At 42.4% G+C, this 144,179-nt stretch overlaps 1 protein-coding gene across 7 annotated transcripts; it reads right to left on the bottom strand.

The window, feature by feature from the left end:
• Positions 1–51,618: 51,618 nt before the first annotated feature.
• BIN1 (bridging integrator 1) lies at positions 51,619–142,444 on the bottom strand. Of its 7 annotated transcripts, XM_075181111.1 has the most exons (20): positions 142,296–142,444; positions 98,370–98,450; positions 89,901–89,955; positions 87,713–87,807; positions 86,086–86,181; positions 84,722–84,829; positions 81,515–81,607; positions 78,581–78,666; positions 77,403–77,478; positions 76,066–76,157; positions 72,836–72,880; positions 71,751–71,937; positions 69,714–69,842; positions 66,749–66,847; positions 66,088–66,111; positions 61,020–61,118; positions 58,941–59,018; positions 57,497–57,607; positions 56,289–56,390; positions 51,619–55,076 (listed from the first exon to the last, which is right to left on the bottom strand). In XM_075181111.1, exons 1-20 carry the CDS (start codon positions 142,374–142,376, stop codon positions 54,969–54,971), a joined length of 1,845 nt encoding a protein of 614 aa, XP_075037212.1. In that variant the 5' UTR covers positions 142,377–142,444; the 3' UTR covers positions 51,619–54,968. The 7 variants fall into 7 exon arrangements, with proteins under 7 accessions (XP_075037212.1, XP_075037215.1, XP_075037213.1 ...); XM_075181114.1 differs by lacking the exon at positions 69,714–69,842; XM_075181112.1 differs by lacking the exon at positions 72,836–72,880.
• Positions 142,445–144,179: the final 1,735 nt, after the last annotated feature.

Raw genomic sequence — 144,179 nt, 5'->3', positions numbered from 1 at the left:
CTATTTTATCCTCTTCACTCAGACTTTTATACCCAACACTCCACAAAGACTGCACTGACTAACGTGGTCAATGATTTGGTCACTGCTAAATATAAAGGTTATTAATTCTTCTACTTTCCATTGATCTCTCTGCTGTATTTGACACTGATGACCATTCACTTCTCATATAAATGATGCATTTAGTAGGTCATCAGAACATTCTCCTATTCTGGTTCTCATTCTGTTTATTAAAACCAATCCTTCAGTGTTCGCTTTTTTGGATCCACCTTCTCTCTACTCCCTTGAAGTACTGGAAGGCTCTGTCCTTGTTTCTCTGCTCTAATCTATCTATACCGCTTGTATTGGATTTCACTATCATCTCTATACAAATGACCCCCCAATATATATATCATCTGCGGACCTTCCACCATCTGTGTTGGTCCTAATTACTGGATATCTTTCTGCAACTTCATCTTGGTATGTCCACATGCTGCCTCAAACTCAATCTTTAAGAAACTAAACTAAGGACTGATCCACCAATCAACAGAAACTACTTACCTGACATCTTTAGTTCTGTCAACAAGACTCGCTGCCTAGGTCTCATACTTAACGCAGAACAGACCTTTGTTCCCTACTATCAATACGTATCCAAATTATGTTACATACATCCATCTTGTTCAACACATTGCAAAAACATCATGCACTCACAATCTCCCACATTGACTAATGCAATTCCCTTCTTGCCCTAACCAGACTTCCACCCAATCTATTTTTCAATGCAGCACCTAGACTAATTTTCCTCTTGAAACATTCATCTACTGATGCTCCACTCTGCCAGCCCCTATGTTGGTGGCTGGGTCTTTCTAAATATAGATTACTTCCATTTACGTAGAAAGACATTAACAAAACTGCACCAACATACACCTCTTCACTCTTCTCAAAATATCTCCCAACTACTCTGATCATGATCTACGTCTCTCATTCACACTCATTACCTGTTCCCATTCATGGTTAAAGAATGTTTTTTTGGCTGCACCTGAACTACAGCAAGACCCTTTCCATCCTTCAAGCGTTCTCTGAAAAATCACCTGTGTAGGCAACTTACCAAGTACCCAATCCACCTTCCTTACCCTCTAGACTATTCTACCCGATAACCACTTCTCTTACATTTCTTCTATTTCTGTACTCAACCTACAGACCCCCAACCCTTTGTAATCTGGCTGGACCAATGTGCACTAAGTGGCATTTCACCCCATGTACAAAGCTTTTCCTATACATTGTAAGCTTGCGTACAGAGCCCTCTTACCACTTTGTATTTTAATACTCAGTCTTAATCCATTACTGCGTTTGTTCCCATTTACAATCCTCTGCATAGTATGCAGGCTCTATAGATATAAGTAATAATAATATAATAATAATAATAATAATAATAAAAAATATTTGACATTTACATACACCAATATTTTTTATGGGGGTGAATAATATACAAACAACTGTGAACACCTCTTCCTTGGCTCCCACAGTGGACATCCTTACAGTACCACCCATTAGAAATATAATTTAGCTGAACCCCGCTAAAGATATGGCCCCAGTATAGTCCCACACTAGCTGTTGGGCTGTATCTTCCCCGAAACTATTCCAATCCTTGACCATGGCTGACATGTAATATAGAGAGCAGCAGCTATTTCTAACGGGGTGAGTAGTAACCTCACGGCTACATTACTGCGCTGTGTTGTAGGTAATGATCTTCGCTCATTCATACTCGCACCTCATAGGGGTGAAAGCAAAACACAACAAAGTTTTCATTACTGTAGTTGCCAGTAATGGACACAGAAACTTAGTGCCCTTGCAGTTAATTGGATCAGCTTCTAAGTGTGACAAGGAAGGGACGAGGTGAATATTCATGGACACCCATTCATCTTACTGTTTGTTCCAAATGTCAGGTTGATTTTTTTATTTATAGTAATAACACACATGTAAAGAAACACATTATTCTTGTATATATGAATACTGCCTTAGTACAGTGTACAAACTACACTGTAATATTAATATGTGGATTGTATGGAAATCTCTGCATTGCACTGCCCCTATTTTCTCTGTTTTTAACATATTTTCATCAAAGTTTCTTGATTAGGTAAATTCCAGTAATAACCCTGAAACAGAATAGTGAAGAGTACACCTAAGAGGCTTGATTTACCTATAATAGTCAGGTCAGTGAGCTGATCCACTCCTCCTCCCTAATATTCCACCTGTCTCACCCCTCCTGTGTCCTCCTCCTCAGCCTCTCCCCTCTGCTCCACCCCTTCCTCCCCTTCTCGTGGACAAGATACCCTCCTTCCTTCAGCACATTTTTTGGCTACCCATCTGGGCAGAGACCGCATAGGAGAGAGACAGAGCAGCCTGTCACCCACAGTAATTGTCTGCATATCGGGTAAGTGTGGTGGGTTGTTAATGTAATGTGTGGGGGGAACTGTATTAATTTAATTTGTGTTTGGGGGACGATATTAATGTAATGTGGGGTATTAATGTAATGTGTGGGGTTATAAATGACAATGTGAGAGATATTGAAGCTATTAATGTAAGTGGTTGCTATTTATGTCATGTAGCAACTGGTAGAGACTATAAATTTAATATGGAGTGGGAGCTATTAATGTAATGTGGTGCTGGTGGTGACTATTAATGTATGGCAGGGACAAATAATGTAATGTGGCATCTCTATTAAATGTGAGGGCTATTAGTTTATTGAAATGATTGGTTGGGGGAAGGAGGCCTATTTGTTAAATGTGAATGCTAATTTATTTGTTAAATTGTCAGGGTCTGGCTGGGACAAATAATGCCTAATTATTAAATGCGGGTGCAATCGATTTATTGTTGCACATTTTTTGGGGGTTTCTAGAGCTTTGAATAATGTGCACAATCTGATAGAAAGTAACTTCTCATAATAAAAAAACAGGCCCCAAATTGAGATTTTCTTCTGTTCCTGCCCTTTATTCATATAAAATATGCACTGAATAAACATGTACAATTTCCCTTTAAGTTGTAGATTTTATCACCTGCATTTATCCAGACACAATGCTGGAGCAGAAGATGTAACTTCCACGCTGACAAATTGTCCCTGACACATCATTCTGATATCGCAGGGAATCGAGTGCCGCTAAGTGCCTTAAAATATATGAGATATATGAAAATATGAGAAGAGGAACATTCGCTCTTGTACAAAGTATCCATAAAATGAGCATATTTTCATAAGTTAGACAAGGATTCCCAGACACTCTACAGATTTCATTTAGACTTTGGGTTTTCCTCTCGCCAACAACTAAATGACATAAATATAAGACCGCTTCTCTCTCATAGCGGGGAGTGTGTTATGGGCTGGCATAAAGATTTAACAACTCTTCCTTTCAGGAATGGAAATAGCAGGACTCCCATATGCATGCTGGGACTTTTAGTTCTGCAACATATTGAGAGCTACACGTTGTCAAAAAGTGTTTTATGTACTAACAACATTTATTTTTTTACTTTGCTACTTAGGGCTAGATTTACTAAACTGCGGGTTTGAAAAAGTGGAGATGTTGCCGATAGCAACCAATCAGATTCTGGCTGTCTTTTTGTAGAAAGTACTAAATAAATGAAAACTAGAATCTGATTGGTTGCTATAGGCAACATCCCCACTTTTTCAAACCTGCAGCTTAGTAAATCTAGCCCTTAGTCTTAGTCTAGGGGTGGACATAATGATTTAGATTTCAAGAGCCAGTCAGACAAATCTAGGGGCCAGCAGGATCTTTTAATAAGTCAGGGAATGTGTAAATCCATTGATATAGTTAATATATATATATATATAGGATCCATAGTTGTTCAATAAAAACAAACAGCCCAGGGCATACTATTATGATGTATTTTTCCATTTTCCTCTATTAAATTTTGTATTTCTCTTACTGCTGGTGCTGGTCTGTTCATTTGTTGAACAACTATGGATTCTGTTTTTTGAATTATAGGCTATGCACAGCCTTTCAAGTTTTGATTTATTTATTTATCACTGCTATATATCCCAGGGGCTGCTGTGCATAGGAACCAGCTCTGTGGGTGCTGTAGGTCATTGCACCCCCAATATTTGTTCTGCCGCAGCCGTTACCAATGGCAGCACGGTGGCTCAGTGGTTAGCACTTCTTCCTCACAGCACTGGGGTCATGAGTTCAATTCCCGACCATGGCCTTATCTGTGAGGAGTTTGCATGTTCTCCCCGTGTTTGCGTGGGTTTCCTCTGGGTGCTCCGGTTTCCTTCCAAAAAACATACTGGTAGGTTAATTGGCTGCTATCAAATTGACCCTAGTCTGTCTGTATGTGTCTGTGTCTGTGTGTGTGTGTGTGTGTGTGTGTGTGTGTCTATATTAGGGAATTTAGACTGTAAGCCCCAATGGGTCAGGGACTGATGTGAGTGAGTTCTCTGTACAGCGCCGCGGAATTAGTGGCGCTATATAAATAAATGGTGATGTCTGTGCAATGGTATTTTTCATTCATATGGTGAAGGGAAGGGGTGTAGGCACCACTGTTCATTTTAAAAGGTTGTCTTTTATGGGAAAAAGGGACCTGGCTTTTGGAAAATACAATACCCAACGGTTTAAAGTGACACTATGTTTTTGCTAGTCTGTGGAGAAGCCCCCCCCTCACTGAATACTTACACTCACCACTAATAACCAAGCTCACCATGTATATTCTGCAATCCAACTAGAGGCGCTCAAATTATTTTCAGGATTCGAGGAGCTCGATCTGCAATATAATCATTTTCCAGATGAGTTTGACTGCAGAGGCTGAATTCGTGGTTCAAAGTTTGAGTGAGAAACTTGCAGTTAAAATAAACAATGTTACAATTTACTGTTTCAACTTCTTGTGCTATTTTAGATTTTAAAATATTCAAGTTGTTTTCATTTAAACATTGAATTATTATTATGTTCTCATGGGAAACTGAAAAATATTATACAATATAGACATTTAGGGGTATATTTACTAAACTGCGGGTTTGAAAAAGTGGAGATGTTGCCTATAGCAACCAATCAGATTCTAGCTGTCATTTTGTAGAATGTACTAAATAAATGATAACTAGAATCTGATTGGTTGCTATAGGCAACATCTCCACCTTTTTCAAACCAGCAGTTTAGTAAATACACCCCTTAAGCTCTAACACGTTCAGCCCTTTAAACTCTGCTTAAATTTAGCTCATATTTTTTTAAGTCAATTTGACAAACTGGTTTGAGATTGAGACCCATTTCTCTAGTCTCAACAAACATGAGATAAGTTCTGTAATGAGACTCCTGCATTTTAAAATTACACTTTACTTGCCACGCAGCCAGAGTTATTCCAAGGTGACAACTCAGAGTATCCCAAATAGTTATTTTAAAATCTATTTACTAATCTGCATTCCAAAGTGTGATTAGATCACAAGGGCTCAATATGACCTAAAATCCTTTAGAGACAATATCGTCTGCTTCTCTACATATAGTTTTATGACATGTGAAACTGCAATCAGGATACATTGTGTGCTCTACAAGATTTTGATATCAAGCCCTTTGTGTTTCCAAAACTTAACTTTAAAATATCCCATCCGAATTCTTCCTCTCTCAATTTATCTAGCAGAGCAAAAATATCAAATCAAGAGCTCTTTGTACTGAAACTTGTTTTAAGGCTGAAAACTTCTTATATATTCCTGTTTGTTAATTAGACAGATGTAATTCCAGCGACAGCCAAGCCTGACGTCCTCCCTCTTTCCCTAAAACAATCAATAGACTTGGCATCGAGTATTTCCAATTTATTATCATTTGCAAGCAGACGGCCAGGCGGGCAGCAACATTCTGGCTGGGATGAACTCATCAATCTCTTCAGTTGATCAATGGTTCCTGAATACCAAACATGTGGCAGAGTGTAGCGGGATTCCACGGCCAACTGATACAACGTGGATGCCCTTCGCATATTACCAGCCAGAACATGGGTAATTGGTAAACAGGGATCCTATACGCACAACATGTTAATTGCACAAGTATTGGCAAGTTTATAGACGTTCTCCTGAACATGTAAATGCAATTTTAAAATGCTGTGGACCGAAATAAATAAATAACATCTGTGTTCTATCCAGTGTAAAAAAATTAATTAAAAGTTAATGTTTTTTTAACTTTATGGTTTCAAATGTCAGCCTTTATTATGAGAGTGCAAATCTGCAGTATAAATGCCCCTTTGTGATGAAAGTGGGTGGATCTGTAACGTCCCTCGCTGAGAACAGATCAGGAGCGTGAGTGCACCTCTGTTTGCACCCACATGCAAACATTAGGTTTCATTTTGCAGGATGAGATTATTTATATGTGAGAACCCCCCCCCCCCCCCCCACACACACACACACACACACACACACACACACACACACACACACGTTTTGTTGAAGGGTCTAAAGCCTTTGTCACCCCACAATGTAACTTTCATCAATGTAATAAAAACCTTCAAATGCACCAAAGTGCGGAAGGTAATAAGAGCTTGATGTCCATTCACTGTCATGATTCGTTTAGCAATATTTTAGGAGAAAAACAGAAGCATTTAAAAGCCCCTAAGAAGGGTTGTAGTTTGGACGTTACTTTTAGCTGTTCTGCTTCCTCACACTGCATAGTCAAACCAAGGGGGGGGGGGTTCTAGTGCCTGGAAACCCCCCTCCAAGCCTGGGTCATTGTATAATTGAGGTGACTGGACCCTGCCCCCGCTTCACACAGCTCTGCTCGAAAAGAGAGAGCTGCGTGCACCTAACAGTAGTGCACGCAGCATTGCCCATGTATATCATGGGGATAGGGAGAGCACTCTCCCCATGCATGCTGGTCATGCCCACTGGTGGTGTGGTGTGGAAACCCCCCTCTGCAAATCCTGTGTTTGCCGCTGCACTGGGTGGGTATGGGGTCACCAGAGGCGCCTTCCTGGCTGAACTACAAAGATAAAATGCACCTATACATAATTTCTTATCACTGCAATAAGCGATGATAAGAAGCGATAATTGACAGCAAGAAAATGGGGAGGATCATAAATATGTTCCAGAGTGAGAGAAGATGTACTGTGCAGTTATTTATACATATATATATTGAGACATACAGAACAACAGAAGTGATACAGTGTATACACTGATACTGATAAGTATATCACACACACAGAACAAGAGTGCTGTGCAGTTATGTATACATAAAAAAATAAGAAGAGATACTGACAACTTAAATACAACAGAAATGATATAGAGCATATACAGGTGCTGAGAATTATATTATATCCCACATATAGAACATATATAGAAGTACCATAGAAGTATATAGAAGTACTACTGTGCCGGTGTGCAGAAGTGGTACTGTCCAAAACAAGAGGTTGAAGGTTGGTTGCACAGTGGTCAGTACTACAAATCTTGGAAAATGTCAATGAACAAAGCTTTAATAATTGTCTGTGTTTGAAAGTCAGGACAGTTAGCAATAATAATTGTGCAGATAAAACATCTCATTATGTGTATTTATATCGCCAAGTGCTGGTCCCAATTCTCCATCTGAAGTTGTGTTCGGCTCGATGCTGCTATTTGATACAGCTTCTAAGCGCAGTGGACAACTGAGCTGACGCTCACTCCGAGTGGATGATCTGTCAGTGGCTTTGTTGCAGTGTTAGGTTTGTTGACAGTACGAGCCGCCACCAGATGCCGAGGTCTGCCCACATTACTTGTTTCTGAGATAAACTGTCACAGCATTTGGGGCCACATGTAGATAATAAGGTCCCGGACATCAATATTCAATTATCATAGTGCCCCTGAAGTTGATTAACAAAACCTTTTCCTCACTATACCCAGCGACGAAAGCGTCACTGCCAGGAAAACTGATCACAAGTCCTCCGAGCTGAAAGCAATTACCGCCTCTTTATTGTCACATTATCCAACTTGTATTTAAAGGGTTCAAAGTTTAATTACAGTTTGCTCTGCTGCAGCAGATTTGAGGTGTTTTATTTACCTGCAGGGCGACATAATAAACACCAGAAAGTTTTTAAATTGTGCCTCATCCTTCCATCGATGGTGTCAACATCTGTTGACTTATTTATCCCATCGAATGAACTCCGAGACATGAACTGGATTAGAATTCATCTACCGTGTGTTGTGTTCTGGTGTAACGTGTAACTGGCTGTGTGTTTCCTCAGTTATCACGAACTTGCCCGAGAGCAGACGTATTATAAATCAGAGGTGACATTGATGGAGTTCCATTGGGAAACTGTTATTAATCTTTGCTAAGCACTGTAGGCTGTATTTACTATACTCCCCGGAGAAACTGGCTGGTGGCGGTAAGAGAAGTCTCAGCTCCTCGCCAGCCAGTTCTGCATGCGTCCACGCATGCGTGGCGGTACTGGAAGCTTTCACTCCACTTCCACTTTCCACCCAAAAAAAAATTTAAAACGTATATAAAAAAATTAGTAAAAACATTTATTGCTGCAAATCTTATTAGAAAAAATACTTTATTTATATAAACTATTTTCTATGAAATAACCCTGCAATCTCCAGCGATGGCGACAGCGATAGTAAAATTCGGGCGGTATATCTAGCGCAGTTATGTTTGCCAGATGGAGGCGTTACCTTGTGGATCAATAGGGAGCCGCAGGCTCTCTTCTTGTGACTTAGTGTTGGTCCAAGTGGTCACACTCTCAGTGCCCCCGACAGCAACGCTGGAGCTTCTGTAAAAAACTTCAATGTTCAGTTCCCAGGACTCCACTAAGTGGATGGGCCAGCTCAATTCATTGAAAGAGGAAAGGACATGAGAAGAGTGTTAAGTCCAGGGCACAGTGCGGTGGCACTTCTCAAAATTCATCCCTGCAGAGAAGGAAACTTAGGTCAACCCAAAGGGAGTAATCCATGGTAAGCTCGGGAAGACCTCTATGTCTGCAAGGATTAATGGACCAATAATGCATGCCACAAATGTGGGGTGATGTCAACGTGCCCACACATGCTGTGACGGGAAACCATAGGATGTTGGTCAAGGTGTATGGTAAATATGGTTGATAATGACCACAATTGACCATATATGCGGTCATAAACAAATTGCAAAAAATGATGTCCTTTCAGTTCTGTCCATTAGGCGCTCAACACACCCTGTGTATGGGCACCTTGGGGCAAATTAATGTTGCCACTGTTTAGTCCAGAACTGGCAGTCAATACAGTCATACAAAGCTGCTATGTCTTATTAAGCGGATGTTACAATTTCCCAGGTCAGAGTGTACAATATACTTCCAGCCGCACTCTCAACTAGACAAACATACTGACCAAATAGCATTTTCCATCCATTAGTAAACAAAGTGGTAAGTGATTCAGCTGCCACAAAGTAAAAATGTAACATCAGTGTGTTGCATACTGCTAGTGTAAATGGCATTGTTTCATTCATTCACAGGTGAATATAGAAAACGCAGCAAGGTGGCTAAGTGGTTAGCACTTCTCCCTCACAGCGCTGGGGTCATGAGTTCAATTCCCGACCATGGCCTTATCTGTGTGGAGTTTGTATGTTCTCCCCATGTTTGTGTGGGTTTCCTCCGGGTGCTCCGGTTTCCTCCCACACTCCAAAAACATACTAGTAGGTTAATTGGCTGCTAACAAAATTGACCTTAGTCTGTCTCTCTCTGTCTGTCTGTGTGTATATTAGGGAATTTAGACTGTAAGTCCCAATGGGGCAGGGACTGATGTGAGTGAGTTCTCTGTACAGCGCTGCGGAATCAGTGGCGCTATATAAATAAATGGTGATGATGATATCCTGTTCATAGATGTATTCTATAGGCTAAGGAACAGTTTGCTGCATGAAAAACAGTTTTAAATCAAAAGTGAAAATGGAAAGTACAGAAGTAGCAATGCCACTCGTTATACACATGAGGTCAGACATCCGCTGCAATCAAATTTATATCAGAAACATGGAGAACAAGACATAAATAGACGTCAGACCTAGGAGAGGAAAGCAGAGGAATCAGCCGAGAACGATTCTCATTTGTTTCTTCTTAGGGAAATGTAATCAGTTTTTTCCATCTAGCAATCATCTAACTTTCACTGAAAGAGAGGAGAACGTTTCCGCAAATGTGTTTCTCTCTATTACAATCTTAATCAGATCAGAATGGAACATTGCAAAAAGTTGGGAGTTTATTGGTACGAGACTATTGTACGACGTTTGAAAAGTGTTTATGAAAAAAGAAAGGGTAAAAAAAGTTCTGTAATTGTTCATTTTCTGATCCAGGATAGCGATAAAAATAAGTACAAGAAAAAAAAGTTTTGCAATGTGAAATGTTTCTTGTTAAACATATTATGTAATTGTTGGTCTTGAGACCGAGGAATAATTGAAGGTTAACTCTACACGGATTAATTTTTTTCCTAATTAATGTGGGGTCATGAGTTCCGTTCCAACCAGGTCCTTTCTATGTGGAGTTTGTATGGTCTCACTGTGTTTGGATGGTTTTCACTCAGGTGCTCCGGTTTCCTTTCTCCTTGGCTTCTGACAAATGGACCCTGGTCTGTGTGTGGATGGGTGGTTGGGAATTTAGATTGACTGATCTGTATTATTAAAAATGTTCTGCATAGTGTTGCCTAATATGATTGGCGCTATGTAAATAAACAATAGTATATAATAAAGCACATATACTCCTTTCCCGCTTCTGCCTCCCAGCGTCTTGGTTCTTTGACCGTACAATCACAATTTTTTTCGAACTAGTTAAATTCCGGCTTTCATTTCAAACGTAAGTTTTGTTTGCAGCTCAGAAAGAAGACGGTAAATTATACAATGTTGACATCTACAACTTTCATGGCTATCGTCATTTGGATGGAAAACTTTAAAATATTATACAAAGTAGCCATTTCCACCTAATGAAATTGAAATATATCCAAACCTGTTCACCATACCAAACTGTTACATTTTATGGCTTAAAGTTTAAGAATCCATTAAGATATTTTGAACTTCTGAGATGATTTGATGGTCCGGTTTGAGAACCACTTTGAAACAACTTTGAGCTTCTATAGTTATAAAAAACTATTTCCCTTTTCCTGTTACTTTGGGAGGAGAGTAAACTAAATGAAGTAAGCTATGCAAATTTTTGGGGTAGAAGAAAAAGGAATCTTCTGGAAAACTGAGACATAAGTCTCTTAATAATGTAAACTACATGGGTCGTGCTCCTCTGTGTCTCAGTAAAAACAATTTACTTGTAATACAATTACAACTAGTCCCTGCTTGAATCGCAGGACAATGAGTGTCTTTTAGAGATCATCACCTGCTCCCAGGAGTCTGGGAGTTCTCCCAATAATCAATAATCCCAGAAGAATAGACATGTCATCAAATTATTAATTTGGAATGTTATATTTGTGCTCAATTCACAATAACTCCCAAACACTGTTCTGTTACAGGTTGTTCAAGCCAAACTTTTTATAGCTATCTCCTCAGGCTGAAAGCAGTAAAACAGTTTGATGCTATATTTCAACTTACACCGGGCTTAATATTTCTGATCATTTTTCCACTTTGAAGCTCAGTGAACAGGATCCATGTGACAAGTGGAAAGGAATTCAGCTGTCATCATACACGTAAGGAGCGGATTAATAGACCAAACACCGGCTCCTTGCTTTGTCCAAATTATCTCTGCATTGCTGTCTTTTCTGGGTGGAATCAGAGCCACACAGAACATGGTCTCAGCTATGTATAAAGATACCCAGGAAGCTATGAATTGTTTCATCCAATTTCTCTTCACACATTATTGTTTGTGCTAAAATGATGCTTATTTATATTTACATTGCAACAACAAATGTAGTGTTTGTGGTATGTTTAGTTGTTTGTAAAGTTTTCAAAACAGAAAAAAAGCTTAGAAAACATTGTAGAAGACAGGAAACTAGAAGCTGACAGTTGACTGAAATGTGATTTGCTGCAGAGTAAGCAACTGTGTTTTTTCCTTTTTTTTAACTTAAAATATGCCTGGACAATGTCCTGTATTATCTGCCCAGGACAACAGTAAAAGCCAGAATATTAAGAAAAATGGCTTTTTACAGAAAACGAATGAAGTTCACAGTGGCCAATCTGACAAACCAAAACAACCAATAAAAAGGAGGGTAAAAGTGAAGCTTCTAAAAAGATGAGATATGTGGAAATAAATACAAAAGCCGAGGACTATATCAACCCCAGAATATTGGATCAAAGAGAAAAAAAAAATTTCATAGCATAGGGGCACACTTGCCAACTTCTGCTTTCTCCCGGAGGTCCCAGAGGGGAGGTCAACTGTTACCGTAGTCCTCCCGCTGTCGCAGTTTGCGGAATAGGGTGGCAGGAATGGGGCTTATTGACACGAATCTCATCATTAAGCACCGCCTCTTGGAGAGTGCCTGCTCTTCTGAGAGCCTCCTCCCGGGATCCTGGAGAGTGCCTGCTCTTCTGAGAGCCTCCTCCTGGGATCCTGGAAAGTGCCTGCTCTTCTGAGAGCCTCCTCCCAGGATACTGGTGAGAGCCTGCTCTTCTGAGAGCCTCCTCCCGGGATCCTGGAGAGTGCCTGCTCTTCTGAGAGCCTCCTCCCGGGATCCTGGAGAGTGCCTGCTCTTCTAAGAGCCTCCTCCCGGGATCCTGGAGAGTGCCTGCTCTTCTAAGAGCCTCCTCCCGGGATACTGGTGAGAGCCTGCTCTTCTGAGAGTCTCCTCCCGGGATCCTGGAGAGTGCCTGCTCTTCTAAGAGCCTCCTCCCGGGATACTGGTGAGAGCCTGCTCTTCTGAGAGTCTCCTCCCGGGATCCTGGAAAGTGCCTGCTCTTCTGAGAGCCTCCTCCCAGGATCCTGGAAAGTGCCTGCTCTTCTGAGAGCCTCCTCCCGGGATCCTGGAGAGTACCTGCTCTTCTGAGAGTCTCCTCCCGGGATCCTGGAGAGTGCCTGCTCTTCTGAGAGCCTCCTCCCGGGATCCTGGAGAGTGCCTGCTCTTCTGAGATCTTCCTCCCGGGATCCTGGAGAGTGCCTGCTCTTCTGAGATCTTCCTCCCGGGATCCTGGAAAGTGCCTGCTCTTCTGAGAGCCTCCTCCCGGGATCCTGGAGAGTGCCTGCTCTTCTGAGAGCCTCCTCCCGGGATCCTGGAGAGTGCCTGCTCTTCTGAGAGCCTCCTCCCAGAATCCTGGTGAGAGCCTGCTCTTCTGAGAGCTTCCTCCCGGGATCCTGGAAAGTGCCTGCTCTTCTAAGAGCCTCCTCCCGGGATCCTGGAGAGTGCCTGCTCTTCTGAGAGCCTCCTCCCAGGATCCTGGAAAGTGCCTGCTCTTCTGAGAGCCTCCTCCCGGGATCCTGGAAAGTGCCTGCTCTTCTGAGAGCCTCCTCCCGGGATCCTGGAGAGTGCCTGCTCTTCTGAGAGCTTCCTCCCAGAATCCTGGAGAGTGCCTGCTCTTCTGAGAGCCTCCTCCCGGGATCCTGGAGAGTGCCTGCTCTTCTGAGAGCCTCCTCCCGGGATCCTGGAAAGTGCCTGCTCTTCTGAGAGCCTCCTCCCGGGATCCTGGAGAGTGCCTGCTCTTCTGAGAGCCTCCTCCCGGGATCCTGGAGAGTGCCTGCTCTTCTGAGAGCTTCCTCCCAGAATCCTGGTGAGAGCCTGCTCTTCTGAGAGCTTCCTCCCGGGATCCTGGAAAGTGCCTGCTCTTCTAAGAGTCTCCTCCTGGGATCCTGGAGAGTGCCTGCTCTTCTGAGAGCTTCCTCCCAGAATCCTGGAGAGTGCCTGCTCTTCTGAGAGCCTCCTCCCGGGATCCTGGAAAGTGCCTGCTCTTCTGAGAGCTTCCTCCCAAAATCCTGGAGAGTGCCTGCTCTTCTGAGAGCCTCCTCCCGGGATCCTGGAAAGTACCTGCTCTTCTGAGAGCCTCCTCCCGGGATCCTGGAGAGTGCCTGCTCTTCTGAGAGCCTCCTCCCGGGATCCTGGAGAGTGCCTGCTCTTCTGAGAGCCTCCTCCCGGGATCCTGGAGAGTGCCTGCTCTTCTGAGAGCCTCCTCCCGGGATCCTGGAGAGTGCCTGCTCTTCTGAGAGCCTCCTCCCGGGATCCTGGAAAGTGCCTGCTCTTCTAAGAGCCTCCTCCCGGGATACTGGTGAGAGCCTGCTCTTCTGAGAGCCTCCTCCCGGGATATTGGAAAGTGCCTGCTCTTCTGAGAGCCTCCTCCCGGGATCCTGGAAAGTGCCTGCTCTTCTGAGAGCTTCCTCCCAGAATCCTGGAGAGTGCCTGCTCTTCTAAGAGTCTCCTCCCGGGATCCTGGAGAGTGCCTGCTCTTCTGAGAGCTTCCTCCCAGAATCCTGGAGAGTGCCTGCTCTTCTGAGATCTTCCTCCCGGGATCCTGGAGAGTGCCTGCTCTTCTGAGATCTTCCTCCCGGGATCCTGGTGAGAGCCTGCTCTTCTGAGAGCTTCCTCCCGGGATCCTGGAAAGAGCCTGCTCTTCTGAGAGTCTCCTCCCGGGATCCTGGAAAGTGCCTGCTCTTCTGAGAGCCTCCTCCCGGGATCCTGGAAAGTGCCTGCTCTTCTGAGAGCCTCCTCCCGGGATCCTGGAGAGTACCTGCTCTTCTGAGAGTCTCCTCCCGGGATCCTGGAGAGTGCCTGCTCTTCTGAGAGCCTCCTCCCGGGATCCTGGAGAGTGCCTGCTCTTCTGAGATCTTCCTCCCGGGATCCTGGAGAGTGCCTGCTCTTCTGAGATCTTCCTCCCGGGATCCTGGAGAGTGCCTGCTCTTCTGAGATCTTCCTCCCGGGATCCTGGAAAGTGCCTGCTCTTCTGAGAGCCTCCTCCCGGGATCCTGGAGAGTGCCTGCTCTTCTGAGAGCCTCCTCCCAGAATCCTGGTGAGAGCCTGCTCTTCTGAGAGCTTCCTCCCGGGATCCTGGAAAGTGCCTGCTCTTCTAAGAGCCTCCTCCCGGGATCCTGGAGAGTGCCTGCTCTTCTGAGAGCCTCCTCCCAGGATCCTGGAAAGTGCCTGCTCTTCTGAGAGCCTCCTCCCGGGATCCTGGAAAGTGCCTGCTCTTCTGAGAGCCTCCTCCCGGGATCCTGGAGAGTGCCTGCTCTTCTGAGAGCTTCCTCCCAGAATCCTGGAGAGTGCCTGCTCTTCTGAAAGCCTCCTCCCGGGATCCTGGAAAGTGCCTGCTCTTCTGAGAGCCTCCTCCCGGGATCCTGGAGAGTGCCTGCTCTTCTGAGAGCCTCCTCCCGGGATCCTGGAGAGTGCCTGCTCTTCTGAGAGCTTCCTCCCAGAATCCTGGTGAGAGCCTGCTCTTCTGAGAGCTTCCTCCCGGGATCCTGGAAAGTGCCTGCTCTTCTAAGAGTCTCCTCCTGGGATCCTGGAGAGTGCCTGCTCTTCTGAGAGCCTCCTCCCAGGATCCTGGAAAGTGCCTGCTCTTCTGAGAGCCTCCTCCCGGGATCCTGGAAAGTGCCTGCTCTTCTGAGAGCCTCCTCCCGGGATCCTGGAGAGTGCCTGCTCTTCTGAGAGCTTCCTCCCAGAATCCTGGAGAGTGCCTGCTCTTCTGAGAGCCTCCTCCCGGGATCCTGTAAAGTGCCTGCTCTTCTGAGAGCTTCCTCCCAGAATCCTGGAGAGTGCCTGCTCTTCTGAGAGCCTCCTCCCAGGATCCTGGAGAGTGCCTGCTCTTCTGAGAGCCTCCTCCCGGGATCCTGGAGAGTGCCTGCTCTTCTGAGAGCCTCCTCCCGGGATCCTGGAAAGTGCCTGCTCTTCTAAGAGCCTCCTCCCGGGATACTGGTGAGAGCCTGCTCTTCTGAGAGCCTCCTCCCGGGATATTGGAAAGTGCCTGCTCTTCTGAGAGCCTCCTCCCAGGATCCTGGAAAGTGCCTGCTCTTCTGAGAGCTTCCTCCCAGAATCCTGGAGAGTGCCTGCTGTTCTAAGAGTCTCCTCCCGGGATCCTGGAGAGTGCCTGCTCTTCTGAGAGCTTCCTCCCAGAATCCTGGAGAGTGCCTGCTCTTCTAAGAGTCTCCTCCCGGGATACTGGTGAGAGCCTGCTCTTCTGAGAGCCTCCTCCCGGGATCCTGGAAAGTGCCTGCTCTTCTAAGAGCCTCCTCCCGGGATCCTGGAAAGTGCCTGCTCTTCTGAGAGCTTCCTCCCAGAATCCTGGAGAGTGCCTGCTCTTCTGAGAGCCTCCTCCCAGGATCCTGGAGAGTGCCTGCTCTTCTGAGAGCCTCCTCCCGGGATCCTGGAGAGTGCCTGCTCTTCTGAGAGCCTCCTCCCGGGATCCTGGAAAGTGCCTGCTCTTCTAAGAGCCTCCTCCCGGGATACTGGTGAGAGCCTGCTCTTCTGAGAGCCTCCTCCCGGGATATTGGAAAGTGCCTGCTCTTCTGAGAGCCTCCTCCCGGGATCCTGGAAAGTGCCTGCTCTTCTGAGAGCTTCCTCCCAGAATCCTGGAGAGTGCCTGCTCTTCTAAGAGTCTCCTCCCGGGATCCTGGAGAGTGCCTGCTCTTCTGAGAGCTTCCTCCCAGAATCCTGGAGAGTGCCTGCTCTTCTAAGAGTCTCCTCCCGGGATACTGGTGAGAGCCTGCTCTTCTGAGAGCCTCCTCCCGGGATCCTGGAAAGTGCCTGCTCTTCTAAGAGCCTCCTCCCGGGATCCTGGAAAGTGCCTGCTCTTCTGAGAGCTTCCTCCCAGAATCCTGGAGAGTGCCTGCTCTTCTAAGAGTCTCCTCCCGGGATCCTGGAGAGTACCTGCTCTTCTAAGAGTCTCCTCCCGGGATACTGGTGAGAGCCTGCTCTTCTGAGAGCCTCCTCCCGGGATCCTGGAAAGTGCCTGCTCTTCTGAGATCTTCCTCCCAGAATCCTGGAGAGTGCCTGCTCTTCTAAGAGCCTCCTCCCGGGATACTGGTGAGAGCCTGCTCTTCTAAGAGTCTCCTCCCGGGATCCTGGAGAGTACCTGCTCTTCTAAGAGTCTCCTCCCGGGATACTGGTGAGAGCCTGCTCTTCTGAGAGCCTCCTCCTGGGATCCTGGAAAGTGCCTGCTCTTCTGAGATCTTCCTCCCAGAATCCTGGAGAGTGCCTGCTCTTCTAAGAGCCTCCTCCCGGGATACTGGTGAGAGCCTGCTCTTCTGAGAGCCTCCTCCCGGGATCCTGGAAAGTGCCTGCTCTTCTGAGAGCTTCCTCCCGGAATCCTGGAGAGTGCCTGCTCTTCTAAGAGTCTCCTCCCGGGATCCTGGAGAGTGCCTGCTCTTCTGAGAGCCTCCTCCCGGGATCCTGGAGAGTGCCTGCTCTTCTGAAAGCCTCCTCCCGGGATCCTGGAAAGTGCCTGCTCTTCTGAGAGCCTCCTCCCGGGATCCTGGAGAGTGCCTGCTCTTCTGAGAGCCTCCTCCCGGGATCCTGGAGAGTGCCTGCTCTTCTGAGAGCTTCCTCCCAGAATCCTGGTGAGAGCCTGCTCTTCTGAGAGCTTCCTCCCGGGATCCTGGAAAGTGCCTGCTCTTCTAAGAGTCTCCTCCTGGGATCCTGGAGAGTGCCTGCTCTTCTGAGAGCCTCCTCCCAGGATCCTGGAAAGTGCCTGCTCTTCTGAGAGCCTCCTCCCGGGATCCTGGAAAGTGCCTGCTCTTCTGAGAGCCTCCTCCCGGGATCCTGGAGAGTGCCTGCTCTTCTGAGAGCTTCCTCCCAGAATCCTGGAGAGTGCCTGCTCTTCTGAGAGCCTCCTCCCGGGATCCTGTAAAGTGCCTGCTCTTCTGAGAGCTTCCTCCCAGAATCCTGGAGAGTGCCTGCTCTTCTGAGAGCCTCCTCCCAGGATCCTGGAGAGTGCCTGCTCTTCTGAGAGCCTCCTCCCGGGATCCTGGAGAGTGCCTGCTCTTCTGAGAGCCTCCTCCCGGGATCCTGGAAAGTGCCTGCTCTTCTAAGAGCCTCCTCCCGGGATACTGGTGAGAGCCTGCTCTTCTGAGAGCCTCCTCCCGGGATATTGGAAAGTGCCTGCTCTTCTGAGAGCCTCCTCCCGGGATCCTGGAAAGTGCCTGCTCTTCTGAGAGCTTCCTCCCAGAATCCTGGAGAGTGCCTGCTCTTCTAAGAGTCTCCTCCCGGGATCCTGGAGAGTGCCTGCTCTTCTGAGAGCTTCCTCCCAGAATCCTGGAGAGTGCCTGCTCTTCTAAGAGTCTCCTCCCGGGATACTGGTGAGAGCCTGCTCTTCTGAGAGCCTCCTCCCGGGATCCTGGAAAGTGCCTGCTCTTCTAAGAGCCTCCTCCCGGGATCCTGGAAAGTGCCTGCTCTTCTGAGAGCTTCCTCCCAGAATCCTGGAGAGTGCCTGCTCTTCTAAGAGTCTCCTCCCGGGATCCTGGAGAGTACCTGCTCTTCTAAGAGTCTCCTCCCGGGATACTGGTGAGAGCCTGCTCTTCTGAGAGCCTCCTCCCGGGATCCTGGAAAGTGCCTGCTCTTCTGAGATCTTCCTCCCAGAATCCTGGAGAGTGCCTGCTCTTCTAAGAGCCTCCTCCCGGGATACTGGTGAGAGCCTGCTCTTCTGAGAGCCTCCTCCCGGGATCCTGGAAAGTGCCTGCTCTTCTGAGAGCTTCCTCCCGGAATCCTGGAGAGTGCCTGCTCTTCTAAGAGTCTCCTCCCGGGATCCTGGAGAGTGCCTGCTCTTCTGAGAGCCTCCTCCCGGGATCCTGGAGAGTGCCTGCTCTTCTGAAAGCCTCCTCCCGGGATCCTGGAAAGTGCCTGCTCTTCTGAGAGCCTCCTCCCGGGATCCTGGAGAGTGCCTGCTCTTCTGAGAGCCTCCTCCCGGGATCCTGGAGAGTGCCTGCTCTTCTGAGAGCTTCCTCCCAGAATCCTGGTGAGAGCCTGCTCTTCTGAGAGCTTCCTCCCGGGATCCTGGAAAGTGCCTGCTCTTCTAAGAGTCTCCTCCTGGGATCCTGGAGAGTGCCTGCTCTTCTGAGAGCCTCCTCCCAGGATCCTGGAAAGTGCCTGCTCTTCTGAGAGCCTCCTCCCGGGATCCTGGAAAGTGCCTGCTCTTCTGAGAGCCTCCTCCCGGGATCCTGGAGAGTGCCTGCTCTTCTGAGAGCTTCCTCCCAGAATCCTGGAGAGTGCCTGCTCTTCTGAGAGCCTCCTCCCGGGATCCTGTAAAGTGCCTGCTCTTCTGAGAGCTTCCTCCCAGAATCCTGGAGAGTGCCTGCTCTTCTGAGAGCCTCCTCCCAGGATCCTGGAGAGTGCCTGCTCTTCTGAGAGCCTCCTCCCGGGATCCTGGAGAGTGCCTGCTCTTCTGAGAGCCTCCTCCCGGGATCCTGGAAAGTGCCTGCTCTTCTAAGAGCCTCCTCCCGGGATACTGGTGAGAGCCTGCTCTTCTGAGAGCCTCCTCCCGGGATATTGGAAAGTGCCTGCTCTTCTGAGAGCCTCCTCCCGGGATCCTGGAAAGTGCCTGCTCTTCTGAGAGCTTCCTCCCAGAATCCTGGAGAGTGCCTGCTCTTCTAAGAGTCTCCTCCCGGGATCCTGGAGAGTGCCTGCTCTTCTGAGAGCTTCCTCCCAGAATCCTGGAGAGTGCCTGCTCTTCTAAGAGTCTCCTCCCGGGATACTGGTGAGAGCCTGCTCTTCTGAGAGCCTCCTCCCGGGATCCTGGAAAGTGCCTGCTCTTCTAAGAGCCTCCTCCCGGGATCCTGGAAAGTGCCTGCTCTTCTGAGAGCTTCCTCCCAGAATCCTGGAGAGTGCCTGCTCTTCTAAGAGTCTCCTCCCGGGATCCTGGAGAGTACCTGCTCTTCTAAGAGTCTCCTCCCGGGATACTGGTGAGAGCCTGCTCTTCTGAGAGCCTCCTCCCGGGATCCTGGAAAGTGCCTGCTCTTCTGAGATCTTCCTCCCAGAATCCTGGAGAGTGCCTGCTCTTCTAAGAGCCTCCTCCCGGGATACTGGTGAGAGCCTGCTCTTCTGAGAGCCTCCTCCCGGGATCCTGGAAAGTGCCTGCTCTTCTGAGAGCTTCCTCCCGGAATCCTGGAGAGTGCCTGCTCTTCTAAGAGTCTCCTCCCGGGATTCTGGAGAGTACCTGCTCTTCTAAGAGCCTCCTCCCAGGGTCCTGGAGAGTGCCTGTTTTTCTAAGAGCCTCCTCCCAGGATCCTGGAGAGTGCCTGCTCTTCTAAGAGCCTCCTCCCAGGATCCTGGAAAGTGCCTGCTCTTCTGAGAGCCTCCTCCCAGGATCCTGGAAAGTGCCTGCTCTTCTGAGAGCTTCCTCCCAGAATCCTGGAGAGTGCATGCTCTTCTAAGAGCCTCCTCCCGGGATCCTGGAGAGTACCTGCTCTTCTGAGAGCTTCCTCCCGGAATCCTGGAGAGTGCCTGCTCTTCTAAGAGTCTCCTCCCGGGATCCTGGAGAGTACCTGCTCTTCTAAAAGCCTCCTCCCGGGATCCTGGAGAGTGCCTGCTCTTCTAAGAGTCTCCTCCCGGGATCCTGGAGAGTACCTGCTCTTCTAAAAGCCTCCTCCCGGGATCCTGGAGAGTGCCTGCTCTTCTGAGAGTCTCCTCCCGGGATCCTGGAGAGTACCTGCTCATCTTAGAGTATGCATCATCTATGCAAAATATGCATAGCTGATGATCAAATTGTGAATATATATGCAAATGTAAACCTGCAAGAGAAATGTGGGAGAAACTACAGAAAGTGTACGAAAGAACACATATCAGCAATAAATTGTGCTTAGACAGAAAACTATAGTACACGAAGCTGCCAAAGGGCCAGAATATGCAAGATTGCACATGAAGTATCTTATAAATGGTAAAGCACAGAAGTGGACAGCTCATTACCTCACAGTACACTCTTCTCCTGAAATATGCTTTGCTGCTGTGAACATTCTGATCATCTAATTGGCTAAAGGTTGTTCTGTCCCACTTTAAAACTGGGGACGCACCGGAGTGCAGGAATTGAAGATGTCTGACCTTAGTAAAATGTATCTTGTAAACAGTGAACCACTTTCAATGCATTACTGAGTGAGCCAAATGTGACCGTAGGCTTAATTCATAGGGAATTTTTAAGTTGTGCAAATAGTAATGATTGCGTCAATCATATGTGCAAATGGACAGTAACCTTGATGAGTGTGGGTGTGGCTATATGTATGCGCTGACCAGTAAAGAGCAGCGGCATTACGGAAATATCAATGTGTAACGTTTGCTTTCTGTCCATTAGTTTTTGTGAAACGCGTATCCTTACTTGACTCACTCTGTTATACTAACTTTAGTCACACTTGCTGGTTATTTAAGCTCATTGCATAATGTCAAATTGTTTTCATTTGTCTAAAATAGCAAAATGTTACAAGACCCCGAGACCAAGAACAAAACGACCCATTTGTTAAGCAAAATAATCTATTTTTCAAATGACTTCTTTTTCCCACCTATGTTGCCACAAGTGTCTGCTTTATATTCATTGTCTGGCTCCCGGACTGACTGAGTTTAGACGGGGTGTCAATGTTTTTCATCTAAGTTTCATTACATGGAATAAGACAACAACTCAACCTGAACTAAAAGTAATTAAAGAACTGGAGGTGGGGGGAATAGAGTTCTGTAGTTGAACGTGGAAATGAGAAAACAAATTGCAAAATAGCCAAAAGACTTATCAATTCCACCCATTAATGCTAAACCGTGGCCTTAATCACTGCGCAGTTCCTGGGCCCTTGACGACAAACACTAGAGACATATTAACATAAATCAATAATTCAGGTGGCTTCACTTTTGATATTTCATCTTATAATTGGTAAATGGAACATTAAATATGATTTGCAAAATTAAAGCTACTGTGATGGCATTTCTGCTCAAACCAGACATATATACACCTGGCTACGCTGCCATTAAAATGCCACGGGGCTGATAGTGGTGTAAGGCATCAGGTCAGCAAATATGGCACAACTAGCTGTCACTATACAATGCGTTGGCAAACCGTGTGCTCACATAAACCCTCAGTAACACTGCTCCCTTTCCATGTACTTTGCAGACTCTATGGGCCTGATTCTTTAACGCACGCAACACAAACATATTGTGCCTTTTTTTTTATATAGTCAGTAATGTCAAAACATTTTAAAAAAGGTTTTTTTTCCATTTTATTTCTTCCATAAAATACATTTTTTAGGATGTTGTGAATGTCTATCGCACATAATGGACCTGAGTCATCAAGGAGAGCATAGCATAAAAAAGGAGTAACCATGAAGCCTGGGCAAAACCATGCTGCTTTGCAGGGGGAGGTCAATTTAAAAGGTGGGGCCCAATTTATAGTTGGGGTAGGACATGTCCTAGATCAACTTTAAAATTCAGTGTAAAAATAAAGCTATCAAGTATTTGTGTGCTAAATGAAAAAGCAGCCAGTATTTTACTTATGTGCAAAATAATAAACTAATTTGCACCCCTTGTATTGTAACATGGTTGGTACCGAAGAACATTTAGTCCTTTTTTTTTGCTTTATTCTCCTTAATGACTCAGGACCAATATGTTCTAGCTGTATACACAGCCGTCATTACTAGTAATCGGCACTTACATCCGACCTGTAGCTGGTGCAAATGATACAACAGAAAATCAGGTACCTGAGAGATGCCCAAACTTGAAGCGGACACTGCTGCGTGCACGCCAGCTTGGCACGCCCTTACTGTACATTGACTACGTACATACGCCCAGTCCTCAGTTCTGCACCTGAAATCGAGGCAGCTGTAAGGGTCCTTTGCACTCGGACATCAATTAGATGTTGCTGCGTTCACATCTATGGTCCAGTTCTGGGCATTATTCCAAGCCCCCCCCCCAGGCAAATTTTGGGTGAGGGCCGGGATGCCATTCCAGCCTGCTGGACCCTAGCTCTGACGTGCAGAGCTGTGGATTCTTCTGAGCATTTGCGGGTCTGAGGCTTCTCTGCATAAAACAGAGCGGGGGCCCGTGAGGTAGGGTGTCCTGGTATTGCTAAGACCCCTCCCCTTCAGACCTCCCAGAGGCTGCACCATCGGTAGGGACCGTAGTTCCATCACTGCTGATACATTCTTCTGTCTGCTACAATGTAGCCTATGTTGCATGGAACTAAAAAGATGAATCTGGGGGCAGTAGAGTAATTATGGAGCTGACAACCAATAGGAAGCCGGTACTGGTCTTCCCTATCGGACACCTGCCCTCTAATCACCAAAACGTCCCCAAGATGTGACAGACAGGGGACCAATTTGAAGCAAGTTACAATATCTAGAATTGGGAAATTCTTAGTGACATGAGGACCCAATCGCAAACAATAGATATTGAATTTACTGATCTAGAATCTTATTCCATCCATAGTTCAATCATTCCTCAGTTACCCATTCTATCCGTGGTTCCAACGTTTCGCTGCTACTGAGTGCCCCGCTTATCATTTTTATCTTATTCCTATATCTTTGTAGATAAAAAATGTATTATTATTTAAAGTGCAGCAATAACCCCACACCCAGAACTATGAAACCTGGAATTAACATTGATCTTTTAGGAATTTTATTTTTGAAAGTTATTTCTTACAGTAACTAAGTTCCTGCCGCATCCTGTTAATGTATCAATTAAAATAAATCTCTAAAAAACACCTCACTTTCCTTTTCACAGCAGTAATAGTATCTATAGGGAAATGGAGGCGCCAAAGAGAGATAAGGGGGGATTCTCGCCGGCTGCTCCGACGCTAGCAGCACAAAGATAGGGGGATGGATAGTGAAGTCCGTCCTACCTACTGCACCTTAGCGTAGGTATCCAATCAGGGAAAGAGGGGAGAGGGCAAAACAGGAGGCAGGACAAGGGGGAGGGGGGAGTTATTAAACATCACTGTTGAGTCTCCCACCAGAATAAATAAATACAAATGAATAAATATAAAAAACAATTTCATATATATATATATGATAGAATTTTCTAGATAGAACTGGAAAAAATGTGGAAAATTTTATATTAGCCTTATACGCCGTTTGTCTGCCAAATATAAGTTGTGACCAAATATTTTTGCCAAATACTTGTCTCAGAGTGGCTCTTTATTAGCGCACTGTGTGGGGCGCTGGTTGGTCGGCCGATACCCCTTATAGTACTTCTAAGAACAAGTGACGTTTCCTTTTAGTTCTGTCAACAGTAAAGAGGTGAATTTTGGACATTCCGCTCTCAGGACATCATCAGAATTCCGCGGATCTTGTAATAGAGAAGACATTGCTCCTCTTCCTTCTCCCGGACTAACCTTTTACAACCCCAGACTGGTCACTTACTCTCCGGTCGCTGTTCATGGGCAGTTTCCTTTGATGTGAAACACCAACCTGTGTTATTTCTAGTGCTAAATACTCAAGATACAGCTGGCACCAATGTGAAGCTTCTCCATCCTCGTACACTGACACCGTATCCCTGTTCTGCTATGTCAGGCTGATCAGTCACCACCAAAGTATGTCTCAGTGTGTGAGTATAGATGGACGGCTCTCGGGAGCCCTCGGGGTGAGACCGTTGTACAGTATTACCATTCAGAGCAGACCTCAGTTCTTATCCTGCATACAAAACTCTGCTCCACTTCCATTCACAATCATATAAAGACATGCACAGATACAGGGCTTCCTGGGATGACATTAATTAGAAGTCTATGACAAATGTGATTCCTTTAAATAGCAAATCCACCAATTATTGCTAATTTCTGCAGTCACTGCTCTGGCAGTGGAGAGTGTTTGACTGTTGTGCCTCAATTCTTTTCCTTTCATCACACTCTGTGCATTTATTTATTTTTTGGCCTAGTTGAAATCCTCTGCAAGATGTTCCCGTTAACTCCTTAAGTATGAGTAGAACTCGAGATATTCCTACCCAGCTACATTGCTTATTGCTCCAATATATTGTTAGGTTTTCTAGTGAATCACCTTCTGTTTCCATGATGTAGAAGTGTCTACAGTGCGACCAGTCTGACAATCCCAGGGGGGAGAGGGAGCATAATTAAGGGGTAACAGCTGCTCCTTCTGCCATCCTCTAGTTATGCCCCATAGGGGGGGGTACTTATAGCCTAGTAAGCATGCAAAGGTGGGAGACGTTCTATTTTACACAAATAGCCAGCCACATGTACAGATGTGAGGTCTATTTAACAATATTAGGTGACATGAAAGTCTTCTCTCCCTAAATGTAGCATTACATTGCACAGTTTCCCAACAGCAGTGATAAAAGTTCTCTTCAATGCAATCTGTGCATTCATGAGCTGGCTTGGACACTGTGAAGAGCAGTGGTAGACAATGTAATGACAATTGGAATATCATTCACACAGACATGTTCCCAAAGCTCGTCCTCCTGCAGTCACTTTGTAATGAGGAGAGGAAAGTCACACATACAGACATGATCCCAAAGATCCTCCCCCAAAAGACACTGCATGGAGCTCTGCTACACAAGGTAATGAGGAGACGAATGTCATTAACACAGACGTGCTCCCAAAGCTCCTCCTCCTGCAGGCACTGCAAGGAGCACTGCTACAGAAGGTAACAAGATGAGGGATGTCATATACACAAACGCTCCCAAAGTTCATCCTGCTAAAGGCACTGAGAGGAGCACAGCTAAACAATTTAACGAAGAGGGAAACGTTGTGAAAGACAGGGGTCATTTTGAAATGTAATTAAGTATAGCTTAGAAACAGTGTTAAAAATGGCAGAAAAAAAAAACCTCATCCAGAAAACCACAAATCCCACGCATTTCATGTATATTTGTCGTGCATAAACGGAATCGGAATGTTTGGATAAACCAATATTATGTTGCAGGTTTTTAGGAAACCATTGAAGGTTTAGTACTGTTCCTCATAAAGACCCCTAAAATTGTTAGGGTGCAGATGGGGTAATCAAGGCCGTTTTTCTAAAGTAATTGCATCAATTTCCATGATTCCAATTATTTTATTCTAAAAGCGACTGTCTGCATCTTTAATTATACAATGCAAAAAATAATCTAACACCAATCCCCAAATCTCCAGCATAATAAAACACACAAAGGCACGCTGATATTTGCTTGCAGTATTTAATAGGCTTTTATTTCATAGCAAAACAATGACACTGTGATAAATCTAAGGGGTAAAACTTGAGCCAGACAAAGGGACTCGCACCTCTTCTCCTTTCCCATAACAGCGCTTTTATCTGAGCTGGCAGCAATCAGACGGGCGCAAAAATAAAATAAAAAGCGAGATAGACGTTGCTGAGCGGCTGCAGGAATAATGAGGCTGCAGACGGCTGCCCTGTACTGACTGCAGCTCTGTCAGCTCTGATAACAATGACAATCAGCAATTCTCACAACCCTGAAATGAAAATCCCGGAGAAGCCGTTACAGCTGGATGTTTTCTTGTTTAGGTGCAGTTCAGCTCCTGCAATTGTACCTGTGCAACTAACAGCTAGTTAGTTAGTTAGTTAGTTAGTTAGCTAGTCAATCAGTCAGTTAGCTAGTTAGTCAGTCAGTCAATTAATTAGTCATCATCATCATCACTATTTATTTATATAGCGCCACTAATTAATTTGTCATTTAGTCAGATAGTCTGTTAGTTAGTCAGTTAACTAGTTAGTTAGTTAGTTGATATAGTTAGTCAGTTAGTTAGGTAGTTAATTTGTCAGTCAGTGAGTTAGTTAGTTAGATATAGTTAGTCAGTTAGTTAATTAATCTGGTAGTTAGTTATTCAGTTAGTCAGTCAGTCAGTTAGTTAGTTGATATAGTTAGTGAGTTAGTTAATTAGTCAGTCAGTCACTCAGTTAGTTAGTTAGTTAGATATAGTTAGTCAGTTCGTTAATTAATCTGGTAGTTAGTTATTCAGTCAGTCAGTTAGTTAGTTGATATAGTTAGTTAGTTAATTAATTAGTCAGTCAATCACTAAGTTAGTTAGTTAGATATAGTTAGCTAGTAACTTAGATAATTACTCCAGTAATTAGTTATTCAGTTAGTGAGTTAGTTAACTAGTTAGACAGCTAATTAGTGCTGCTGTGATTTGACAACCTTTTTCTACTTACTGTATTGTGTGACATAAATGTATTTTGTCCTAAAATTACAGAACATATTTCCATTTGGAGAAAATACACAGAGGAAAACAAAACCATATTGTGGTTCATATAAGAACCAAAATAATTAATTTATAAGGAACTAACGCAGGTTTGAGGTGGAGATCGGTTTGAAAAAGTGGGGATGTTGCCTATAGCAACCAATCAGATTCTAGCTGTCATTTATTTAGTACATTCTACAAAATGTAGAAACCCGCAGTTTAGTAAATATACCCCTAATCTCTAGTTGATAATAAGATTATTCACTTATCATTGTTAACAATTGTTTTGCTGCCCTGAGATAAGCTGGGTACACACTACAGAAAACTTCTCCAATGCGATATCTGAAAGTCCCAATCAGCATCAGATTCATGTGTACACACTACACACGTTTTACACGACTTACCTTCAGATCTGTGTTCCTCATCTGTCATATCCATCGGCTGAAAAGATCTATGGACACTGCCAGCCCTGAGTACATACACACTTCCACATTTGCCCGACATCATTCCTTCCTTTATAGAGAATTTTAGTCCATTTATAAAATCAAATCAAATGATACAATGTGCTTTGGAACGATATAACAATCGTGGCAGCGTACACATTAATGTTTTATCGAACGTAACGGACATTTTCTGCTATATTGTCAGTTGGCCTGTGTGTAGCCAATCTATAAGAAAAATCTGATTATTATTGGGCCTGTTGGGAAAGGCAGTAGATAGATGACCTCGATCGACCTGCGTGTGCGGACGTCCATGGTCACTCCTATTGGCCAAGCCAGACACTCATCATTTAGTGCTTAGTCCAACAGGCAAGATCCACCCGTCTGTCACCATTATAAGAGTTTACTGTTTCCTAAAAACATCCACAGTCATAGAGCTGGCTGGCTGCTGTTAGCAGGGAGAATGGGAGATATGAAAACCCAGTGTACAGTGGTTGACCGGATTCTCCTGCAGACAAGTAAAACAGCTTTAGTATGTGTGTTATGATTTGCACACAATCTTTATAACGACTGTCAGATTGTAAATGAATGGTAGAAAAAATAAGCATACAGACATAAGACATAAAACACAGCAATCTGTAACTGCAAACTGAACACTCTAATAAAGTATAAAGCTTTGTGCCCTCTCCTGAATTCTGGGTTGGACTCTCGGGAGAGCAGGACAGTCTCCTGAACTCTGCCCACTTTTTAGTGCAGTGGGCCAATTGGGGGTCTAAATGACAAGGGCAAGGGTCAAAATGGCGAGATTGTTCCACCTCCCTCCGCAGTAATGATTGGCATCATCTCCGGGATCTCCTGAAGTGAACAATTAAAATGTTGATAAGTATGTGGGATATTCCGTTATATGCTCATCATTCACACAAACTCTTATTCCTTCCCGCCTTTGTCTAGTGATCAGACAATAAAGGTCGGGTACAAAGCTACAAAACTGTCGGCCTACGTGCAAATTAAGTTTTGTGAAATAAAATATTTCTGCACAAATGTGCAGACTGTTACTGGAAGCCCAGCGTGCTGGACACCAAGATGGGGATGTCTGCAGGAGGTGCCAACGCTGGTCTCTTCTGATTGGATATCAATAAGGGAGAAAAAGGGTATGCGTAATGGGGCACTAAAAGGGTGCCCCTTTATGCATACTCTTTTTCTCCCTTATTGATATACATTTATATCATGCGAGGGTGCACCTCTTTCAGTGATGAACTATATATAACTCATTATATTTGGTTACTATAAATCAGATAAAATAAAATAATTACTGAGATTTTGAGGGTTTACTCAGTGCGGTACACAATTCCTTCTAATATTGATGCTAGCTCTTCTGATTGGAGGATGATGTGTTATGCCATAGCATGCAGAATGTGGACATATAACATTGCATGTGGAAGATACGAGTATGATGACATTCTATGCAGAAGCGTGGTGGATCATAATAGACATATAATGACGTTACATGCTTAACCTGGACATATATGATGGCTTGATGACCTGGGAGTGTCATGGCATTGCGTACTGTAGGCAAACTAAGCACACGCATGTGCCACATATTGTATGTTCATGCAAAATGAGATTACAGGCAGCAGGATGAGATACTGAAGATGAGGAGACAGCGAGTACTGGGGTGTTTCTGAGCCGATGGCAAAAGTACTTTACTGGTGTTTAAAGGCGGCTGAGTTTGGACCTCGGCCTATAATCTCTGTAGGATGCCTTCTGCATCTTCCCGGTGGGGAAATGCATCTATATATTTCTACCAATACTACAAAATAATAAAGAATAAGTAAATATTTGTGACCGTTTTTAAGTTAAAATTGCAAAATAGATCTAAAGAGTCTGTTCTGCAAACTAAGTCCCTATCCTATAGCTAATTGTTGGTTATATACAGTCTCTAGCAAAGTGTATCTAACTAGAACCTTATTAAGCAGATTCTTTATCTTTGTGGGGTCGGGTGTATACAGTCTGTCCAAGCGTCATCTGGCTGATATCACAGGCTTAAAATGACTATTTGAGTCATTAAGTTCAAGTAAATTGATGTCGTGCGCTCTTATCCTTTAAATGTGCAACAGCGACACACCTAAAAAAGACATTCCTGAAGTCCCCGAACTCTCAGGAGTTGTCAAAGGCATTAATGGGCTCAAGCTGTGTTTTAGAAGGAAAATAATAAACTGGTAATGAATGAAGGGGTTGATATAAAACCACTAGGAGAACAGACATTCTCATGTTTCCACCATCACATTTCAATGTTGACATTTGCAGGATTGCAGAAGGGTGTGCAGGGTATTATCAGGGGTACAGTCCCCAAAAGTGAAACCTATGCATACACCAGACGCATTTCCAAATAATTAGATGTACTTCGGAGCACCGTTTCTTTCTGTTTGGTTACTGCCCTCATGGTGATTTGAATATATACTATAAATGTCAGATTCTCAGTAACAACACTGAGACTATATTGTGCTTTATACCTTTATTGTGTGATAAACGTTTTCCACCTGGAGACCTCTAACATCCTCACCTCCGACGCGTTCCGTAATCTAAGCAGACATTCACAATAACACTGTCTCTTAGCTTGTGAGCAAAACAATCTTTTGCTGATAAATATTGGTTTAAATGCCCTTTATAAATTTGCAATCTGAAGATCCTATATCAAGGTCTAAGGAAAAATAAATCTTACAGATCTGAAGATCATCATCATCATTTAAGTAGTTGATGAAACAATGTATATCTAGAAATTAATACATGATGTATAGTTATTACTTACAGAGGAATTAAACCAGAAAAAACATTTTGATACGTTTTGGGGGACAGTGAATAATACCGTTTTGTTTCTGAATCCCGGTAGAACACTGTACTGGAAAAATATTCACATTTATTTATATCAGAGGTAGGGATAGATGCATAGTCTCAAAAAAAAGGGGGTTTGCTTCATTTATGTTCCAGTATTAATGATAATTTGTTTAATTTGTGCCTAGTTATTTTCCAACAATAAATATCTCTTCTCCTTATTGCAAAGCCGAAATAGGAATGGATTTTCAAGCTATAGGCATCTCAATTTACTTGTCTTTCTGTCTCATCTCTTGCTACAGAGCTAGTCTATGTCCTGATCAGCAGCGATGACAGTCTTGTATGCATGCTATAACATGTGTTGCAATCACGAGCAACTGTAAAAATGTATCTTATGCTCAGTAGACATTAAAAACATTCTAATAAATGTATTTCATGGGGGGGAATAAAAAAATGTTTTCGTTTTTTTTTTTACTGTTTGATCATTAATGACTTTATTTTTAGCAGGTGACATTAATTAAATTTACTTTCCTGTGCATTCTTTTGCAAATTTATAATCCACATAGTTACTGGACGTATCCTGCAGTGTCCTATGTAGCAGAGCAGAGAACGACACCTGCATTTAACAGCGAACGTATCTAGAGATCCGCACCTCGATGGATTCGGGAGTGCGTAAAGCCTAAATACGTGCACATAATACTGAATGCGGGTTGTGCTCACAGTACCACAGTACAGATGGATCAGGACCAGTATGTCCAGTCATATTCAGCATGAGAATAATGATTTATTTGACAGATACAGCAGAGATCCTGGATGCATATCAAAGGGGGGAGTTAAAGGGGGGTATTTGCTACACGAAGGATCAGGATCCTTTTCACCCTCTTCATGAGAAGTTAGAGATCGATGTATCATCATCATCATCATTTATTTATATAGTGCCACTGATTCTGCAGCGCTGTACAGAGAACTCACTCACATCAGTCCCTGCCCCATTGGAGCTTACAGTCTAAATCCCTAACATACACACACAGACAGACCAAGAGGGATACTAAGGGCAATTTAATGGCAGCCAATTAACCTACCAGTATGTTTTTGGAGTGTGGGAGGAAACCGGAGCACCCGGAGGAAACCCACGCAAACACGGGGAGAACATACAAACTCCACACAGATAAGGCCAAGTGAACTCATGACCCCAGTGCTGTAAGGCAGAAGTGCTAACCACTGAGCCACCATGCTGCCCGTGTATAATTTGTCATCCTTGTTCCTGTAGATCAGACAGGTGGCTGGGTTGCAAATTTTAGTTCAGGAGGAGACTCAGCTCAGCAGTTTATTAGGAACATTTTAAAGGAAAAAAATGCAGGTAGTCCAGTAACCCCGCCCAAGCTAGCCCACTATGGGACCGGCACAGGGGGGTAATTACCCCCCTGCTCCCCAGCCCAGCCAGCTCCTGCTGTACAATTTCTTTATTAAACCCCCAGGATTTCTCCCTACACAATAATCTGCAAGGAATAAATCAGGAAGAGAAGTACAAGTACTCTGTCCACAGGAATACAGCCACATACAATGAGATCGCTGTATACACCCCACATCCTGAAGATGGAAATCCCACATTAATAGGCGTATGTTAGATACATTATCCTAGAGAGTGTATCTAACCAAGGAGTGAAGATACAGTTGAGGTCCAATTATTAAAATAAAAATTGAGCCTCTCGTGCACATTTATGTACAACAAAAGTCCACAGAAGTAACTGTATCCTTTAAATGCTGATCTGAACGCCAGTGATTCAAATAATTCAGCTTCATGTTTGCTAAGCTTCAGTTACTTTGCACTTTGAATTTAATTCCAAGTGAGTATAACAAGAATTCTGCAGAAACTCTACAAAATAGACTGAGCGTTGCTTGTAGCAATGACAGGATAGCTGTATACCCCAGTCCCGAGGACCCCCCCACCTGTCATTATGTTGTTGGGGATAGGGCCAGCTCTCAATGTGTTCAAAGGATCAGAAAAGAACTTATTGCAGAAATTGATGAATGGATTTCCTCATAATGTGATTTTTGGGTGTGGAATGCCGTCTGCCTCATATAAATCAAAGGGCTCCTGCTGTCATACAGGTGCATGAATAATGGAGGCTGAGAGAGGAGATCATTCATTTCTGTGACGCTCTGGAGAGAACTGGTAATGGTATATGCGTATGACGTCTGTCTCATACTGTACTGTAAGAGTATAGGGCTTATTTCATTAGAAAGGTCATTTGGAGCACATGACAGCCAATCAGAGTTTAGCTTACATAAGACTGACTACACCAGACTGATGAAACCTGCTATCTGATTGGTTGCTATGGGTTACAGCATGTCACCACTTTGTCAACAATCATAGTCAGGGCCAGCGCCACCATTAGGAAGTTTCAATGATTGTGAAGAGACCGTAGAAGTGATTGGCACCTCTGACCATACACCCATGTGTTGTTGGTTTCTTTTTTTATCGTTGTGTACATGTATATATGTAGCACTGGTGACCCGAACAGGCCGCACATGCATTTGGAATACCTCCCCTGCAGACAGAGAACTACGTCTCCCAGCATGCAGTGGGGAAGAGGAGCGGGTGAAGGAGCAGCTGAAAAACAGCAGTTGTAATCCTGAGAGGGACGGAGAGGTAGAGGAAGCAGTTGGATGAGGAGAAGGAGCATGGAGGAGAGGAAACAGTATTGAGGGCTAAGGCGGTGAGAGAGACCAGCGCAGTATAGGCAGAGGAGAGTGCTATAACAGGAGACACTATAAGCTGTGAGAGGTCTGAACAGAGAAGCAAAGAGAGAGTCTGATAAGTACCAATGTTTCTTATCTTGCTCATGTAATTTGACTGAGCCATATTTGTTAGCTAGATAGGGTTGTGGTGGGGAGCCCTGAAGAACGTTAACTTACACCCTTTTGCAGGACTGTTATATTATTACAAGGGTGAGGATAGGGATAGCTAGCTCGGGTGATTGGACTGAATCAAATTAAGCGACAGCAGCAAAGTGTTCTGCTTTACCTGCAATATTTACAGAGATGAGATAATTTTTTTGGCAAGGAGCCTATTATATGGATTGTGACATTGTCTTGCACTCCAGGCTGCAAACTGCTTTATATTGGAGCTTAAAGAAGAAGGGGCCTATATTCCAACTGCCTTATGATAAAGCTGCATATCAATATAGATATATATGTATTTGCTTATTCAGGACTGTATGTTTAATGTGAGCATTGGTTTTTTTGAGAATAAAGTACTGTGTGACCTCCAGTAATAGACCGGTCCACCCCTATATAGGCGCCCTTGCATCTCATTTAAAAACTCCCATTCCGCAAAGTGAAATCTCATTTTTGCACATGGGTATAACAAGAGACATCTGTGCTCCTGGCCTGCATCAATCTGCTCAACATGATCCATCCAGACCACGCCCATATTCACCTAAGCCACGCCTTGACCCATGAGGACACACCCCTTTTCACCTAAGAAGTTTACCCGGTCTAGCAAAGGGTTTTTGAGGTTAAGAGTTAGAAATTAGGCAGAGGGCTGTCCAATCAGGAGCCAGCATTCCCGACCTTCGTAAACTCTCCAACTGTCCCTAGTTTTCTGGGTTCCTAGGATTTGTCCCTGGATAATTTTCAAATATTCTCCCTAGAAATCCTTATTTTTATTATTGATAATTGTTTTTATTTTGAATATCAAAAGCAATTTTCATTTTCAATTTTTATTATCTGAGCTTTGTTTTTAACATTTCTTAAAGATGATTATTTAGAATACTAAAAAGTAATCTCCATATATAGTGCGCCCCATACAATGTATCAGATATGACCCTGGGTAGATACGTTATATGCAATGAACTTTTGTTTGTTTGTCCTCAGTAGAATTAGAGGTGAGCGACCCATTTGATCACAGGCTTCATATTGTCCAAGCAATGATCCCGAACGGAATATACTTTACTACAAATTTTGCATGTACAAGAACTGGAAGTTACATGGTAACTTCCAATAACATACAACAGGAAATGTCCCCACTGCTTACACCCCATGGAGGCCGCTATATTGTAATTAACCAATATTCATTGAGAATACATTTGAACTGCATTTTAATGGTGTTTATGTTGTGATATGTTAGTGAGGACAGGACCTGCATACACTGAGGTAACATTGGCGCTGGGATGCAGGCTTAAATGTTTTGATCAAAATATGAACCCCTCATGTTTTCATTTTGCTAGATACACACAGATATGCAGTGTTAAGGACAAGCGCTGACAACAATTCCCTTTAAAGACATTTATATTGCTGTGTACAATATGGGATTAACAGAGCGTGGAATTATTTCTTGTCTTAACATGAGAAAAAAGCGATGTGTTCACTGAGAACTAGTGAGTACCCACGGGCGTTGAGGAAGTCGACCTGCGAGAGAGCATAGTGCAGTCTGAAAGCTCGCCTCGTAAAGCGATTCTGGTTATCAGAGTCAGAAGCTTACTCCAAACCTCATAACTCCCCTGCTGTGCTGGAGGAAGTCTGGCTTGGGCAGAGCATAGCACATAAACAGCACTTAATATAAAATTCACTCCACCTAACGAATGTTCTTGCAGCTTCCACTACCTGCGGCTGCTGGTGTCTTTAGCTCAATTGCTGCTTGTTTGGATCCTGGAATGTTGGGGGCCCTATTTGTAAAGATAGAGCAGGAACATGAAATTTAGAAAACCCCAATCAGCCCTGGTGTTAAATGAATAACACCCATATTTAAAAATTAGGCCACCCTCCCAGCAACCAACCCAACATTAAATTAATAGTATTCCAATTTAATAAATAAAACCCTATATCTCCCCTCAAACAGCCCTGGCAATAAATTAATAGCATTTACATTTAAAAATTAGACTTATTTCCCACAATCATCACAGACATTAAATAATCCATATTCACATTTAATAAACAGCCCTCCTTCTTCTCAAGAAGCCCCACCTTCAATTAACAGCCCCCGAAACACCCCAGCATTAAATTAAAGGTCCCATCACCTCTCCTCATAATAATAGGCCCCACTATTAAATACCCCACTATCACCCTACAAATAAACTAACAGCACCCACCATTAAATAAGTAGCCCCCACCCTCACTCCACCAAAAAAATAACAGTCCACCTCCACTCACATTATATTAAGTAGACCCCACCTTCCCTACATCCCATGTGATCTATGTCAGCTTCATAGGAAGAGGGAGCCATCCCGAAAGGGAGGGGGGCAGCGTGCACAGACATGGGGGGGGGAAGGAACGGATCACATGATCTGCAGCCGCATGAAGAGAGGAGCCTGGTTCCAGAGGAGGGGCCAGTCACCAACAAACTTACGGATTAGGACGGTTCGCTTGTGAGACTAGTGTTGGAAATTGGAACTGCAAGCACGTCAGTGCTGTCGGTCATAATTTATATTCATGTAACATAAGTGAAGGACCAGTGAATGTGTCCATCTATTTATGTATTTTTATTCTCAAGCTAAGAGCCCAAAATGTGTAAAAAAATAAGAGAAAATGAATCCATCCATTTGTAAAAGCTTTTCTTATGTTCCGAAGCTGTAAAATATGTTTTGCAAGAATAAGACCTATAAAACCTATGTACTCGACGCCCACGAGTATTATCAAGACTTATATTCGAAAGGAAACAACAATTATCTTGTAGATACAATGCCTCAGTTCTGACTGTGCATTCAAATATTGCATTCTGTAACCGCATTAAAAAGCAATTTCTCATCATATAAAAGTCAGCCTTGTACTTCTCTGTGTTGTGTATATTAGAGGGATGAACAAGCTGCAGAGTTTTTAAACCTGTTTTTTTTTTCCTTCTATTTTTCAATACAAAATTGTATTTTTCATCTGGAACGCCTAAATCAAAATATGCACATCATTGTTTCGGCTGCTACTATCTATATAAATGTAACGCTGGAGGCTGTAAAACATTTGTCTCTGTGGCCTGATATAGTCCAACATGGTGTGGATTACCGGCCCCTCTCTATGTAATGTCAAAGCCCCAGGTGCATTTTTCAGTCTAAAATGTGCATTTCGTACACTTATTATTATTATTATTATTATTACTATATATTTATATAACGCCACTAATTCCGCAGCGCTGTACATAGAGCTCCCTCACATCAGTCCCTGCCCCAGTGGAGCTAACAGTCTAAATTCCCCTAACACACACAGAGACAATTAACCTACTAGTATGTTTTTGGAGTGTGGGAGGAAACTGGAGCACCCTGAGGAAACCCACGCAAACACGGGGAGAACATACAAACTCCACACAGATAAGGTCGGGAATCAAACTCATGACCCCAGTGCTGTGAGGCAGAAGTTCTAACCACTGAGCCACCGTGCTGTACACTTCTGTCTGTATGTAGATTCTGTGTCATCTTATGATTATGTCTCCCTACACCGTCTGTCACCGGCAGCGGGACAAGGGGGCGTGGCCATGTCACACAGCTGGCGCAGTCACAGCTCCTTGGAGACGTTACCCTGCCCCCAGAGGGCGACCTAGTGCTGTGAAGTTCTAGGCTGTCCATTACATACCTCCCTTCCCCCAACATTCCCACCCATGGGTCAAACATGTCCCTGGGCGGGACAGCAGGACAGAGCCCTAAAATCAGGGCTGTCCCACTAAAATCAGGACATTTGGGAGGTCTGCCCTAAATTTAGAGAAACAGACACATTTGCGCCAGTCAGCGGGCGGATTTCTTGTAGGTGCTCGACCACTGGTGCCAAATAGGTACTGACGATCAGCAGAAGCGTCTGATTGGCTGATTACATCTGGACCCCTCCCACTGATAGTATATAAAGCATTAGTATATTATATGACAAGGCGTCCATATAGTCACATGACTTCATTGATACGGAAGCATTTTACATAAATCCAACTTTACACAAGGATCTATATCAACAGCTGTCAAGACGAAGCATCTCAAAAGGGGACTGTGGTCAGATAAATGGCGCACCGAGGGAGGGGAATGGAGGCAGCAGGAAGTCACAGACTGAGAGTTATATAGTGGAAGGAGCATGGTCCCCAGCAGCACAGAGTATATCAGGAGATGAGTGATGTGTTAGTGAGGACAGGGCTGCATGTGACAGGGGCAGTGACATGATGTGAGGAGGGGAATGGAGGCAGCAGGAAGCCACAGACTGAGAGTTATATCGTGGAAGGAGCAGGGTCCCCCAGCAGCACAGAGTATATCAGGAGATGAGTGATGTGATAGTGAGGACAGGGCTGCATGTGACAGGGGCAGTGACATGATGTGAGGAGGGGAATGGAGGCAGCAGGAAGCCACAGACTGAGAGTTAAATAGTGGAAGGAGCAGTAATGTGTGACTCCTGTCAAATGCTTCTTTATGTTAAACAAAGTTAATATATCAAACATGTTAATTTATTGTGAAATGTAATTGTTCTCTTCGGTTCATGAATCTCCCGATAGTTGGCACCACTGATGGATCACAGATTCGCCAATTTTTGGGAAGTTTTTACAGCTCTCATTTAGAGTTGGATGTATGTCAGGTTTTTTCCATAACATATGTATCTCCATACTACACATATGCACCAAAATGCCCATACATACATACATACATACATACATAAATTTATATTCATATATACATATACATATATATATATATATATATATATATATATATATATATATATTTATATATATATATATATGTACAGAAAGATAATAAGCAAAAGGCGCTTAGTGCAGTATTAGAAAAACACCAAAATGTGTGACAATGATTTACATATATATGTGTGTACCTCATACACCATATAAATATAAAAAACATACAAATTTACGCAGGCCGGCAGCTCCTCAAAAACAAGCACTCATTTGCAAGTGCTCAAATAATTCTAAAAGACAAAAAAAGAGAAGCGCCACGCATAGTGTATTAAATGACCAACAATTAGTCTTCTCAATGTGGCAAACAAGTGAATTGGCCTCGTACCAAAAGACAAATAATAAACAGCTTATCTGTAATTAGATTCCCGACATCCTATATAGACTCCTTGATGTCCAGTCCTTATGGTTCCAGAAGTTCAGATCACTATGGACTCAGAGCAAAACTATTATGGTGTAGTATGCTACTACATACCCAGAATCCTCTTGAAAAAGTCGAGTGACGAAACGCGTTGAGGGGGATAAGGCGTTTTCTGTGTGTTGTTTTCCGTGGATCACCACATCTACCCCGGCCAGGTGGTTTTGAGAGATCCGTGATTACCATCAGGAAAGACTGCAGATAAGCCTATATTTGTTTTATATGATGTGCGCGTTTTATATATATTAAGGATTTTATCTTTGTAATAAAACACTTTTATGGATCATAATGTTATGAGCTTATGTTGGTACCCAGCTTTGAGGAATTGTTGGTAGCCTTATTTGGCATACTACACCATAATAGTTTTGCTCTGAGTCCATAGTGATCTGAACTTCTGGAACCATAAGGACTGGACATCAAGGAGTCTATATAGGATGTCGGGAATCTAATTACAGATAAGCTGTTTATTATTTGTCTTTTGGTACGAGGCCAATTCACTTGTTTGCCACATTGAGAAGACTAATTGTTGGTCATTTAATACACTATGCGTGGCGCTTCTCTTTTTTTGTCTTTTATATATATATGTATGTACACATATACATCTCTGGAGAGGTGGAGAGGTGGAACGGGGGCAGGCAGGAGTGGGCCAAGTATAGAAAGAGCGTGTTCACGTCAGTGCAGACGTAGACGCAGCGCAGCCGCAGATACACATTTAGGAGGTATATCTGATAGTGCTGGAGGTCTGATGTAATGAGAAATGATGACGATAATGATGAGGATGAAGATGATAATGATGATGACGACGATGATCAGAAAGAGGAGGAGGATGAAGATAATTGTGATGATCAAGCGGATGATTATAAGGATAATGATGATGTGGATGATGAGGAGGAGGATGATGAAGACAATGACAACAATGATGACGATGATGAGGATGATAAGAAGGAGAGTGAGGATAATGATGATGAAGATGATGATGATGTTGACGAAGATGAGGAGGAGGATGATGACAATGATGAGGAGGGGGATTAGGATGATGATGATGACGACTATGATGATGAGGAGGATAATGATAATGATGATGATGATGATGAGGATGATGATGATGATGAGGAAAATGATGATGAAGATAATGGTGATGAAGATAATGGTGATGAAGATAATGGTGGTGATGATGATGATGATGATGATGATGATGATGATGAGGATGATGATGATGAGGATGATGATGATGATGTTGACGACGATGATGATGAGGAGGATTAGGTTGATGATAATGTGGATGACGAGGAGGAGGATGATGACGATGATGAAGAGGAGGAAGAGGAGGAGGATAATGGTGATGAGGATGATGATGAGGATGATGAGGACGACGATGATGATGAGGACGATGATGATGATGATGATGAGGATGATGATGATGATAATGATGATGAGGATGAGGATGATGATGATGATGATGTTGACGACGATGATGATGAGGAGGATTAGGTTGATGATAATGTGGATGACGAGGAGGAGGATGATGACGATGATGAAGAGGAGGAAGAGGAGGAGGATAATGGTGATGATGATGATAATGATGATGAGGATGATGAGGACGACGATGATGATGAGGACGATGATGATGATGATGATGATGATAATGGTGATGAAGATAATGGTGATGAAGATAATGGTGATGATGATGAGGATGATTATGAGGATGATGATTATGAGGATGATGATGATGATGTTGACGACGATGATGATGAGGAGGATTAGGTTGATGATAATGTGGATGACGAGGAGGAGGATGATGACGATGATGAAGAGGAGGAAGAGGAGGATGATAATGGTGATGAGGATGATGATGATGATAATGATGATGAGGATGATGAGGACGACGATGATGATGAGGACGATGATGAGGATGATGATGATGATAATGGTGATGAGGATGATGATGATGATAATGATGATGAGGATGATGAGGACGATGATGATGATGAGGACGATGATGAGGATGATGATAATGATGATGATGATGATGATGATGATAATGGTGATGAGGATGATGATGATGATGAGGATGACTATCAGTTGCACTATTTAGCTACTTCTGATTCGCTGATCGCCCGTTGACACCTAGTACTTATTTCCCATTTGGACTACTACAGGAAGGAAGATTCACATTTGATTTTAAAGGGAAAAACAACAGCTGTTTGTATTTCATTTATGTGTATTTTGTATTTGTTTTTCTATTTCGTTACATTTTATATGGAAATGGCAACTTCCACATTTATTTATAAGTATCACTACAATATTATTTCTTGTGTCTATGAAACATCATTACATTATGTACAACTAGAGTAATACTCTCTCTCGACCAGCAGGGGAGCTATCATCTTCTTTCTTCTTACATCTATGATGAATATTTGTTTACCATTAATGGGACTTTGCATATTGTACAGAGCTGTGTTTTTTGTCTTTTGCTATTTTAGATTAAACATTCAGAGTTAAACATTTGTACAATATCAATATATTTCTTAATTTCTGTTGCCATTTTGTTTCACTTGTTACATTTCTTATATTTTAGTCCAGTTCTATTTGTTCCCAATACATGTTGATTTAAGGCTTAGTAGTCCCCTGTCTACTGGTTTGTTCCATAGAAGTAGAGTGGGGTTGAAATGGTCTTAAATTATGTTCAAAATAAAACTGTTCTAATGGATCTTTCAGCCAGAAAACAAAAAATAATGTTTACTACAATAAGATAAAATAAAAGGTTATGTCAACCTTTGGCGGCTATTACCCTGATCTAGCAGGTCCCCTAGATTTCATGTTCTGGGTGGAGTTATCTACTAAGATACATTGTAGCACATAGAGCCTTATTCACTAAAGAAAGTAAATGCGGATATGTGCCGTAGTTTGTTTAAAATTGCTCTGCGGGTGCCCAGAACCGGACCATACACCAGTGAGCACAGCGACGTCCGATTCATCCTCCAGCATAAAGGACCCTTATTACTGGCTACAATTTGAACAGGAAAGGGTTGCGCAGATCAATTTTATGCAACATACGTTATGCATACTGTGTCCGGAGATGCCGTAATTTACATTCAGAGAGTCGCCCATCAACATTTTAAACCCAAGTGGTAAAATTTCTTACTTTCTTCCTCATAGAGCAGTGATTTGCAGACCTTGTGTTACACAATAGGACAATAGCAAAATCTACTGCAAATCTAGTGGGACTGAAATCAGCCTAAAAGATCTGGCCAAACATGTCATCTTAATCTGTCATCATTATGTTATATACAAGATTAAATGGAAATCTGCAAAAAATTCATTTTTTGGGCATATAGTTAACAAGTTTAACAATCCATCCTATACATAGTCTTGTTTTTTTAGTATTGCTTTAGAGACCATTGATGGATAACATTTCCAGTCCTACACGCATGAATTGTGAGTATACAAATAGTGACTGATTACAATAAACTCTTCCCTATAATAAAATATTTATAAAAATGAGCAGACATATAATAAAGTACTGTAAAATGAGGTATATATAAGGATGTGTTTGGCCACTGGCAGATAGATGCAGCTTTTTTCATTCTGTGTCTCCAGTTTTGCAGAGAGATTGTATCAGTGAAGAGATATGATTGCAGCCTGTTCGCTGTCATCTGTTTTATGTTATCACAGTGCCACCTTGTGGCCTTTTTCTAGAATGCAACTACAAATGAAAACACGATCTAAATACTTCTTTCACAGTTGTCGATAGAAATATATTCCCAGGAATGAAGTGTTATGAGATTCAATTAAACACAGCTGAAAAATAACCTTTAAACCTTAGAAAATGTCACTTATACAGCGAGTTACATGTTGTTCTTGCTGTAATAATGTCATATCCTATGAATGTGTTTTCACACGTTTGAACAAAACTGGAAAAGTGACATTTAAATAAAAAAAATGTGCAAAAATCAGCAATTAAAGGACATTTAATGAATAATAAGCCACTTAAAGGCAATTCAACATGAAGAATGTATCTTGTCCAGTTTTTAATTAAACATCCCATTACACCTTTGTTATAAGGTAAAGTGTGATTGAGGATTTTCTCTCTTCTCCATCAGAAACAGCTGATAGAACACTTCAATCTCATTATATAATTACATCATACAAAATGAAGCATTTGACCTGGGCACAAAACAAGACACACACTGGAGAATGAAACAGGACTTTTAAAAAAAAAATTATGTTTTCAGAAATATTTGTAATTTCTAACTCAGGCAAATCCAGTTTCGTTCATCAGTCTCCTCGTTTGCCAATTTAATATAAACTGGATATAATAGAGCTGTGTCTATTGGATCCAAAGGTGTTAGATGTTTGGAGAGATCTCCATTGCCCCAGGACTACCCCCTATTGGAGGAAGTCCCGCTGATGTCACTGCAATGACATCACAAAATGTGTCAGTCAGTAATGAATACACCTGGGGGTAAATGTATGAACATGCGGGTTCTTCAACACCCACGTGTTCAGCGTGTTCGGCGATTAAATTTCAAGCGGCGCTGCATTGTAAGGGGAAACTTCCCTTTACAATGCAGCGCCGCTTGAAATTTAATCGCTGAACATGCTGAACACGCGGGTGTTGAAGAACCCGCATGTTCATACATTTACCCCTTGGTCTCCAGCAAAGAGATATGGAAAACATGCACTGTTAGGGGTATTTGAGGACTGGATTTGGGAAACACTGAAATAGAAAACTATGAGCCAATCACTCTGGCACAATCATCTGCTCTACACAACACACTCTTTCTATTCCCGAGTGGTGCAAGGTATGTAAGCAACGCTGTCTTTAGCAGATTTCCAGCTATGTCTGCTTTCTGCAAAGTGATTGGACAGATGGCATGTAGGATGGGTTTATTAAAATGGAAACACTTCCCATAACTTAGATACATTGTAGTGAGTGAACAGGCTGTTTAAAAACCTCATATTAGCAGATCCATTTATAATATCACAACATTTGTACTGGAAGATACTGTAGTCAAATCCTGTCTTGAGCGTTCCTATAAAACTCCATAAGCCCTTTCTGACATGCTCTAAAACAAATTAATTAAAGAAATAGGTAAATAGCTAAACCGAGGCATTAAATAGTCACTAAACTGTTATATATATATTAAACATATAGGACCTGGAACAATCTAACACGAAATATAGAGTTCTGTTGCATCATACTTTTAAAATTGTTTCACGTTTTTTAATGTAAGTATAATTTTTATCTTATCAATATAGAGTAAGAAGTGACATGAAACCACAAACCCTCATTCTACAGTACAGTAAGCTTTATACTTGTCCCAACACAGCAAATTTGTTCTCAAATGTCATTTATAAGACCCGGAATTTTAAATTAGTGTCAATTGCATTCATTATAGAAAATAAGGGGAATCGCATTGTGCGATTGGTCAGCAACTTAGTATAAAAGCGAGTTGGCGAAAGCTGGTGATTCTTCCCGCCGGCAGCGTCATCGCCGGCGGTTTATAAACCTGCCCCTTAGTTAAGCCAACTGCTATAAATGCTGCCATCGAGTGGCCCATTGTGACCTACACTTAGATTTGGGATAATTTAACGAAAAAGAGTTGAGATTCAGTTGGCTGATTTATTCTTAAGATTTATACTCTGTCATGTAGGTGAATACTTATGACTTTGATAGGTTTCCAAAGTCACATAAAATATTAATCCCACTCCCCCTGTTCAGATTACATTTTTATTTCTGGTTTCCTGGTAGAGGCCAACGTGTTTCACCGATTCCCAAACCAAGAATAACTGATGTAAGACTGTCAGCAATCACTGCTCAGGCAGAAGCCCCCGACCAACAATGTCACAAGTTATTACGGAGAACAAGGCTTTGGGGGAGCTCCTGGGAGCGTGTGTGAGGAATACACCATAGATGTCAGATAAGTCGCCCCGTCTCAGGTCACCGCTATAACTCCCAGAAATCTTCTCCGTGGTTCGTGTTGTCCTAAAGACCCGGAGGGCAGAATCCTATACGTCTGGCTGTCACATGACAGAATTAATTCCAGAGCTATTAAACATAGAACTGTCACATCTCAATCTATAGAATAAAAGTGTTCATCATCCTCACATTCTCTGCGCTTCAATCACATGTTACAAATAATATTCAGAAACTTCAGTCTCAATAGGAAACTGATGAAAAGAACAATTTACCGTATTATAAAATCCCAAGAAAGAAAAAAGTGTTAGGTCCATCAATGTAAAATGATGCACTGTGATTCTAAATAAACCTCGATAATGAAATTACTTGTACCCTACCAAATACATTAATTTACACATTCAAGGTGAGAGCAGGAGAGTCTGCAAATAATCATGTAATACCCTGCAAATCACAGGTATATTACTGTATGCACTCATTCAGAAAACTACATCTCCCAGCCTGCCTCTGGGAAGTTAAATGCAAATTGTGTCTGACATTTTGGGGGGGGGGGGACAAACTGCAAACTACAGCCCCAGGTTGCTTATTAGAGCCCCAGACTGCACTAGGATGCTTCAAGAGAATCTTGAGCGCAGGGGGGGGGGACTGGCTGTGTCAGAGAGTAATGGATGTGTTGGTGTGGAGCGTGCTGTGAAGGCTGCCTGTGATAATGGAGGATCTTCCCACAAAGAGCCTCTGAATGCTATTGTTTTGTCCTGAGCTAACATTCTGAGACTTAAAAGCCAGACCATAAGGAAACATCTTTAGAGTACAAGAAAAGACCCAGCTTGCCAGTGCCTATCAGATGTCAGCAGGACTCGTATAAGTTTATGGTTATTTTGCTTTGCTATGTTCAAGTTATTTAAGTAGGACATCAAACTGTGTTATTGAAACCTCTGACCGGGACTGTAATATTGCTATTGAGCGGTGTTATAGCACTGTCTGAAGGAAAAGTGTATTCCAACTAAATCTGCTATTATTTAAAGTTATCTGCAAGCTAGAGAGCAATCATTTATCACAAGAGTATGTCTATATTGTATCAGAAGTTTGATTCTATTGTGAAAGTACCTAAAATAGTTTCTGAAGAGAGAATTGCAAGTTATTTAACCCTACAGTTACTGGTAGAGATTTGCTTATTCCATTAGACGGATTACTGATACCCCTCGGGACTCGGGAATAGGCAAATTGTGAACGGGGTGCCCTGCATCTACCTGGGTCAGATCTTTTTAAGGGTTATTAATTCCCGGGTAGATGCCAGTCTGAATGGTTAGACCAGGGTTTTTCAACCTGAGTCTCACTGAAAACTATTGAAAGGTTAAAAAAAAAAAGGAGCCAATCAAAGCTTCTCTTGTGATGTCGCCAGGGAGACCCAGGCAGACCCGGGTTCAGTGTGAACCTGGTCGACCCAGGAATTTGCCGGGGTAGGAGGCTCTGTCACCCAGCAATATCCTGGCTTCATATACCTATGATAATGCCGGGTCGGCAATGTGAAAAGAGTATAAGTGGACATTGAGTTTTTTACACTGGAAATCATGTATTGTGCAGAATTGCTGTCTATACTGAGCTCGAGAGTCACGCATGCATCAAGTTGATTACTGATTGCACCTTGTACAAGTAAATAGGCTTCATATGTCACTTCGCTTAAACCTGTGGATTACAATTTACTTTGTTGGGTTCTGTCTATCATAAAGTGACCCTAGTCTACAGTCATTTCTTCTAAAGCATCTAACCTGAACAAGCTGGATAAGACTCGGTACATACTGGAGGTCTTTTAGCCAATTTTCGGGTCAATCACCTGATAAACGACCACTCGGCCACATATCACGTTTGTGTATACTTACATGATGAACGACAGTCATTCCAAAGTGCAGATTGTCCTTTCATTTGGTTGGTCGTAATGTTTAATAATCTCGTTCCAATCAACTTCCGATCATGAAGTGTGTATGCACTCACGATCACGATCTGTATAGAGTTACAGCGTCATGGTCTTTTCAGACGATGCCGGCAATGAACATGTCCTATTGACTAAATGTAGAGAGTGCTGTAGATGGAGTAATTATTTTGTTAGTTCTGAGACTGAATATTTCATTTCAGAGTCACAAAGTAATTAGTAGCATTTCAGAAGTGCTTGGCACCCCCCAAAGGATTGTGGCACACCCCCAACATTATATGAACACTTCCCCAACATGACATGACTGAGCCTCTTTTGGCAAATCTCAATTTACCTTCAGGACAATGTTGGGAGGTTTGGTTACAGGTCTCAATTTGTATATTAATATTATGACACAGTTACCTCTAAACATATTGTCTCAGGATATACACCATGAATGGAAATCCAATTTGACCCCAGCACTCAGAATAAATATGGTACTTTGGTGAACAAGAGAGGCAGAAACAGTTAACAAGCCAAATATCACATTACAAAAAGGGAGGAGCCCCAGGAAAAAATCTGCATGGTCCAGCCCCTGAGGTTCTGAGGGGCGGATGGAGCAGGTAGAATTTAGATTAGGCGGTAATGCAGCATGAAACGCCTAATTGAGCTGCAATGCTGGAGCCATAATTATTAACAGTTTCAGTTTCCAATAGTATTTTCATCAATTTAAGCAACAACCTGCATATTAGAGCTACAAGACCAAAGTATCCTGGCAAATTGAACCCTCTGCTGCAATATTTTCCATCCCTGACATTTATTTCTTGATTCGGGAGATCTATACTCCTGCTGCCTCGGTGCCACGTGCATCATCACAGAGGCTATATGAAAGAATCCCACGCTGCAATAAATAAGTTTTGAAGGAGGTCATAAAAACTTTAGGTAGAGCAATAAAAATGTCAGGAAGTATCTGAAATAAGAGCTAATAAATGTCACTTCTACAAACCACCGTAAGAAAGAACGCTCCTTGGTTAGAGAGTGTCGTCCCTCTTGTGTGCAGATAATTGGAGAGAGACTCCCCGGTAAATGCTGGTAAAATTGTGTTGGGTTGGTTGTGTCCCGCCTGTTGTGTTTAATGTTTGTGTTGTATTTATAACCCGGCACCGCAGACGGGCACATTACTGTCTTCTCCTGACGGCTGTGTGGAATCGGGTCAGAGAATAAAGGGACACTAGAACTAAAATACAAAAGTGTTCCAATATAAATATAGGTATCCTGTGCAAAAAAAAGTTCCCTTGATGTCAAAGAACAGGGGCGATTTTGTGGACTGGACTAATTTTCTTGACAGCCTATCATTTCACTAGGAACCAGTGACATCACTGAGGCACTTCCCGGAAAATATTCATCAGGTACCGGTTTCTAATACATTGAGAGGCTGCACATTATTGAATATTGGTTCAGCCAAACAAAGCATCCTGGCTGTACGTGGGGGGCACTTAGTATTTATATACACTATATGGACAAAAGTATTTGGCCTCATCTGTTAATTATTGAATTGAGGTGTTTCAATCAGACCCATTGCCAGAGGTGTATAAAATCAAGCACCTAGCCAAGCAGTCTCCATTTGCAAACATTTATGATACAAAATGGGTCATTCAGAAGAGCTCAGTGACTTCCAGCGTGGTACTGTGATAGGATGTCACCTTTGTAATAAGAAGGTTTGCGAAATTTCATCCCTGCTGGATATTCCACGGTCAACTGTAAGTGATGTTATTAGAAAGTGGAAGTGCTTAGGAACAACAGTAACTCGAAGCGGAAGACCACATAAAATCACAGAGCGGGGTCAACGACTGCCAAGGCGCATGGTGCGTAAAAGTCGCCAATGCTCTGCTGATTTCCATAGCTGAAGAGTTCCGAACTTCCCCTGGCATTAATGTAAGCACAAAAACTGTGCGGTGGGGGCTTAATGGAATGGGTTTCCATGGCCGACCAGCTGCATGCAGCCTCACATCACCGAGACCAATGCCAAGCGTCGGATGGAGTAGTGTAAAGCACACTGACACTGGACTGTGGAGCAGTGGAAACGTGTGCTGTGGAGTGACGAATCACACTTCTCTGTTTGGCAGTCAGATGGGCGAGTCTGGGTTTGGCGGATGCCAGGAGATTGTTACCTGCCTGACTGCATTATGTGAACTGTGAAGTTTGGTGGAGGAGGGATAATGATATGGGGCTGTTTTTCAGGGTTTGGTCTAGGCCCCTTATCTCCAGTGAAAGGGAATCTTACTCTTCAGCATACCAAGTCATTTTGGACAATCATCATCTTCACCAACTTTGTGGTACCAGTTTGGGGAAGGCCTTTTTGTATTCCAACATGACTGCGCCCCAGTGCACAAAGCAAGGACTACAAAGACTTGGTTTGATGAGTTTGCTGTGGAAGAACTTGACTGGCCCACACAGAGCCCTGAGCTCAACCCCATCGAAACCTCTTTGGAATGAACTGGAATGGAGATTGCGAGCCAGGCCTTCTCATCCAACATCAGTGCCTGATCTCATAAATGCTCTACAGAATGAATGGGCACAAATTCCCACAGAAACACTCCAACATCTTGTGGAGCCTTCCAAGAAGAGTGGAAGCTGTTATCACTGCAAAAGAGGGACCAACTCCATATTAAAGTATATGTATTACAATGTCATTACAGTCCCTGTTGGTGTAATGGTCAAGTGTCCGAATACTTTTGTCCATATAGTGTATATCGTGTACTTAGCGCCAGCTGTTGCATTTGTGTTCTGATTTCAAAGGATAGGAGGTTTTTGGAGTGTGGGAGGAAACCGGAGCACCCGGAGGAAACCCTGCCCCATTGGGGCTTACAGTCTAAATTCTCCAACATACAAACACACAGACGTGGGTCAATTTGTTAGCCAATTAACCTACCAGTATGTTTTTGGAATGTGGGAGGAAACCTGAGCACCCGGAGAAAACACGGGGAGAACATAGAAACTCCACATAGATAAGCCTATGCTTAGGAATCAAACTCATGACCCCAGTGCTGTGAGGCAGAAGTGCTAACCACTGAGCCACCGTGCTGCCCATACCTTATATAACTTAAACATAGAATAGAGGAATATTTATGGTACATTTGTGCTACTATAGTCATTTAATGGTGTATAACTGCACTGACGCGGGGGCAAAGAAGGGGCAGATTTCTTTAGTACTACGCACCTCTCAACTGTCCAAATTTCAACGCAGTTCCGATTTTAGGGCTCTGTCCCGCCCGGAGACATGTTTGTGCCACGGGTGGGAATGTTGGAGGCATGTAGGTATCTAATATCTTTACAGCACTAGGCAGCCCTCAGGGGGCATGGCTACACCCCAGTAGCGACATGTCCACGCCCCATTGTGATATGAACACGCCCCTGTCCTGCTGCCAGGGACTTGCATGTTTGAAGGTCTGGTACTAAAGTGTATTATCCATGCATTGAGATGCACCTATATCCTACCCACCTCAGATCAGACCTTTCCTCCTTTCCTGATGGCCCCACCCCTTTCTGGGTGTGACTGTTGGCAGATATATCAACCAATATTCAACAGGGAGGTCACTAATAAGCAACACTCTAATAAATAATTCAACCCTCAAACCAGCTGCCCCTGTGTGTAGGCGATGAGTTCAGTTTAAATTTATTACCCTGGATTCAAAGCTACCAATTCCTGCAGTCATCATTAGCCATTTATGGAGTGTATACAAACGATATAATCTGTATCAGTGCAGCTTACAAACCTTAGTCTTATGTCATCTCTGCCTCAAGGAAACAAAGACTCGTTTGCAGATTGTTCCGTTCGGTTTGGCAGAAGTGTCCCGGAGGCCCTGTCAATCCACTGCCCAAACATTCTCATCTGTTTTCTTGCAGAGTAACATTGAGGCTCAGGGCTGTTTATCTCTCATCGTACAATAGGTCTATTCACATTAACAGAATGGGTTTGTGGACTACAGTACAATGGCAGCGTCCTTCAGCTCTCAGGCCTGTTTCGTGCAGGATACAATGTATTCCTCGTGGTGTTGTCTGTGATTGTAGAATCTTATTGTCTTTTGTTCTGTTCTTACATTTGTGTAGATTTCTTAACGCCAGACATAGAACAGACTGCGAACGTCTCAAAATGATGTGATGCAGAATGACTTAGAACAAACTGTCCTTTAATATCTGGGTCTAAACTCTCAGCTCAGACAGCGGAATTTGATGAAACATAAAATGTATTGTTTATAGTCTTTTTACTATATTTATGGGATTATAATGACTAGTAGGGTGGACTAGTCATTATAATTTGCGGCTTAACAAATAACAGCTGCAATGTCATATTTTGTGCTTTCTCTATTGTGTACTAAATCATATGTAAAGTCAAGTTACTGCAAAGACTCTTATTGCATCTTGGCCACAATATATGATCATATATATATACGGTATATATATATTATTTGAGTCACAATGCACCTCTTCTGTGTATTGTTATTTCCCCAATATTTCCAGTCCCTATAATAGTTTATCTCCTTGTTAGCGTCACAGCTGAATGGTCTGTAATTTATATTATATATAACAGTGCTCCGGGTGAAGCCGTTTCAATGTCTCGAGCACCCAACACTTGATCCAGATTGCAGGGGATTGTGCTAGGTCTCCCTTTGCACAGACCTGCAGCGATAGCAAAGCACACAAGTATTTTCACAGGATTGGAGGGTGGTCTTGTGCTTTTAAAGGGCCCGCACATCACATGACCTCGCCTGCGGACGCCCTTTTCATTTCAGCAATCAGGATGGGAGCCTTTTAGTGATCAGTTGACTCCCGGCACTCTCTCTCATAGATCGTCAGGGTCTCACGAGAGGAAGAGGCCGAGACAATGACCGCAAAGATGGCCACTTACTAGCTTTTGCCCTCACAGGGCAGCACGGTGGCTCAGTGGTTAGCACTTCTGCCTCACATCACCGGGGTCATGAGTTCAATTCCCGACCATGGCCTTATCTGTAATGAGTTTGTATGTTCTCCCCGTGTTTGCATGGGTTTCCTCCGGGTGCTCCGGTTTCCTCCCACACTCCAAAAACATACTGGTAGGTTAATTGGCTGCTATCAAATTGACCCTATTGTTTCTGTGTGTGTGTGTGTGTGTGTTAGGGAATTTAGACTGTAAGCCCCAATGGGGCAGGGACTGATGTGAATGAGTTCTCTGTACAGCGCTGCGGAATTAGTGGCGCTATATAAATAAATGGTGATGATGATGATGATGATGAAAATGTGCCACCCCTCCCCTGGCATCAAATCCAGTAATTTACCCCACCAAAGTTAATTTAAAAACTTTACACAATCCTTCAGTGATAACGTTACTCTGTTCCTTGAAGGGACTTCCCAAAAACAGAACCGATCTGGTTAGAAACATCTCGTCTGGCCTGGGATATAGGTATAGATGCTGCCACATTGTATCTTATCTCTATACAGCCAGACAGAATCTTATTACAGTGAACGTGTCATACGTACAGTTTTATGGATTTCTAAAACAATCTCATACTATTCAGAGCAATAATAAAACACCAAATCTTGGGGATATCTCTTTATTTAGATGTAACGCAGCAGGTGTAACAATGTATTCAGGACAAACCTATACCTGAGCCGAAAAACACAAAAAAAGACACAATCCCCTTATGAATATCACTTCCCCCCCCCCCCCCCCCACTTTTCAGTAAAAAAAAAAAAAAGTCTGCCAAGTCTTTCATTGAGGAAACCAGTAACGATTGGTGATGCCAGGTAGCTGTACCAGTTTAAGTCACACTAATGACATCACCGACATAAGGCTGACAAGTAAAAGATACACGACCGGTAACCAGAGGAACTTACTCTTTTTTTTTTTTTCCTGTAAACTTTAAACCTCGTTGTCTTACTTCAAGTTTAAAGCGTATCGCCCGCCTACCCTTTTGCGGAGCGGGCATTTTGCGGGCAGGACTCGTGAAAACGCAGCCTAGGGCTTTACGTTTGCCTCGCGTCTCAATGGTGCCAAACAAGGCGTTAGGCTGCGTATAAGCCCCACCTACAAAATGGCTGCCTCCTCTGTGCACAGGCGATCTTTACTTTAAAGTTTGTTAGCAAATAGGTAATACATGCCATAAATATATTTAGTGCACCCACTTTTAATCACCAAACTTCATAGTGTTCATTACAAAATAATAGTTGACAAAAAAATATATATATGTAGGCCGACCAGTCTAAGAAATAGCATGTATTAAAATGCATCACAGCAGCCTTTGCAGCGGAGAAGGGGACTAAGCTGTGAGTAACTCGTTGATGGGTCGATCTAAGTAGGTCACCCTCTCCGAACTTCACTACCAGGTCACGTTATTACAGTATAAAATCACAGTTCTGTTAGCTATTTGAATGAACACACACACACACACACACACACACACAAACAGTTCTTATAAAAACACAAAAAAGAGTATATGTAGTTCTATCCGCTTCCACAGGCTTCGTGCCTCCGTTCACAAGCCTCATTAGTAACGGAAGATCTGGTAGAATTCAGGGAGAGATCTGAGGAATATATTGCATTAAAGCGTCATAATGGGCAACTAATTACAGTGTGGAGCTGAAACGGTCAACATCTCAGAAACCTTAAACTCTATTGGAGGTAAAAGTCAATCACTGAGCGATCTTCAGTCAGAATCACAGACAACCGTAAACGTTTAAAAGAACAGTTAACGGAATTCACAAATAAATACATTTATACATATATGAAACGTTTCTATACCTTGATAAAACCAGAAGATTTTTGCAAACGGTTTGCCTAATGGTCACATCCAACGAGGATGTAGTTATATGCCACATCATCTATATAATAAAGCTGTAAATGAATTTGCTAGAATTAAGAATCAAGGGCTGAGACTGATTATTCAGCTAATTTGCAAACTGTACATCCGATTTTCCTACAAATTGACTTTGGATCTGATGTTCCCTTCCTGAAGTAGACAGCATTTAGAATGTCCCTATTGTGGACTGGGATGATGTGGAATATTTTGGAAATGTGCTATATTTCTATTGATCTAAATTTGGATGGTGCGTCTGTTCCTCTTATTCCACTCATTGAAAACTTTATTCCAAAATGCCGATAAGATCAAATAAAAGGTTGTGAAGCCCTTTCTATTTATGGGTGGAATTTACAACCGGATTAACTAGAATGAGGCTGTCCGCCTGCCCGCTCAAGGGCCGAGACCTTTGTTTAGAACCTTCCTAAACGCGACTGTATATTTATATATACAACGTCTCACATGGGAGCCAGCCCACATACATACATTTCTATCATAAACGTGATACTTTCCAGGTAAAAAAATTGGACAGCGCTGAACTAGAATCAGAATTCATTGTATGTTGACTTAAGACCAATGTTCAATTCACAACCAAATGAAGGCAAACCGTACAGTGACAGCACAACGGGATATATTTTAATTACAAACATCACCACAATCCATGAAGGATAAAAGCTGTAAATCTCACACAAATTGAGGATATAATATTATGAGTAACAATGTAGCGCCTCTATAACTGTTAGAACCTCTCATTAATGCTTTCATCAAAGCATTACACGGAGCCATTGGACGGATGAGGTGTGAACAACAGAGCCTCGTTAAGACTCCCAAGGGGATTTGGCAAGATAATGATTTAGGCCCCATACCCCTCACAGTCCGTTTGTCAAAAAAAAAGAAAGACATAAAAACTGGTTGGAGTAATCCGAACCACTGGGCATGGGCGAGAGCCTAGTTTGCCTACTGGATATTCTGGCTTTGGATAACAAGAATGATTGAGATGGTTGGGAAGAAAATCTAATACTTTAAATAGATTTAAGACCTTGAAACTTGTCCAGGTCAGAGGTAGACAACCTTCACGCTCTCCCTGGATTAGTGTTAGTGGTAATATAGAGTACATCCCAACCTGGGGATTGTGTAAATAACATTTTTGGAGGCCACGGCATCCTTACGAGCAGGGGATTCCGCATTTTGGCTTTTTGTGACCTGCAAAAGGCCAAAGTGACGGGACACGATAGCGATAGAATCGGTATAGAGGCCACTGCAAATATCACACGCTATAATCAGGACTGTCCAAATTGTTCATGGGATTGGTTGAATCACACAGCAGGGGGCGGGTCTACATGTAGAAGCAGGTGGGGGGAGGGGCAACCGGTTAGAGTGGCTACGAGACTCAGACATTAGGCTTAGGGAATAGCGGGCGGTCTCCTATCACACATTCCAGGAAACAAGTGTCAGGATTTTTTTCGTCCAGTGACCAATGAAACGTGCGACATACGCAATGCACAGGATTTGCTATGATTGAGTTTACTGAAGTAGGATTTGTAAAAATAACAGTGTTACAAGGTATTCAAACTTTCATAACTGTTGCTCCAAGACTGACTCTGGTGGCACGGCACACAACGTCTACCAAAGATGACCATGAAACGCACGGTACCACGATGAGAGGTGTTTAACGTGTACAATGTTCACAACGCAGCCAATCAATTCATCAGGAACTAGTGACCTCACCAAGTCAGGTGACCCTTTGTGATGTCACTAGTTCCTAGTAAATTGATTGGTTGATGCCCCCAGTGTGACAGCTAGACCAGAACACGACACACTATTTGGCATTCTTACAGAGAATGGTGACCCTCCAGAACAAATCAATTTGTAACAGACTAAAGATCGACCCAATCAGGTTGTGAAACTGGGGCACAAACATACATTTTAGCATTCCAGGAACTGTATCTATTGACTATCTAACCTTGCACCTATTAGAGAACTGAACCTTCACGTTGACACTTGTAGGGTTAATTGTTCGTAGGGTAGACGTGGTTTATAATTTTCACAGAAAATTTGCTTTATATCCCCGAGTTGAAGGGTCTTCTCCTCCTCACTGGTATTTCTCTGTAAAGTTCTCCGGAAAGACGCCTTTATATTGTTCAAAATCCTTGTTCTGAAGCCAGTCGCTCTCCTTGATTCCCATTAGCCAGCCTTCATCCTGAAAGAGACAGATTCAACAGATGATCCAGATATGATCACTAGAAACACAGATTATAATTATTATTATTTATTTTTAAAGGGGTCACAAAATTCTGTAGCGTCGAACAGTTGGGGAAATAGAGAAAAGTGCAAAAACTAAGAGGGAGAAAATACAGAAACAAGCAAAAGGCAAAAAGGCAATAATAGCAAGAAATTAAGCATAATACATAGCGTACAGTAGGTAAGGTATAGAACTAACAAAGCATATTATAGGACATGCAAGAGGCATGATGGAAGATGGTTCGCGGGCATCGGTGCTTGGGGTTGATAACGTAGGACTGTTGGTTGAACAGGCCAAAAAGCTCAATCTCTTCCTTTATCAGTAGGGATTATTAATACCGGAACATGCGAATATCGCTGATTTTCTAGCTGAATTCACCAAACTATCTGATAATGATCTGATTGATTTAGACCATCATCATCATTGATTTATATAGCGCCATTAATTCCGCAGCGCTGTACAGAGAACTCACTCACTTCAGTCCCTGCTCCATGGAGTTTACAGTCTAAATTCCCTAACACACACACAGACAGAGAGAGAGAGACTAGGGTCAATTTGTTAGCAATCAATTAACCTACTAGTATGTTTTTGGAGTGTGGGAGGAAACCGGAGCACCCGGAGGAAAGCCACGCAAACACGGAGAGAACATACAAGCTCCACACAGATAAGGCCATGGTCAGGAATTGAACTTATGACCCCAGTGCTGTGAGGCAGAAGTGCTAACCACTGAGCCACCGTGCTGCCCATTTACTATTAGGTATCCTTCTCAATTATCATGAGTTTAAGGAGATGGTTACTTAGATATAAACAGTTATTAAAAGCCCACCAGCCTGTTACAAGTTTATCTACAGTCATTTTATCATATTCACCATTTAGTACAAAACTTCCCAAATCTTGACCGACATCGACGTACTGGAAGTTATATCTATATTTGTTATCTAGTTAAGTTAGGTCAGTCAACAATGTAATATCTAAAATAGTTTCCATAGGTTCCTCAGACATTTCTGTACCTTATATCTCTGTGAATGTGATTTGATGCGGTTTGGAGAAGACAATTTGTATTCTAGATCTAGAGATCCTTTAATCTTGGTATGTGGTCATGCGATACCTCGAGTGGTCGTTTCCAGTACAGAAGGACCAGGTTTGGGGTTCACCACACACTACGCTCACCTGCTCCTCTGGGTTATCAAAGTGAGTTACTAGAACGACATCTCCAGATTTCAGCTCTAACTCGTCACTGTCAGTCGCTCCGTAGTCATGCTGAGCCCGGACCTGAAACGTTATAAAGATTTATTAAATAATTATCATTATTAATAGGGGAGCACAAGAGCCAAAGGAGGAGTAAATATATATATATATATCTATATATATATCTATCTATCTATCTATCTATCTATCTATCTTATATATATATATATATATATATATATATATATATATATATATACACACACACAGATGGGATGGGCCGAGATATTCCCTCCTTGGTGCAACAACTTAAACGGCGGCCTCATCTCTTATACAAGCTGCCATAAGTCTTTATACGAGTTATGTGCCGCCCCCAATATACAAAACTATACATTAAACCACAGTCAATAATTTCTTTTTATTTATTTTTTGCTTATCTATAATATTTCTCTAAACTATTTATATATCTCTAAATACATTTATATAAATATTTGTACATAAAGGCTTTCTGTATGTGCTGTAACAATTGTCTGCTACAATTTGCACATACAGCCTATTTGAAGCACCACCATAGTTCCTGTTGTCTGTTTAAGTCTGACCTTCGCCTCTTGGGTGTTCTACAAGCCTCCACCACCTCTATCTGCCCTACTCCCCTTCCTTGAAGCAGGTAAAAGTACTTTACTCCACTATCAGAATGGACCACCGAGGATTGTTCATGGCTGGTAGTGGCTTGGAAACAAACTCACCAAGAGCCATTTACGAAGAACAAGAAATGTGGACCTGCGGTACCTCTTTATAAGCCGCATGTCAAGGTTCAAGTCTACTTTACAATCCTTGAAACCGCCCTCTAGGTAATCGAATCGCTCCTAGGTGTGTCACAGAGCGGTTAATTCAGCCGGGCAACCCTCCGATCTGACCCACTCATTCCATCGACCAGCGTGAAGATGCCGACATCTTGGCCCACTAATTCACCGGCTTTCCCGTTAAGCTGCGCACAAGTAGGCGCCAACATTTCGTTAATGACCCTTACGGACTCGCAAAGAAATGTATTCAAAGACAGAACAAAAAAGAAAATCATATTCTTACATTCACTTTCCTGCACAAAGCACAAATAAAGAAAGAAAAATCCAGATATTAAGAGTCAATTTCATTCTAGATGACACGATTATAACCAGGGTCTCAGGTCTCACCTTATACAGGAAACCTGGGGGCATGGTTGTCTTGGGAGGGCCGCTCTCCACCGTACCATTCACTGTAGCGGAGAAGGTTTCAACGACGACGGCCGGCAGGGAGCTGGATTGCTACGAGAATGACCGAAACATTCAGTAAATAAAATATTATCATAATCTGTGGTATTTATGACTCCCGCAAAGCTTCAAAAAGCTACAGGACACTAAGGGATAGATTTACTAAGCTGCAGGTTTGAAAAAGTGGGGATGTTGCCTATAGCAACCAATCAGATTCTAGCTGTCATTTTGTAGAAGGTACTAAATAAATGAAAGCTAGAATCTGATTGGTTGCTATAGGCAACATACCCACTTTTTCAAACCCGCAGCTTAGTAAATCTAGCCCTAAAGATTTATTCACCTAAACTATAAACCAGAATGAACTGATTATGTAATAATATGAATGAATAACTGTACAATCGTACTATAAAACACAAGTCAAGCAGACGGAACATTGATAATGGAGGGAGCACGTCAGTACCCCAGCGCCAAAGTCTTAATACTCTAGACATGATCATGCTGGCTGCTAAATTCTAATAACGATTGTATTAAAATTGTACAATAAGAGGAAGTTTAACATTTAGATGTAATTTGCTTTATATAAACAAACCACAATATAAGCACAAGAACTGGCAGCTTATTTTATTATGTACATCAGATGTCAGTAAGAATATAGATTGGGGTCTAAAGTGGCTGATAACAGAGATAGTACCTTACAACAGACCCGATTTTCGGAGAGGCGTGGCTTATCGGAAAGAAGGCGTGGCCTCAAAATAATATGGGCGTGGTTGCTCCTGACGTTTTCAGATATTGCTTTTTAATATGTTCGTAAGGTAGACAATAAAATCCAAATTACACAAAACATCTGAACTTTATTGAAAAGTTCTATATTTACAAAATAAGACCTGACCATTATCCAGCCATATCTTACCCTCAGTCTGGCGAGCCCAGCCCAGAGCCAAACCACACCCCTATCCTTCCGGCCACGCCCACCTTCCAGCAGGCCACACCCTCTCAGGGGTCTGGGAATCTGTACTATGGGAAGCAAGGGCTGTACTACCATAGGTGCCGGGAGGGGGCGGTACAGTTGCTATAGGGTCAACAGTTGAGGGGGGGCCATCTTCTCTGTCAATGCCCCTTGTCTATATAGTTTTATAAATGTCTAGTCACATCCTTAATAGGGAAGCACACATTTCATTATAATTAATATGTCAGTAGAGGGGCCCCTATCGAGGGGACCACTCAGATTCTAGCTTTCATTTATTTAGTACATTTTACAAAATGACAGCTAGAATCTGATTGGTTGCTATAGGCAACATCCCCACTTTTTCAAACCCGCAGCTTAGTAAATATAGCCCTTTGTATCATTTATCTTTCACTATATTGATCCCGGAAGACGACGTCTTACGTTTTTATCTTTCTCAGCGGTGTCGTGTTTCGGCTCCGTCTCCTTCCTAGGAGCGGCAACCGGAGCTGGCTCTGATGGCTGAAACACAACATTCATCAATTAGTCATTAATTAACAAGAAGACTGTATTTTGTTTCTGGACGGTAACATAACACACGAGATAAAGCAGTTGACAAAATAAAGAAAAGCTCCTTGATCCCCTGTCCCCTTCACCCACAGACACCACTCAAAATTCAAGGGGTACTTTAGCTTTTTACATTGAATATAAAATTTCCTGTATAATTATTAGACATGTACAGATATAAGATTTACCTGGGAAGCTCCTATAGATTTAAGGAGGTTGTCATTATGTATGATGGTGAGAAACCATTATATAGATTTTATCACGATCAACCAAGCGATAAACTCAGTCTGTACATTTATACGCAACGCGACGTTATGGTGAGAATAAAATCCTTCACCCTGACACCATTTATAAACATCTATATTGCTCAGGATTCCATCATCCCCGTAAAACATTACAGATAGAATTAAATGTATCACATACCGTTCGCTGGGTGGCAGCTAAACAGTATCAAATCCAGATACAGCACCAAGTCTATGACTTGGAAAGTTCTTTGCTTTGAGCCAAACTAAATACAGGTGATTTCTAAGACGAACCACAGAGAATAAAGTCCCTGGGGGTAGATATATGAAACCTTCTAAAAAGGAACAATAGAGGTGTTGCCCATAGCAACCAATCCGATTCTAGCTCTCATTTATCTAGTACATTCTAGAAAATGATAGGTAGAATCTCATTTATTGTTGTGGGAAACACCTCAAATTTTTTTTTAGGGGTTAAAACCCCCCCCCTCCAGGGGAGGGCTGGCAAACTTTTAGCCCAGACTCGACTCAGCGGCCTATTTTAAAGGAAAAAAATGCAGGTGGCCCAGTGACACAGCCTAAGGTAGCCCACAAAGGGACTGGCATGGTGGGCAGATGCCCCCTGCCCCCCAGCCCAGCCTGCCCCCTCTCCTCCCAGTCCCACTTGCGAGGATTAAACCCTAAGCAACTTGTACCTGGAAAATGACCCTGTACAACAGTAACACAAACTGAGACAAACACTGACCCGGGATATAAGAAACTATTATGACAATAAAATTCCGACCACATAACAATATCGCCACTTCCAAGACATATATCTGATGAGTTATTACATAACACAACACTGTATAACACATGTACTTATCAATGTAGATTCCCTATATGATAAACAATACATTGTATCTAAATGATAAACTCTCAATGTTCCAAATAGGCTGCAGAGCTGAGTCCCACCCACAGGGCTAAATCTGCCAGCCGGCCCCTCCGCTGCCAGTCCGACTGAATTAACTAGAGCTTAGTTTATTAATCAATGTGTAACAGACCTTCTATCAATTCATTAGTGGTTCAGGAATTACAGGAGCAGACAAAGGTCACACAAATTAAATGGGTCAGATTGAGGACTGTGGACGGCACATTGGACAGTTATTGGTGGTTTTGGTGGTCCTGATGTCAGAGAAGGACCCTCTTAGGTATTATATTCCTGGCATCAGGTCACAAAACTAGGAAATATGTTTTACATTCATGCAAACTAGTTGTTCCAGAGTAATATTTATACAGTAAAACTAATTTATTACTCAAATATTCCAGTCACTAATAGCCATAGGGATCTTATGCACCAATGCAGTAGCTCCTATACAGCTTCTTGTACAGATTCCGTAATATAACATACATAGGCTCCAATGGAAGAGTGACTCTAGTAAGGGGCTAAAATAATCCTCCGAAAATGGAAAACAAATTGTCTTTTCTTAGCATAATCACTCCTGGGAGCTGCTTCTATTCAGCAAGATACTTTGTTTTTAGAATAAATAATGTTGCAGTTTAACATTCATTGAAAAGAAAGAGGATGTTAGCAATGGTTTATATATAACGGTCATTGTTATCCATTATTACAATATAAACCTTCCAGAAACACAGAATACTGGTCAGGTGGACGGGAGACTTAGGATGCCCGGTGGGCAGAAGGATTAGGATGCCAGGTGGGCAGGAGGACACTTACTTTGGGAGCCTCGGAGGGCTGACTGGACCAATCTACTACAAATGTGGCGTCAGCAGCATTATCGGCACGGTCTGCGCCACTAGGCTCCTTCTTTTCCGGCTGGTAGCCAGCGAGACAGACAAAGAGAGAAGTGAGGGAGGGAGGGAGGGAGGGGGGGAGTGATGGATGTGTTGGGGGAAGGAGATAAGAATAGACAAAAGATTTAATGAGAAGTCACCAGATAAACTACGAAGAAGGTCCAGCGTATGGCTGGAGAGGTTACAATTCATATTCCTAGGACAGTCCCTGAGAAAATTAACGTTTATTGTTTTTTATTTTCCGTGTTTGTTTTCTGGCATCGCGGCTCAGTGTTGCCCAAAAGAACTTCTAATACATAGAACAAAAGTCTAGGAGATGAACCTGACTCCATAACCCAGAGGACCCCTCCACCTGCACAATGACTTCCCACCTGGGTGAATATTGACCCCTAACTTCTTCATCATCTGCATTTCCACTTGCAGCCCAAGGCAAGCTCCTGTCCCTTACGCACATGGAGGTAGCCATTTTTTTGTAGGTCGATCCAATATACATGAGAATGTGGCGTATTGGTTCGCTCACTGCCTGGGACAAAGCTCCGCAGGGATGTGACTGGTTCCTAGCGAACTGGTACCGTATTCTCAGTATTTTCTGGTCCACCCAGAAAAAAATGATCATCTCCACTGTGTGGGTGACCGATGTGCTTTTGAAAATCAGTTTTGCAGAAAGCTCTTTTCTCTACAATATATAATGCTAAAAAACAGTAGCAATCTAGGCAGTTGTATGATAATGTTGCACCCAACCCTTTCTTAAGACTATTTATTTTATTAGCCAAAACTACATCTCCTGAAAGTGGATTATATAACTCACTGCTTCATTTCCACCGATAAGACGGTAGAAATGGACATCACCCTTTGATCATGTATGTATAAGCCTCTCATTGTGGTTTTTAAGTTGGGAAACCCTTGAATAACTTTGATTTGATGGAGCGCGTTGGGTTCCTAATCTCTAATATACCTGATGTCTGGCTTTTCTACGTTTGACATGTCTGTAGGCTAGAAGATTACAAATATGGTTGTACAACATTCGATGATGAAACAGCTATAATCAGCCACATTCTGGCATATCTCCAATATCTGTGGGTCTAGATGGAAGAACCTTTGATGCCAACTTATTACTGTCCAATTTGGCCTCACTAATTTATGATCCAGCCTTTTGGTGTTTGTGCTGAGCGGTCAGAACATTTCTGGATCTCATCTGCACCTCTTAGTACAGTCAGAAGGTCATAAATTACGGACATGCCCAATAATTATCCGATAAATTCAGGTTGGATTATTATCCGAGCGCTTTTTTTGAAGCCAGAATCATGGCAACATCAGGCTAACTGTCCAAAATGCCCATGTGTGAGGCCAACAAAACATTTTTTGCATGGTCGAGGTTTGGTCTATGATTGGTTAAACGTGTCTACGCCATCATATATTTATATATTCTGTGCCTTCCAGGGGGTGTGTATGAACCAGGCAGTCAGTAATCACTGTAGAATTTTATGATGAGAGTTTACAAACTCCATCTGTTCTCCTTAAAGTGCATCAGGAACCGACTAGAAAACACTGTAGTGATTCTCTGCAATTCTACTGTAGCTGAAAACTGTATAAATCTCATTAACTTCCATCCAACGGACAGAACTTGAGAACCTGGTCGCCATAACCACATACGGATTCCTTCCAATTCATTTAACAACATTTCTTTGGTTCGCTTTTTTATTTTAAACTCCTTTTTGTAGCAAACTAATCTGATTTGCAAGTTGGACTCTGCAGTGTAAGATGTTGGTGAAATCGTTAAGTATGTATCAGAGTCAGAACTTTAAATGCTGCATCTGAGCTGAACACGGTTTCCCTATCACAGCCATATAGGTGTGCAGAAAGACGAGAGCCATTCAATCATGTCTAATTAGGCACAGTCTAAGGTCACCTGACGCTACCATCCAATGGTTCCTCTGTCTGGGCCGCCAGCCAAACCACAGCTAATACCCATTTGGCTGAGCACATTTTTCAAATTAGTCGGGTGAAAAGATAATTACGCCATGCGCCTGTTGAGCAAAGGTTCAGAAATTTGACTCCCCTAATTCCAGTGAGCTGTGTTTAATAAACAGATTATAATTACACAGTCTTATGTCAACAACGCAGACATCTTTCCAAACTGAAAAGATTAATTTATTTTTTTTTATGCAAAGAAATCATTTGCATAATTTTTGTTTATTATTCTGGAATTTACAAACTTAAAAAGTATCAGTTTTGTGACTTATGCCTGCTTTGTGTGCTTACAGTTAGGGTACATGGGTGCTTTAAAACAGGCCAGTGGAAACTTTAGTACTTTGCATTAAACCTAAGGAATTTCGCAATCTTCATTCCCGTCATTCTAGACAAATCTCTTAATAAAACAGTTCTGAAAGAGATTATTCCTGCTGATGCGAGAAAGGAGGGGAAACTAATGTGGCTGCTGATGGTCCTATTTCTACATCGGCAGCATTATGAGCGGCAGAGAACCTGTGACCTGCACTCAGGTCTGGCTGTTTATCTAATAGAATCGCCAGCTATCCGAGCTCCCTGATTGGTTGAGGACACTGCTGTGATGTCATAACAGTGACTCATAGCCAATCAGCTTCATTTAGACCCTGTCCGGAGAGAATGCACTTTGGGAGAAACTTAGTGTCCCAAATAGTAGCAGTAAACGTCTGCTATGCAGGAATTTGTATTTTTAAATAGATTATGTAATATCAAGCTGTATCATTGTCACACCTCCTAACAGTCCCAACTTTCCCTTGACAATCCCGATTTTAGTGAAGGGAAAAAGCCGTGGCCTTATGTGAAGTGGGCATGGTTTGGGCATTGGGCAGCACGGTGGCTCAGTGGTTAGCACTTCTGCTTTACAGCACTGGGGTTCAATTCAATTCATTCCCGACCATGACCTTATCTGTGTGGAGTTTGTATGTTCTTCCTGTGTTTGCGTGGGTTTCCTCCGGGTGCTCCGGTTTCCTCCCACACTCCAAAAACATACTGGTAGGTTAATTGGCTACTATCAAATTGAACCTAGTGTGTGTGTGTGTGTGTGTGTGTGTGTGTGTGTGTTAGGGTCGGGAATTTAGACTGTAAGCCCCAATGGGGCAGGGACTGATGCGAGTGAGTTCTCTGTACAACGCTGCGGAATCAGTGGCGCTATATAAATAAATGGTGATGATGATTGTTTATGTTTACTGGATTCCCTATACCTGTGATAATCTTGCCCTTATCAATACCCTCTTATCAATCACAATACATAGTTTCATCTGCTTTGTGCACAGTACGTACAGTTACAATAAAGATTGCAAATTCTCTTTCCTTTTACCTTCTTATATTTCAACTTACTCTCAGTTTGTTTTTCATTTATGCTGAAAACTGCTACACACATTTTTGTGGCACCATTGACATAAAACTATACAACCGTTACATTTCTATAGAGATAAAATTGAACATTGGCAGGATCAAAACAAAGACTCAACTCCGTCACTTTTACATATTTACCTTTTTAAAATAAAACTTCCTGCAATTATTTTCTTATCTAATATACATTAAACATTATCCTATTTTGTCCCTAAATCCTTTGTTAACTTATTAACTTGTGCGCACAAACCGAGCGCCCCCTAATTCTCCTCCCAGTGCCTCTCTCGTTCCACCAATATAAAACATTACACCTTCTTTCATCATCACGGGGGGTCTACACAACAGAAAGTTGTGGCAACACTAAAGACAAGTTTAGCCGTCATAGTTCTTTGTAAAAGACCCTGGAATCCATATGTAGGAAAGGGAACCATGGTCGCTCTATCTTCATGATACCTGGACAGAAAGATTGCTTTTATTTCATGCAAATACCGACAATCTGCTTTAAATAATAAGTCCATTTATAAACAATATCCGTACTAAAGCGAATATTTGCACAATAAACCTGCCTGTGTTTTTATGTTACACAATATAGATTTTGGAGACAATTTTGCGATTCACAGTTGCAGCTCGACGGCTTTGTATCGTCTCAATGCCAGTAGTGACAATATAGCCGTGTGTGCGGTGATTGTGGCAAAGAACTACAAGTGCATGCATTGCTATAACGGTCTCTCCCTTGTGGCTCGCTGGAGCTTGAGGTAACAGCTGCAGAGAAGGTAACACTGAATGGAGACTGAACTTGAAGGGTCAATCCAGATAGTCCTAATCTGTGACCCAGAACGCCCAAACTGAGCGATATTACTCCCCAGTATTTGCGGTATCATCTAATCTAAACCACACAGGTACCATGTTGTATTGGCAAATATGGAGGATTTATTTATAGATTTAGTAGACACAAACTTGTTTCAAAGTGTCCTTTAAACAATGAGAGGTTTGTAAACTCATCATAAATAATGCCTGACTGGCTGTCACATGTTAACGCAGTTCTCTATATGCGTTATATTATTATATAAATATTCCCATTATCTGAAAAGGGAGAAACATTGCGTATTCGCTGCAATCAATCAGGATGAATGACAACCGGCATTGAAGCAGGTATCATATAGAAAATTGCAAATTGCTATTTGTTTATAACCTATTCCATTCATTATAATAACAAAGTACTGGTACTTAAAATGTACCTGATGTTGACCCAGAGGAGGAAGAAATTATGTTTTGCTGGACAAATATCCTTAGCTCACTAGGAACTACTAACATCATTAAGGAGGGGGCTTGCTTCAGCGATGCTATTAGTGTAATCTGATGAATAATGGTTCAGCCCCCTCTGAATTTTAACCCTTTCATGTGCATCCTCAATTCACACCAGCTGGTTTAAGTTCCTCATCGCTGCAACCTAAGCCCAGGCTTTGTACAGTTATGTCTTCCTGTGTGTTACAGTAACAGTTACATGGGGGGTGGGTTACACAAATGTATGGAGACAAAACGACGGCACGGATGTAAAAGGATACAAAACACATTAATGATACATGGGAACAGAAAGTGCATTACACGTATGATGCGTGTGAGCTGGTCCTTACCTCCCACAAATCCCACGGCAGCGACTAACGCGCAGCAAGAACACAAACAGAGATTAACGTCACTTTCACATCTAAGACAAGACTATATATATTACATTTATATTATTCCTACCGATACACAAGTTTCCACCCAGATGCGATTTACCTACAATGTCTGTTATACGATCCATCACAGAACACTTTATATTATATAAGTGACATCACAACTCTCCAAATATAAAGGGTATATGTTATAGGAATGGCATTATCTATTCTCTAAATATAATGGATGACATCATTACTCAGTGATACATATGTTCATGTCACTTATAGAATATTCACTGAACTTTTGTATATATCCTGAGAAGTTTTGTATTAACCCGATCAGACTGTCCCAATCTTATTTCTACAGATTGTATATTATATACACAATAGTCATTCCACACTGAACTGGTCATTGTTACAAAATATCTTTCTGCAGAAATGTCAGCTTGGGTTACAAAAGTGTCTGTGGATGATTAAGTGAATCAGGGAAAAATGTGTAGCTGGGAATTATATACAATATAGAGATTAGTATCAATCTTCAGGTTAGTGTTCCTACTGGTAATGACGGAGTACTCCCCATATTATATATCAATAGGACCTTATCTGACGACACCTCAGTTACGGAGTAGCCCCTCACCTGGGCAGGAGCCGCACCGGAACCGGAGTCAGGTTTGAGGGGATCAAAATCCAGATCCAACAGGCTGGGCTCTTCCGCCTGGGGCCACACAGCCTCAAACTTGGCAGCACAGAGAGAAAGGTTAGTGGGACAATTAGATAAAGGTTAATGGGGATAAGCAGGAAAGAATCTGGGAGCAGACAGGGGGCGATCGGGACCCTAAAATATAAAACCGCCTATGTAACATCACCAAGAGATGCCCACTACAGCTGAAGGAGGCTACACAGAGGACCCAAAGGATACATTATATACACGACAAGAAATTATAATATATTGCTTCAATGATTGAGGACATCGAATGTCTCTACACAGTTATAATATGTTGAGCCTTCGGATTTCATACACAAGATTGTCGGTGAAATGTAGTCAAATGAATATTACAACTGATCCACTGAATACAAGGTTACTAAGAAGAGTCTACTGGATAATCTATGTTCCTTAAACTGATACATTAAGTACATGTCAAGAGTTTGTAATATATTGCTACAATGTCTCCACACAACTTGTATGTTGAGCCTTCGGATTTCATACATAAGTCCGTCGGTGAAAGCTGCTGAGTGTATGTTCCAGCTGATCCACTAGTTACAGAGAAGCCTAGTGGATCCATAGTTACAATGTTACTAAGAGAAGCCTAGTGGATCCAAAACAATGCAGTTCTGTGTTTGAGGTCTGTCCATTTTGTCGTGGTCCCTGCGCTTACGGACACTTCTAGTGTTCAAGTCAGATGTTACTATAAACTTAACTAAGTCTATTATACAGATTGAGTGGACTTTAGTGCACGCCCATTGACTTGAATGGAAAATCGTGTTAATGTAGCCGGTTAAGCCAAATGCAATAATCACACGTCTGCTCTATCTGCAAGTGAAGTATTTTGTATTACATGAATGAACAGATCTACCGTACCCATCATTAAGGTCAAACTGGAAAAACCTGTCGCAGTATCATGGAGACATTTTAAACCTTACTGTTAGCATTAAAAAAAAACCTGAAAAAAACGTGCACAGTGGCAGTAGCAGAGTACAATAACTGGCAGCATGCAGACACAGCGAACACCACGCATGCAACACGTAACAGATACTTCTCTGTAACGTCCAGCGGACATTGGCTCCTCCATAGGCCTGTGAGACTCATTCGGAGAGGGGACCACTGAAACGCCTCAAATCATTGGTTTCCCAGACAAGTGTTTCCGCACTGGAGTTAGAATGTACCCATCCCCTACACACCGTGGAAGCCGCCATTTTGTGGGCTGGGTCAATATTCACGAGAAGGCAGCCTATCAGATCACGAGCAGCCAGTGACATCACAATGTTCCTCGCGCCTCAGCTCCTAGTTCATTTTTAGCCTCCGTTCTATTGGATATCGATTAAGCCAACACAATTTCTGACTTCGTGTTTAGCCAAGGGGTACACTTTAAATAGTTGAAGGAACCCTGTTTAGAATAAATCCTCATATTTTTGTAGGTAGGGGGAATAAGACAGGATGATTGAGAATAATAATATAGATAATAACCATATAACGGGTAATCAGCGGATAACGTGGGGAGAATTCTATAGGAACGTTTTTCCCGCTACAAGATTCTATATGAACCAAGTTCAGCTTATTGACCATCAGACCATAAAGGACTTTATTGCAAAATAATTCACTAGTTCAATAGACTTTTATCCCATAAAACTTGTGCAATGTCCAACAGGCCGTATTTCACATTAATCTCCAGAGGACATTTGTACACAGCGCTTGTACTTCTTCAGTTAATTACATGTAAACAGAGGCATGTGAGAAAGTACAACAGGGCGATTAACGGTATTACTAAAGACTTTTCATGTGGGATATTTTCAAGTATATATTTAATTAACGATTATTGCATTTAAGCCTCTGCAATCGTTACTTGAAAATCGTTTTCATTATAAATTCTTACTACTGTTTTTTTGGTCAATTCCCTCGTTGTTTATTTGTTTCTTGTATTTGACTGTCAATCAGTAAAATGCATTGATTTTGGACTTAAAAAAAGGGGCAACAATTAATTCTAGAGAACAGTCAACTCATCATAAACATGGTCCATGTAGAACCTCGATCTTCGTATAATGAAGGATATCTGCTTAAAACGGGTGACTGGACTTTGTGTGAAATGAATTAAAGAGCATCCGTCACCCGCACAGAACTGAAACAAACATTTGTGGGCGCTAAGTGAATTGATATCCTGCGTCCCCACGAATACCCATTCAGCCTACAAGACGGCGGCTCTGTCTAGCTGATAGCTACACTTTAACAATGTATATTTTATTCTCGTTTATTCTAGAATATATTTCCGGTAGCCAGAGTCCGCTGGTGGAGCAGGATAGGGAAGAGGGTAAAAAAAAAATCTGGAAATATTTTTTTTTACAGAGGTGTCACTTCTTAGAAAAGCCAAAGGACCAAGCTCCCCGGCCGCCCATCAATATTTACGTTGAGTCATTATCGGCCATGCTAAGTCCTGGCGCGCCCACTACTAGTAACCTCCCATCGTCCTTTTAATAATAATAATAATAATAATTCACTTGGACTAAATGCGATGAAGGCAAAATAAATTAAAAATCAATCAGTAATATATAGTTGTCATCTAGGGCCAAAACTGGTAAAAACAAAATATTAGTTACGGAAAAGCACATTTGCAATTATTTCAGCATAAAGGATGTACAATAAACTTCCCTATACGTAGAGGCTGATTAAGGCCCCGTGGGGCCCCAGGCAAGATACTGGTTAGGGCCCCCTTTGTTTCTAAAAAAAACACACAAACCATAGACCAGGGTTGAGCATCCCAGGGCTAGTGCCCGTTGGGTCCTAAGTGGCCTAGTGGATTATATAGGTCCTCTGGTCCTCTCTCCCAGTGACACCTCCTGTAACGGTCTCATGCAGGTGTTAGTGAGCGGAAGGAAGGCGGGCGGCTGACCTGTGAGGGGGTGGTGACACTTATCTCGGGCACAAAATTGTCATCAAACAGACCGATGATATTCTCCTGCTTGAGGTCCTTGCAGGGGGTGAGTTTAGGCGGCGGCGGGACCGGAGGCCCTCTCCTCAGCTACATGCAGGTAAAACAACAGTACAGACAATCCACACGACCCCCCCACCCAAAAGAAAGAAAACACAAAACATACAGAAACAGATTAGCAAAACAACGGACAGGGGGAGAGTCCATCACATGTCGGGTGCGATCGCACCGCGCCGACCGATGAACCTTTCACAGAGAAATCATATATATATATTATTATACAGACACAACATACACAGGGAGCGCAGGGGCTAAAAAAAAAAAGGTGATTGTTAAAAGTAAATGGAAGAGAACACTCGGGAAATCCATGTAACAGTTTCTCCAACTTTACAGATCAGTATGTGTTTGTTTCTATCATTATATTATTACTCTATATACAACGTTTTTACATATCTGGGTGCAATCAGACTCTACTTTAATTTCCACAACTGCAATATTTTAAAAAAATAATTTAATAGCACATAGTAGTGCATATATATATATATATATATATATATATATATATATATGTGTTTGTAATGTCATCCAAATACCAGCAGGTGGCAGTGTTGTACTTCCAGAAAACACATTGCTTTTTAGTTATTGTAGCAAATGTTATATGTACATCTGATTATTTAATCATACAAGTCTGTAATTACCATACTGCCTCTTCTAAAGATAGTTTGAAAAGTTCCCTTGTTTTATAAAGCAGTAATATGCTGAAGATAATAAATAATAATGTTATGATGGCTCAGGGCTGCTATACAGTCTATGTGGTTCATGCAGTTTGCACTAACAAGTTAGGAGCTGGCCGGTCTCTCTCTCTCATTGTGCTATGTGCATTGTTGCAGAAAGCAGGATTTCTGGAGATATTAGAGGGATAAGAAAATTCAGCAGTGCATAGAATGTGCTCAGCAATTTAGTAACTGCCCGAAGCCAGTACAAGATAAACTAGACTGTCCCAGCTTTATTTAGTGGGGTCGGTCACGCACAGACCCGGGCGTGTGGGCGAGTGCTAACTAGTGTAAATAATTTCTGATAGTCCTGGAAAGTCGTGTTTACAGTTGTTTGCAAAACAATATTAAATATTCAACTTACGTAGTCAATGTTTTGCTGCCAATAATGTTATGTTATAAAGCTATGGCCACACGTCTATATTTATATTCTATCTACTTTTAAATATTTAAACATAGAATCTAATGTAATCTATTTTAGCCCAATACAATTATCGAAACCATGGAACATCTTAAGAGATAACCGACTGCTCATTATTGAAATGTTTGGGGCTTTGTATCATTTATTTATTTTTACTGTAACTTAAACGACTATTGTAACTTATGGTATTCTATATCCAGGGCCCCTGAAACTCGCGCTGTCCTCAACCCTGCCTCGGCCAATCAATAGTGAGATATCCAGTAATCGAACCCCCAATTAAATAAATCTGTATGGTTAGAATAGTTGACAGCAGTGTTTGAAAATAAAAACATTTAAGTGTAGTCCTTCCTTTATTTGAGGAAGCTCTAAAATATACATAAACAGCTACAGACAAAGTAATGAATGGGCAGCAAAAAAGTAAGAGAGCAAAACAGAGACACAGACGTCCAAAGGACGCGGTGAGCACAGTGTGTAAGAGAGAGAGGAACAGATATGTAACCAGTATGTAATAGAGGAGGAAGTCAACATCAAGTAAAGTCAGAACTTGATTATTGGAGATAATCAAGTGAAATCCTGAAGGTCTACAACCATCGGCACCAAAGACACCTCTACGGGACGGACTGACCATTGAATGACACGTTTCCCCCCAGTTTCCCCCAGTCCGTGTAGACTGGTGTAATGAACTAAGGAATCCTAAACTTCTTCAAAACAATTGGGCTGTACAAGAAACATCTAAGGTGGAAATGATCCATTACTTTATACACACACGGACTGTAGTGATGGACACGTAGGTTCTCGGGGTACCTGAGAGGGTGACTTGGAAACCACCACAGTTGGGGTGTCTGCAAAGAACGAGGCTGTAGCCGAGGCGGACGGGGACACAAATGGTTCCTCGGAGTCGTGGTTTTCGGTCTTTGGCTCTGCGGTCTCCTGAAGAGGTAAATCCGGGGGGGAGGAAGGAGTCTTATTGGCCTTAGCTGGGCTGGAATCACTGAGGAAAGAAAAGAAAGATATCAGACAAGTGAGAAAAATCTAAACGTAACCGGACATCTAACCGTTGGGTTCTAAAATCCATCATCACCGGCTGCTCTTATTTCTTTAACATAACATCAAGTCAAAAGGTGACGTCTGAACCATCCAGCTGCAATCACACATTTACCAGTCCCTATTAACGTCTTAAGAGATCATAGACCATAACCCCAAAAGGAGAACACAGCATCATGCAAAAAATGCTTAAAACCATAGACATTGTTAGAGTCGAGCAGTCTACACGGCAATGAGATCAAATCTTAATTTACTGAGCACTTTCCTCAGTAAGGTAACGTCCAACAAGACACATAGAATGTAAATAAACAGAAAAACAAAGAAATATGATTTATACATAGATTTAAAGGTGCATGGCTACCAATTTGCTAAATCTTACTCACTTGTTCCTTAACCACCCCAGGGATTACCATCTTTTTTGCCAGGGTTCCTATATTTTTGTAATATAGACCCAGCAAACTTGTGGGCCAAGGCAAAACTCAGACCTATCAATTCGTATGTGTCCCACTTAGTGACATCACATGTTTCCTGGGTTGTGATTGGCTGCCTACACTACGCACAGACAGTACAGTTTCCACCACACGCCGACATGCAACAAAATAGTTCACTTAACTGCACCTGTATCGATTAAACCGACTATTGGAGACGAATCTTGGCTGATAAGAAACAACCGACTATTCACGGGGGCAGATGTTAGTGGGGGGGAAACGAGTTACATATTAGCAGGTGTTAAAGACCAGTTACATGGAAATTACACGGACATTGGAGTACATGCATGTGTCACACATTAATTCTGTACACGCTACACTCCGCGTTAATGCACGATGCGGTTTCTGTGTCACTACCTGCTCCTCTTTAGCCGCAGTCTGGAGAAAAGATTAGCTTTCTTTCTGTTGAAGGTGGTTGGGTACAATTACAGTCATCATTACAGGAATAAAATGCTTTGTACAACTTCAACGGATCCAAGAAGCAGAAAGCAAATAACTGCACTGACTCCAGCATTAAAAAATGATTGGTTCCCGTCTCCTTATTAAGAATTAGGGGTAAATGTATCAAGCTGAAAGTTTTCTGGCAGGTTTGAAAAACCAATCAGATTCTAGCTGTCATTTATTTAGTACATTCTACAAAGTGACAGCTAGAAGCTGATTGGTTGCTATAGGCAACATCTCCACTTTTCAAACCCACCGGGAAAACTCTCAGCTTGATACATTTACCCCTTAATCTTTATTTTGCAAATGCAGACATTGTATCAACATTACATCAATATAAACTATGGAACAGCTTTCTGACAACAGTGAACCTCTATTCTCATTGTACCACAAGCTGTTTTGACCAAAGAGGCAGACTCGGCACCTGTCTAGGGCATTATTGTTTAAGGGGCAGAACAGAAATGTTATTACATTAATTTTATTCACATTTTTCTATTTTTTTTCTACTTTGTTTATACCAATCACTCATTACTGCAAATAAAAACTAAATGGATCAGGTGTTGGATATAACAGCATGAAAGCACAGGTATACAATTACTAATTCCGGGTGTATTCACCCACAAACTCTAAATACGGCCCAAATTTAACCACGTAGACAGGAGTAGTTATTCATCGCTACGATGTACAAACTTTACTCAACCAGTACTGTGAGATTAATTTGTTTAACTTGCAGATCTTGAATGACTGGTATCACTACACTGCTGTCCAAAAATTAATTGCTTCACTATAGGAGAAAATATCCTTTGTTTCAAATTCAACCTCGTTCATTTTTCTGTAGATCATTAATCAAATCATTGGCGCATTCTACACCAGTCTCATGTAACAAAATTCAAGTCAACTTTTTGCTTCTCTGGTATAATCAGAAGATAGAATTCCCACTATAGACTTTACCATCTGACATTGGTTGAGGTGAAATTAAATTGAAGCCATATAAAATATTAACCTTGCAGACACGACCTGAGAGGAATTTGTACAAGGGGAGAATTGCAGATTCAACATTATATATTCCATTACAAGGAATATGGCAGATCTATGCTGGTTACAGTAATGACTTTGGAGTCTGCAGAAAATGTGACACAGGAGGAACGTGATCTAAAGATGCAGATTAAATATCGACGCTAACTGTTCACATTCACAAACACAGTTACGAAAAGTTCTCAAATTTCCAAACCCTCAACAAATTAATTCAATAAACTAAAACTTCTGCAGAATTATCTGTAACGTCTACATTAGACTTAGACAACCTATGGTTTCCAGTTAATGCTGAACTACAAGTCACAGGATGCCTACTTCTGTCCTGGATGGTAAAGTTCTTCCAGGGTGGTGTAATGAAAACATTAGGTTAAATGTCAGTGACCAACTTATGTATTTATGGGTTCAGGTATGGCGCTGTGCAGGGCAACCCTCAGGCGCGATAGTTGTGGTTAAGCTTTGGCATTTTATAGCACAGATTCGGATAAGTCGCCTGAGTTTACAGGGAATGCTGGGAAGTTTTGAGGATGGGGACTGTCTTGTTGTACAACGGGAGGGAGATCTGCAGAGTTGGTGCTGCCAAAATAGTCCTGTAATTGGGATTAGGAGCAGCTGAGTGAGGACGAGATCTCGCTCAGAACGAAGAGGTCGAGCTGGGATATTGTGAGATGTTTGTTGGAGCAGGTTTGTCAACGGCTTTGTAGATCAGTAGAATTATTTTATATTTGATTCTTTAGTACAGGTGACCAATGTAGGGACAGGCAGAATAGTGCAGTAGTCAAATACTGTTTCATGAGGAAAGTTAGTCTAGTCCCTGCATTCAAAATTAATTTTAGGGGTGAAAGTCTGGTTAGGGAAAAATAATTGTTATAGTTAGAGAGAAAGATGTATGAAATAAAATAGTGTCTTGTGTGAGATATGTGAGTATTCTGGAAATGTTATGTAGATGTATGTAACAAGATTTGGATAGAGACTAGATGTAGGGAACAAAGGACGGTTCAGTGTCTATTGTCGTGTTTGGGGAGCGGGGTCTATTGTCGTGTTTGGGGAGCGGGGTCTATTGTCGTGTTTGGGGAGCGGGGTCTATTGTCGTGTTTGAGGAGCGGGGTCTATTGTCGTGTTTGGGGAGCGGGGTCTATTGTCGTGTTTGGGGAGCGGGGTCTATTGTCGTGTTTGGGGAGCGGGGTCTATTGTCGTGTTTGGGGAGCGGGGTCTATTGTCGTGTTTGGGGAGCGGGGTTTATTGTCGTGTTTGGGGAGCGGGGTCTATTGTCGTGTTTGGGGAGCGGGGTCTATTGTCGTGTTTGGGGAGCAGGGTCTATTGTCGTTTTTAGGAAGCAGGGCCTATTGTCGTGTTTGGGGAGCGCGGTCTATTGTCGTGTTTGGGGAGCAGGGTCTATTGTCGTGTTTGGGGAGTGCGGTCTATTGTCGTGTTTGGGGAGCAGGGCCTATTGTCGTGTTTGGGGAGCGGGGTCTATTGTCGTGTTTGGGGAGCGGGGTCTATTGTCGTGTTTGGGGAGCAGGGTCTATTGTCGTGTTTGGGGAGCGGAGTCTATTGTCGTGTTTGGGGAGCGAGGTCTATTGTCGCATTTTCAACAGAAATAGAGATGTCAGGTAGGGAGGGAACTTCTGTTGATTGGTGGAAATATTATAAAATCAGTTTTGAAAGATTGAATTTGAAGCCGGGAGAGGACATCTACAAGGAAACGGCAGTAAGACATTCAGTGATGCGGACATTACAGACATTGTAAGATCTGGAGAAGAACAATAAATTTCTGTATTTTACTGTCGCTGGTGACCTTGTGTTCTGTGTTCCATGATTTGTCCCCAATAAGTCTTAAGCTATCACCTCTTCACACAATGTAACACATGATTGATTTGGTGCAGAGCTGTCCAACAAGGCTTTGTTTTCGTTCTGGCCCAACTCCGTCCCGGACACCTTCCCCAGACTCTATTGTATGACATCATCTCAGCGCTGGAGAACGTCGGTGGAACATGTGATACACGTGATGTCATTTCTAGGACAGCGCTGGTTGGTGTAACTGGCTCAGTCAGTCCAAGCGGTCCCCCCGTTGGTCTTATAATCGATAAACTCAGGATTTCACCAATACTCACCTAGGTTGGGCTTTCACAGTGTAGGCGTTAGTAGACGGTTTTCCCTGCTGACCCTCCAGACCGGTCATTACTTCACTGAGGTTTTCATGCAACTGTGAAAAAAAATAATATATTTAGTCCATTGTATAATGCTGATAAAAAAGGTGTTTTCTTTATGTCTATGGGGTGCGTTACAAAAAAAAAAAATTACAAAAAAATTTTGCTGACGCTGCTTTCAAGTTGCTAAAAATCTAACTAAAATAATGCAAAACTGCTAAAAATATGTCCTTAGTTTAGGGATTCAAATGAAAAGAAATATATAAAAAACACTAAGCCGTGTGCAATGCATCTTTTGTAACTTTGTCAGCCATGCTTTGACTAGTAGTTAAACAACAGCTGGAGAGCCAAGGTTTGCCCAATTCTGCTTTAACTTGACATATTTATACCACTGGGACCAACATCTAAAACATCTGATTACAGATTGTGTATAATGTCCTCACTGATGTCAGTAACAAAATATTGTTCTGAAACATCAAACCCACCCTACGATCCCCGTCATTTTCTTGGCAATTTACAGCTGGAACCGTTTGCTAGGAACGTTGATCTCAAACATGTGTTTGGTGGGACCGTTAGTTACTAAACAGTCCTACACAGAAGTAGATGATTTATATAGTGTCTTACAGACATGAAAGTATTTATTGACCAGTAAAAGAAAAATAAGATTTACATTCAGAATCTTTTCTTTTTAAACTACTTTGTTTTGCATTAGTCTACGGTGCATTAATCCGTCTTAGTCCAGAATCCGCTTTACGGCTGATAACGTGGGGAGATCCCAGGTCCTGTTTGCAGTATAGAGCTGTGTTTATCAAACCCGGTCCTCAGGCTCCTCTAACAGGGCAGGATTTCCAGATAACAAGGGAAATGATTATACCACCTGTGGCTGTTACATTGTATCAGTCAGTAATGATTACACCTGTGCTTCAGCAAGGAGATATGGAAAACATGCACTGTTAGGGGTCCTGAGGACCGGGTTTAAGAAACACTGGTATAGAGGATGTGTAATTATATTGACAACCTCTGTTAGCCAGAATTCTGCTATTTAATAAACCGAATCCAACCTCTAATCAGTATATTAAAGTTCCCCAGGATTACAACTTCTTAATTTCTGATATGCTCCTGAGAGTTTAGTGGACGTTACTAGTGTAGTATTGTTATATACAGTCATAGTTTAGGGTTTTGTGGTCCTTTCATAGAACTTTTGACTCCGATGGAGATTTTTCCCCCAATAAAACAGCCGCATGGAATGCATGAAGTTTGGAAACAGCTGCGACCCCCCCTCCCCGACCCCCCCTCCTTACCTTGCTCATTTCTTTGTGGAAGTTCTCCTCCAACCCAGCAATACTCTGGAATGTGTTGACATAGAAACCAACACGGCTGCCAAAAAAACATAAACATTGTCCGTCATTCCTCCCAAACGGCTGATCGTCAAATTTTTAAGAGATTGCGGCTGTTCAGGATCACGACTTCTTGTCACTTCCGAGTCATCTGTCATTACTGCTTAATACTTCCTATATAACCGCTCACTAATAATCCCGTTAATCTTGGTGATCTTTATATTGCCTTCATTTCCAGAAGGATTTGTAATAAAAATCTATCCTGCCCCTCAGTTGGGGGAGGGGGGGTGGACAGTCCTCCTTCAGGCAACACCTGGGTCAGGAACGGCTCTGATTCTGGCCACGCCCGTTACGATCTAATCATTCAATGTAATCATTTGCTACTGAATTCTTTTTTTTATCAAACACGTGGGTGACAAATAAACTTAAGTATAAAAGACTAAAAATGTGATTGATAATCTGACCACCATCAAACGTGTGAGCGTTATAACTGTGCGGAGTCCAATAACTTTCCTCCATCACGAATGTCCAGCAAATATTTGTTACTTAGCAAAGTTAGAATGTGTGTGAAGCAAATCACTGATTTATGAAGAATTGATTTAAAGCCATTGGTTTGATCCTAACATTTAGGCCTCGAGTGCTTATTGCTAGGATTGTACAGAAATATAATTGTTCATTAGGAGTTTTTTTTAAAGCTATAAATGTACGGCAAGTTTACACCTAAAAGTTAATCCAATCAGTAAAGATATTTTATGTAAGCTTTTATTTGGCTGTTACGTCGTTGACAATTAACAGTTTCATATTAATACAGCCAAGCATGTCACATTCAATATTGTAAGAGTGGATTCAGAAGAAGTTGGCGGGATCTAAATCAGAAGGGTTTTAGTGTCAAGCGTTGGGACTTTATTCAATGGCGCTGGCTCACGTAACATGTATAGGCGCTAGAACCAGGATAGTCCCACCCACCTCATCCCTATCTCCAGCCAATCATAGTAACTACTTCTAGTTCTCACTAACAATCCTACCCCCTTAGGGGCGTGACTAACTCCAATGGGTACAGCCCACGAGCAGCACTGCCACCTACTGGTAGCTACAATATAAATCACACACTGATTAGATAAACCCAAGTAACATTAACAAACCTATTCCATAACGAAGGCAGCTCCTCCTGTAGGTCAGCATTCATCTCCTCAAAGACCTTCTGGGATTTTAGCAGCTCTTCCTCGGCCTGCCCAGAGCAAGATGGAGAAAGTTAGAACACGGTTGTACAAGAGTCGTTTCCATGACGTAGATCAGGATGATAGAAGTTTTGGAAATTGCCGACACCATAAATGAAAAACGTCTAAATAATTTTACATAGGTGATATCTGTGTAATCTATAATAGGGGGTATATTATCCTATCTACAATCTACTGTGGTTGCTATTTATAGAATACAGCGTTCCTAACATCAAGTGGTGAATTAATGATCAGTAACTTTAATAACTAAAGTATTATAACAATATAATCTACAGTAGAGTACATACATGTTAAAACTTAGTTTATATCCCTAGTGTGAAGTAACTACTTTGAAGAGCTATGGGCCCTATGTTTTGTCTGCGTTATGCTTTACAGTCGTAATGTTTTTTCAATGCATAGAATCTTATTAGTAAATATTATAAAATATATATATATATATATATATATATATATATATATTATATGTAGCAACTAGACTTTAGTTTTCATTTTCAGAACTGTACAGGATAATGACAGGATCTGATTGGTCGCTCAGGGCAAAGCTTCCTTTCTCCAGTGCAACAATTTTAATAGCACTCCCACTGTCCACTATGTTACTCCTTTTCAATGCGACAGGCAGGGCGTAAGCCAAATTTCTATCAACCCAAGGGTCCCATTACACCTCTACCTCCTGTTCCCCTACTGTTGGGGTTTCTAGCATTGGAACGGCAGATGCTATACAAAAAGATGTTCAGATTTGTTTCTCCAACATTTATATGATTAGTAATTACTATAATTCAACATCTGGGTATTTCTCAAGACATCTTTATCCCAACTTTTCACAGCCTCCTATGATGCTTAATGAATACGATACATGTGATTGATACATTGTCATGTTTCCATTGTTTGTAATGATGGATCTCTAGCACAAGATACAAGATAACTACAGAACCTGCAATTACACAAGACACACACAGAATTCTACTGAATGACACTGTAACCACACAGTTACTAGGAATGTCACAATTGCGCAATATTCATACGGAAGACTTCAAGCCAATTAAGAGGAAACGCAAGATGCATTCAGTTTATATAAGTAAAGCAGTCCAGGTAGGGACAGAGTTCCTGTAAGAAATTATCTGTAGGAACTATGCACTGATGAACACAATTGGGTCATTATCAATCCAGTTTTGGAGATATTCTAATTTTTGTTTAAGTATAATGAATGACAAATTTCAATATGTAGCTGTCAATTGGTGCTTGAAACAGTAACATGCTTTGATGATCTCTGGAGAGATTAGTGAAATCATTATCTGCTTATTATTGTGACAAATTAAACTGGATCGATTGATCAGACATATAAGTGAATATGTTACGTACTGGGAATAATAATAATTTATTATTAAGACTGAAGCAGAGATCTAAATATTTCTCTACTTCAATCTAGCGGACAATTATCCCAATCTTAGTGCAGAATTTATAACCTATTGGTCACCGCAGCTTGTAGGACGATTAACCACCTTATGCAAAGGAACTTCGTAAACAAATTCATTAGATTTTAATGTTATTCTTTTGTAACACTCTCCAATTTCCTAATGGTAAGTATGGTAAAACCAGCAACATTTAAAGTAAAGTAATTAAGTCGAAACACACGGTTTATTCAAAATAAAAATACGTCCGTTAAAGTCCGCTCTTAGAGGTGATTTACTAAAGCACGTATCTTTCAACAGTTTGGAGGATCCAAGGGCGGATATTTCTCTCCAAACCTGAATAAACAGGAAGGAAGTGAACTCTTATCTACCAAACTGACAAAAGGTGCAAGATTTACTTAATCACTCAACCTAAGTGCTGACAAAATAAACTGCCATTGGCTTGGTGAATAAGAGCCCTTGGCTTGGTGAATAAGAGCATGTGGCTTGGTGACTAAGAGCCTGTGGCTTGGTTAATAAGAGCCATATAGAGGCTTTTGAGATATATGAACTGCACATAATATGACATTCCTAGGACAACACAGTGATATACATTACAGAGAGCAGTCAGTGCTTAGTCTAGAAGCATCGATCTATCAGCTGTTTCACTATATCTTTTTTTTTTTATAATCTTCATTATATAATGCATAATATTCTGATTGTGGGAAGTAACTTGTGCTTTTATTAATATTATAACTAAATGTTTTGTGCACAAAAAAATTATTGCAGTCCCAGCATCCTGAACAGTTAATGTAATGATCTGGCATCAAACCCTGGGATAAAAATTCAAAATCTGCCCAGGGTCACGTTTCAGTTACGTCAGTGAGAACAATTGTCAACATAATGGAAAATCTGCATAGTCGTTGGTTAAAAAAAATTAAAAAAATGATCTGTTTAATTTTTTTTAGGAAAAAAATACATTTAAAAAAAATGTCACTATGCATGAATAACTACTAATATGAATAAATACTAATTTAGAATAAGAATGTTAAGAATGTTATTCTTTTAGTTGCATTGTGTTACAACAGCTAACACAGGAAAATAAACTTCCAACTGATTTACACAGATCACGGCAGTGGCCATTTTCCTGTAGTCCAAGATTTATTGAGGGACATGTATTAGGGGTAATCTGCAAAGTAAAACCATAAGTTTTAGAGTGTATGGTGTGCAGACATGTAACAAATAACATCATTTAAAGAAAAAACAAAACATATTTTAAAGTGACTGACACACTGGGCTCCGGCAAAATGGCTCCTGTAATGGAGACAGGCAGGTAAAAATCAGTTTGGTCTTTTGTAAGCTGAAAGGCTACTAAGACTGAGCACGACTGCAGGACACACAGACTGGAAGCAGAAGCACATGCGGTGTTAGGACTCAGCCAGGGTATCACCTGGTTTCGGAGCAGGTTAGTTTGGGCAACCAGATGAGCCTGGATTTTTCCCTGGCACCACTGAGGTGCAGCCTTCTCGAGCAGCGACACGGGCTGCAAGTGTTTCCATAAAGGTGAAGACAGAGAAAAGGCAGAGAGAAGAAGAGATTATAATACTGACAAATAAAAGGAGAGAAAAACAGCAAAGTACCAAGGAGCAATCAGTGTTAGGTCGTCCTTTGCGGCATGCCAAAACAAGTAGCAAATAGGGTCCCACACAGACTGAGCCACTGGCGCTGACAAAAATCACAACTGCGGAGAGCAACAAGAACAATTAGTCACAGATAATTCAGACGTTTTCTCTTTATGAAGACTTTTCCTGCAGAGAGACCATCCTTCTGTTAGCTACATGCATTACTAGAGTGGAGGTGAGGGCCTGGGAGCAGATTAGCCTGACCGAGCAGATTAGCCTGACCGAGCAGTAGGTCTCCCCATTGATGGAAAGAAATTAAAAATCTTTGGGGTGCTCAAGCACCCATGGAGCTGGTGCCTAGAAATACACCAACTGGTATACTATAAAGGAGGCCGAAGCACAATTTGGAGGTAAATTGTCCCTAACAAGAACTACATGCAAAACTTAAAATGTAGAACCAGTTAAGGGTCAATTTTTTAGGTAAAACTGGATTTTATCTCACCTGAAATGTGATGTGTCTACGGGGTCCCACAAACCCTCATTGCTCCACCCCCCTCTATACTTCCTGCACATGCCTAATTCCGATGCTCCCAGTACATATATCCCAGTACACGTGAAGTCTACAGGGGCGGGGCATTGACAACTCTGCTGCCTGTAGGAGTCAGGTCATTATAGGAAGTATACATTCGGCAGGCGCTAAATCACTAAAGGATGAGGTGAAAATTCTGCATCCCAAGTATATAAATGTTATCAAGAATTCTTCCCAATACTAAACTTTAAATCCACAAAAGAAATAACAAAACGCTTCTTTTGTCTCCACTTTACTTTATAGAATAGGAATATATTTACCACCATTTTAAAGGACAATGAACCCCAACTTTCTGTGTATATAAAATCCAATATACGCAAATATTACACAATACTGACCGTGCAGCAGCTTCTACGATGCTCACAAACCCTGGACACGATTACTCAGTGAGCACTACGACTGGTAAATTTAAACCACAACCATAATATTGCAAATGCAAAAGAAATAATTTAATGACAACTGTGTATGTAAGATCTGAGAGGAGGCTCTATGTTATGTAACTACAAGTCCCAGTATGCTCTGACATCCTGTGTAGGATGACAGCTGGAGAGACATAGGTCCCCCAAATCAGGTTTAAAGTCTAACAAAAACATTCCAAGAACAATAGTACCGGGATCATACTTCACTTTTGTGATGTATGGAGTTGAAAATTCTGTTAGTACCATATATAAATATATGTGTGAAAATAATATATATATCATACTTGCCAACATTTTTTTTTATTTTTCCGGGAGATGCCGGCTGGGACATGGGCGTGCAGGGGGCGGGGCTGCGAAATCACGTCATTTTGGCCCCGCCCCCGTGACGGAATGACGCAAATCGCGTCATTTTACAGTGGGGGCGGGGCTAAACGCCGCGATTCCGGGTGAATCGCGACGTTTAAACTAAATTTTTCCCCCTTCCTATCAGGGAGATTGCCACACTCGTCCGGGAGACTCTCGCAAAATGCGGGAGTCTCCCGGACAATCCGGGAGAGTTGGCAAGTATGATATATATATATATATTACAGTATTAACACAATGATCACATCCACTGACCTAGAAATCACATTTTAAATACTAGTAAACGTCTTCAGATAAAGGTGTCATTGGTGCATATTTAATGCAGTTCTACAAGTACAATGAGAAACTTCTGAATGATACATTCGGGGGCAAAAAATAGAGATGATACAGTTACAGTTTATTATACAATATATCAATATATTTCTTTTTCCTACATTAAAGTTTCACTTTACAGACAAACTGTTGCAATTAATCTGTTCCAGGCGTGCACCAAACAAATAATATTGAATATATAATAATGCCACTTATAATGTAAAACAAAAACTTTTATTCCTAGACTTACAAATTGCTGGTGTGAAATAAAATGGCAAAATAAGAGGAGAAGCAGGTAAACGAAGATTAATAATTGCTCCACTGCTGAGTGTAATTAGCTAAGAAATATGTAATTAACTGCCTATACAAACTGTCCTATCTTACGTAAGGTGCTCACTTAATCACCAGAAGACAGATTATTAAGAGGACCAAACAAAATGCAATACCGGCAGCGATATCAAGCAGTTGGTCTGATATCCCGGCGTCTGTGGACCATGGGTGGGATATGAGAATGTGAAACGCAACATCAGCACCTACTCGTCAAGGCCTAATGACGTAAATGACATCATCAAGGTCCCCTCCCCCTCTTTAGAAGATCAGGTGGGATCAGGGAGGCTAACCTACTGCCCCCGGGAGTCCAAGATAACCCCCCAAAATTCATGAGTATTCTAGACATTCCGGGTGAGTAGGAAAGTATGAAGATGACCTCTATCAGGTCCTGGTGTAGACTGGAGGTGATCCAGCCACTAGGAACACTGAAGGGCCGGATATCGTCCAATCTGCCCACTGATCTGGTGGATCGAGGGTTGGGATGAGCGCTGGGATAGGCCACTGTATGACCAACCTCACATCTAGTCAGTAAATGAAAGTAAAGATTTTACATCCTGACAAAGAGGCTTAATGAACATGGTGCAAACCACAAAACTCCACCATACTCCATAGCAACCAATCCAATATTTGGCTTTATTTATCTTATTTGTAGTAGACTCACACATTTCTTACTGGTTGCCATCGGTTACAGCCCATTTGTGGTAACTGCACTAGTAAAGAAGGCCTCAAAGTAATTGGCTACAAGTTATCGTCGCTCTTAGAGTGCATTTCTGCTTGGACTCCGCCATTTTGTTGACTGAACCAATACTCATGGCAATTCAGACAATCAATTCACTAAATCCCAGCGAGAGAATCGTGGCTACTGATGCATGTTGGGGAATATTGGTTCAGTCCATAAAATGGCTGCATCCACTGTACAGAGGTCACGGGATCCGGGGTCTCAGTTCCTATCCAAGATACTATACGGAGAGACGCCTAGGACGGACCTGCCAATCCGGGACACTGCAACAGGACAGACGTACCTTGGTGATTTTGGTGTCGTCCTTCTTCTTTGCATTCTGAAGAGATTCAAAGTGATGTCTTGCACTGTCGTAATCCACCAATTTTCTCCCGCGTTTAGCAATGCGTGACTGAAATAAAGAAATAAAACAAGATTTGGTTCCAGTGCAAATATTTGATTCTTACTCGGTTTTCACAATTCTATGCGAAAATGTGGATCTGGTCCCCTATCGTGGAGGCTGCCATTTTGGGAGTGAATTAACAGGACAAGGCATCCTCCATTCACCAGCAACCAGCGACACTTCACTAGTAATCCAATAAAAATTGATCACCGATCAATGTGTGATGTCACTGGTTCTCAGTGTGTTGCTACATCCTCAGTAATGTCATTGGGTTAGTAAATGGATACGCTACATTTCATAAATACTGGTACAGCCCACAAGATGTCTGCCTCCGCTGAGAAGTGGAATTAAATACAGAGAAATGAAAATAATTATAAAACTCTACAAAAGCAAGAGAGACATAGACGTGAAAGCAGATTTTCCAAAATGACCCATATCCCCCAGTAAGATGTTCAGCAGCTGCTTTTCCATCTTATTTTCCAATTTCAAGAACCGAATGAAGAAAAGAAAATTGTGTCTAGAATGAAATGGATCCTATTGAAAGGCACGGAGAACCAAACACTCTTCTCTATACCCTTTTGGGGGATTCTGATGTGTATAATCAATTTCTGTCGTCATGGAAACATTTTGATGATTTTTTAAAAGGTTAATGAGATTTATTTAGAGTAAGTGCTGTGTATTACTGTGCTGAATGATATATATGAAAGAACTATAGTATTTACACTTAAGGAGGGAGGAGTTTCTCTAACACAGCAGACACAGAGAGACTGTCAGCCTGACAGAGCTGCAGCGCTTATATAAAATGCGTTGATTGGTTAATTTATACAAAGAGGGAGAGTCGGTGATGTCACAGCAACTCAAATGACTGCAGTCTCCACTTTTTGACCCATTTCAAATCCCGTCAGGACACTGCTCTAAAGATGAGGGAGGAGCTTCAGCTGGCTGTAATAAACCAGTCAGGTAATACTTTTTAAAACAGAGCTGTCAGATAAACAATGAAAAATCAATCAATATTACCTTCATGGTTCATAATAAAAATTTAAATTTTAGGGTTTAGTGGCTTTTAAAAACAAAATGCAATTAATTATTGATTCAAGGGATAACTTTCACAAAAATATAGCAGCAGCCAGTGAACAACGTATGATTTCCTGAATAGATAGAAATGTTCTGAAACAAATACAGCTCACAGTCATCGACAACACTAAAAATGTGTTTGATAAGGGTGGGTCCAATGTTGGGTAAACCTCTCCTGAAAGGTAACTTACCTTGATATCGGGGAACTGGCCAAGGTAGGTGTCCATCGTCAGGAGGGCCTGGTCTACCAGCTTCTGGTGGTAGTCTGTCCATAACAGGTCATTGTTCTACGAAAGAAACATTATATTCAATTTTTTTATGTAAAAATGAGAAATTCTGCTACAGAACTTTCTTGTAATCTTCTTCCATTCTGCCGCTTCCCACTCATTCCTTACATTGTGTTTCTCCAGCCGATATATTAAAAACAGATGTTTTTTGAAAATGTCACAGTCATTTATGGAATCTCCAGCAGTCTCTCTGACATCCATAACTTACTCCCGGCATTTAATAATGTTAAAAACAGAACTTCTAGAGTAATATGACCACATTCCTAGAAGGGGGAACATGTGACCATCTGCAGATTGGATTTTCTCCCAAACCTCTTGTTTTCCTGTATCGGCGCAGCCCCCTCTCTCAGTAAGAGGAACTGTCAGCCAAGACTGCGCCGATTGTACAAGAGCCAGGACCTGGGACGTAGAAAAGCCGCAGAAGTCCGGCCCGAGGGAGGTCGGCTACGCAACATTATTTCCATCTTATTTGTTTTCCACTTACAGATGATCATTAGATTTACTGCACCCTCCGGCGACTCTTACTTACAAATACTGCCTGCTTGTGCCTCCTACTATTGCTAAAAAAACAGACAAAATCTGGACAAGCTTGGCCATGCCCCTGATCTATCTAGCCACACCCCAAGTTTGTTGTGGCCACGCCCACAGATAAACCACACCCCTTTCTGTCATCAGGAAAATTGGGACTGTGAAGGAGTACGCACACTACGTTTTTCTTGTGTGTTGAGTATTACATGGCTGATCAGATTACCCCCATCAGTGGCGCACGCGCGGGGGGGGGTTTCTGGGTCTCCAGAAACCCCTCCCTTCCGCTAAAAAAGTGCCCTACATAGCGGCACTATACTATACAGCAGCCGCGGCGTTGTCAAAGAAGCGTCTTTGACAGCGCAGCGGCTGCTGTATAGAACAGTGCTCCGCGGCAGCTCTCTAGGTTGTTATTTTTTCAGGGGTGGAGGGGAAACCCCCCCTGAAAAATCCTCCGTGAGCCCCTGCCCATTATAAGAGTATAGCATGAACACATAGCGGCACAGTGGTTAGCATTGCTGCCTTACAAACCTGGGGTCACGAGTTAAACTGCAACCAGTGCCCTATATGTGTGGAGTTTGTATGTTCTCCCCGTGTTTGCGTGGGTTTCCTCCGGGTGCTCCAGTTTACTCCCACACTCCAAAAACATACTGGTAGGTTAATTGGCTGCTGACAAAATGTGTGTTTGAGTTAGAGAATTTGCGCTTAAAAATGTGTGCGTGTCAGTGACGTTAGACTGTTAGCTCCAATGGGACAGGGACTGACGTGAATGAGGACATATTCTCTGTACAGCGCTGCGGAATGTGGTGGCGATATAGTGTATAAATAAACGAAAATAAATAAAATAAACAGTAAGGTAAGTTAGCATCATTTGAACTTAATTCAAGGCGATTCAATGTATAAATGTGAGTGCAGGACTCCCGGAAAGTGAGAACCCTAAATGCCGACAAACGAGCTTGCACAAGATTCCGTCAGAGGAACCTGAAGGCAGATACGGGCTCCTCACCTCTGCTATCTTCTCCGTCTCCTCTCTCCCAGGCCATTCCGGCTCGTAGATCTCCTGCAGGCACTCTGTAAGTTTCTTGGAGGCTTCGTGCATAGCTGTCGGGGAACAGAGAAAGCCGACATTTATCTGTATGTGGGGTTTGTTCATCTGAGATAATAATGAAAACATTATGACATATCTCCTGATTTCTGAGCCTCATCCGCCAACACAAGCAATGAGATCCAGATGTCGGACTATTTATACCCTTCTCATATGATATTCATCACGCGCTGTTGGTCAATACACAACGTTTCAATCACAAGCTCTAAGCTCCCGTACAATGGACGTGACCAGATGACGGGGGCCAAGGCCAGTTATTGACCAACCAGGCCAAGGTCATCGACAGATAGTCACTAAAACCTCTACCGGTCCTCAGATATTGATCACGTGCCGAAAGTATTGAACCCACAAACAGAGCAATTTGGGGAAAATTTGGGCCAACACTGACTGTTTTCACATTCATGGAGACCGTAAATGGTCGTCTTTGGGTCTGAATGAATCACTTGTACGATGCAATGTATCGAATACGGACCAGAACCGCTGGTTAAAATCCCAACGTCAACTCAATGTTATATTGTGTGTGGGACACAGCGGAACAAAACAATAGATTGTGAACAATGAACACAAGCAAGAAAATAGTGCTGGTAATATTCAGTGTAGAGAGCTGCATAAAATGTGCTATATATGAAATCATCATTAGGGAGTGTGATATGAACTTCTAGATTAAACAAGGCAAGTGAGGAAAGCAGGTCATACCCACATGTCAAATGTGGTCCAGCTCATGTGTATGTGTTCATATGAATGAAGACATTGATTACAAATTTGCAATAATGTATCCCCCCCAGGATAAATGATAATGATATTCTTTATGTGACCATATAAAAGGTTGAAGGATATAGAAGACTACAGATATCACTATAATATGCAGTAGTTTATTATTTCTTAAGTGTTTGTAATGAATTCTGAAGAGCAGACATCACTTATAATACAAATATTTACTCACTAGCATACAACTTCCCCTATTATAGTCTTGTTTAATGTAACTATTCCATTAAACCACATAACTAAATGCAGCCTGAATACATTGTAGTGTTTACTATTAAAGAACATATTTTCTGCTTTCAGTGTAAATGGACCATCAGTCCGTCCGCCGTACTGTAACTGCGCTAATTGCAGATAAGAAAATGGTGGTGGCTAAATCTGACTTTTCAAGGTTTGAATCACGAGATTTTTCAGATGTCTTAATTTGCACATAATCAATGTGGTCAGTTTTACTTATTGCTGGGATTACTTGCTGAAGATTAATGGTGCCAGAGATTTATCCGGAATTCCCACCTCGGAAAACACACTTCTCTAATTAATAAGACACTAGAAATTTTTGGAGGATGGCATAAAAAAGGGAGGTGTAACGCGGAGGCAGCCAAATGTGTGGGCAGAACTATTCTGCGACTGTAGCCGAGTTTAACTTGGTAACTTGGACATCGGCCAAGGAGATGGCAGATTATGCATAGGAAAACCAAGGGGGGTTCGTAGTGCCTGGAAAACCCCCTCCAAGCCTGGGCACTGTAAAATTGAGGTGACTGGACCCTGCCCCCGCTTCACACGGCTCTGCTTGATAAGGGAGAGCTGCGTGTACCTAACAGTAGTGCACGCAGCATTGCCCATGTATGTTATAGGGATAGGAAGAGTTGGAGAGCAGCCAAGCACTGTCTAATATTATAGCCACGCCCCCATGCATGCTGGTCACGCCCAATGGTGGTGTGGTGTGGAAACCCCCCTCTACAAATCCTGCGTTGGTATGGTAGTGAATTTCGGGTAATGGGCGTGTTTGGTTGAGCAACATGTAACAATATGGATTTAAAAGTGGTCTATAAAGAATTATCTAAATGGGAAAATATAAATGAGTGAGACAGCTCTGAAGGAACGTACCAAGGCAAGCACACAAATACCTGCATGCTCAGATCATTGTATTTTACAAGGTTCCCATATGAAACAGGGACATGTGTGGCTTACTGTGATTTACGCTTAGGTTATTTCCTCTTTATTTTAAAAGATTGTCTCAGAATTTACATTAATCTGCACTGAACCACCTAATAAAAAGCAGATACATAGTGTCACATCTGTTAGAACGTCTCTGTAGAAATGTTACCTTTTACAGAAGCCAGATACGTCCGCAGGTCCTTCTGCAGTTTGGAGCCCTCTGTCTGTGGAGAGAGGTCAGGTGGTCATAAGACAAAATATACTGAGATGTGAAACTGCAACAATGTATCCAAGAAGGTACAGTCTGTAAGAGACAGCTTTAAAAGAGACATGTGACCGGCGCACAGTGGGGGCAGACATTGTGTCAGAGGACCAAATAATCACTAGGATCTATCACCATCACGGAGGCATAAGGCTACATTCTCAAAAATACTGGTTCAACAAAATGTCTGCAGCCACCATCTACAGGCAAATGATACACTTTAACCATAGGAAGAAACTTTTAAAAATGAATGCGGGTGCTCCCCCTTCCCCCTTTACCCGAAAAAAAAATGCCATGCATTTATATGGTGGGTAGCAGCAGAAATATTGGGGGGCTCATGCACCCACCTTTTAATGCGTTCATTTTTTACGCAGCTAACAAGCTGCATCATAAATATAAGGGTCACACATTTTGTAGATCGCACAGGAAATGATTTGTGTGATTTAAAGTTATAAAAACAAATTTTCTCTGGGACCCTCATTATTGGCGACACAGTCGAATTGCTTCAGTTAAAATTTACTTTTTGGGCTTCGGGATGCCTGAGCCTATGGAAACTTCTATGGACGTCATTGTAAACTCTGCTGCAAACACACAAACACAAAGTTTTCATGCAATAATACATTAAATTGAGGTTTAAAAAGCATCACTTTATAGATTGCGAAGAAGGTTCTATTTGTGTGCGATTCATTGATTTACAGGACGTGTTTCTTGGGAATTGTAAGTAAAAAAAAAACAAAAAAACACCAGGGTAAATGGGGGACGCCAAGCATACTGAAAGCAGGGCTTCAACACAGATTTGGCTCATAATTTAATGTCATAAATATATCCCCAGCATGTCAGGGTCATGTTGGACTGCCCTGATTGCCTATAATTATGGTTAGCATGGCTGCAAGACACATTTGAAACAGGGGTGACTGTTGGTCAACGCAGCTCGAGTAGCTAACGCTCATCTAAGGTGTTGTTGGAATGAAATATCATCAGCAAAGGACAACAATGGGCAGACGCTTGTACTCCATATGAAAGCACGATTATCGCAATCCTGAAGTATCAGGCAAACAGGCGACTAACTGCAGATCAATGGGCTGCACACTTCATCCTGTGGTGCAAGCAGCCAGTTATATCAGAAGCAGACCAACCAGAACTCCACAGGGCAGAACATCATACGTGGGTACATAAACCTCTCATTACATCGGGAAACATATGAGAGTTCAGTGATGCAAATTTCACAGCAATGGGCCACCAAGCAGAGGAGGAAGGCGATAGTGAAGGATGATTTATCTGGCCCTATGTTCTCTACAAAAAGACGAGTTTGTGGTCAACCTAAAGATCTCTACAGCCCAAGTGCTTGTTTCCATCAGTTAAGGGTTCTCATAGGCAAACCGAGGAGGAGGAGGGGGTTCCTGGTGCCTGGAAACCCCCCTCCAAGCCTGGGGCACTGTAAAATTGAGGTGGCTGGACCCTGCTTCCACTTCACACGGCTCTGCTTGACAAGGGAGAGCTGCGTGCACCTAACAGTAGTACACGCAGCATTGTCCATGTATATTATGGCCCAGGCCGCCCCTGATTACCTGGGTTATTAAATACAGTTTCACAGACACACTGTGCTTGGCATGTTCCCCCATGGACCTCTCTGCATTTGTACAAATACTTTGGATTGGATGTGTTTATAAAAATAAATATAAAATATTACACTTTACACAGGTCAATTTAGTCCTAGGCGTTTCCCCACCGTTATAGTACATGAAATAAACAATGAACAGATGAAAACAAAATAGAGCTTTATGTAGAAACATTTTTCTCACTCACTTTAATATATTCCGCAACCTAACAATGATTCTAATATAACCCGACTGCCCACATTATTGATAGAGTTGCAAAGTCTAAGCTGTTTTCGATGTTTTATCTGGTCATTATATAAATCAGTAATGGATGTCCGCTGGTGCAGTATACGGGAACCTGAGCCCAACGCTGCACCATATTAATTGTTGGGGGAAACCAAATGGTCCACAATGTTCCTTATAACTGGACAGGAGAATGTTCCTTATAACTGGACAGGAGAATGTTCCTTATAACTGGACAGGAGAATGTTCTCTATGTCTGTGTTATATCCAGCTGTGGAGAAAGTGGATTATGTCGGTAGCTCATCTCTCCAGGGTCAGTAACTCTCCATCATGAAGACATCACTCAGCCCAATTACATATGAATCACAGAAGGAGGTGGCTGGGGGTCTTACTACAGAGAGGCCCTGGGTAGGGGGGCTCTTGTTATCACAGGGGGGGATGGGGGTCTTATTATTACAGAGGGGCCCTGGGTAGGAGGTCTTGTTATCACAGGGGGGGGCTGGGGGTCTTGTTATCACAGGGGGGGGGGCCACGGGGGTCTTGTTATCACAGGGGGGGCACGGGGGTCTTGTTATCACAGGGGGATGGGGGTCTTGTTATCACAGGCAGCCTCCTCCAACCTCTGACCAGGAGACACGTATCACATGTATTCCGTGTGCTCTCCATGGATCCCCTTTGTGTTCGCACCGCAGGAGACATCGCATGATGTGGGGGCTGAGGCAGCAACTGTGCTTGATCCTCAGCAACAATGACTCACGGCAGACAGCACGCAGGGAGCAGCACAGAAACATCCAAGCAGCTCACATCAACAGAAAAAAACCAGAAGTACAACAACAACAAGAGCAAAAATAAACCAGATAGTAAATCTCCGATTCCTGGAAATCCTCTTTTCTTAAAGGCATTGTCCCCATCAGCTAGTTTTCATGTATCCACCATATAAATATAGGTTTAGACATAAAATAAATACATTAACTTGTACAGGATTTCACAAGAAGTGCTTAGTCAGGTCAGGGTGGACACTTTACATTTACTATAGAGCTGGGGGGGGTGTGCCTGCCCCCTGTCTACATGCAGACAGGTGCTCGGGGGTGGAGTCTAAAAACTCTGTAGCCCCTCCCTAACGCACGGCTCCTCCAGAGCTGCGAGACGGCCTCCAGGGGCCTGATGTGCATACCTTACAACTCTCCTGATTTTGGCAGGACATCCTAAATTGCAGCCCACAAAGGGGTGGAGCTTAATTAAATTTCCACTTTGGAAATTTAATTTAGCTGGGCGCAGTTTGTTGTAACAAGTGCGCATTTTATTTTGTCCCACATTCAGCATTCTAAATGTGTAATGTAGGATTTATTGCGGGTTAGTGTTTACGATACATTACAATTTATTTCTATCATGTCTAAAGCTAGGTACACACTACACGGTTTTCGTCCAATAATCAGCTCAATCAGCCGACATACGACCGCTCGTTCAAAAGTCGGGTCAGTGTGTGTAGTGACACGATGGTCGAAAGTCTGCCCAAATGGACGATTGTCGCCTCATTTGGTTGGTCGTACTGTTAAATATTTTCGTTCCAATCTCGTTTCCGCTGTGTAGTGCGTATAAACTTCCGACCGATCCACATCAGTGAGTACGAAATTACAGTCATTGCTCACAACAACATGGCTGTAAAAAGTCGCTAATGGGACGTCCGCTCTTCCCTTTATTGTCCTAAACAAGGCTGTGTGTATGCAGTCCATGGACCGAGCGATCGGATGTAAAATCGATCGGCATAAAAAGTTGGTGGAAAATTCTGTAGTGTGTACCCAGCTTAATAGTGATGTCAGGCTAAACTCTTACATAATCCTGGAATAAAGTGTCCCGATGGTTCTATTCATAGGATACCTACCTCCTATGACACCTGTAATTAGAGTATCAGTGCATTGATTTACTGTTACATTGTGTCAAAGCGATTTTACAGAATTACTGTCTAAAACTGGTTACAGTTATGCAATTATTGTGCAGATCACAAGATATTGCAAAAGCGTTTACACACAATTGTATTTTATCGTACCAACGCAGATCGCGTCTGTTGAGTTGGTTTTCTAAGCGTCCTAAAAATCTCGATCAACGATGGAACGATGTCGGGCAAATGTGGCAGTGTGTACGCACTCAGGACCAGCAGTGTAGACAGATATCTGTAGAGGGTACAGAGTCAGGATCTTCTCAGCAGATGGTTATGACAGATGAAGATCACAGATCTGAAGGTAAATCATGTAACTGTCTACACAGGAATCAGCTGCTCATCGGGACTTTCAGTCATTGGTGAAATCATTACAGAAATTGCATCTGAACTAGGATTACATAGGTGTGTACCCAGCTTAACACTTTCCACATGGAGCGACGTCATCCCCAGCACAGGAAGTTGTGAAATGTACAGGTCAATATTCATAGTTTTACCCATAATGCAACAGGACAAGAATCCACACATTTCAGCACTAATCACCCACAGCAGCTGTTTCACCAGAAGACTCTCTAATGTATTGATTGCTCCAATGGGTTTCTCTATGTTTTTCTGGCATCTGGAGTTCATTTTAGATTTATTCAGCACCATGAGGCCGGTGATAAGAATTAACCTTGTCCTGGTCTCTCCCAGTACTGCGAGCTCAGCGTCTTGTCTGTGTTTTGAGAAGTTGAGTCATTTCTATACCGCTGCTCTGCAGGATGTTTTCAAACCTGGAGGACACATAGCGGCTTCCTGTATGGAGAAAACCCCACAGCACCGGCAGGGAGGACAAAGCTCGTTCCTGCTGAGTGTCTGCCTCCAGGATCAGTCAGTGCTTTATGTTATACCAGCTGGACATTAATACATCAAAGCCTCTGCGTTATGGAGCAAAATAGAAGTTATTATAAAAGGTTTATAGTGAACTAAATCCCATCCACTTGTCATGGTCCAGGAGCCGGTCAATAGGCCAACGAGGGAGACTGAGGGTCCTGAGCTCCATTCTTTAGAATTATACACTTCAATTACAGTTTATAAATGGAAATACAATGGACTAATAATGTTATGTATTTTTAGTATCATAAATATTTTCTAAATCAACCCCCTTTGATCCATAATTCCAAGGTTTTAAAGGGGCCTGTCCACTCTTGGACAATACAGACAATAAAGTCCAAGAACCGCTCCGGTTACCCGGATTCAGGACGTGGACCAGCTCGTGGTCTCTGCAGTGACGCTGCGGGGATTACGTGAGCGCTACGAGCTGTCTACAGCCCTTCAGTACAGCTATAGGTAGAGCTAGTGAGAGAGATATAATGGATGGAGTCCTACAGGGCCGTGAACCCCGGCTTCAGGTAACAAGCAGGGTTCTTACACGCTATACAGGGGGGAGGATGTTATGTTAAGAAATATATTCTTCAGAAATGTAATTTCTAATAATGTTTACATCTGTTGTCCACACCGCTCTCTGCATCCTCCACTTGGTGCGGCCGTACGAAACGCTGTATAGTAAGAGAGTTCTCCAGCGCTGGTTCTGCAGCCCAAATCCCCTGTTACAGCAGGAGATCTCCATCACTTATTATCCTCATATTACATATTTGCACAAGTAGGAAATGAAGGTCCAAGAGAATTTTCAAGCACATGATGAAATTGTAACTATTAATCTCCAAGCTGCCAACAGCAGCTGATGCATATTAAACCCTTTCACAGCAACACAACCGAATTACTGAGAAAACCCAGAATACAGCAGAGGGTGAGAGACTGACATCCTGGCCCGCAGCACACTGGGGAGAGACTGAAATCCTGGCCCGCAGCACACTGGTGAGAGACTGACATCCTGGCCTGCAGCACACTGGTGAGAGACTGACATCCTGGCCTGCAGCACACTGGTGAGAGACTGACATCCTGGCCTGCAGCACACTGGTGAGAGAGCGAGAGACCGACATCCTGGCCAACAGAACACAGGTGAGAGACCAACATCCTGGCCAGCAGAACACAGGTGAGAGACTGACATCCTGGCCTGCAGAACACTGGTGAGAGACGGACATCCTGGCTGCAGCACACTGGTGAGAGAGTGACATTCTGGCCTGCAGAACACAGGTGAGAGACTGACATCCTGGCCTGCAGCACACTGGTGAAGGACTGACATTCTGGCCTGCAGAACACAGGTGAGAGACTGACATCCTGGCCTGCAGAACACTGGTGAGAGACTGACATCCTGGCCTGCAGCACACTGGTGAAGGACTGACATTCTGGCCTGCAGAACACAGGTGAGAGACTGACATCCTGGCTGCAGCACACTGGTGAGAGAGTGAGAGACCGACATCCTGGCTGACACTCAGTGATTAAGATGTCTTAATGCTGATCAGTGAATGACAGCAATTTGTATCTAGGACACAGTTCAGCCTCCAGCAACAACCAGTAAGACCTCAGCGTGACTTCATAGTGCTGTCATCACAGGTCTCTGCTTAATATTTCTTTGTCGTTCTAGAAGAGCTGACAATCTACAGTCAGTTATTGTGCAACAAAACACTCAAACGCTGTAAGTATATTATGTTTTTCTGTAGTTGTTTTTAAGCTCAATGTAACTAAGGGTGCTGCCCCTGGATGTGAAACATTTAGGGGAGAGGGAACTGCTCTCGAACTACGAACCTGAAAAATGTACATTGATCCATCTGAGGGATAAACTAATACTATGTCTAGTATATACATTGCCCATACCACAAACCGCCCCGATAGAGGTGGGACAATTCCGATTTGAGGGATCTGTCCCTATTGTTGGGAAAGATTCTGTCCAGTGCTGTTCTGCATGGCAAAGTATCGGTGAACGAGTGGCAAATTACTGGGGTGCACACGGCAATAAAAATTTTTGGATGGGAGGGAAGAACAGGGCAGTCTGGCTAGCCTATCTAGGCGCATCGCTGGTGGAGAGGCCACACCCCCAGTGTCACGTGACCTATATTGGGGGGGTATGAATTGCCCTGTTCTAGCCACAATGAAGCAGATGTTCAGCAACACTATAGGGTTGTGTCTCTTGTGGCTCTTTGCATATTTTCGTTCCTGTCCAGACCTGCCCACGCCCTGCTGAGGTTGTGTTTCTTCCCCATTGTGTCACATATCTTTTGTCATTACACCACACCCCCAAGACATTATAAGAATGATTTATAACACCTCAGATTATCAGGGCTCTGGGATGGAGATAAAAGGATTATGGGGAATAGAATGTAAACAATGGAACTTTATGAACGGTGAGCTCTCCAGTCATAGAAAGTAGGTAAAACCCTGTAACAAGAGGTGTGATCCCGCAGCTTCCTGCAACTTCAGGCTCTCTGCTTGCAGCTTCCTATTGGTCCACTTGGTTGTGGCCCCCCACAGGCTCCGCGCCCAGCTCTGGAGCCTCGGGATAAACTGCTTCCTTCTATAATGTCCAGGCCTCCGTGAAGGAGCAGCTCAGTCATTCATTACCTGGGAGTGTTCCGTTAAGAACATTACTATATATTCCCAAATGGTTATGTTACTTTGAACAAAGAGACATGTGCCAGAATACAGGAACCCAATTAATCAGTGAAACCTTTGTAGAAACCAGAAAAAGCTATACCTGTGTAATCAGCGCCCCTACTTATATACATGTGTAGTCAGCGCCCCTACTTATATACATGTGTAGTCAGCGCCCCTACTTATATACATGTGTAATCAGCGCCCCTACTTATATACATGTGTAATCAGCGCCCCTACTTATATACATGTGTAATCAGCGCCCCTACTTATATACATGTGTAATCAGCGCCCCTACTTACATACATGTGTAATCAGCGCTCCTACTTATATACATGTGTAATCAGCGCCCCTACTTACATACATGTGTAATCAGCGCCCCTACTTACATACATGTGTAATCACGCCCCTACTTACATACATGTGTAATCAGCGCCCCTACTTATATACATGTGTAATCAGCGCCCCTACTTACATACATGTGTAATCAGCGCCCCTACTTACATACATGTGTAATCAGCGCCCCTACTTATATACATGTGTAGTCAGCGCCCCTACTTATATACATGTGTAATCAGCGCCCCTACTTATATACATGTGTAATCAGCGCCCCTACTTATATACATGTGTAATCAGCGCCCCTACTTACATACATGTGTAATCAGCGCTCCTACTTATATACATGTGTAATCAGCGCCCCTACTTACATACATGTGTAATCAGCGCCCCTACTTACATACATGTGTAATCACGCCCCTACTTACATACATGTGTAATAAGCGCCCCTACTTATATACATGTGTAATCAGCGCCCCTACTTACATACATGTGTAATCAGCGCCCCTACTTACATACATGTGTAATCAGCGCCCCTACTTATATACATGTGTAATCAGCGCCCCTACTTACATACATGTGTAATCAGCGCCCCTACTTATATACATGTGTAATCAGCGCCACTACTTATATACATGTGTAATCAGCGCCCCTACTTATATTCTAGTAAATAACAATGTCAGTCTTTATTCTGATATTGGAGGGGTAAAATCAGCCTTTACAGCCACTTACCAACTGTTTGTTGAAGTTTTGCACACATTGTTCAAACTGTTCGTCTTTTGTCTCATCTGCTTTCCCAAGTTTCTGTAGCACCTACAGAAAAAAACACAAAAGAAAACAATTTAGCAAAATTTGATTTTTTTATATTTTTATTTCATTTTTTTTGTAACCAATATCGTCTTTTGAGTCCATATACAATCATCCTTTTAAGACTGTAATGTGGAACAGATTCTAGTATTTGGGACATGACGGCATAGAGAGGAGTCTTATATCTGAACACAGAGGTACCCGTTATAGTTACCAGCAAATCCTTCATCATGCTGCGACACAAGAGGTACATATACAAATTTTGCATACATAGAAAATATACTGCCTGCTTTTGCGTGGTGCACACATATACATACTATGCAAGGTGCATACACTCCCAGTATAGACTGTCAGCTCTTTGGGCCACATCAATCAGCACAAATGTAACAAAAATATTTCAGTGAAACAAGCAGTTTCTGGTCCGTTTTAAAAAATAGTGACATGTGGCAGAGATTCGGTTTATAGCAACAACTTACTATCAAAGACTTTCCGCTGAGCACAACTGTACCTGTAATAATAATTACTCAGTGTGAGTCAGGAGCTGTTGATACAACACTTAAGGACTATTTTACACGATTGCATTTGACACATTGCATTTTGACGATCATTATTTCTAACCCCACTTGTAACATGTGAATTGATAAAAGACAGAGAACTGGTCAATGCTATTGACGCACTCTGAAAAAAACAAGAAGTTCAACTTTGCCCTCAAACCAGCACTGCTGGTTTCAGAGAAGATTATCTGTTATAAGTCTGGGTACACATGAAAAGGCTTACAGCAGATTATTGGATCAATCACTCAATAAACGATTGTTCGGTCAGATATCGCATTAGGGTGTACGCTCCAAAGATGAGCGATTATCTTTCTAGAGCACATCGTATCGTATCGTTTGATTTTTAAACCGGACTAAAAATCTCGTTCAACGATGGAACGACGTTGTTCCAATCAAGCAGTGTCTACGCACTCTCGATCATAGAGTTTACAGAGTCACCATCTTTTCGACAGATGAAGATCACAGATCTGAAGGTAAAACGTGTATAGTGCGTACACATGAATCGTTGGTAAAATCGTTATAGATAACCCAGGTTAAAAAAAGAGTTTAGAATTACCATAGTAAGCAACCAAATTACCAGGCAATGTGATGATTATTTGGCTGGTTACTGTGATATTTTTGGTAAGGGATAAAGGACATCGGAATACGTTCCTGCTGTTCACGCCAAAAATGTATATCAAGTGCGCTGACCATTTTCATAACTGGCCCCAGAGTAGAACCGTGCACTTGTTGTAAATGCCAATTCTTGTCACAATTACAACTCAAAGTTTGTACGTTCGGAGATGTTGTGCTCTGGTCCCACCAATTAGCATATAAATATCTTATATTTAATATGTAGCTCAGACAAACTGCAGCTCACAATCCCAGAATCCTTAGCGCAGCTGCATTTTCTTTGCACTATTTAATTATTTAACGTGTAGGCACGGTTAAATAGACTATCTTCTTTCTTTAAACTGAACCATGAGGGAAAAACAGTTCAGTTCCTCGTGAGAGAGATGTTTTTGTTTTGTTTCTCAATTGCAAAAAACAACCCAAAAAATAGCCCAGAGGGACTGTCGTCACATCTGTCCAGAAAACATGCAGAAGATTTATTGAAGGGAAAAAAAAAGTTTCTGCATAAGAGAAGTTACATGTATCGGCAACACAGCAGAGGGTGGAGTTCTGCTGTAGGAAATTGCAATGCAAAAGAAACACTTAATCCTGAATTCCAAAGTGGGCATTGGACAAGTCTGGATGTGCCACATTCTGCACCCGCCTGTTGGATGTGTTTCTTGATACCATATGCAGCTGGCAGAAGTTAACCCTTAAAAAGAAGACTATCGAAAATTCCCACCAAGACGTCGTATGGCATTGATTATAGAGAGCATTGTTGTCTACTCTCCCGGAATGTCTGGGAGACTTCCGGTATGTTGGTAGATCCCCCAAATCCCCACTGGGTACTACAATAAAATGTCCCTGTCTTTCATAAACAGGGACAGGTGTTTTTATACTTATATTAGACATTATTTTCCTCTAGTGTTTCCTTTAGATAACCGATTTATCAGATTGTCCTACGTTTAGATTATAACCTTGAGATTTAGTACTGTATTTATCTAGCAGGAAATAGATCTGTGCTACAAGAAAATGGCCACTGCTATCCAGTACGCAGAGGTAGCCATTGTTTTATGTATGTTTTATTAACATTTTAAAAGCAGCAGAAGACCCAATGTTTGCACAGATTTTTATTAGCTTTTTTAAGTAGCCGTTACTTAGTTTTCTCCCAGTGTTACCACAGGATAACTTGCCAGTGAGATTGTCCAATTGTAAAGCGATACGGAATTTGCTGGCACTATATAAATTATTGATGATGATGATAATTGCCCCGCACACAGAAGCATAAGATTCAGCTCTAGAGCTATACAGATATTCCCTTTATTACATTATATTATATAAAACTGTATTATTTACATTAAATGGTAGTTACCAGAAAGAATTGTGCTACAAGAAAATGGCCGCCAGTCTACTGTCTGTCTATGTATCATAGCTGCCTGCTTTTCGGGAATATTGCGCGACTTCCCGTGAAGGTAGATTAACTAAAACCTCCTAACCGGCTCTGTTCCGCCATCCAGATCGGAATAGCTGTTTCTCACGGGTGGGAAATTTAGGAGGTAATTTTCATTCACGTTTGGTTTTTTTTACAGATTTATTTGTTTTTTTTACATAATCCAAAATATATTTGTGAAAGTTTGATAGTGATTGTTGATCATTAAAGAATGTAGGAAATATTTAGTAAACTCTATCCAATCTTTAATGCAATGACAGAGCAAAGCAAATAAAAAGCCCTGTTCATTCACCCCGCAGAGTTCAATGAAAGGTCTTATAAGCCTAAAATGCAAATCATCTTATCTATAAAAATCTACTCGTAACAGGCAGAAATGAAAAAGTAAAAGTTGGAGTAATTCAGAAGTGAAGATATTTGAGAGAAAATGGTCAGCATATAAAAAATGCATTTTTCCACAGAGACTTCCTGTTAATAGTTCCAGTTAAGACGACTGCGGGAACCACTCAGCAACTGCGGCTGAAAACAATACACTAACTTGCAACCAGCTGCATAAAATGAGTATTGTAGCGTACTGCACTGTGGTGTAATAACCGCCTTTGCAGGTTAAGTAAAAAAAATCAATAATATTCCAAAGTACAAATATTTGACATCAATGAGACCATCCATCCTTCCCTGAACAGCAAACCGCACCCATCTCACTGTAATGTGTTTCCCAGAGCTCTCGTCTAGTTAATCTGGTTTATCAGACGTTGAGAACAGCGTTGGGGAAACATGTTGGGGCGTATTCTGCGCCACAGTAATGCAACAACAGAAAAAAAACTTGCAAAACTACAGGGAAGAAATGAACAGTTGCTGTAAAGCACAGAATCCATAATCCTGCAGCAAATCCAGAGTGACTGACAACACCCAGTGACACAAGGTGACGGAGAATGAAATCACACTGCAGATCTAACACACCTCCAGGTGATGACATTGTGATCTGCAGAGATCGGCTCCCAGGAGATGGATGAATGAGTCACAGATAACTGTGAGAAAAACGAGATCTCAGAGAATGTTACGGAGTCTAGTGGTGGGGGCTACAATATGCCATTTAGTAGACAGACGCTTAATATGGATCCCACTGGAGAAGACACTTTAGCAGAGGGGTAAAATTGGTGGAGAGATATATAAGTCACAGGTTTCTATTGTCTGTGTTTTAAAATCCCATGGAGATTATTTTTGGCTGCAGGAAGAGTCATGTAGGGTCCCTGGGGTAATGACTGGAGATAAAAGGGTCGGCTCTGTTTATTAGACCCATTCCAGGGCTTCCAACTTACCAGTCATTTTGCAGCTAATCAGGAGCTGCACTTGTGTAGATAAAAGGCTGAAAGGCCGTTCCCTCAGTCTCTCACTACCTGGGGAACAGAACAGAAGCCTGCTGGGAGACACTACCATTGTTACCAGTAAGTTCTGTCATTTTGGAGCATATTTAACAAATAATGATAGTGCACTATCGTGCACTTACCATTAAAAAAACGTCCCTCTGTGCCCCCCGCATATTTAAGAAGGGTGCATCGCAGCAGATATCATGGATATCTTCTGCTTTGCATTCCTTTTCGATTTTGGGAGCAGTCACCATTCTACAGTATGGTGACTGCTCCCGGCCACAATCTAACAAGTTCCGAAAAAAAGTTTTTTCCGGAAACTTGTCATGATAATGTACGCCAGCTGAAGCTGGCGTACATTATCATAACTGAAAAATGTCAGTGCTGCTCCGAAGAGCAGAGCTGGACAGCGCATGTGTGGAGGGATCACATGATCCCTCCCTGTCACTCACCGCTCACTCTCTGCAACTATAGTTGCAGAGACAGAGCGAAGATGTTTGTGCGCATGTGCAGTTCGAAAAAAAACATGCGCAATTGATCTATGAAGAGGAGCGAGGAACACCTGGAGGAGATCCCGCGTTCCGAAGAGGCGGGGGAGTATGATTTTTTATCACAGAAACAGCAGTTTATCCTGTGTGATAATATTCTGATACAGCTTTTTCCCTCTATAATATTCTGAGTTACTTTGATCATTTGTTACAAGAGGCATTTGTTTAACATCATTTTTATAATTAATCACAGGTTATTTCAATCAGAAATAATCTGTAAAAGCAGATCTGGACTATTAACGCACAGAGCTACGGGAATGTATATATATAGGTCATTACATATATTTACTACAGCCAGTGGCGGAAGTGGGAATATATATTCTGTGAATGACCGTGAAGGGGATAAGGCTGGAGAGTAGCGTTATCAGTGGGTGGAGTTTACCCTCTCCCTGCTCAGATAAAGTTCAATTGAAGTTTCACTATCTGTGAATAAACACAACATGCCCCATTTGGAACACAGCAAGGAAAATGCTGGTTTATCCAATTAATTATCCTCTACTAGAAGAGAGAGAGAGAGAGAATGAGTGTGTGTGTGTGTGTGTGTGTGTGTGTGTGTGTGAGAAAATGAGGCAGAGAGAGAGAGAGAGAGAAAATGAGTGTGAGCAGGAGAATGAGAGAAAGAGAGAGAGAGAGTGTGTGTAGTGAAAATGAGAGAGAATGCAAGAGATAGAGAATGCAAAAGAGAGAGAGAGAGAGAGAGAATGAGTGTGTGTGTGTATGTGTGTGTGAGAATGAGAGAGAAAACGAGAGAATGCAAAAGAGAAAAAGAGCGAGAGAGAGAAAGAAACCAAGGTACAAACAAGCACCAGACAATGCTTTTGAAACCCACCTCATACTGCACATGAAAGGCCAACTAACCGGAGGTATAATTGATGCATCCAATTACGTCATGAACCAGAACTCCAGGCCACGACCAGCAATATAAGCTACAGGATTGTGTGTTTTACACGTAAATGGCCACAAATCCCAGTGTGTATGTGCACAAAGCAACTGCCAACCCAGACCTTAATTATTTGTCTCTCTCTGTCTGTTTGTGTGTGTGTGTGTTAGGGGAATTTAGACTGTAAGCCCCATTGGGGCAGGGACTGATGTGAGTGAGTTCTCTGTACAGCGCTGCGGAATTAGTGGCGCTATATAAATAAATGGTGATGATGATGATGATGATGACCTACCAAGGTGTAATCAGAACGGACGGTAAAGCCAAGCGGACAATGACAGCATTGGAGAGAGTTTGTGTCCGTCATCCAACCAACGCTAATGTTGTCCATGTTGGACCAGTTGTGTTAAATCTCGCTGTCCATGGACGATCTTATTTTCCATCAGTTAAACTGTTTGTATGTACAGGGAAAAGGCCCCTCCCAGGGTCAAAATCTTATCAAAAATATCTTCTATATTCCTATGTTCCTGAAATTTCAACCATGGAAGGGGAAAAAACAAAAACGGAATATAATAAAAAGCGTTTTATAAAAAGTGTCTAGAGGGTCCGCAGCTCAGCAATACGTGGAAGCTGCTAATTGGATGACACCGAGACAAGTGTCCAGTTATGTTTATCTCGTTGCCTCATATCAGGGACAGGCCAGTAATCACAGGTGATTCTATTTTTGGACATTGTGTCTTCTCTCGGAGTGGTGACCAATCCCTGACTGAGCCAAAAAAAAGTCTGACGTGGTCATCACAGCTCTGCAGATAATTAGCAAGTGGGCACTTTCCAGCAAGAGAGATACTTCATTCCTCCCTGGGAGCTAAATGATGACCCTGCAATATAATATCTGCCTGACAGCCATCACGTAATTCAGGGGCAACCTGCAGACTGCTACTATGGTCGTACTAATCCAATAAAAGTTTTAGTTTTACTATATAAAATATATACTGAAACAATTGCATGAATATATTAATGGCTGCACAATTGTCTGGAATAGAGAGGTGGTTCTATCCACTAGAACCAGTCACCCGCAGATAAAACCGGTCAATTCTATACCTTCCCCGTAGACCTCAAGCTCATAACACAAAGGATAGGAGATTTAGAAGATATAAGATTCCAAACTTGTAATGTAATTCATGGATGGTGGTGATCAGGTTTAACTGGGGATCACGGTTCCTGCTGGACCACAAATAAAAGCTTCGCCAAGCCAAGAGTCAAGGCACAATCATTGCCAGTTCAAAGGTCTGATGATGTGAGCCTGCTAAAAGCAGGAAGACACTTGCTCTTACCCACTGCCTTGCAGGGCAGTAGAATGAAGACAGATCAAGCCCAAAGCAGTTGAGACCAAATACAGGAAAGACTGAGGTTTCAGGTAAAGCCACTCTCACTATATGCTTTCAATACGCAAGTCTGCCAAGATTGGTGTAGTAAGCTTGATTTGTATTTATCTATTGTAAAAGTTGTAACCACTTCCATAGGAAATGTGGGCAGCACAGTGGCTCAGTGGTTAGCACTTCTGCCTAACAGCACTGGGGTCATGAGTTAGATTCCCGACCATAGCCTTATCTGTGTGGAGTTTCTATATTCTCCCTGTGTTGGTTTCCTCCGTGTGCTCCGGTTTCCTCCCATACTCCAAAAACATACTAGTAGGTTAATTGGCTGCTATTAAATTGCCTTTAGTGTCTCTGTCTGTGTGTGCATGTTAGGAGATTTAGATTGTAAGCTCCATTGGGGCAGTGACTAATGTCAGTGAGTACAGCGCTGCAGAATTAGTGGCGCTAGATGATGATGATGAAATAAATCATTAATTTATTATTCAACTGAGTGTGGCTGTCTGCTGTGTAAAGTCACTGCCATAGTTCCAAATAAGGGGACAACTTGCAGAGTAGTCACTCAGGGGCCTATTCGGCTGATGTAACCCAAAATAGTAGCCGTGTCCCAGGTACCATCACACAGAGCTTTTAATATAGGTTAATGTACAAACCTGGGTTCTCTTGTTCTAGAAGTATAGTTTAATTTGAAGTTATAGTACAGACTTCAGAGCATTAAATATTAAGCCATGTTTCTAAACAAATCATGCACAAGTACTTCAAATAAACCACAATCATCTCAGCTGTCCCTAGAAGCCCCGATTCCACCTAATTCCACAAACAGATGTTTCACCACAGACCTACTGAAGGGTTGCGACATTCTGCTATTTCACATCTCTGCTCTCCTGTAGTTGCTGATGACTCATCTCTCCGGGTGCCGAGATCTGCACATTACGTCTCAGGGAGCAGCAGCTCAACTGAAAGTTCACCAACAAGTTATAGAGAGAAAATATAGCTTATTTATCAGTAGTATTTATGCCTCTGTATAAACATTCAGCCAAATACTGTATATTGTGAAATATATTCTGTTCCAATAACATAATATCTCTTTACAGTTGAATTTATGAAGGCTGCTTGTTCTGTAGAGGTAAAACCATAGAAATACAACGAAACTGGGCCCCGACTTTTATGAACAACGGCAGAAAACATACTCGTTAAACAGCGTCTGTCACCTACACAACGGACCCAACTACACACGTTGGACCCATATTAATAATCTAGCCAATCAATTCACCAGGAAACTGTGACATCACCGCGCCACAAAGCCACAAGGTGTCTCAAGTTATCATGAACATTGGTCGGGGCGTATTTAGAGATTGACGCATATGCGCTCTGAGCGTATGTAGGGAAAAGACTTTAAAATAAAAGTATTGCATGCATATGTTCATGTATCCCATCCTGATTTAAAACATTAGATTTTGCTCCCGTACAAGGGTGTATACTTGCGCCCCACGAAAGCACAAAGAGGCGGCTTTACCGTATTACTAGTAAATTCTAAAGCCACTTTATCCTATTTGTACACAATATAATAATGTAAAGATGTGTTGTATACACGAGAGAATGGTGTCTTGATTGTGTTATTAATAAATGCAAAAGATGCCTTGTCCATATAAAATACATATACAAATTAAATACAAACATTTGTCGCTTTTCCCTTTAAGAACCAAATGGTAATCCTCTTTCCTGCTGTAGTTTAACTGAAAGAGTCAATTAAGTAATGCAGATAGACAGCTCAATTTCATATAATATAGACGCTAATGATTTAAGTACTATCAGCTGTAAGGGTCAATATGTAATCAGCCAATCAGAGGACAGTTCTCATCATTGTGCATAGTCTCCCTGACCTCCAGCATCTGCAAGACGTACATTTCCTAAAAACACTAAGGGCTAGATTTACTAAACTGCGGGTTTGAAAAAGTGGAGATGTTGCCTATAGCAACCAATCAGATTCTAGTTATTTATATAGTACATTCTGCAAAATGACAGCTAGAATCTGATTGGTTGCTATAGGCAACGTCTGCACTTTTCAAACCCACCGGAATCTTTCCGTTTGATACATTTACCCTCAGGTGTAAGGAGGAGCAAGTTAAGGATAACCCAAAAATGATATATAGACGGAAGCGTGCACATTTTTGGTGTGCATGCACAGTACGGAGAAGCTTATCCTATGCAAAAAACAAAACAAAAACAAAAACAGATGTATTCCAACTGTGAATGAGCCCAAAAATGTGTGCCTCCGCCATATGTAGATATCTCAGATATAATTATGTTATTTAGCAATAATATTTATTTTCAGGACTGTTTCATTATCAGTCGTAAGAAAAAGTGAAGACTATTTATCTAAAAATAGATACCCAACAAGTAATAATATTCGGGATAAATATTGGTAATCACACTGCCTGGAAAACGTTAGTAATTTTATATATATATATATATATATATATATATATAAATATATATATATATATATATATATATATATATATACACACACACACACACATGCATGTTTCTCTATCTCTATATCTCTATATCTACACACACACGTACTAATCACAATGTAACAGAGGGCTCCTGGTTTGCAGCCCTGTCCTCAGATCATGTCCTGCTGGTGATCAGTGTGTGTTATACAGTCTGCGGATGAAGCGACAAACAGCTGTCGGATTACTCGTCCGGCCCACACACTGCACACGTCCTTCTCGGCGTAGAATCCTCCGGCTCGTTCTCTGCTAGAGACAAATCTTCCTCTATAAATAGATGGTTTCCATGGCGAATGGATAAAAAGGATGATCCTTATAGGCATCTCTCGGCCTCCATATCCGCCTGCTTATATTCATATAACGTTACATCAGGCTGGAGAGATGACTGCAGACTTCAAAAAGCTTTTCAGTGGCCCCCTGGACTACATGTAATTCTCATACTGACATTCTGCACAGTACCACTTCCCTGTTTCTGTGCTGCAAACAACAACTTTGTGTATGCAAGATAATTATACAGTATCACTTCTTTTGTTCTGTTTGCTGGGTGCAATGCTCAGAAATTATTTGTGCTATATGAGGTAGATTCAATTGCCGTTGGATATCACCGCGAACATTGACGGCCATTACGGTAAGGAATATACGCTCATTTTTCATCACGCCTCTGTGGGTTTGTGAGGAAAAGTGAGCGGAGCTTCTAGGCTGAATATCAGCGGGATGTGTCTCAATGGACTGTTCTGGAGACACATGAAGCAGAATTGAATATTCCCCTTTAGATTTGTACATACTTGCCAACTCTCCCTGAATGTCAGGGAGATTCCCTGAAACAGGGGTGACCTCCCTCACTCCCTGAAGAGTCTGGCATTCTCCCTGATGCTGAGCCAGTACAAGACGTGGTTGGCTTCGCCATCTTTGGCATGATGACACAGTTCAGAAATTGTGTCCTATGTCCATGTATTGATGCATATGGAGGTGGCCATTTTCATGGAGACCAAGATTTAATCACAGACTGACAGGTAAGACAACATGACTTCAGTAATGGAGACAGAAATGTAAAAGACACTTCAGTCTCTAGAGATTCAATAGCTGCTTTTCTTTAAAAGCATAGTTGCCTACTCTCCCGGAATGTCCCGGAGACTCCAGCATTTCTGGGAGACCTCCCTAGAGAGCAGGGCAACCTCCAGGTTCTCGCCCCTGCAATAACGATGTGATTCGTCAAGCCCTGCCCACCTCCCCCTGGATCTCCCTGAAGCCAACGAGGAAAAGTTGGCAAGTATGGGTTTGTACACTATATTGCATACTGCCACTTCATTAGCACACAGTGTTTTATCGTTAATTAACATCGTTTTGTGTTCTGAATACAGTTCTCAATCTGGTTGCTGCATCAATGAACATTTCTAGAAAGTAATCAATAAGAATAACTAATAATCAGGTCACGTCTTTTTGCCATGATAGCGGAGTAGTTTGCAGTACGTCCACATAGAATACACAAAACCTAATGTGAAGATGTTTTTCCCAGCAGCCAAATCTCGCTGGACCTGAGCACTGAATGATCGCAGCAATCCGAGAGTCCATACGTATACATTGAGGGCAAGCAGAGGCATTTAGACAATGGCTAGAAAATCCCACAATCACGGAAAGTGACACATCCGACTAGGTCAGTTATTTCACAGATAAGAACAGAGGCAGCTAAAAGGGAGCATATTTGCACCTGGAAAAATCATGTTGTGATGCAAGTTATATAAATGCAGGTTTTTTTCATTGAAGGAAAAAAATGGCTGCTTTTACATGTAGCACAAAATTAACGGGCAACTGTATTTTAACACTGTGATTAAAAGTTGAACTTGGATGTACCAAATCTTAAATCTGTTCTTAAATTATAAATTTGCCCCCTCCAGCAGTGCAACATGGTTTTACCAAGCTGCAAAACGGCACCGAAAAAAAATAAATCATTATGCTATTAATAATTTATGGTTCTGGACTACCATGGCAACCACAGTCACATGATGTAGTGAGCTTTGCAACGCCCATCTGAGCTCAGTCTGCACTATGACATCCTCCTTCTCCTCCCTCAGCCATCACATGACCTGCTGAGAGCTGTGAGCCTGTGTCTGTGTAACAGACTGACTGTGTGTCTGGCAGCCATTTTTTATTGCCCTCCAGAGAGGTTTTGAAAAGGAGATAATGCATTGTAAGAGGATAGCAAAAGAAACGATGGAAGCAAAAAAAAAAGTACTTAACTTATTTTTATTATTATAACAATTTATTTATATAGCACATAGATACAACGTCTATCAATTAAACGATGTCCAATCAACACACGTGAGGACAACAGCTAGTTAAAGAAAAATAAATAAACCTGTGGGATTGCTGCTTTAATTCTTCTATAGAGCCAACAAGTCTGCACAGCACTATTAAAAAGATTATAAAGGCACCATGTTACTGCACAATGAGATTTTTAATAGCGATGACACATGGTGATGGGCTGTATATCACACCCGGATTTTAGAACGGTGCGTTTTCCCAGCCGGAGAACGTGACAGTCCAAATCTGTGAAATCCTCCCTTAGTGACATGATAGTGAATGGGAAACAATGTTTCACTGTCACAGAAATCACTCCAAGAACAGCAGAGTTGCAGCTTTATTCTGCTCTGTTGTATGCGACAAACTGGCGTTCACTCTGTCTAACGTTAACACATATAGATTAGCTTCAAACCATAAAAACAAGACACGTAGCCTGCGGTTATGGGGCAGCTTTATGAGACCTTCTAAAAAAGGAAGAGTGTAGATGTTACCCATAGCAACCAATTGTTATCATTTATCTAGTACATTCAAAAAAAGGACAGCTAGAATCTGAATGGATGCTATGGGCAACACCTCCACTTTTCTTTTTTTAGAAGCTTTGATAAATCTACCCCTATAAGTGATTTTACTTTGCGGCTTCTGTTACGACAAATCATTAATGTAACTAGAGTAGAAACAACAAACTGAACTAAAGAAAAATATTAAAGTATGATCTCTCCAACATAGGCTGGGGGTCCGCTAATCACAAATAACAGCGCAGCCAGGAGACGGGTGTTTCACTACCACCAGCTGCCGTTTTATCACCCTAAATAAAGCATTTAAAGGCAATTCAGGAAGCTGTTAACAAGTAACGTCGCAGGGAAATCACAGAGAGTAATTCACCAATCAGGTCTTACAAAAACCATGGGTTCAATCCCACCCTAAACGCAGGACGGTAAAGTGCGCATCTGGTGCAGAATGACATTTTGCAGAGTGCTATGGATTATTTTGTCTTAGTAATGAATGTTTTTGTCGGTTATTTAAATAAAGAAAATAAAAAAATAAGTGTTTTTAAAGGACTGTTACATGTAATATACAAGTGGTCTTAATCCCAACATTTCAGGGTCTGAGAACTGCTAATAAAATTCACAAAAATATTAGTTCCCAGACGCTGACAGAGATGCAGAAGTTTTGTATTATATTGCTTGTATCTGCTGTGTGGTAGAGGGTGAGCTATTGTCCTTTGTTATCAGCTATGTCAGAATAAAGGTGACTCGTACATGCTATGATCCTTCCTCTACAATCGCCACGCGAGTGGCTAAATTGTAGAAGATCCAGCATCTAGTTCAGGCCATGTGGCCAGATCTCTTCCGGAGTTATCGTTTTCTGGAATGTACTAGACAAATGATATCTAGAATCTGATTGGTTGCTATGGGCAACAACTCCACTTTTCATTTTTGTAAGGTTTGCGAGGTCTACCGCTCAGTGTTTCGTAGATGATCGGTGGTTAATGACGTGATTTGCCTCATCACAGCACATACCCGACCACCTTACATGCAGATTAGTGCCCCTGCTGAAAAACTGCCCGCTCTCGGGTGTCTGGGAGCTCTCTCTCTAATTCGGGAGTCTCCCACATATTCCAGGTGAGTGGGCAACTATAATTACTGATGGCTGAAGTAAGCATGAAGGAAATTAAAAGCTGAGGCTGTGTCATGTAAGGAAAATTATCCCTCTCAGGTTAAAAGTTTAACTTGGAAAGTGTATCTGATATCACATGGGATGGCTAAAGGTAATCTATAAAAAGGATGGGCGGAGAGTAAATCTTTCTCTGGAGTTTCAGGAAATTGTCCACCCACCCACCCTGGTTTGGCTGGACTTCTGCACCCGCTATTGCTTGTCGGGCTGTTCTCTTGTTGCCAATTCCTGGTGTGTCTGGATTGTGGAGGTCCTGGATGGCATGTTGCTGGAAACTGCAGTGAAATTGATAGCCAGTAGTTGAGGCCCACATTACGATAATTGTCATGCTGTTAGATTGTATGTTCCTTCAAGCAGGGCCTCCTCTCCTTCTGTTCTCCACCACCTTAACTCTGCTCTTCAGCTCCTTGTCTCTTCCACAAGGTCCTCCTGCCCTTCTACCCCTCTCTCTACCCCGCTGGGGGCTCTCACCTCTCATCTAGCTGTACATTGAGCTTCGGAGTTACTGTGCTTTTTGTTAACTGTACCGTGCTGTCTCACCCTGTATCGTGTTTCTGTCTGTCCCTGTACGGCGCTACGAATAGCTAGTGGCGCCCTATAAATAAAAAATAATTATAATAATAATAATAATAATGCTGAAACCGCAATAGTCTTGGTGCAAATACCGTCCCTGTGGGTTGGCTTGTGATTCCACTCCTTTCAGCCCAGAAGGGATGCAGGTTCATGGAGTTCCCGGGATTGCGTGTCCCGGTAAGGTAGATATTTGAGCCCAGGGTGTGTTTTGGTTGTCTGGCACTGTTTGCGGATATCCCATGGTTAATGCTGAGATATCCTGGTTGCCTCTAGTGTGTCGTACTGACACGCTAGAGGTTTGCAAAATAAATTCCTTTTATTATTGCCACAATTATGTCTCGTGTAAATTATTCAAAGACGTTAAATAAGTCATCAATAGGTTTAAGTGCAGTGAGGGATACCAGCCGTTAAGCATTTTATGGTATTATCATTGCAACATGTACACTCTATGTTAACATAAAATGTATTATAAGATGCAAACAAGCAAAAGTTCATATTAATACAACTTCTCTCAATGAATTATTTAGAAGTGCTACGGAAACAGACCAGCCAATGGAAAGCAACCCTGTAAAGAACATCCAATAGAAAATAAGCTCTTCAAACTGCATCGCTATTGGCTGCTGTTCAACAGCTTCAGGCGATTCCTACACAGATTATAACCCAAATCTTTATAAAATACATCCACAGCAATTACACTGTCTGCAAATTACAGCTCTCGGCTTGGACAGTAACACAAAGCCTCATATTCCATATTTTGTATCAAGTGCACAAGAAACAACTAGATACTTTGTAAATAGGTTATGTTCAGTTCCGTTGCTCTCATTTTAGTGTTTGCAAAGGGAACAAAGTGTACAGAAGATATAGGAGATACATTAAACAAACAACTGGCATTTAAAAGTCTATTAAAAACTTCAAACACAAATCGCACTACTATTAATATTCACAAAAAATATGTAAAGGTTTCAGGAACGTATCTATGTAAGAACATGCAGGTGTGACAGGAAGAACCGCCTATGCCACCATGTCTGTTGTTGCTGGGAACCGGCTAGGCTCACTTTGCCACCATTCCCTTATGCTATCCTAAATGCGCCCTATAACCGCAGTAGGAGGGGCTTACAAAGGCTGCCACCACTGGACTCCTTACAGGCATCCAGAACCGGGTTTCTTCTGGGTAACTGACGCTGCTCGTGTACCCAGTTACTGGTGCACCTGGGCTGGTACCCCTGACCTCTTACTATGGATCAGGTTTGCTGTGGATGGGCCTATCACACTGGCCAGAGCTGCTGGGTAGTGGGCAGAGCGGTGGTACTGGAAAGCTGGGTCCAAACCTCAGCCGGGAACAGATTAGAGTTGGGTCTAATCTGTAGGTCACAGGGATAGAGAAGTTTCCAAGCAGGTCTTTGAAGCAAGTGATGTTTATTTGCTCACACTAGTTGAAGGTACCAGTGAGCAGGTCAGATGAAACAAGAAGAACAATTTTCAATACAAACAGTGCTTTTTTATACAATTTTGAACATAGCCTCACAGTGTAAGCCAGCCCCCTGAGGTCTGAGCTATTTTTAGTATCAGTATGCAATATGTTTACTCAAACATGGATTTACATGCAATACACAGCCAACAATACTTGCACTTATCTGTGATATCCTAAAACGTGCTGTGATTTCTTGCATCTTGTTTTAGACACAGAGGAAATTTAACAGCAAGTCTAATTAAACCTTCCTGTGCCTTCAGGTGTGTTTGGACACCCACATATCAAAATATCTAATTAACATGAGATTAACATGGGTCCTTTCTTCAGACAGTTACAGAATACACATTTCCTCCACTTGAGAACGCCCAAAGAAAAATTACAAAACCCCAGACAAGTAATTTCCTACACCAAAATACACAAAATACTTCCTCAACAAATGCTTATTGTATCAGATATATACCTCAGAAATAATGAATTTCCTCTAGCAAAGTTAAAACAAAAACAAATTTCCTCCCCTGGTCTCAGAAAAAAAATATATTTCCTTTACCAAAATTACCACAATATCAAAAATAAGTACATTTGCAATTATATAAATAAGCGCCCTGCGCTATTTCCTTTAAATAAATTTATATCATAAGTTATTTATAAGTGATCCAGTCACAGCAGGGATAACCGGGATTTCTTTTTTCAATCTCTGCTGATTGCAGTGATAAAAAAAACCTGTTATTGCTGCAATTTATCATTAAAATCTCACTGAGGCAGCTGAGCCAGCAGTAAGGATCAACCTACCGATTCACCGGGCCATGCACATACATGATACGGTGTGCCAGTTCATGCAGGCACAGTGCAACTGATCTGAAAGTCCTGACGTAAAAAAATATATATAAACAGTAGAATATAAACATGTAAAAATATTGATCATTTGAAAAAAAAACCATAATATAGAGTAATCCACAATAATTATGATATTATAAATAAAAGATCACTTGCATTATTTTCACAATTATGATGCTCTAAAAACTCAGAAAACCCGAAAAAGATTTTAAAAATTAGCTCCAGTTCCCCGATCTAAGTCTCCTACTGCATTTGAGTTTGGCACCAGCAGGGTCGTAACTAGGGGCGACCGCCCAGGACGCAACGCTGAAGTGGGGGTGCAGTTTACGAATGTTTTAAGTTACTTTGGTTAAAACTGAGGGCTAGGGGGGCAGCATTTTTATTTCTCACCGGAGGCGCTAAAATTTTAAGGTACGGCGTCAGTTTCTAGACTTTGTTGTGGGAGGAGCCAAACAAATAATTTGTAGCGGCGTTGGGATTTTTGCATCCTTTGGCTCCACTGCGCCCCACCCACAAGGGGCAACGCGGGACACTGGCACCTAACACAGCGCCGAGATATAACAGAATGTGGTGGGAGGAAGCCAACCATGGAAATGTCATTATCTGTTCTGTACAAGGGCTGTATAATCCAGGCTGAATGTGTAAAGCTGTAAACCCTGCAACTTATATTATGTATCATTTTCACTTTCATCATAGTTGTCCTTTAATATACATACAGCATTAAGTTCCACTTTCTCTTCCCTTGCCAAATGACTGCCTGCATCTTGGCCCTTATAGATTTACAGCTCTCAGATATCAGGATCAGGTTGAGTCTCAGCAGTTTTATTTTTAACATCTGGATTTGGTTACAAGGCCGTGGATCCGAACACTCTCTGCTTAGGTCAACGTTCTGAGCTGGCAAAATAAGGATATTACATGGAGTGTTCGGACAAGAAGGGTCATTGCACAGAACCTGCCACCTCTCTGCACAAAGCCTGGCGGCTACAACAGATAAGTTTGCCAACTGTTCCTAAACTTATTGAATTAAAAGTGCATTTAACCTTTCATCACTAAAAAAAGAACAGGAGAGCTCAGAAAAAGTCTGGGCTCTTCCTGACACTACTGCACTGGATAAATAAATGTCAAACACGTTATTTGGAGACACTGCAGGTTTGCACTGTTAAACTTTTTAAAAGTTTTTCTAGAAACGACTAATCACTGAATGATATATTGCCACCACCAGGGGCAAACGCAGGATTTGTAAAGGGGAGTTTCCACACCATGCCGCCAGTGGGCGTGACCAACGTGCATGGGGGTGTGGCTATAATTTTAGAGGGTGCTTGGCTGCTCTCTACATGGGCAATGCTCCGTGCACTACTGTTAGGTGCATGCAGCTCTCCCTTTTCAAGCAGAGCTGTGTGAAGTGGGAGCAGGGTCCAGCCACCTCAATTATACATCGCCCCAGGCTTAGAGGGGGGTTTCCAGGCACTAAGAACCCTCCCCCCCCCCCTTCGGTTTGCCTATAACCACTCCCAAAACTGATTTGGACTTTGCTTTATATAATTTGCAAGGATATAATAGACGGGTTTGATCCATTTTCAGGTATGCAAGAAGTTTTTTTAATCTCACCTCGGCACAAGAAGTAAATGCAACAAATGTTCACAGAACAATAATTATGAAAGTGATACTCCACGTTAAAGGCTTATTTATGAATGGCCGTATATGCCCTCAGTTAAAATATCATCCCTTACGGCAATGATACGGGATTAGGGATGATATTTCACGGACATTTATTAAACAATTATCCCGAGAGAGCGCACCCAATAGGAGGCCGTCCTGGTGGTGACCTTACTAAACTAACAACTCCGGGTTCTGACCCGGAGTCTGTACTGCATATGCATGAGCTTAGGTTGCGTATGCGCAGATATATTTTGCAGTAGTTTACGGAGGGGAGAGCAGGAATGCTGCGGAGAAGGATCAGAAGATATAGCTCCTTCGATGCCCCCCCTCCCATAGGGCAGAACGGCTAACGCCATCTTCAGATCGAGTCAGCCATAGGGCTCAAGCTCTGAAAAGCTAGGCTTTTTGGAGCTTGTTAAATTGCCCTAGACCACAGTCCCCGTTGGAAGTTATGGGGACTGCGGTTTAATGTGAAACTTAGCCTAACGCAGGAGATATGGTTTATGGCTTAATAGGCCCCTAAAACACTTACTACCCATCCCAATTCACACTTTGTACAACCAAATATAGTATTCATTTGCAAACATGCTTTTTCATACATACAGAGAGCATGACTGGTTGCAAACTCAGAAATGCTACGATGCTACAAATGTACAATCTAGGCTCTCGCAATGCAATTTCCCGTCAATCACAATATCTATTATCTGTGGTTTTTAATACTGATGGCGCAAAGATTAAAAAACAGATATATTCTTTGTTACAGACTCAGGGAGAAGTTTATAATATACATAGTTTTGGAAAGCAGGTGCCAGCGGAACAGGACGTGTTTGATAGGCAGAGAGTTTTTCCATAGAAAGATTCGCTCATTGCAAAGCTCGATAATTCCCTTAAGAATGTTCCATTCAATTAATAATATGTGGATGAAGACAATGTACAGGTTAGATTAGCTGGAGTACAGCTCAGTATGTGAGGAGGGAGCACAGAGGGGTCAGTTGGAGGTGCCCAATCGTCTGCCCCATATTAGCCCTGCAACATTCCGGATACTTTATACCAAGAGTAAGTTCTAAGCATATAAGTTACTGGAGAAAAAGAAACAAAATGGAAACACAGCTGAATTGAAGACACAAATACTGGCAGGTGTATTAACGGTTTTATTTATTTCCCATGCCTGCGACTGTTTTTCCTTTCCAAATCCACAACCTTCACGTTTGTTGGGTGTAAGTGAAGGTGACAAATTGCCTGAAAAACAGTTATACCTACAGTCTGGGTATAGACCCTTTTCATTACTCTCAAACTCGTTCAATGCTTTTAAAGTGTCTCCATCCCCTGCAACCAGGGGAATTTTCGGTCCTGAAGTTTCACATCGTGCTGCAAAAGATGTGGGAACGTGTGGCCTAACAACTAGAGCCATTTCCATATTCAATTTCTATCCACAAGACCTGCAGGCCAGGTTTGTTTTGCTAGGTACCATTACTAAACTCAAAAGGCCTAGTTCTAGTGCCCCAGCTAGCACTGTCATCACATACACAGCTCACACTTGCCAACTCTCCCGGAATGTCCAGGAGACTCCCAAAAGCAGGGTAGGTTTCCCAGACTCCTGGGAGAGCCGGCAAGTATCCCGCATATTGCAACTTACGCGCCAAAATGACGCTATTCGATGTGAATAGCGTCATTTTGGTCCCGTGACAAAATGACGGTTTTGTCGCGGGGGTGGGGACAAAATGATGCGATTGACTGCACCCAGCCCCCTCCCGCCCTCCAACCACGCCCCCTGCCCGGAATCTCCCAGAATTCACTATGCAAAGTTTGGCAAGTATGCCACAGCTCCCCAGGTCGGTGGAAGGAGGCGCAGGGACAATGGTCCAGAGGAAAAAATCAATCTAACCGGTTTCCAAAAGTTATGTCACTGGACTTAATTAGCATTTACATCACAGTTGCCTTTTCTGGGGGGGCTAGTAGGCAATTTCTCAATGAAGCACCACTCACTGGCTTGGAAAGTGGTTGACATTGTGACATAATGACGCAAATGGCGCCACCAAGCTCAGGCACATGAGCACCACAGGCGCGATGATGTGATTTGAAGCATCACACACTTGCCCCGCCCACTTGATGATGCAAACTGCCTCATCAAGCCCCGCCCACTTCTCATACCTTCTCCCAGAAGTAAGGCTTAAAAACCACATAAGTATGATTTACATCTTCCCTGGCTCCTTAGACTATACCACTGGCTCCTAGATTTAACTATCTGGCTTATGTCCTGCCTCCTGATGAGTCCTGGTACCAGCAGGAGCAGGAACAGCACCACTAATAAGGTGTTTTGCAGTAACGCATTAATATTTTGTGTTTATGTTTTCTTATTTATTTTCAGCTACAACTGAACTGACAGTTTTGTGTAGAGTTAGCTTTTAAAATTTCACTAGTTACAGTCCGACTGTAATAATCAAATATTGACCGTTTTTTCTCCCCGTCTGAATTACCCAGAATTGGAATACAATTTTTATATATTTTTTGCATTTGTTACATTTAAACAAATAAGCGCTGCTGAATCCTTCGCTGTTACAGCCCCTATTGGTCACGCTCCGTGCGTTCCGCTCAGCAAAAGGACAATTTAACAGTCTCTTTCCATTGAGAACTATGACTGTGTCTATAATTAGCCCACAGCAGCCATTCTCAAAATGTCACCGGGTCTAAATCCCCAAAATAAAGCCAGAGGGTGGGCGGACGGCGATGTCTCTGTCAGTCAAATGTCAGCTCTGAGATATATAACTGTATCATGCATCATGTACAGCTGTCTCCTCCACCAAATGTGCAGGCTATTCTCAGCCTTCACACTCCCCAGTCATCAATTCCTCCAGTCGTGTCACCCTGCAGTACTGCAAACTGCGCAGTCCACAAACCATGACATCAAGGCAGCCCTGAGTCTGGACACAATGCCCTGGAAGCTCTCAGTACGGTGCTGCCGCTGAACCTTATTACTGGTGTTTCTGGAATATAGATTAGAGGAATGTTATACTGGAAAATCAATCGCTCTGAAAGCAAATATAGATTTGTAGAGGATTTCCTACTGAGCCAAACAAGTGCCTATGTGCAAAAACTGTATTGCATGCTAGTTTTTCAAGATTATAAGACCACTAGGTGGCCCTGTGGAGATGGAGTCTTGGGATGATGTCCCAGCAAAGCAAACTGATATTGCAGCTCATATACTGCAAATATGCAGTGAAACAGGTTTTTTTAATTACTATGCATAATCATCATCACCATTTATTTATATGGCGCCACTGATTCCGCAGCGCTGTACAGAAAACTCATTCACATCAGTCCCTGCCTCATTGGAGCTTACAGTCTAAATTTCCTAACATACACACACAGACAGACAGACAGACAGAGAGACTAGGGTCAATTTTGATAGCAGCCAATTAACCTATTAGTATGTTTTTGGAGTGTGGGAGGAAGCCGGAGCACCCGGAGGAAACCCACGCAAACACGGGGAGAACATACAAACTCCACACAGATAAGACCATGGTCGGGAATTGAACTCATGACCCCAGCACTGTGAGGCAGAAGTGCTAACCACTGAGCCACCGTGCTGCCCCCAATGCGCTTTAAAGTACACTTGTCACCTGCACACAATGGAGGCGCTAGTCCAGATTTCAATTAGCCTCGAGTCCCGAATTTAAACATTTCTAAATCGGGACATGACCACGCCTCCTCTGAAAGGAGGCGTGGCCCTGCCATGTTATGCACATGTCCACATGACTGCGGGCGTGGCCACATCCCTGCGGGCGTGGTTAGTGCTTCTGAAGAGCTAGATCTCCTTAAACCTTACAGGGAGCAGCCTGGCACTGCTGTAATTCCGCTAGCTGGGCCTTTTCTCAATTCCAGGCCTGACAGGCAGCAATTTTGAGGGAAAAATAATATTCTTGAGGATGAGGCCTATCAGTATTTTAGGGTCTAATGACATCTCCGAGACAGTCAGTTTGTGAGCTGAGCCAAAAAATCATGAGACTATAGCCAATCAAGTCACTAGGAATCTGTGACATCACAGAGGTGTGAGGCACCGGGAGACACTTTTCAAAATCTGGGTGACCAGAGATCCCCTCTCAGCAGTTAATTGGCTCACACACGCTCATTAACACTACAATGCAATGATACTAGAGAGGCCTGTACCAAACTCATCCACCCCAGCTGTTCTTCAGCTCGTTGGGACATGAAGAGGTTAAGATCAGCACCTGCTCAGATACTGTCCCTATTTTAAAATGGATTACAAGGAGAAAAATGCCTGTGAGAGACAGCTGTATAGGACTGTATCTATGGCAGGGGAGAAGGAGCTCTGCGGACGGCTCTCAACTCATCTAATTGGCACTAAACTCAATGTGGCAACATATTAGCAGCAAGTGACTCATATAAACCAGTAAGTGTCCCAATTCCTAAAAACAGGGTGCAGCCAATCCCTGATATAAGCCGTGTCTATGTGTAGCACAGTACAGTAATATCTCAGGCCCTGGAGAGGTGACACTTCGAGTGCTGCAATACGACAGCTGAACAGGAGGCCGACACGGTGACGTCGCGGCAGCAGCAGCTGCTACACATTCCGATCTGATACTCGCAAGAGACAAGAACAGAATAGAGAGGGGGATTATCCAGAGATATGAATGAGATACGAGCACTGACCTCAACATATAGTGGATATTGGCAATTAATGGGATGAGGTCATGAAGAGATCTAACTAGGTGGAACGGCCGTATATTTAGCCAACAAATTCAGCATTAAGGCTGTTTTCAGCATTGCAACAGAAACTTGGCGTTAGACTTTTTACTGAACTGAAATTACATATATATGTTATATGGCTGTAATGCTGTTATTTCTGATCCGTGGTACATGCTTACCAACAGATATTAATGCCAGTCAGATTCCTGGTTATAGTTCTGTTCCACTTTTAACACATTTCTGCAAATGCAATAAACGCTGCTTATTAACTGCAGTCAGTTTATTCAGCCCCCACTGTCATAGATGCGGAATAATAGGTAGATTTATCAAACCTTCTAAAAGGGAAACGTGGAAGTGTTGCCCATAGCAACCGTTCAGATTCTAGCTATCATGTATCTAGTATGTTCTAGAACATAACAACTAGAATCTGAATGGTTGCTATGGGCAACACTTCTACGTTTCCTTTTTAGAAGGTTTGATAAATCTACCTAATATTCTGCATCTATGACAGTGGGGGCTGAATAAACTGACTGCAGTTAATAAGCAGAGTTTATTGCATTTGCAGAAATGTTAGAAGGTTTGAACAATCTACACCTAAAAGCATAAAAAAAGCAGAATTAGACCATTATTAGACTGAGAAAAGGAGTCTGGTTGATAGACATGTGTAGGAACGCAGCATGCACGTAAAAACGTTACAACACAGAATATATATTTAATGTGTGTCTGGTGTAAAAGGCTTAGATTTAACGTTTCACTATTTTTGTAAAGAAACATAGGTTTATAAATCAAGATTTCCCCATTTAGTTATCATCTAAGAATTTTGAAATTGCCTGTAGTTTTGTAGAGCTCTGAATAAGCAACAATGCAGCGCGCTTGACGTATGGCGTTATGCGTTTTTTACTAGGAATCACGTGCGTTTAGCCCATATTTTCCTACTCTCCCAGAATGTCCGGGAGACACACGATTTTCAGGTAGTTCTCCCGGGCCCCCAGAGAGAGCTGGACTGTCTCGAGGGCACCTCAATAATGCAAATAGACGTGTTTACAAATGCGTTCATTCTTTCGTATTTCTAGTTTTGTAACACACGTGTAACAGAACAGGAAGATGTCAATTACCTCTAGTCAAATGCTTTGTAAACTTAAGTGGGTACGCTCACAATACGTTCACATTAAAATGAATGGACTCAAGCACGATGACGCATGTTGAACAAGCTAAAAAAAAATGCACCCCAATGCCTCCCGAACAGGAATAAAAACGCAAATAGGTATTTGATCTTTGGAAACAATGAGTCCCGTTTTCAGAACCCTTGACATCTGTTGTACTAGCATTAAATAAACGACCTCAGGGGCGTGCCGAAAACATGGCAGACAATTTAGCTGACTTTTGTAATGCTTTTATAAATATGGGTAGTTTGGAGGTTCAACATATTTTATATAAAAAATAAAAAAAAATGGTTTCCCCTAACACCTACCTAACAATCACTCATCTCTCTGGGGGAGATCACTGGCCCTACTTTTGTTTAAAAAAAAATTTTAAGTTTGCTATTAAGTTACCATAATACATAATTTTGGTGACCTGTAAAGTCCATGTACTTCTACATAAGAAAAATAACTGAAGCGTAAACACAGATGTTTCCTCGCAATGACAAATCTCTTGAAAGTGAAACAAGTAATATACATTAATTAATGTTTTAAAAGTAATGTCTGATTTTTGTCTCATGTTGAGTGTGACAATCTGTATGATAATATGAGCAACTGTGTTGCCTAATAAGGGGCAACATTAAAGAAGTGGAGGGCTGCATGTGTGGCCCTCGAGCGCTCAGAGGGGCCACACAGAGAAAGGAGGGAGAGCACAGTGCACTCAATCCTCCTCCGGGAACGGCGGGTGACCTCCCTGCACGGTGCTGGGTAGGTCATGTGACGCGAAAGTCGACTGCCCCCGTTCTCATAAAGTCGGGAGCAGCCAGCTGTGGGGGCCACAGGTGAAGACTCGACGGGTCACCTATTGCCCAACGCTGGTATAGTCTTTTTGTTATGTGAAGACTCCAAGTGTCAGTGTGCCACATGGTTCCCCCAAAATAGTTTCCTCTATAACAGAATGTATTTCATAGTTCCTGTTCTCCTGGAATGTCCGGGAGACTCCAGAATTTCTGGGAGTCCCAACCTTAACCTGCACCCTCAAGACCAGTTATTATCTTTGTGATTGGTGATCTTGTATTCAGCACCCAGCTCTCCCGATTAACCCGACCTTCTCCCTCAGGGAACTCGGCATTGGTTCAGAACTAGTGACCAGGTCGGAGGGTGGAGAAGGTCTCCCGGGACAAAACGAGGGAGACTAGGTACACCTTACCTTCTAACTGTGATTACCACCAAATCTCCCCACTGCTATTCAATGAATTAATCAATTGAGCCAGGCAGTAGGAGGAGCCTGATTCAGTGGCGCTCGTATAGTTAACAAGTGCTAAATATATATCATGGTTTGAGGGGGGGCTTCTCATAATACTAATTAGACGGCTACATCAATCGCGTAATTAGTGTTATCAACAGACTGCAATAAGCACTATAATAGTTTATACATCTCCGGGGTGTTGATCCCTGGAGAAATAATGTCATAGGTAGAACTGTGGAGATCTGGTACTTAGGATCCCCCCCCCCCCCCTCAGTTTGACCACTTGGAGGAAGGGAGAAGGGGTTGTCAATGCTACAATAATAGTTTTACATTGAGTTCTTCTTTATGGTATAGTTAAAAAAAATGTGGGTGGTTATTGAGAAATATTCTTAAAGTTACATCTACGATATTACTTTGCACAATTGCATGTGAAAACACTGAAACAGATGCAATAAAATTAAACTAATTCTGTGCTTAGAAAAGGAACTGTAAATGCTGAAGTCAGGAGAAAGCGGAAAGTGCCCTAACCCTCACCAAAAATAGCTGAAAAATCCCCAATCACCAGCCGAACAGCTGAACAGGGATTTAACATAGCTGGTTAATTGAATTAATTTAAAACTCAGGAACATATTTCAGTATCTATATCCACCAACTGGCCAGAGCCAGGAACTAGCACAGTGTCTGTAATCACCAACTGCCCAGAGCCAGGAACTAGCACAATGTCTGTAATCACCAACTGCCCAGAACTAGGAACTAGCACATTGCCTGTAATCACCAACTGCTCAGAGCCAGGAACTAGCACAGTGCCTGTAATCACCAACTGCCCAGTGCCAGGAACTAGTACAGTGCCTGTAATCACCAACTGCTCAGAGCCAGGAACTAGCACAGTGCCTGTAATCACCAACTGCCCAGAGCCAGGAACTAGTACAGTGCCTGTAATCACCAACTGCCCAGAGCCAGGAACTAGTACAGTGCCTGTAATCACCAACTGCTCAGAGCCAGGAACTAGCACAGTGCCTGTAATCACCAACTGCCCAGAGCCAGGAACTAGCACATTGCCTGTAATCACCAACTGCCCAGAGCCAGGAACTAGCACAGTGTCTGTAATCACCAACTGCTCAGAGCCAGGAACTAGCACAGTGCCTGTAATCACCAACTGCTCAGAGCCAGGAACTAGCACAGTGCCTGTAATCACCAACTGCCCAGTGCCAGGAACTAGTACAGTGCCTGTAATCACCAACTGCTCAGAGCCAGGAACTAGCACAGTGCCTGTAATCACCAACTGCCCAGAGCCAGGAACTAGTACAGTGCCTGTAATCACCAACTGCTCAGAGCCAGGAACTAGCACAGTGCCTGTAATCACCAACTGCCCAGAGCCAGGAACTAGCACAGTACCTGTAATCACCAACTGCCCAGAGCCAGGAACTAGTACAGTGCCTGTAATCACCAACTGCTCAGAGCCAGGAACTAGCACAGTGCCTGTAATCACCAACTGCTCAGAGCCAGGAACTAGCACAATGTCTGTAATCACCAACTGCCCAGAGCCAGGAACTAGCACAGTACCTGTAATCACCAACTGCCCAGAGCCAGGAACTAGCACAGTGCCTGTAATCACCAACTGCTCAGAGCCAGGAACTAGCACAGTACCTGTAATCACCAACTGCTCAGAGCCAGGAACTAGCACAATGTCTGTAATCACCAACTGCCCCGAGCCAGGAACTAGCACAGTGCCTGTAATCACCAACTGCCCAGAGCCAGGAACTAGCACAGTACCTGTAATCACCAACTGCCCAGAGCCAGGAACTAGCACAGTGCCTGTAATCACCAACTGCCCAGAGCCAGGAACTAGCACAGTGTCTGTAATCACCAACTGCCCAGAGCCAGGAACTAGCACAGTGTCTGTAATCACCAACTGCCCAGAGCCAGGAACTAGCACAGTACCTGTAATCACCAACTGCTCAGAGCCAGGAACTAGTACAGTGCCTGTAATCACCAACTGCTCAGAGCCAGGAACTAGCACAGTGCCTGTAATCACCAACTGCCCAGAGCCAGGAACTAGCACAGTACCTGTAATCACCAACTGCCCAGAGCCAGGAACTAGTACAGTGCCTGTAATCACCAACTGCTCAGAGCCAGGAACTAGCACAGTGCCTGTAATCACCAACTGCCCAGAGCCAGGAACTAGCACAGTGCCTGTAATCACCAACTGCTCAGAGCCAGGAACTAGCACAGTGTCTGTAATCACCAACTGCCCAGAGCCAGGAACTAGCACAATGTCTGTAATCACCAACTGCCCAGAACTAGGAACTAGCACATTGCCTGTAATCACCAACTGCTCAGAGCCAGGAACTAGCACAGTGCCTGTAATCACCAACTGCCCAGTGCCAGGAACTAGTACAGTGCCTGTAATCACCAACTGCTCAGAGCCAGGAACTAGCACAGTGCCTGTAATCACCAACTGCCCAGAGCCAGGAACTAGTACAGTGCCTGTAATCACCAACTGCCCAGAGCCAGGAACTAGTACAGTGCCTGTAATCACCAACTGCTCAGAGCCAGGAACTAGCACAGTGCCTGTAATCACCAACTGCCCAGAGCCAGGAACTAGCACATTGCCTGTAATCACCAACTGCCCAGAGCCAGGAACTAGCACAGTGTCTGTAATCACCAACTGCTCAGAGCCAGGAACTAGCACAGTGCCTGTAATCACCAACTGCTCAGAGCCAGGAACTAGCACAGTGCCTGTAATCACCAACTGCCCAGTGCCAGGAACTAGTACAGTGCCTGTAATCACCAACTGCTCAGAGCCAGGAACTAGCACAGTGCCTGTAATCACCAACTGCCCAGAGCCAGGAACTAGTACAGTGCCTGTAATCACCAACTGCTCAGAGCCAGGAACTAGCACAGTGCCTGTAATCACCAACTGCCCAGAGCCAGGAACTAGCACAGTACCTGTAATCACCAACTGCCCAGAGCCAGGAACTAGTACAGTGCCTGTAATCACCAACTGCTCAGAGCCAGGAACTAGCACAGTGCCTGTAATCACCAACTGCTCAGAGCCAGGAACTAGCACAATGTCTGTAATCACCAACTGCCCAGAGCCAGGAACTAGCACAGTACCTGTAATCACCAACTGCCCAGAGCCAGGAACTAGCACAGTGCCTGTAATCACCAACTGCTCAGAGCCAGGAACTAGCACAGTACCTGTAATCACCAACTGCTCAGAGCCAGGAACTAGCACAATGTCTGTAATCACCAACTGCCCCGAGCCAGGAACTAGCACAGTGCCTGTAATCACCAACTGCCCAGAGCCAGGAACTAGCACAGTACCTGTAATCACCAACTGCCCAGAGCCAGGAACTAGCACAGTGCCTGTAATCACCAACTGCCCAGAGCCAGGAACTAGCACAGTGTCTGTAATCACCAACTGCCCAGAGCCAGGAACTAGCACAGTGTCTGTAATCACCAACTGCCCAGAGCCAGGAACTAGCACAGTACCTGTAATCACCAACTGCTCAGAGCCAGGAACTAGTACAGTGCCTGTAATCACCAACTGCTCAGAGCCAGGAACTAGCACAGTGCCTGTAATCACCAACTGCCCAGAGCCAGGAACTAGCACAGTACCTGTAATCACCAACTGCCCAGAGCCAGGAACTAGTACAGTGCCTGTAATCACCAACTGCTCAGAGCCAGGAACTAGCACAGTGCCTGTAATCACCAACTGCCCAGAGCCAGGAACTAGCACAGTGCCTGTAATCACCAACTGCTCAGAGCCAGGAACTAGTACAGTGCCTGTAATCACCAACTGCTCAGAGCCAGGAACTAGTACAGTGCCTGTAATCACCAACTGCTCAGAGCCAGGAACTAGCACAGTACCTGTAATCACCAACTGCCCAGTGCCAGGAACTAGCACAGTACCTGTAATCACCAACTGCTCAGAGCCAGGAACTAGTACAGTGCCTGTAATCACCAACTGCTCAGAGCCAGGAACTAGCACAGTGCCTGTAATCACCAACTGCCCAGAGCCAGGAACTAGCACAGTACCTGTAATCACCAACTGCCCAGAGCCAGGAACTAGTACAGTGCCTGTAATCACCAACTGCTCAGAGCCAGGAACTAGCACAGTGCCTGTAATCACCAACTGCCCAGAGCCAGGAACTAGCACAGTGTCTGTAATCACCAACTGCCCAGAGCCAGGAACTAGCACAGTGCCTGTAATTACCAACTGCCCAGAGCCAGGAACTAGTACAGTGTCTGTAATCACCAACTGCCCAGAGCCAGGAACTAGCACTGTGCCTGTAATCACCAACTGCTCAGAGCCAGGAACTAGCACAGTGCCTGTAATCACCAACTGCCCAGAGCCAGGAACTAGCACAATGTCTGTATCCACCAACTGCCCAGAGCCAGGAACTAGCACAGTGTCTCTCTCTACCACTGCAGTGTAAGATTTTTTTTATCTTTATTAATAACAGAAAATAATAAAATAAAAACAACATCTTGGAATGCACCTTGTTCCCAATGACAGTATATATTTTATTCCATTATATTCCATCTCTAATGAAGCTGCATTGGGTGGGGGTATTCTGGGAATGTTCTGGTCTTTATATATCAAGCAGAAAAGGAAAAATATAAACCAATTTCTTCATTAAATCATCATTTTAAGCAATTTTCTCATATATGTCAGACAACAATGAAATTCTAAAAAAAAAAACCCTGTAATAGTTTTCTAGAAGTAAATGTAATCCCTTGTTATAAGGTGTGTCTACAAATAGCCTCAAAATGAACCAACCATTAGTCATCAGTATGCAGTCCGTGTTCTTGGCGTGACTTAGCTCTGGGACTCTGAGGGTTGATTGACGGGGAGAGATCATGGCTTAAGAATAGTGTTTGACTTTTTTTTTTTTCACACCCATAAAAAGAGACATTTTACAAAATGTTTGGTTGAAATGGAAACAATGCAATGAACGTTAATTCCTGCCTATGTCTATATCCATTATTGTTATAAATGTGTCTCAGCTTCTCAGTTACTGAGACATTTTGAGCCTCTAATATAATAATAGCTTATCCAGGAATGACAGACTTGCAGACTTTCTTAGCAGAAATGCGCTATGTTAACTGACGGATATATACGCTGCGCACCATCAGTGATGTCACAGCCTCCTAATTGATGTGAGGTCCAATTAGGACACTACCCAATAAATGGGGGAGGAGTTGAGAACTGTTTATAATTAGAGCGGAATATTATATTAATTTTTAACAGCACTTCGGTGGAATAACAGGGTAAACCATGTATTTTTTAAAGTCATATTTGATGATAAAACCGTATGAAAAGCACAAGAGATACAACGCGCCACTAAACATGTGAAAAGCACATGTATATTTCATGTGTTTTTACCCATATTCCCAGCACATACGTGTGAAAACGCTACACAGTTATTTTTCCCCGACCAGCTCGTCCATCAGACAGATGAAATTAGGAGTAAGAAAAGTTCAGGATGAGAGAATGTATCATGTTTATATAAACCTGGGGCCGAGCCTTCGGCTGGATGACTGATGAAGTAGCTTATAGTGTTTATGTCTCGTTTTTTAAATGTGGTCTATAATTACTTTGTGCAAGTTCTGCAAAGACCAGGATATTCTTCTACAACACTCTCAAACTACAGTTATCCACAACCTGTAGTGTAGAAATAAAATCCAAATTTTCCTCATTGAATGCATCTAATGGAAATATTAAAATAGTGTTTAATAATATTGCAGTTGCACGGCTTTAGCCAACTTCCATAAGTGTTATTTTCTGTTGAATGTCTCTTTCTTTGATTAAATATCTTGTTTTAACTTATTACTGAGATTAAGGGTAATGTGCGACACTTTTGACGGTTACAGGGCGCCCATGCGGCCGATGAATGTAGAAGGTCGCCCATCACTGCTCTACGCATTGGACGTCGCTCTCAATATTGGATAACACAGATCCTCAACACATCACAATAAAGTATCAAGTGCTACACAACATACGTATTGTATGGGCTCACGGGGGTCTGGCATCGGTTTACAAATATCCTCAGAAAGGCCAACCTCAGGCGTTATAGGTGATGATTAATAAAAGGAACCCAGAACCATTTTATACCTGAAATACACCCATCTAAACGTAACATTGTAGCTGTAACCCAAAGCGACCAATCAGATCCAAACCACACACAATTTTCTTGCGCAGTTTACAAATTGAGAACAGATGTCCACCTGCTTCCGGTGGGAACGATAATACAATTAATTAGCATTATTAAAATCTGGTTTATTTATAAACACAGGTGGAAAAGTACACAATACAGTAACCTATACTGATCATTCCAGCGCCAGGTAAACATTGAAAGCAACGGTCAAACTGGACAATATGGCATTGTGGCAATGCACTCACAGCTAGTTCCCAAGGTGCGTTTGGCTTGTACCAATAACAGACTACAGGCGACCCAAAGAAGGTTGTGTGAGTGACATGGCGATGTATGAAGTTAGGGATTAGTGGGAGCATTTTGTTGGAGGTCTGAGTGGCATGTGAGAGGTGAGGGCGGCATGTGAGAGGACAGGGTGGTATGTTGGAGGTCAGAGTGGCATGTTGGAGGTCAGAGTGGCATGTGGGAGGTCAGAGTGGCATGTGGGAGGCCTGGGCGACATGTGAGAGGTCAGAGTGGCATGTGAGAGGTCGGAGTGGCATGTAAGAGGACTGGGTGGCATGTGGGAGGTCAGAGTGGCATGTGGGAGGTCAGAGTGGCATGTAAGAGGACTGGGTGGCATGTGGGAGGTCAGAGTGGCATGTGAGAGGTCAGAGTGGCATGTAAGAGGACGGGGTGGCATGTGGGAGGTCAGAGTGGCATGTGGGAGGTCAGAGTGGCATGTGGGAGGTCAGAGTGGCATGTAAGAGGACTGGGTGGCATGTGGGAGGTCGGAGTGGCATGTGAGAGGTCAGAGTGGCATGTGGGAGGTCAGAGTGGCATGTAAGAGGACTGGGTGGCATGTGGGAGGTCAGAGTGGCATGTGGGAGGTCAGAGTGGCATGTAAGAGGACTGGGTGGCATGTGGGAGGTCAGAGTGGCATGTGAGAGGTCAGAGTGGCATGTAAGAGGTCAGAGTGGCATGTGGGAGGTCAGAGTGGCATGTGGGAGGTCAGAGTGGCATGTGGGAGGTCAGAGTGGCATGTGGGAGGTCAGAGTGGCATGTAAGAGGACTGGGTGGCATGTGGGAGGTCGGAGTGGCATGTGAGAGGTCAGAGTGGCATGTGGGGCATTTTGAGACAAGCGAGTGGTTGGTGCAGAGATCATTTTAGGTTTTTTTTTTTTTCCATTTTAGAAACAAATCTATAATTTTGTGGCAGGCGAGATGTGCAGAGGGGAGAGGGAGGGGGGCAGAAGAAGGGGGACGAGGCGGTGAGTGCTGGTAAACCTGTATGTAACATTTATTTTCTGCCTGTTCTCGTACGTTACTTATATATTATGACATATTTCAGTTTTCTCTGATTAAATGTATTCTGCTCCTTTATTACTCAGACTAAGGGCAATATGTGACCCTCTGTAGCCCATTAGGATGCCCAGCACTAGTTATTCAGTACTACCACAGCTTTCCTACATTAAGACAAATCTCCCACTCCCCCCAAATCTGAAGCTTTTGTCCCTTTTACTGAAAATAATTTAAGAAGAGTTTTTACCATGTGGTACTATAAGAAATTAAATTCAGTCCGGGGGCACCCACGATGAGGACAATTTAGCGTTTTGTAGTTGAAATGCACCGATCAGTCTTTTCTAAAGTTTCCATTTTCGCTTTGGTATTAAAAAACTAAAGTGTAATGGAGTAAACCCTCGCTGTTCAAATGCTTCCTAAAGCCCAAAATCAATAAGTAAATCACAGCAGATATTGGTCAAGAAGTCCAAAAAAGCAGATTAGTGCATTATCTAGTAGATTACAAAGACTTCTGAATCTTTAATATTTTGTCTCTCTCCTCAGGATAAAGAATCACCAATCAGACCTATACAGATTTACTTACAGTAGATTTTCACCCTCAGATGACTTTCATTTATTGTCTTGTCTTCCTGCTACTAAATAGAGTGCTTTTAGTGTCAAGGCAAATTCTGCAGCCATCCATTTGTATCACCAGTCGAATATCTGAAAGTTCATTACCTGGGTATATGATACAAAGTTACTCTCAGGATACAACAGAGAAGGAGCTATCTCATATCTCACAGCAACACACATACCCAATATTGCCTGATGATATATAACCATGGCTAAAATAAACACAAAGTAGCCGTAAGGTAAAGCAATGAGCTTAGTAAAAGTTGCAAGGTGGCACCTTTATAAGGATAAACTCTTCAGGCAATTCAGGTCCATTATTTAGCAACGCACAGGCTTAAACACAGACTATTTCCCTATAGTGGTTTTACTTGTTCCGCAAGGTAAATTAGCAAACATAAAATACTACACAGCACGAAAGAAAATTGCTAAGTAAGGAGTTACTTTCTGCTGATCGCGGGAAGATAAACATCCACACATCACAATAATGCGAAAAGTCTGATGTGAAGATTTATTCCAGAAGACGCTGAGTAATGAGAAGGACGAGTGTGTTTGTGTAATCCGATCGCAACGTGGGTTTACGAAGCGGAGACGTTAATATGCGGTTTACCATTTTCAAGTCACTATAAAATAATTACAATATTAGTCCCCTCTGCTCTGACGTGAGTAAGACTGCCACTATGTATCAGAACTAGACCAAACTGCTGACACTCTATAAAACAGTTAACTCTCCGTACCAGTATTGCAGAGATCATATATATATATATATATATATATATATATATATATATATATATATATCTATCTATCTATCTATCTCATTAATAAATTATGCCCACAAGTCATTTTCTAGCACAATAAGCCCCCAAATACTGGGCGATTTGTCGGACTCCTACTAAAGTCTGGCAAACTCCCTGATATCGTGCCAGAGCAGAAGTGGGCGTAACTCAGCGTGTTTTCCGCAGGTCACATGATCATGTGATGGCCAACATCGACGCGTTTTACCTCATCACAGTGGCCAGGGCATTATGACGCAGGCGGCGCATTAGGTCCCACCGGCCTCCGACTTCACGAGCCGTCTCCTGGAGGGGGGGATAGAGAAAGTCAACAACTAAAGAGTCAGAGGGATAGACACTCCCTGAAATATACTGAGGAGCTGACGTCCTGTAGGTATCGATTGTTAAATCAAGGGATACAAGTCTGGAAAACAAAAAGAAAAATTGCAGGTGCCTAATAGTAGAGTAAGTTTGTAAAAGGCAGATGGTGCAGACCAAAAAGTGATTACCGATCAGACGTAAATATCCTCTGAATTCCCTTTTTCGAAGGGGGCATAGTCATTTCCTGATTCCTAAGTGTAGAATTTTGGGAGGTATGGAAGGCTATTAGAAGTGAACCATACCTACCTAATCTGCCAGAATGTCATCATCATCATTTATTTATATAGCGCCACTAATTCCACAGCGCTGTACAGAGAACTCACTCACATCAGTCCCTGCCCCATTGGGGCTTACAGTCTAAATTCCCTAACATACACACACTCACACACACACACACAGACTAGGGTCAATTTGATAGCAGCCAATTAACCTACCAGTATGTTTTTGGAGTGTGGGAGGAAACCGGAGCACCCAGAAGAAACCCACGCAAACACGGGGAGAACATACAAACTCCACACAGATAATGCCATGGTCGAGAATTGAACTTATGACCCCAGTGCTGTGAGGGAGAAGTGCTAACCACTGAGCCAGCAAATGGATTAATTCAAAATTTCCAGTATTAATAACAATACATTTCTAACTATAAACAATTATACCAAATTTCAGCACAAATGTTAAACAGAACTCTACTATAAATATTTAAGATTACAGTTAAATCTAAAAATCATCAAAACAAGTTACTGCAGGTCTCACTAATAAAATAATAATTATTTTGATCTTGGCTGCCCAGATCTGACCACGGCATCTATTAGACTTCTGCAGTCAGTCTACTGTGTCTCATTTACTAAGCAAAATATTTAGGAGCTTATTGTCATGACGACCTGAACCCTTGGGAATTAATGGGATCAGCCGCTGTGTTGGAACACGGTGTAACATTGCTAATTACCCAGGACTGCCGAGCGAGGGCCGTTGTCTTCTAAATTCATTAAATCAATGTGTTGCATATTTAATAAAGGTGTGTTCTTTATATATTATAACATATATATTTGTTGGTGCAACGTAACCATGGGAGAACTACTTCCTGGGGGTAAATGTATCAAGCTGAGAGTTTTCCGTTGGGTTTGATAAACCAATCAGATTCTAGTTATCATTTATTTAGTACATTCTACAAAATGACAGCTAGAATCTGATTGGTTGCCATAGGCAACATTTCCACTTTTCATACCCGCCGGAAAACTCTCAGCTTGATACAGTTACCCCCTGGTGTCAGTTAATTCCCCACTAATATAATACATACGGTAACATAATTGTTTAATGTTTTTTTACCAAGTATTAATATCTACATTTATTAGAGGATAAATGTGCAAAATAGACAGAGTATTGCATACCGTCAAACCCCCCCCCCCCTGCCCCCCCCCCCCCCCCCAAAGATAGTCTGCAGGAAAGGTATTTGCTAGATACACTCTAAAAAGGATTAGACGTAGCATAGGTGTTATATTTGCAAGATAGGCCTTTAGGGTTTAGGCCTGTTGCAGAATACGCATATTTGCATAGAGTTAACAAATATACAATAGATTTCAGGCGCAGTAAAGATCAAAATGAGGATAATCGATGCAAATGTATATAAATAAATTAATTAAAAAAAGAAAATAAGAGAAGAAATAACAGAGCTTAGGCTGCTGTTGGAAAAGAGATTGCCAAGTGCCTCTTAAATAAAAAACAATAAAAACTAATAAAACACCTTAACAGCGCTCTAAAAAGCCTATCAATATTCCGCTCATAAATTAAACACAGATGGCAGGGAAAAAAAACAAGCTGCAAACGGCAATATTACCATAAAGGCAATTTATTCACGCACGCTAAGCTTTAAAAACAGATGTTTAGTTCAAAATACACATAAGTGGGCGTGTTACAAACATATAAATAAATAACTTTAATGGAAGCGGAAGAGGAGAGGAATCACTGCTTGTAGGAGAAAAACTTTTAAATAAGTTCAATCTTAGCTCCAAATATAAAACACATTCACTAAAGAGGTAACGAGCACTTTGTATTGATAACCCGTTCAATGGGATTTTTATCTGAGCATCTTAGTGACAAGTTCCTCAATGAAGAATATGATATGAAATGAACCGTAAAGTGGAAAGATGCACAAATCTCTTCTAGAGAAAACAAAACTACTTTTCAATCACCCAAACGCTGGGATTATTGTTCAATCTCGCAGTCGGATCCTCTTAATAGCGGTATCAGGTGCCCAACCTGTAAGACGCTCACCCACGTTATCCTATAATGCAAACTTCAATCCACTGAAAGACTTCTAATCACAATTCCACACGCCGAAGCCGTCTCTAATGCAGGTATAATGCAATGTGTAATATCTCCCGAGCGGTCCTGTGAACATCAGCAACATCCTTCTTCTTTAGCTTGGAAAAAGTTCAATGAACGAAACGCGTCAGGCTGAGCAAACAGAGGGAGAAGGAAGCTGCAGACAATACACTACTTTTACAAGCATAATTTTGGCCACTAAATGCTAAAACCACAACGCACTGAAAAAGCGGCCTGTCCCTTTAAAAAAACCAAGGTTCCAGCTGTCTAACTGACACTGACCATAAAAGAATCTCAGCAAACCTCCCCCCACAAGAGATGTTTCCTACAGCGTCTGTCTTCCATTGCTGCAGAACATAAGATACAGACGCTGGAGATTAAACAGTTCCCACAAACCTGTCAAATGCCTCAGAAGCAGTTTCGGAAAGTGACAGAGTCTGTGTACAAACCTTGTATTCTATGCTCACAAATCCTGATAGTCACGTGATAAATGACTCCCAAAATGTGCTCAACTGAAAGTCACATACCCCAAACAGCCATCATGGTGTCAACTACTGTTTTGCCATGCCTATAGTCCACAAATTTCTGACTGTTAAAAGTAGAGATAGACGGGTTTACTTTCCTGAAAACCGAACCCACCCAAAGTTCGGGCATCCGAGTACCGAGTCGACTCTTTCATGCTTTTTCGGAATCGAAAATTAGGCAAAACATCATTGTGACGGCGTCTGATCTCGGATCTCTCGTTTTGGAATCTATTAATACCGCCCTCCACGGCGATCTAGCGCCATTTGAGAGAGGGACAGAGAAGGGGTAGCATAGAGTGTAAAGTTGGGCAGGCAAAGTTAGAGAATTGAATAAGGAGGGGGTAGCAGTGTTAAACAAAGTAATAATCAGTGACATTTAGGAGAGCTCCGTAGCTCCAGTGTTAAATCTCATTACAGAAAAATACAAATAATAGTGCTTACAGGGTTGATTAAATTCTGCAGTCCAATTCTATAGTGTTATATAGGTAACACACAGAAAGGAGAGCTGCATTGGTAATTCTAATTGCAGAAATACAACTACTAGTCCTTGCAGACTTTTCTTCTAAATTTTCACAAAAAGTGTATGGTGTTATATACACCCAAAGAGGAGAGCTCCATTGCTCCATTGCTCCATTGCTAATTGTCATTGCTGAAATACAAATACTAGGCCTTGCAGGCTTTTCTTCTGACTTTTCTTTTCTGCCACTGCTGTGTGCCAATGTGTCCTAGATGTGCTAGGAACAGCCGTGTGTTTGTGTCATTGCTCTGTCGCTTACCATCCAGCCAGGTCGCTGCAGTATTTGTCCGAAAGTGTATGAAAATAATAATGTGGCCTGTGAGATGGTCAAAATTGACTGCAAATTGCTTGAAATTAGTGTTATTGAGGTTAATAATAATGTAGGTTAAAAAAAAGAGCAAAATTATGTGATTTTAGCATATTTTAGCAATTTTTCTAAAAAAATACAAAACCAAAACACACGAGGGTGGTTTTGCCAAAACCAAAACCACTTCATGGGGGTCAGTGAGCATCTCTAGTTAAAAGGGATCTCCACCTAAACATGTATCACATTAACTCCAAACTATAGAATCTGGAGATACTCTGCAAGCCATCGGCTGGCTAGCTACTGGCAAAGCATGCTGGGACGTGTAGTTTCACAACACCTGGAGCGCCACAAGTTGGCCAGCCCTGCATGACCTGCACATTCATGGGAATCCCATACTTGGGATACCAACAGTTGGAGAGATAGAAGTGTTAAGTTGAGTGAACACTACAGAAAATTAATGCAGATGCGATTTCTGTAACGATTTTTACCGACGACTGAAAGTCCGGATGATCATGCCGATTCATGTGTACACAGCTACACGATTTACCTTCATATCTGTGATCTTCATCTCTCATAACCATCTGCTGAAAAGATGGCGACTCTGTACACTCTACAGATATCTGCCTACACTGCTGGTCGTGACTGCGTACACACTGCCACATTTGCCCATTATTGTTCCATATTTGATTGTGATTTTTAGAAGGTTTAGAAAACGAAATTAAACTATACGATGTGCTTTGGTGCAATAATACATGATCGTGAGGAGTACTCACTAATGCGATATCTTACCAAACTGCTGTTTATCCTGCGACTGGCATGATAATTGCATGAAATTATCATCAAATTACTGTAGTCTGTACCCAGCTTAATATACAATATTACCAGGCTGACAGCCATGAAAAAACAAACTACAGTCATTGTACGCTGATTGGGTGGATACAACTGGATTTACCAATCAGCTCTTGTAGACAACTATGCAATGACCCAATTTCATACTCTTTTTAGCCATCAGCTCAACTGTCCGCTACAGCTCACGAAATGAAGTGAACTGGGATGTGGGGGGGGGGGGGGGGAAGGGGTCGTGGAAATACTACATATAGGTGGAAGTCCCATTTAATAGCCAGACAGACAACTGTGATGCTGCTGAGTTTGAACATTCAGCTGTCCCAGTTCATTCAGCACCTGCGAACAGGTGTGAAGACCAACATCTGAGAACAAGCACTGGAGAAGTCACGAGAGACCCTGGACGGCCCCGTCACAGATTTAGACACCCATTTGATCCACAGAAACAGTTGTGATCGTCACTTTAAATAAAACTGGCCTTGTTTCATTTTAAGAAACGCAGCTGCCAGTACCACTCAAATCAGACTATTTGGGTTTTTTTTCCTGTTGTTAATTATAACAAGATACGACGCAAACATCTAAAAATGACATATGTGATTTTATATCCTCTATCTTCAGACATTCAAAAAAATGACTTAAAAGAAAACTGAAACCCCATTACAAATAGGGTGTAGAGTAGCTTTGATGGAATGAGAAGCAGGAAACGCAGGAACTACAAGTCCCAAAATTACCTGCATTATGGGACTTGTAGTTCTACAACAGCTGGCGAAGGTATGTTTCCTAAGCCTGTTTGATAGGATCAATGGTATATATGGACATAAAGGGCTAGATTTACTAAACTGCGGGTTTGGAAAAGTGGAGATGTTGCCTATAGCAACCAATCAGATTCTACCTTTCATTTATTTAGTGCATTCTACAAAATGACAGCTGGAATCTGATTGGTTGCTATAGGCAACATCTCCACTTTTTCAAACCCGCAGTTTAGTAAATATGCCCCAAAGTCTGCACAAGGCATCTCTTATCTACACATATTTATGTTTAATACACACGAGTGGTTATGGATATCATAAAAGTATTACATGCCCAGCGGTTAATCTATTCTTGTTCCTCAGCAATGCTGATGTAAATGGTCTTAAGATAAGTGGATATGTACAAGACTAGATTGTAGGCTCTGATTATGTAGGAAGTCTATTTAATTCATTTCAAAAAGAACGATTCATCTGCGCCGAGCCTGGAACACGTCACTGGCTATAAACAGTCCTGGATGTGTATGAATGAATTCTATGTAACATATGTAACAGAGGTTGTCATGTTAGGGTGAATACACGTGTACAGTCCCAGATAGAATTCTCTTTATGACCGATTATAAATCTCACTCCGATTCTGTAACCAAATTAATAACTTCAAAAGTTGGTGGACTTGTGCACATTACTAGAGGCTTAAGATAGGGCACAAAAGTTGTACCGTGAAGATCGGTGAAAACGCAGCACCTCTCTGAACTACAGCGGCCGCCGTTAGAACTACAATTTGCTGCCCTGATCCCTGCAAGTTCGATACTGGGCTGGAGCAGTAAGAGTTAACTTATGACGTCACCCTGCTCGCTACGCCAAATGTTCACACACATGAAGCCAGTTCACATATGCGTATAGAACAGAAACCCCAGATCTAGGCTTTCAGTTCCACTTGTAAGAAACAGATTTATTTATATCAAGCATAAAATTTAATCACATGTATTTTAAAAGTAAAAAGCATTTTGAAACATTTATACCAGCAGTATCCCCTTTTATGTATTTGGTGAAGTGATAATAAGCCCTATGGCTGTGGAAAACAGGATATCGCCCTTTCATAAATATGTGAATTGAGTAACCCCCAACCTGGATCAAAAAGATAGATGATTAAATCGGCCCAAAGGCTGGTAATAAGCTCAGCATCTAACACGGAGGTCTGGTTATCAGCAATGCCGAGGTCCTGGCATAAGATCAACGGAAGGAAATAGAAAGATGTGACACTGATAAATGGCGAACTTAAGATAGGAAAAACTCTCAGGCTGCCCTTACGATACGCCCACGCCAATCGGTGGCCGGTTACTTCCCACGCAGTCCGGGACTCGGGATCAGACGTATCTTTGTTTCAAAACAGCTCCCACTAATTTCTGCATTCCAAACAAATGGTTATTTTCTCATGCAGAGGTAAATGGCATTTATTATAATAACCACTGGGGTGGCTTGTAAAGATGTGATACACACAAACCTTGGCCTGAAAAGTGATTTGTAAATGTCAGTATTGTATTGTGACCACAACCAGCCACAGAATAAAGAGGATATAGCTATCGGAAGCAGCTCCTTGGGTGCGTGAGCCCACCCAATATTGGCTCTTCCACTATCCATGTCTGGCATATCTCAGTCCTAACACAATCACCAGTCATCTTAAAAGTTGGCACCTATGGCTATAGCTATCCACAAATTCACACGGCCAATGTAGCTCCACAAAATATTAACAGTTCGTAAAAATAGCTTCTCACAAAAGTAAGACTGTACTAGCTTTTAAAGATACCAGACGGGGTCTCCGAAGCAAGAAAATCAGTAACCCTAAATTATAAAACCATCTCTAATCTGGTGGCGATTGAAAACCATGCTAAAGTCCTGCGCACGATAAAGTCAAGGAAGTCAGAATTTCAATTAGGCCTTAAAGGCTTAGACAGTCCTGTATGTTGCCAAAAACCAAACTGATGCCAAGATTCCATATTTTCTAAACAATAAAATGATGGTGTCTCAGAATTAAATTATTGACTGACACGTGACCTTCATAAAGTTCTTTGCAGCTAAAGCTTTTCATCCGCACACTATGACTGGTGGATAAAGACTGCATGTGATACATGAGACTGTTGCTAGCACACACTGCAAAAATCCATGAAAGTCGTCCATTATGCCACATCTCTCAATATACCTGGTATCGTTATAATAATCCTTACTCGCCTCACAGATAAGGAACAACATACCACACAAAGCACAGTTAGTTACATCAGTCTGCACCTTAGGCCAACTTCCCTCTTATTCCACAAATCTACCTTTATATCTATAGAATATTACACATAAAATAGAGACAATAACTGGAGACTCTCGGCCTCTGTAGGATAACGCAGCATTTGTGCTACGCTGGGGTCTGATTTACAGTGTAGCACAGGAAACCTTCATCTGCTTCCCGGCATGCAAGTGTCTTAGGGGTTAAAAATAGAAAGATCTTCTCAAATATCCAGGATCATCTATTTCTTCCAAACCAGCTGTAACCTCTGACCTGCTTCTAACACACATGTCTGCTGTACATCAATCAAAGGGAGAGCGCCAACATACTCCGGGCAACGTATGCAGCAGCGCTAAATGGGTCTCGGTTGTGAATGGATGGAAGGATGGATGGACTGGGGGATAGATGGAAGAATGGATGGATTAATTGGGGGAAGGGTGGATGGATTGGGGGATGGATAGATGGATTGGGGGAAGGACTGGTAGGAGGACTAAAGGGATAGATGGATGAATGGACGAATTGGGGGAAGGACAGGGGGGACTGGATGGATTGGGGAGAGGGTTGGAGGTTGGATTGGGAGATAGATGGATGAATGGATGGATTGGGGGAAGGATTGGTAGGAGGACTAGTGGGATAGATGGATTAATGGATGGACTGGGGGATGGATATATGGATTGGGGGAAGGACTGGTAGGAGGACTAGGGGGATAGATGGCTGAATGGACGAATTGGGGAAAGGACTGGGGGGGAACTGAGTGACGATGGATTGGGGGGAGAGTTGGGGGTTGGATTGGGAGATAGATGGATGAATGGATGGATTGGGGGAAGGATTGGGGGATAGATGGATGGATTGGGTGAAGGATTGGGTGAAGGATTGGGGGAAAGATGGATGGATTGGGGGAAGGACTGGCAGAAGGACTAGGGGGATAGATGGATGAATGGATGAATTTGGGAAAGGACTGGGGGGGCTGGGTGAATGGTTGAGTTGGGGGTTGGATTGGGAGATACATGGATGAATGGATGGATTGGGGGAAGGATTGGGGGTAGAATTGGGGGGGTTGAGGGGGTGGATTGGGGGATAGATGGATGGATTGGGGGATGAATTGGGTGGAGGATTGAGGGATAGATGGATGGATTGGGGGATAGACGAGTGGATGGAAGGATGGACTGTCGCCTGTAAGCATGGATGCCTCACCTCGTTATACCACCTCCTATATAACACCACCCTCCCTTACTGCCAGATATCCTGGGTCCTAGTAAAAAGTGAAGCTGTGCAGGAATGTAAAGGAATACAGTAGACTACGTGTAAGTGCTCCCCCTGGTCCCAATTGCTGGCTTGTAATATGCAGGGAAAGCGTTTGCCAATAGCTTGTGACTTAACAGTTCCCCCTGTACTGACAGGCACGGAAGCCCCCCCCTCTCCAATAACCTGCAGGCGAGTCCACCCCCCTCCCCTTGCTACAAACAGACAAACCTTCCAAATAGATGAAATATATTATATTAACAAAAGAGTATTGCAAATCTATTAATTCCATTTTACAATCCTATATTCTACACATGTAGATAGAGATGAGATAGATAGATAGATAGATAGATAGATAGATAGATATGAGCTAGATGGATAGATTGATAGAAGCTCACACAATATTATTATTATTATTATTATTATTATTATTATTATTATAATAAACTCACACAATATTATTATAAGCTCACACAATATTATTATAAGCTCACACCAGTTGTCCCATGTAATTGGCACTGAGATAGCAGCTGACAATATAATCCTAGGTCCTGCAACATTACGCGTTCTGTATACAACAATGAAGCTAATATCTCTGTATATATAAATAAAACATAGTTACAATGCTGAGATCAGGGCCAGCCAGGTATTACATGCAGATATCCTGCCCAGGCCATGGAGTGTTATCAGGAGCCGCATGTACATCCTGCGTGTTCTGCCATAGAGGTCTATGGAAGTCCCAGCTGTCACATTGAGCAGTGTCCCTTCCCTGCTGCAGCCGGAGGAGGAGGGGGGAGGATTACTGCTAATACCTGCACTGTATAGATATATCCATAGATATAACACATATGGGCGCAGAGCTGACACTCTGTGCGGCTGCAGCTGTCACTCACACTCCCTGCCACCCTGTCTCTCTACCTCCCTGTGCCAGGCTGACCCTCTCTCTGTGCCAGGCTCACCCTCTCCCTGTGCCAGGCTCACCTTCTCCTGCGCCCTGGTCAGCTTCTTCTGCACGTTGCTAGCTATCTTGCCCGCAGAGACTCCTTTCCCCATCTCAGCCATCTTGCCTTCCCTTTAACTGGAGTTAAAATAATCAGATCAGAGAGGGAGGAAAGGAAAAAAAAAAACCCTTTTGGCAGAAACAATGGATATACCCCCTCCTGCCTGCTGGAACAGCCTTTTAAAGAGACAGTACGAACAGCAGAGAGGAAACTCCTTAAAGGGGTAGTGCTGTCTGCTTGGAGGGCAGATTCACCAGCTCACAGTGACACTTCTAGGCCATCTGCTCAGCCCAAGATCAGAAGAGGATGGACACTTAATGTAAACATTATTAACCCCTTAATTAAGAGACCAACAGATATGCTGTTTATGTTAATATCTTCTATATTTATAATGCATGACTTGCACACAAAAATAGTGTGCATGAATTGATTCCTGCTTCTCATGTCATTCCACATCTAAAAATGAACTGTAAGCTCCTCAGAGCAGGAATATTCTCTTGACATTTTATCTGCTTTCTGTTTATGTTGTCAGAGTATTTATTTGTGTGTGTTTTTGTTAATGTTATGTTACTGGTCAGAGGTAGCTCTCCTGCTGTCAGGAACTACAAGTCCCAGCTTACAGCTACAAGCAGCAACTACAAGGATCTGCAGACCATTCATCCAATCCTATGTGTTCCAGACTGCTTTGGCTGTTTTGCTGTCAAACATTTTCATACATAGCCCTAGACATGCTGGGGTGTTACATATCTCCCAAATAGTCAAAATAAAAATATGAAGACAGTGGAGGTCACTCCCTTGAGCTTTTCGGTTGGCACCCCCATATCACTTAGACATTGATTTGACCTTGGCTAGACACAGGGGCAGGCTGGGCTGGGGGAAATTCACCTGACCCCTGGGCCAGTCCCATATTGGGCTAACGTGGGCTGGACCACTGGGCCACCTGCATTTATTTTCCATTAAAATGTCAAGTCTTGCCCCCCGGGCTAAAATTTGCCAGCCCTCCTCTGGCTAGGCACACAATCTGGTAAATGCTGCTACCGACCACAGAAAATGAGGATAGTGGAATTCCTGAGCCAGCCACAAAATAATATTTTTAATAAATAATATTATTTATATAATAATAAATAATAATATTATATTAATAATATTATTAATAAATATTCTAAGCAGGAAGACCCTTGCTTAGAATATTTGTTGGTGAGTTATATCATTATACTGCAAGTAGAGAAAAATAAATGATGGCACAGGCAATATAATATATTATTTGGGGTCATGAGTTCAATTCCCGACCATGGCCTTATCTGTATGGAGTTTGTATGTTCTCCCCGTGTTTGCTTCGGTTTCCTCCGGGTGCTCCGGTTTCCTCCCACATTCCAAAAACAAACATACTGGTAGGTTAAATGGCTGCTATCAAAATTGACCCTAGTCTGTGTGTGTGTGTGTCTGTCTGTCTGTGTGTGTATGTTAGGGAATTTAGACTGTAAGCCCCAATGGGGCAGGGACTGATGTGAGTGAGTTCTCTGTACATCACTGCGGAACCAGTGGCGCTATATAAATAACTGATGATGATGATGATTTGTCCAATATAGAATAAAGCAGGCTTAAACTATTCAGTTCTTTGTATTTTATTTATTTTTTACAATTTATTCTTTTATTCGTGGAACTGAAAGTCCAAGCCTGTGCACAAGTCAGCTAGCCTTCTCAGCACGCGCATATTCCATGACACTGGTCCCAGGGAAGACCCAGGCTAAAGTATCCACCCCAAAAATCTGCCTGTTCATTTATTTGCTGCCTCACAGCGCTGAGGTCGTGAGTTCGATTCCAACCAGGGCGGAGTTTGTATCTTCTCCCTTGAATCGCTCAG

Source organism: Mixophyes fleayi, chromosome 7 (genome assembly GCF_038048845.1).
Source record: "Mixophyes fleayi isolate aMixFle1 chromosome 7, aMixFle1.hap1, whole genome shotgun sequence".
In the NCBI taxonomy this organism is placed as follows: domain Eukaryota; kingdom Metazoa; phylum Chordata; class Amphibia; order Anura; family Limnodynastidae; genus Mixophyes; species Mixophyes fleayi.
The sequence above is the reverse complement of the archived record's forward strand: the minus strand, read 5'-3'. Positions and strand labels throughout refer to the sequence as shown.

What these genes read in the sequence shown, in the direction of transcription:
- BIN1 (XM_075181111.1), bottom strand. Translation starts at nt 142,376, where the DNA reads ATGGCTGAGATGGGGAAAGGAGTCTCTGCGGGCAAGATAGCTAGCAAC. An exon ending in ACTGTGAAAGCCCAACCTAG is followed by an intron (nt 72,881 to 76,065) that starts GTGAGTATTGGT and finishes CACCTTCAACAG; the next exon opens with AAAGAAAGCTAATCTTTTCT. An exon ending in AGCCCTCCGAGGCTCCCAAA is followed by an intron (nt 59,019 to 61,019) that starts GTAAGTGTCCTC and finishes GTTGTGTTTCAG; the next exon opens with CCATCAGAGCCAGCTCCGGT.